This window comes from Cervus canadensis, chromosome 18 (assembly GCF_019320065.1).
Source record: "Cervus canadensis isolate Bull #8, Minnesota chromosome 18, ASM1932006v1, whole genome shotgun sequence".
NCBI lineage: Eukaryota > Metazoa > Chordata > Mammalia > Artiodactyla > Cervidae > Cervus > Cervus canadensis.
Genome location: NC_057403.1, coordinates 23,978,694 through 24,087,048, shown reverse-complemented (window position 1 = coordinate 24,087,048; position 108,355 = coordinate 23,978,694). Strand labels below are relative to the sequence as shown.

The window sequence follows — 108,355 nt, the reverse complement described above, 5'->3', positions numbered from 1 at the left end:
CTGCCTGCAGTGTTCGAGACCCGGGTTCGATCGCTGGGTTGGGAAGATCCCCTGGAGAAGGGACTGGCAACCCACTCCATTATTCTTGTTGGAGAATTCCATGGACAGAGAAGCCTGGCAGGCTACATTCTATGGAGCCGCAGAGTCGGACACAACTGAGAGACTAACACACACACAAACTCATTGGCTAGAACCCAATGAGTGAAATCACAGAAAAAGATGTCCGAGTTTAGTTTATGGGTTTTGTTTTGTTTTGTTTTTAAACAAATGCCTGCTAAAAACAAACAAAAAACTTACCAAAAGGATTTAGATCGAACAGTGTCTTGGTTCAGGGTAAAGTTCTCGGGCTCAGACCGACAGATGTCGTTCAAAACTCATTATTTACTTTCTGTGATCCCCAAGCAGCTAGTTTGCCCCCTCTAAACCTCAATTTATCTGTAAAATGGGCGTTAATATATAATACGGTTGTACTGAGCATTCAGCAAGAAATTTCACTTGGCGGGGTGTCTGACACATAGTACATGCTTCAGAGCCGTTTCTGGCCATCATTACCCACTACTGGCTTCCACTCCCTAATTCCTTTGGGTGGAAGGTGGGATGCAGTTACAAGAGAATAGTCATTTTCCCCTTTAAGAATCCAAGTGGGCTTGGAGCCAGCCTACCCGCACCCTTTCCAAATTTTCCAATCCCGGCTTGGCATTTTCCGCCCGAAGGTCTCCGATTGGACAACATGCACCAATCAGAGGCTGGAGCGGGCGCTGCCAGGCGTCCAGCTCCGCCCCTGAGCCGGCCCTGCCCCCTGCCGGGTCAGCCCCGTTGCTATGGGGACTGGTGGGCGGCGAGGGGGGAAAGCCCCGGATGTTCGTTGGGGATTCAACATGGCGGCGGCAGTGGCCGTGGCGGCGGCGGCGCCAGAGAGCTGAGGGCAGCGGGAGGGCGCCGAGTTCCGGGCCGAGCGGCCAGGCCGCGAGCGACTGCGGTGCCGAGCCGGTAGGATAAGCTGTCTGGCCAGGGGGTTGGTGTGCGCTGGGCAGTGCGGTGGGAGAGCGTTTACGCGAGTAGGGGGCGGGGCCGCTGGGGTCAAAGTTCACTCATGGAGGGAAGGGTCGCGTCCAGGGGGTCGCGGGTCAACGCTGAGCGGGAGGGAGTTATAGAGGAGGTCAGAGGTCAAACTAACGAAGGGGGCGTGGCGAGGGGGGCGCAAAATTCAAAGTTTGAAGCGGGAGCTCGTTGGAGGGGCACAGGGTGAATGTCAAAAAGGAGGGGGTCAAAATTAATAATTTGATAGGAGGATGTGCCCACGAGGGTCAGAGGTCACAGCCATGGGGGCCGCGGATTGGAGATTTAAGGCAGCAGCCAGTGAAGCAAATGAATGAGATTTGGCTTAGGGGGCATCTTTATGGGATCAGCGGTGGAACGTGACCAAATTGGAGAAAGATCACAGATGATGGTCCCAAGGGTCAAAAGTTAAAACCCAAATGGGGCATATTGCTGGAGGGGAGGGATAGGACACTCAAGAAAGAGGTCAAGGTGCTTTCTGATGGGGTAGAAGGACCCCCCCCCCCCCCCCCCCCAGATAATGAAAAGAATAGCAAACACTCATAAAGCACTTACTGTGTGTCAGGCCCTGTTCTGAACGCTTTCCATGTATTTAATCCTGACCACAACCTTTTGGGCTTGGTGCCATTATTAAGAGGCTTAGTGTTTTGCCCAGGGCTGCCTAATGAGTTAGTTTTGCAGCTGAGATTTGAACTCTGGAGTCCTGGGCTCAGAGTTCTATGCTCTACTGACTCTCAAATACTCATTATGTTGGTTAATACTTAATGAGTCCTGAGGCTGTACTCAGCACCCTGTGGGCCTAGTCTTACTATAGCACAATCTAGATAGACCCACTTTACAGCCAGGAGAATGAGGCACGGAGAGCTTCTGCTAAGTAATGAAGGAAGATTCCCTGCTGGATCTGAATAATTCCAGAGCTCCGGCCTCCGGTCGCCACACAGTAAACTGCTGGAGGTCTGTTCCTGGAAGCAGGGAGCTGGGCAAGGCTGGGCCACTCCTTGGGCAGGAATAGATTGTCTCTTTGGCCTCCGTGGAAGGGTGTGATCTGGGAGGAGAGGTTCCCCTGGGCCTATGGGAAGCGGTGTTTATGGGTGGCCCAGAGCCCAAGTGAGTCTGGCAGGCTCCTGGCTAGGGAGGGTGTCCTTGGGTGGTACTCTGTACAAAGTTGGGTGTTCTCTGTACTTAAAACCGCAACCTCTCATCATGGTCCTCAGTCGCTCCCACCTCTTTTTCTGCTGCTCTCCCCATCCCTCCGGGAGGTCCAACCACGCTGGCCTCTTTGCTGTTCTTCAGCTCTGTAGACTAATGCCTGTCTCCAGGTCTTTGACCTTCCTGTTCCCTCTGCCTGGAATCCCTTCTCTGCTCTGTACCCTCTCACTCACCAGTCGCTCACAGCTTGACCGGGACCACCCTGCCCCCAGCACTCTTTATCTCCTTCACTCTGTCCTTAACTTATTTATCAGAGCGCAGTTGATCTGCCTCCTGCTAGAAGGTGGGCCCCTCACAGGCAGGAATTTTCCCATGTTCTTTCCCTGAATTCCCCCAGGGTTGGTGGCGATTGAATGTTAGGCATGGTGCTGGGTCTGCAGCAGTGGATGGGACAGCGGGGATCCCCTGGCTCCCAGGGGCCCTCAGTGTCCCTTGGTGGAAGTGGACTGGGACCAGACCCTTAGCCAGTGAGACATGGCTACATCTCGCCCAGGGTAATGTGGCCTGCGAAAACATGCTCGGGGATGAGGAAAATGCCCCAACTCTGGGCCCCAGCCTGGGCCGGAGACTCGGAAAGTCCCCTGGGCAAGCTCTGAAGGATGGGTAGGAAGAATGGGAAAGGCTGTGCCAAGCAGAAGGAGAGGCGTGAGTGGAGGTCAGGGGTGCAGAATTGGGGGCTTGTGGGCAGCATGGCGCCTGAGTGAGACCCCGAGGGTTCCCGGCTCAGAGCGGGGCTGGCAGTGAAGCAGGGCTGGCAGTGAAGCAGAGGTGGGTGAGTGGCCGCCCCGTGTGTGTGGAGCTCCCAGGCAGTCCTGGGGAGCGGTTCAGAGAGGGGATGCTGGGACAAGGATGCCTGGCTCACACCCAGCTGCATCACTCACAGGCTGTGTGATCATGGGCAAGTCGCTTAACTTTTCTGGGCCTCAATTTCCCCCTGTGCAAAATGGGCATAATGATAGTGGCTACCTCAGACCTGCTGTGAGGATGTGGCGTGTAAAGAGCCTGGCCCAAGGCCTGGCACATGGTAGGTGTTGTGTCAGCACTAGTCTTCAGGCCATTGCTGCTACTGCTGCCTGGGGAGGGCCTCAGAGGTAGTGGTCAGGCCCTCTCCTCCTGCCTCCTGGCTTGCTCTGGCAGGGTCACCGGGTGGGCACGTGGCCAGGGAGCCCTACCAGTCCTTGCAGTGGCATTTCTCGCGTCATCTCAGGGCTCTGCACAGATACAGGGGGGACTTTGGCGCTGGACACCCACATTTGGGCTCCCTCCCCATCACGTACCAGCCATGGGACCTTGGGCAAGTGATGTCTTGTTTGCCAGTTTTGTTCCTATGATACATTTTAGACTAGTGGGAAAAGTAGAGCTTCAATATAGCAAAACACCCACGCTTCCAGTGTCCAGCCTGGGACCATGGATACAGTTACAGGCCCCTGTTCTCTGCCCCGCCTTCCCGATGGTAGCCACGGGGCTGGATTTGGCGTCCAGCCTTCCATCGCAGGTTTTCCTACTGTTACTACCCTCAGAGGGATTCGCAAACGACAGAGTAATAGCTCTCAACCCTGGCTCCACGCTGCAGTCACTTGGAGAGCTTTCCAGAATGCTGCTGCCCCAGCCCCCTGCCCCCTCCCAGACTCTGGCCTGGGTGCCCTTGGTCTGGGGCGGGGCTAGCCTCAGCACGTGGTTGTAATGGCCGGCCGGGGTTGTCCACTGTTGCACAGGTCGTTATAAATGGCACCACGGGAAACAGCCTGCTGCTGCGTCTCTGCGTCAGTGTGGCTGTTTCTCCGTGTGGACGAGTGTGGATCTAGAGCAGGTTGTTCATTTCCCCTTTGTGTGTTTCTTTTTGTGATGGTGCCGCACCAGAGTTACCCATTCACGTTTTGGTGGCTGTTCAGGTGGTTCCCGTTGGGACTGTAACAAACAGTGCTGCCGTGAACATTCTAGAGCGTGTTTCCTTGTGTACTGCAGCCAGAGTCTCTCTTGGGCATATGCCTCACAGTGGAAACGCTGGACCTTCCAAATTACTCTGTTCAGCATTTGTACCAGTGTGCTTTCCAGCAGTGCCTGATGGTTCCCTCGGCTCCATGCTGCTTCGGGCAAGCTTGCAGTCCTGGCTGAAACAGTTTACTCAGCCGTGAGGTGGTGGGTTTTACGGCACCTGCACCCCTTCCCCAGTCTGGTTGCAAACAGGGGTGCAGTTCATGTGATGAGCTTAGCTGGGGTCTGACACCTGTTGAACCCCCACACCCAGAGGAGAAGGCAGGCCGGGGAAGGCTTTGACCTGTGCCCTCCAGGGCATCCAGGACAGTGGCTATAACTTTGACCCACCTCTCCTAGGGGATCATCTCCCAGGACTGGCCTTTGGAAAGGGAAACATACTGACTTAGACCTCCTCAGGAAGGAGGCAAAGAGAAAGGAAGTGCCACTCAGAAGGGGGTGAGCAAACCCCGGTTACACTGCTCATCGGTCCCCGTGTCCAAGCCCTGCCCTCAGGGGTCACAGGATCGGGAAGGGGACAGACCTGGCCCCAGACGGTAGCGTCCCAGAGAGGTCAGGCTGGGTAGGGATGCTCAAGCAGAATGGTCAGGGCTGGGACGAGGTAGGGGCTGAGGGAACCCGGAGGCGGCTCCTCACTCCACCTGGGAGCCAGCAAGGGCTTTCTGGAGAAGGGAGACGTCTGACTGACGAGAGGAAGCCAGGCCCAGGAAGAGCTGGGAAGAACAGAGCAGGTAGGGGTACGGACAGTGCGAAGGGCCCGCGGTCCAAAGATGGGCTGTTCGGGTCCCACCAGAGGGGCCAAGGACATGGGGAGGTCTGGCAGATAGGATACAGCAGGCAGGGGTCGACGGGCTGAGACAAGGAGTGTGGATTTCTTTCTGTGTGTGATGGGAGTCATCACAGGGCTTTAAGCAACATCTGCGTTCCCTTTTATAAAGATTGCTCAGGCTGCCATGTGGGGAACAGATCAGCGAGGGCGGGCGGGGGAGAGGGATAGTCCATGCCGGGGAGGGTGGGTAGCACGAGGCTGGTGGAGATGGAGAAGGGTCCTGAGTGCTGGCCAAGGTTTTGAGTCCTTTACCCGTATGAACCCATTTGATCTTCACAACAACCTACAGGTAGGTACCGCTGTGTGTGGGTGTATTTGCTCAGTCATGTCCGTGCAGTCCCGTGGACTGTAACCGGCCAGGTTCCTCTTTCCGTGGAATTCCCCAGGCAAGAATGGGAGTGGGTTGCCATTTCCTCCTCCAGGGGATCTTCCCAACCCAGGGATCAAACCCATGTCTCTTCATCTCTTGCATTGGCAGGCAGGTTCTTTACCACTGTGCCACGTGGGAAGCCCCGTAGGGGCTGTAAATGTAAACCCCATTTACAGATGAGAGAATTGAGCCCCAGAGAGGTGTGTGACCTGGCTGGGGACACAAGCAGGCAGGTGGCAGAGGCAGGCCTTGAACTCCAGGCCTCCGAGCTCCAGAGTCACTGCTTGTTTTCACAATGGCCCTGCAGTGATCTGGAAGTGGTCTTGATAAGGGCAGGCTACTTCCTGTTCTTAACCCAGGTTCCTGTTTGGACAGAAACTCTTCAGGGGGCAGCCTGGGTAGTTTCTGAGCCCTGGGTCCGCGCCTCCCTCAGGACCTCCCACAGCTCCTTCCCCTTCTGGTCCACTGCGTCACCCCTCCTTGTCCTGCTGGCTCCCAGTGAGCCAGACTTCCTGGCCAGACACCGGTCGGGGTGTCCCCAGCAGCTGTTTCTCCCATCACCCCAGCCAGGCAGCCACAGATGCTGCCAGCAGGAAGCGGTCTCCTTCCAAGTCATGGCCAGGGAAATGGGACCCTTCCCAGCCCAGCCACCCATCTGGGGCTGGGGCTTATTGTCTCACAGCTGCCGTGGCCCACAGGAAGGTTGAGGGGGAGGCAAGGAGGGTCAGAAGGGGAGCTTTCCCAGGTCCCCGGGGAGCCAGCTACAGCAGATGTATCAGAAGCCACCACTCACCGCTGCCGGTGTCACAGGGCCCTCTGGTCCCAGCCTGCCCTTCCCCAGGGTGCCAGGTGCTCTGCTGGTGCCGGGTGCTCCATCCTCGGAGCAGTGGCAGCTTCCCTGCCAGGGCCACACATTCCGGGCATCTCACAGCCCGACCCCCTAGCGGGGACCCCTGGGGAAAAGGCAGGGCCGCCCTGGGCGTCTCCTCCCTCACGTGGTGCTCATGCCGTTGCTTCAGTCATGTCCGACTCTTTGAGGTCACATGGACTCTAGGGATTCTTCAGGCAAGAATACTGGAGTGGGTTGCCATTTCCTTCTCTAGGAGAATCTTCCCGACCCAGGGATGGAACCCACATATCTTGCATCTCCTGCATTGCAAGCGGGTTCTTTACAGCTGAGCCTCTGGGGAAGCCCTCCTCAGCTGTTCAATGAGCTATTGGGAGGGTTGGAGGAGACTGATGTCGGTGTGCCTGCATGTTGCCTGGCTCACAGTAAGCTCATCGGATGTGCCCCTTTCTGGGCTGCAGCCTCCTCTTCACCTGCTCCCAGCCCCTCAGGACACTGCATGAGCCCCCAGCTCCCAAGTACTAAGAGCTAGATGTGTCCTTTATAAGCATCTCGCAGCAGCTCAGCCCGGAGCCCTGAGGAAGGGGTGTTATTAACCTCATTTCTCTTTTCCTGCATTTCAATTTTAAGAAGGCCCATCTTTGCCCCAGCAGCATGTATAATCTGTTCACAGTTGAGAAACCGCACACAGTACAGAAGGGTGTGCAGCCGTAGGTCTCTTTCCCACCCCGGTGTTCGGCCCCTTCCCAGAGACAGCCTTGTTCCGGTTTCTCTTCTTTCTTGGACATTTGTTCCTGCACGTGTTCTCTCCCACTTTTGTTTTGCTCACATGGAGCTGACTTTTCACGTTTGTATTCTGTCCTGCTCCTTGCACTTTTCACTCAAGTTCTGTGTCAGGAGGTCAGGGGCGTCCTTGCACTGTGTACGGCTGGAGCAGGTTCCATGGTGTGATGTCTTCCTGCACATGCGTGTGAGCTGTGCACCCCTCTGGAGGTGCTCGGGGTCTGAGACGTGTGCCCGGTAGCCCTGCGGTCGTGTCCCGGTCTGCCAAGAGCCCGTGCCTGTGCGCACCCCCACCCCCAGTGCCCGGGGCGCCAGCGTCTGTCTCCTCCCATGCTCGCCCTGCAGACGGGCGTCAGCAGGTGTTTTGACCTCGGCCAGTCAGACAGGTGCCAAACGGTCCTTACTGTGGTTCTGATTTTAACATGAGCAAAGGGGAGCATCCTTGTTGAAAGCCATTTGGACTTCCTTTCCTGTCTATGTGTGATACTTTGCTTTCCTGAAAAAGAAGAAATGGAGGCATAGGCTAGACAGCCTACAGCGTGTGAGAGGCAAATGTAGGACTCGAACCCAGGCCTGCCCTCCCCAGCCTGGAGCGCTTAACCTGTCTGATGTAGTGGAGATTGAGAGCACAGACTCTGGAACCAAGTTCGCCACTCTTGGCTGTGTGATCCCAGACAAGTCACTTCACCTCTCTGTGCCTCCGTGTCCTCATCTGTAAAATGGGAATGATAACTATACCTCCTTTATGGGGTTGTTCTGAGGGTATAGATGCCTACTCATCAGGCAGAATGCATAGTCAATGTTCAAAGACTGTTAGCTGCTAGTGTTAGTCCTCATAGTATTTCTCTATGTTACTGGTATTAGCAGGTACCATTCTACGTGTTTTGAGTAAATGAACTTATCCCATCCTCCTAGCAACTCCAAGATTAGATATTTGGCGGGGGTGGGGGTGGGGGTGTTGTATTGGGGGGGGGGGTGTTGTTTTTTGTTTTGGCTGTGCTGAGTGGCGTGTGGTACCTTAAGTTCCATGACCTGGAGCCGAGCTTGCACCCCCTGCAGTGCAAACTCAGAGTCTTAACCACTGGGTCACCAGGGAAGTCCTAGGTGTACACGTTCTTGAGTGAAGTGAGTGAAAGTCACTCAGTCATGTCCGACTCTTTATGACCCCATGGACTATACAGTCTATGGAATTCTTCAGGCCAGAATACTGGAGTGGGTAGCCTTTCCCTTCTTCAGGGGATCTTCCTAAGCCAAGGATCCAAACCAGGTCTCCCGCATTGCAAGCGGATTCTTTACCAGCTGAGCCACAAGAGAAGCCTAAGAATACTGGAGTGGGTAGCCTATCCCTTCTCCAGTGGATCTTCGCGACCCAGGTTGCAGACAGATTCTTTACCAACTGAGCTATCAGGAAAACCCCGTGTTCTTCTCTCCCTTTTAAAAGGGGGAAATTGAGATCCCAGGAGACCAGCCTGGTGTCAGTCAGCAGGGCTGGGGCTTGGCCCGGGCTCCTAACCACTGGGGAGCACTCCCTGAGCCGGGGGATTAGAAGGCTGTCCCTCCCGCCCGTCTGCCCCGCCCCCACTCGGGGCTGGCTGCGGCGGAGCTCGGAGGGCACACCTTGGCAGGTGGGGGCGCTAGGCAGGGGCCCCACGGAGAGAGCCTCCCTCCCCCGCCCTCTGCTCCCCTCCGCCAGCCCCAGCCCGGCCCTGGAAACTCCTGATAAAGCGGCATTGTGTGGCAGTTTCGGGCTGGCTTCCCCCAGCGGGTTTCAGCCACTCCCACCCTACGGGAAGCGGCCTGGGCCGCCTCCCCTCCCCCGCCCCTCCTCACAGTGCTGGGAATGGGGAGGAAGTAGGACCGCGAGAGGGCCGGGCTCCCGCCGTCCCGAGGTGAGGACCCCCCCCCCCCCCATCAAGCCCTCAGCGCACGCGCGCTCTCTTTCTGGTGCTTGCTTTCTCCCTAGGGACCCCTCCTCTGCTGCGCCCAGCGCCTCCACAGCCCCCTTCTCCCTCCTCCCAGCCTTCAGCAGAAGCCTGGCCCCGGGTCACTGTGTGTATGTGTTTTAGGTACCTTGATAATGCCACCTCTTTTTCCACCTTTAATAATTGTGAAGCTTAACATACCTACAGAGAAGTGTATCAGCTCACGTCAGTCTAACAGGTAATTACAGGGGGAGCAGCATTTCCCCACACCTGCGCGGAGGCTGAGAACACCCAGCCCAGGGCCCCCCTGTTGACCACAACCCCAGTAGCGGCCATCTCCCTGACTTTGGGGGTCACCGGCTCCCTGCTTGTCTGGCGGTTTCACCAGGTGTGCCTCCCGAGTCCTAGCCTGCCCCCTTGCCTGCTGGGGCCCTTCAGGTGAACGGACTCCTCCAGCACGCCCTCATCTGGTCTCCCTCATCCTGAGTCTGTGAGGCCCATGGCTGTGGTCACGGGTGTGGGTGGTCTGTTGGCTGTGCGGTGCTCTAACTAACTTACTGCTCTGCTCCCACTGCCCCGGTGTCCACGTGCTCTTTGAACATGTCTGCCAGGATGCCTGTGCCCACACTTCCCCAGGGGTCATGTCCAGGGTGCAGTGCTCGGTTGGGGGGGTGGTTGTGTCTCGGCACCTTTAGCAGACCCCGCCACGCAGCTGTCCCAAGAGGGGGTAACCGCGCCCGCGCTGCACAGCCTCCCTCCCCAACACGGGGCCTGTCAGACTCTGTAACTGACCTTGGAACATTTTATATTCTCATCTCCTGCAGAAGCTTCTTATCGCCAAGATGAATCCTCTTGTCCTTTTCTCCTCCCCGGGGTTCCTGTCCATGCTGGCTCTTACCCATCCCACCTCTTATGCTCGCCTCTGGGCTCTTGAGACCCACAGTGAACACAGCAGGCTCCCTCACTGGGCTCGGTCTGGCAGGGGACTCTGTATGGACCAAGAGAGACACGGAAAATAGACCAGACTCCAGGCCCCATCTTCTGCCAGCGGCCCTGCCTCGTTCACGGGCGCCCCATCCACCCTCCTGGTCGGGCTGGGAATCTGATGTCATCCTGACTCCTCTTGGCCTCTTCCTCCACATCCAGGATGTCCAGAAAGCCTGCTCGTCTACCTTCAGGTTAGAACCTGGGGCCTCCCAGTCTTTGTCGTCACCCCATAGTTCCAACCACCCTCAACTCCAGCCTCAACTGTGGGGGCAGCCAGAGGGAGCCCGGGTCAGATCCCGTCCCTGTCCTGCGGAGAACCCCTTCCCTGGCTTCATCTCTTTTGGGGAGCAGCCTTCGAGGTCCCACACGATCCTGGCCCAGCTTCGCTGCTCGCCTTCACGCGTCTACTGCTGCCCTGTCGCTGGAACATCCAGGCCGAGTCCCGCCGCAGGCTCTCTGTTCGCTGCCCCCCAGGTCTGCGGGAGCCTTGTCACTCTCTCCCCGCCTCCCCTGCTTGGTTTCCCTGGTCCACTCACCGACCCTGCTGTTCCAGTGTGACTGCGCGTGTTGGGTGGTGTCCTCCTCACCCACCCACCCCCGTGACTTAGCTTCACGGCGGGGGTATGGGGCAGGGCCGGGCAGGCGGCTTACTGTGTCCCTTGCTGTATCCTCAGGGCTTGACTTTTACTAGTCGCTCCCTAAGCACTGGTGGGCTGAATGTAACGAATGTTACAACTGTAACAAGTGGAGGATGTCTTTGCCAGGGTGTATGTTGGGCGGGGGGTAGTTCCCCCCAGGTGAGGATTACAGAGCAGGCTTTCCTGAGGAGGAATTGCCACTTGGAGGATGAACTCAGGGAGGTGGAGGGTCATGGGTTCGAGGCTGAGGGAGCTGCCTGTGCAGACGTCCTAGGCGGGAGAGCGCAAGGCACCTTTGAGGAACTGAAAGAAGACTGGCGTTTGGTTCTGTCTACTCTGGAATTGAATCTTGACAGCCGCTTGGGCCTCTCGGTGTCCCAGTTTCTTCCTCTCTAGAACCGAGGCTCCTCTGGGTGTCCCAGGGCATCTCTGAGGTTCTGCTCCTAACATACTTATCCTCGGGCCTGGCAGAGAAATAGGAATGTGATTGGTTTATTATCTTTTTTCCAACAAATACTCAGGAGTGCATGGCTCTTTGTGGCCTCCAGGGACACTGTGCTGATAAACAAACCCAGTTGGAGCCTGACTCTTGGACTCGCAGCCTTCTGGCCACACCCCTGACACATCCCAACTGCAGCTCGGAGGCAGGAGAAGGCCTGAAATGACCTTGAGCCTGGGGAGTCCTTATTCCTGAGGCTGATTAATAGGGAGAACTGATTGAGGGCTCGCACGTGCCAGGCCCAGGGCCTGTACAGAACTCCCACGCTGCTTCTCCTCAGTCCTTCCCGGAAGGATTCGACCCATTTCAGAGATGAGGGAGGTGAGGGCCGCGCCAGAGGTGAGTGCTGGGCCCATCCTGCCCACTGGTGCCGAGCTGACGTGGTGGTGTCTCCTCCCGGGGCCAGGGCAGCCTTTGCTGTGCTCTGTGAACATCTGAGTGCGCATCTGGAGCGCCCCTCTGTGAAGGGCCCATTCCAGCCACTTGCCTCTTTCTCCTCCGGGCTGTCTGCATTTTCATTTTGAACTTCTGTGAGTTAAGTCTTAATTAAAGAGTCTGGACGAGAACCTGTGTTTCTAAGATGGTCCTCCTTACCTTCTCTTGTTTGGTGGCCTATCTTTTCACTTTCTTTAAATTGTGTCTTTTGATGAAGCTTTTACTTTTACTATAGTCAGATTTATCACCTACTTCCTTTATAGTTTTATAGTTCTACTTTTCACATTTAGTCTCTCATTGTTCTGGAATTTGTGTGTGTGTGCGCGCACGCGTGTGTGTGGTGTGAGGTAGTCACCCAGTTTCACATTTTCCACCTGGATCCCCATATACCATTATGACAACAGGCTGTAGCTTCTCCTCTGCCACCTGGGTCATAGATTCATGTCTCTGTAAGTGGGTCTGTTTCTGGGTGCTCTCATTCTTTCTTGTACACAGTTTGTCTATTCCTGCATCAATACCCCGATATCCTAATTCGTATAGTTGTCTTTTTTCTTAATATTTTCATTTAAATGGCCACGCCAGGTCTCAATTGTGGCGCAAGAGATCTTCAGTCTCTGTAGCAGCAGGCAGGATCTTCAGTTGGGCCCCCTGCATTGGGAGAGCAGAGTCCTAGCTACTGGACCACCAGGCAAGTCTCAATAGTTGATAATAAGCCTTGATGGTGTGGAGAGCAAGCCCTCCCACGCACGCATCCTTCTTCCCAAGTGTCTCGGCTATTTGACTTTTTGTAACGCCACTTAGATGTGAGACAAGCCTCATGCCCCACAAACAGACATGACGTTGAGTCTCCCGGTCCATGAACGTGGTCTGTCTCTCACTTTATCTAGGTCTCCTCTGATGTCTCTCAGCAGAGGGTCACACGTCTCCAGCTGGGCCTTGCCCACCTCTTGCTGGGTTTATTCCGGGCACTTGGTGACGTGGCAGGGGGGAGCCCGTGGCCGCCGGCATCTTGCTCCCAGGGCTCGGCCTGGCTGGGTGAGGCCCTCAGAGCAGAGGCAGGAGCCTGGCTCCCCTGTGCTCTGCTTCCTCCCAGGCACCGCCCCTGGGCCCTGGCAGAGGGCGGGCAGCCTGCCCGGAGAGGAGGTTGTAATTTTCCTGAATGATTTCAAGGGCTAATTAAAGGTTTTCCTTGACTAATCAGCTTACGGTTTAATTATCAGGAAACAGGCTCAGGGATGCAGGAAGCAGCTCGCTGGGGTCTCCTCACAGCATGGCTAGGGGGAGCCAGGGCCGGGCCCCTACCCCCGGGGCGGTGGCGGGATATGGGGATAGCTGAGGACCCCCGGAGGCCGGCCGCGGTTCTCCAGTCCTGCGAGGGAACCGGGTGCAGGGCAGCCGATGCCTATGGTTGAGGTCTGAGTGCGTCCCTTCCCGGCTCCAGACCCTTCCATGGTCCCCACTGCCGGGCACAGTCCCGCCTCTGGGGGGCTAGGCCCTGACCCCCTCTGCGTGCCTCCTGCGCTTCAGCCTGGCTGGTCTGTCTTTACTGCTCTCACCTCAGTTACCCTTTGGGTCTCAGCCTAAAGGTCACCACCTCTGGGCAGCCTTCTCAGGCCACTCCTGCGTCCAGAGCAGGTGATAAACTCTGCCCGCCACATGCCGCTGTCAGCATCACTCACCCCGCCACCGATAAGGGCTCCACGCCTGGGCTGCGCCCTGTGGTCCTTGGGTCACCGGGGACCCAAGAGGAGAAGGGGGCTCAGGACGGGCGCCCTGAGGAGAGGGCTGGGAGTGGGCTTCAGGCCAGGAGGACCGGGCGGTTGCCAAGGCCTTGTGGGGGCAGGGGGCGGTTGACAGCCTGGCCAGTGACCTGGCCAAGGATGGGCTCTTGGCAGTTTGCGAAGGGGGAGGGGACCTGGGGATGGCCGTGCCAGGCCTGGCTTCATTCCTCGCATTCCTCAGCCGGCCCCAGACTCCCGGTGGGCAAGGTGGGGGAGGGTGGGCAGGCAGAGAGGGGCCTCCTGGGCGGCGTGCCCTGCCCCTCCCCCTCCTTCTCCTTTCCGCCCCTACCCCGCCCCCCATCAGTCTGTCTCACTTTATACCACCCCCTTGAGGACTCAGTCCTGGGACTCTCTGTCCAGGCTCCCCCCCGCCCTCACCTCCTGGTCATTAGGGTTAGCTGGTACAGGTGTGCATCACCAACTCAGTGGACGTGAGTCTGCGCCAGCTCCCCGAGATGCTGAAGGACAGGGAGGCCTGGCGCGCTGCAGTCCACGGGGCACAAAGAGTCGGACAGCACTGAGCGACTGAACAGCAAAAGGTCAGACCACTTGAATCTGAATCTCTGGCTGTGGGGCCTGAGCATTGGGTTTTGTGTTTTTTGGTGTTTTTTTTTTAAGTTCCCTGGGCGACTGTAGTGTGATTCTGAACCGAGATGAGAGCCACTGGCTTACAGAAACGATAGAAATCACGTATTAGCTTTCAGTGTTTGGACACTTTTCTAGGCTTCTGACGTGGCGTGATTAAGTCGTGTCACCCCCACAGCCTCACTACAAGAAGATGTGACTGTTATTCCCACGTTACTGACAAGGGAGCTGAGGCCCGGAGGAGGCGTCGGGGCCTCTTCATCCCTGGACCCGCCAGCCCCTCTGGGCAGCTGACTGTCCCCACCCCCTCCTGTCTTTCTCTCCCCGAGTCTCTGCCTGTCTCTCCTCTCCTCCTCTCCCTCACTTTCTGCTCCCCCCACTCCCCTGCAGAGGCTTGCCTGGCTTCCCTGTTTGCAGGCAGGATCCTGCCGAAGCCACAGAGGGGAGATGGTTTCTGCAGACCCAGGATGAGAGGGGTGCTGGTATCCCCGCACGCCAGCCGCCCTGGCTGCTCATGGCACCTGGAGGGGGAGGGGGTGGGGGGCAGGGCATGCATCCCCCTGCTTGGGGGGCGCCCTGCAGTCTTGCCGGGAGGAGCACCCAGGCTGGTGGACCCCCCAAATCCTGTGAGCCCCCAAATCTGATGTCATCCGTTGCCAGTTACCATTTCAGGCTCCCATGAGTGGCTGATGGTTTAATTTCAGGAAAGGTTTGTGCTCAGATGTGACTGTTGCAGCGCAGGAGCCATTATGATTCATTCGATGGGAGTGAGGGGAGCTGAGAGTCCAGGAGCCCCCGTGCGCCCCTGCTCCCCAAGGGCTCCCTGGCCTCCTCTCCCCCACCCCCTCCGGGCAAGGAATGGGCATCCAGCTCCCCTGCTGGCCTCACCCAGCTCCCCCAGCCTCCTCTGTGACCTGGGGCCAGGCCCTGAGCCCCAGGTGTCTCTGCACTGGTTCCCGTCTAGAGCGACTCTCAGCCCAGGTCTGCCATCATCATGTCATTATAGTTACTACTGCCGCGATGTCTGTTACAGTTATTAGAGGCCGGATATGTGTTTGGATTTAGTAATTAAGGTTCACAGGGTGAGCGACCCATGAATTCTTCACTGTTCTGACTAGGTCATATTCCCTTTTGCAAAATGTTTAAAACCTCTGTATGATGGAAGTGGCCACACGTTCTTCTGAACAATGGCCTGCCGCCCTCCTCACGGCCCCCGCCCCAGCTTCAGCAGTTATCTGTCACCACGGGGCTTTTTCGTCTGTACCCCACCCCCACCTCCCTGATTCTTTGGAGGCAGTTCTTTTTTTTTTTTTTTTTTTTTTGAGGCAGTTCTTAAACATCGTATACTGCAACCATAAATATCTCAGATTTTTTGCATATAAGAGATAAGGAGTCTTTAAACACACCCACACACACGTGATACCATGGTCACAGGAGAAAAAGAACCAATACTTTCTTAATAGCCTTGCATTTCCCCAACTGTCTCACCATCGTTTTTTCCAATGTGTGTGTTTGACTTGGCATCCGGACAAGGTCTGCTCTGCGTTTGGTCGACAGGTCCCTGAAGTCTTCTGTCGTCTGTAGGCGCTTTCCTGTGCCCGCTGATTGGGTCATTGATCTATCAAAAACCCTGATCCTCTGTCCTCTGGAGTTTCCCACGGTCCGGATCTCACCGAGGCATCCTCGTGGTATCATTTCACGTGTTCCTCTGTCCCTTGTGCTTCCTGTATGTTGGGCCTTAGGTTTAGAGGCGCGATTGGATTCTGGTTCCGCCACTTCATAGATGGTGCTCTGTAGGAACATCAGGCCAACCTTCATGTCTGGGTGACTATTTTAAAGTAATTTCTTTTTTTTTTTTTGCAAGTGAGTGGATTGAAATGGAAATTCTTAAGTCGCTCTTAGTAAGGCTGGTATGCAGTACAGCAGAACGTGGCAGGAGGGAACCGAAGGTCTGAGGTTCAGAACGACTGGGGTCTGGGAGCAAAGGGCTGTGTGTGAGCCCCTGGCTTCCAGTGAGCCTTCTTCACGAACCGTAGCTGTGGGCTCCTGCTCTTCTGGGACCAGAGGCCCCCAGCTGAGAGCCATCCCTCACCCCCACCCTCATTCTTCACCCTCCCCTGATGCTTATCTTTAGGGGCTCCTGCCCCAACTCTGCCCTTGGCCAGCTGGGCCCCCCGGGAAGCTTTCCCGTCCCCCCACCTGCTTCCTCCCCCTTAACATAACGTGAGGGGGCAGGGCGACTGCACCTCCGGGAGGGCTGTGGTCAGGAGGCCTGGACTCCAGAAGCGGCTGTTCTTCTGCATTTAGTGTAGACTCTCTCTGACCTCAGCCACGCCACTCTCCCCTCACACCCTCCCTCCCTTCCTGCCACACAGGCCTCCTGGGCCAGCCTCAGGCATTCTGGAACATGCCAGACAGGCTTCAGTCCTCAGGCCTTTGCAGTTGTGGTTCCTTCTACCCTGAAAGCATTTCCCTAGGTTCCCCACGTGGCTCCCTCACTTCCCCTGCTCCTGCTCAGGGACACCCACCCCCCTAGACACCCTGACCCCCACACATACACCGTGTTCTGTCCCCTCTCCCTCATGTCATGTACTTTTTTGTTTACTTTTATGTTATCTTATCTCCCTCACTCACTAGCATGTCATCTCCGGGAAGAAGGGACTGTCTTATTCGCTGTGTCCCCAGTTCCTAACACAATGCCTGGCATAGAATTGTTGAGTGCGTGACCGAACGAGAGCGTAAACATGGATAAGTGAGTGGACTCTGGCCTGGGTCAGACCTGCCATGGAATCCTGCTTCTTTTTGTTTTTTTAATTTATTTTTAACTGAAGAATAATTGCTTTACAATATTGTGTTGGTTTCTGTGTGTGTGTTAGTCGCTCAGTCGTGTCCAACTCTTTGCAACCCCATGGACTGCAGCCCGCCAGGCTCCTCTGACTGTGGAATTCTCCAGGCAAGAATTCCCTCCTCCAGGGGGATCTTGCTGACCCAGGGAACCGGGCTCTCCTGCATTGTAGGTGGATTCTCGACCATCTGAGCCACCAGGGAAGCCCTGGTTTCTGCCATACATCAACATGAATCGGTCGTAGATATACGTACGTCCCTTCCCTCTTGAACCTCCCACCCCATCCCACCACTCTCGGTTGTCACAGAGCACCGGTGTGAGCGCCCTGTGTCATACAACAAATCCCCGCTGTCTGTTTTACATGTGGTGATGTCTGTATCTGTGCTGCTCTGTCAATTCATCCCCCTCTCTCCTTCCCCCACTGTGTCCCCAAGTCTGTTCTTAGTGTCTGTATCTCCCTTGCTGCCCTGCACATAGGTTCATCAGTACCATCTTTCTAGACTCCATATATACATCTTAATGTACAATATTTGTTTTTTCTCTTTCTGACTTCAGACAGGGAGTCCTGGTTCTCCTACATGCTGTGTGACCTTGGGCTGGCCCCTCCCCTCTCTGAGCCTCACTTTCCTCCTCCGCAACACGGGAGTGTTCCCAGCACCCTGCTCACTGCCTTGTTTTGCACTACGGTGGTGCCCGCGTACATTAGACTTTGCAGCTGGCCTCACCGGCATCCCGTGTCTCCAGTCCAGGGCACAGGTGAGCCAGCCAGGGCTGTCCCTCCTCTGGGGACTCTACCACATCTTAACTAACTCCTTCCACTCTGGGTGACTGACTGAGGCACCCGGGGCAGGCCAGGGCAGGGATACCATGGATGGATCTGTCCCAGTCGCCAGAAAGACTCCACGGGAAGTGTCATCCAGGCAGGATACCAGAGTGCTGGGGACGTGGCGAGAACTGGGTGTTAGGGCCGAACCTGAGTCCGGCTGCCTCCAGGCCTTTGTCTCCTTTGCAGGAAACAGGCCCAGAGTTGCGAGGGACCAAGGAAAGCCCCTGCTCTGATCACAGGACCAGTTACAACGTTGCGGGGGAGAGAGAATGTGTGTGTGTGTGTGTTAGAGACAGATGGACAGAGAGAGAGCGAAAGAGACTGTGTGTGGACGAATGTGTGTGTGTGTGTGTGTGTGTGTGTTAGAGACAGATGGACAGAGAGAGAGCGAAAGAGACTGTGTGTGGACACCAGCAGGTATGGAGGAAGCTTCCAGCTCTCAGAATTGCTACCACTTGTGTTTTCTGCACCGGAGTAGAAAATATGACACATGTACAGAAAACTATATAGAACCTCCCTTTTCAGTCTAGTGAGTTATTATAAAGCACATGCCCCTTCTAAGGACCTCCCAGATCAAGAAGACCAGCACTGCCAGCACCCTGAAAGCCCCCTCCTTCGTGTGCTCTTCCCAGCATTATCAAATAAATTCTATCGTCTTTTCTTCCTTTCAGTCGCGGCCTCTCTGTTTGTGAATTATGAAAGATTTTAGTTGCCTTCAAGAGATAGAGAGCCACCTGATGGCCTCCCTTGGACGTGTTGCCCAACTAAGAGAGGAAACACACTTGCCGCAGTTAGAGTCCCCGGGGTCCCCTTCCGCAGGTACCCCGGCCTCGCTGTGATTCCTCGTTGCTTCCCTGGACAGTATCCCATATCGTATCGTGCTGCAGGTTTGAAAACTGGATGTAAATGGTTCCCTGCTCAGCTGCAGCTTGCTCTCAGTATTGTGCTCTGGAGACTTCTCTAGCGATGAAGTCGCCTGCCAGTAGGAATGCTCCGAAGCACATGTCAGAGGGAAGCCCCTCCCCACAGCCAGATGAAAGCAGCCCTGCCCTGGGGGAGCCGCAGGAGGGCGCTTGGGGGCTCCTCTTGGCTCCCCACCCTCCCCCCTCCCCCGCCCCACTCCTGAGTTTGACACCACTGCAGGAGACATAAGAGACTCAGGTTTGATCCCTGGGCTGGGAAGATCCCCTGGAGGAGGGCATGGCGACCCACTCCAGTGTTCCTGCCTGGAGACTCCCATGGGCAGAGAAGCCTGGCGGGCTGCAGTTCATGGGGTCACAGAGACTTGGCACACACAGGCACGCGTCCAGTGAAGGTGGGCACTCCTCTCCATGGAGGGCACTGCCGGCTTCCCAGGCTGATAAATGGGATTCAGTTACGGGCCCTTGACATGGAAGAGGCCTTCCCGGATGCCTGTTAGGTGGGAAGGGGGTTCTGGTACCATTCTGGGTGTGTCAGTTTCACAGAAGGGGCCTTCCGTGGAGCAGGGTGAGGCCCCCCCCCGACGTGGGAATGGACTGGGGACTAGGGAGGAGGAAGCAGAGTCTCTTCCCCTGCCCCCCCCCCCCGCCCCCGCCCCTTGGCTTCCCCCTTCAGCTGGTCTCATCCAGCCTTTCCTGGAGAAACCTTGTGCATAGTGATCGTATCAAAAGCTCTGATCTGGAGGCGTGGGTTTGCGTCCCAGCTCTGCGGCCTGCTAGCTGGGTGACCGTGGGCTCGTAGCTCCTCCCTCATCCCTCCTCCACCACCACCTCCGGCGGCCTCAGTTTCCCCATTTGTAATATGGGGTTGTTATGAAGGTTATTTTATCCGTGTAAAGCTCTCAAAACAGACCTAGCACATAGAGATCTCTTAACAAGTGTTAGCTGTCAGTGTGATTGTCAGTGCGTCTCACTCTTGCTCTTCGTAGAAAGTCAGTGCGCTGCTCCTCTGACCTGTGTCCCCGCCAAGACCCTGCCCTCACGTCTAGTGATGGAAACAGACACAGCACCAGGCAGTGACAGCCCCAGAGTGACCTTGAGGAAAGCACAGGCCCCAGTGTCATGGCTTGGGTGGGGGAAGCCCCGAGGACTGAGACAAGCCCTGGCTCCAGCCTGGGAAACCAGGGAAGGCTTCCTGGAGGAGGAGACGTCGGAGCTGAGGGCTGTAAGAGGAGTCCGTGTTTGGAAGCCTGTGTGTTCAAAGGGAAATGAATAGCATGTTCTAAGGTGGGAAAGGGCCTGGCATTTTTAATAAATTATTAGTAGTCATGTATGGATGTGAGAGTCGGACCATAAAGAAGGCTGAGCGCGGAAAAATTGATGCTTTCGAACTGTGTTGCAAAGAAGACTTCTTGAGAGTCCCTTGGACAGCAAGGATATCAAATCAGTCAGTCCTAAAGGAAATCAACCCTGAATATTCATTGGAAGGATTGAATGCTGAAGCTGAAGCTCCAATACTTTGGCCAGCTGATGTGAAGAGCCAGCTCATTGGAAAAGACCCTAATGCTGGGAAAGACTGAGGGCAAGAGAAGGGGGTGACAGAGGATAAGATGGTTGGATGGCATCACTGACTCAATGGACATGAGTTTGAGCAAACTCCAGGAAATGATGAAGGACAGGAAAGCCTGGCATGCTGCAGTCCATGGTGTCACAAAGAGTCAGACATGATTTAGAGACTGAACGACAATATTAGTATTTTTCATGAAGCTTTTCATTTTGAGATCATTGTGCTTTAATCTGGAGGTGTGAGAAATAACACAGGGAGAGCCCCTGTACCCTTTAGCCAGCTCCCTCCAATAGTAACATTTTGCAAAATTAGAATCAGTACAAGATCACAACCAGGATGTTGTCATAGATACAGTCAGGATGGAGAACACTCCATCACAAGGATCCCCCATGCACTTTTTATAGCCATATCCCACCCCTGCTCTGTCCCTCACCCAAGGCAGCCACTCATCTATTTGTTCCCCATTTTTATAATTCTGTCATTTCAACAGTATTATGTAAATAAGATCGTACTGTACATAACCTTTGGGGGTTAGCATTTTTTTCACTCAGCGTAGTTCTCTGGAGATTCATCCAGGTTGTTGCCTGTGTCAATAGTTTGTTCCTTTTTCTTGCTAAGTAGTGGATGTGCCATAGTTTATTGAACCATTCACCCACTGAGGGACATCTGGGGTGTTTCCAGTTTTTGGCTGTTAGAAATGAAGCTGCTGTTAACAATCTCATACAGGTTTTTGTGTGAATGTAAATTTTCATTTTTTCTGGGACAGAGACCCAGAAGTGCAGCTGCTGGTGTGTAGGTGGATGCGAGTTTAAAGAAACTGCCAAACATGGTTGTACAACTTGACATCCCCACCAGCAGTGAATGGGCGATCGATTTCTCTGCATCCTTGCCAGCATTTGGTGTTATCGCTATTTTTTATTTTAGCTATTCTAATGAGCATGTAATGATAATTCTCTGTGGCTTTAATTTGCATTTCTCTAATGGCTAATGCTGTCAGACATCCTTTCATGAGCCTATCTGCCATCTGTGTATCCTCACTGGTGAATCATCCTCATGTCTTCTGCCCATTTGCTAATTTCATTGTTTGGGTTTTTTTACTGTTGAGCATTGAGAATCCTTTATGTCTTTGAAATATTAGTCCTTTGTGAGGTGTGTGGTTTGCAAATATTTTCCCCCAGTCTGTTACTTTTTATATTCTTTACATGGACTTTTGCAGACCAGAAGTTCTTAATTAAAAAAAAAAAATTTTGTTATTATTTTTTAAATTTTGGCTGCTCTGGGTCTTCGTTGAAGCACACAGGCTTTTCTCTAGTATGGGACACAGGGGTTTCTCCCATCCAAGTACTAACCAGGCCCGACCCTGCTTAGCTTCCGAGAACAGATGAGATCGGGTGCATGCAGGGTGGTATGGCCTTAGACTAGGGGCTTCTCTACTTGTAGGCTTCTCTTTGTAAAACATAGGCTCTAGAGCGCAACGCTCAGTAGTTGTGACGTGTGGCCTCTAGTTGTGGTGGTTGGGCTTAGTTGCCCCACAGTGTATAGGATCTTAGTTCCCCAACCAGGGATCGAACCCATGTTCCCTTCACTGGAAGGCGGATTCTTAACCACTGGACCACCGGGGAAATCCACCAGAAGTTTTTAATTTTGATGAGTTCTACTTTATTAATTTTTCCTTTTATGGGTCATGCTTTTGGTATCCAGTCTAAGAAGTCTGTGCTTAGCCCTAGATCTTGAAGATGTGTTGGTTTGTTTTCTAAAAGCTTTGTTAAGGTTTGTGTAAATGCAAAGTTCAGATGGAGGTTCATTTTTTTAGCATATGGATGTCCCATTGTTCCAGTACTGTTTGTTGAAAATGCTGTTTTTCCTCCATTGAATTGCTTATAGTTCTTTGTCAAAAATAAGTTACAACAATGAAATACAGCTTCACACCTACCAGGATGGCTATTATCTAAAAAAAAAAAAAGAAAGAAAACTAACATGTTGGTGAGGAGATAGAGAAATTGGAGCCCTCATGGATTGCTATTGGAGATGCAAAATGGTGCAGCTGCTGTGGGAAACAGTTTGGTCGTTTCTCAAAAGGTTAAATATAGAGCTACCATATGACCCAGCAATTCGACTCCTAGATACATATCCAAAGAATTGAAAGCAGAGACTTGAACAGATATTTGTATACTTTAATGTTCATAGTTGCTTTATTCACAATAGCTTAAAAGTGGAAACAACCCAGGTGTCCAGCAGATGAATGGATAAACAAAATTTGGTGTATGCATCCAGTGGAATATTATTCAGCCATAAAAAGGAATGGGATTTACATGCATTTTTACATGGGGTTTACATTCCAAATGTATGTTAACTCCTACGAAATGAATGGACCTTGAAACATTATGCTTAGTGAAATAAGCCACACATAGGAAAGATATTGTGAGTCCACCTATATATTCCACATAGAACAGGCAGATTCACAGAGAAAGAAAGTAGAATAGGGGTTACCAGGGGCTGGGGGGAAGGTGGGAGTGATGAGCTAGCATTCATGGGTACAGAGTCTTTGCTGGGGATGATGAAAAGGTTTGGAGCATGAGTCATGGTGGTGGTTATACGACATTGTGAATGTATTCAATGCCACTGTAGTTTATACTTTAGGATTAAGGTTGGTTAAAGTCATAGATAGATATGTAATAGTAACTCTGTCATGTCTGACTCTTTGCTACCCTAAGGACTGTAGCCAGCCAGGCTCCTCTGTCCATGGTATTCTCTGGGCAAGAATAGTGGAGTGGGTAGCCATTTTCTTCTCCAGGGATCTTCCTGATCCAGGGATCAAACCTGGGTCTCCTGCATTGCAGGCAGATTCTTTACCGTCTGAGCCACCAGGGAAGTCATTATGTATACTGTATAGGCGGCAGTGACCAAAACCATCCCCAAGGAAAAGAAATGCAAGAAGGCAAAGTGGTTGTCTGGGGAGGCCTTACAAATAGCTGAAAAAAAGAAGAGAAGCTAAAACCAAAGGAGAAAGGGAAAGATACACCAAACTGAATGCAGAATTCCAGAGACTCGCAAGGAGAGATAAGAAAGCCTTCTTAGTGATTAGTGCAAAAAAATTTTGCAAAACAATACAATGGGAAAAACTAGAGATCTCTTCAAAAAAATTAGAGATACCAAGGGAGCATTTCTTGCAAAGATGGGCACAATAAAGGATAGAAACAGTATGGACCTAACAGAAGCAGAAGGTATTAAGAAGAGGTGGCAAGAATACACAGAACTATACAAAAAAGATCTTAATGACCTGGATAACCATGATAGTCACTTACCTAGAGCCAGACATCCTAGAGTGTGAAGTCAGGTGGACCTTATAGTAAGTACTACTACAAACAAAGCTAGTGGAGGTTATGGAATTCCAGCTGAGCTATTTCAAGTCCTCAAAGATGATGCTGTTAAAGTGCTGAGCTCAATATGTCAGCAAATTTGGAAAACTCAGCAGTGGCCACAGGATTGGAAAAGGTCAGTTTTCAGTCCAATCCCAAAGAGGGGCAATGCCAAAGAATGTTTCAACTACCATACAATTGTGCTCATTTCACATGCTAGCAAGGTAATGTTCAAAATCCTTCAAGTTAGGCTTTAGCAGTGTGTGAACCGAGAAATTCCAGATGTACGAGCTGGGTTTAGAAAAGGCAGAGGAACCAGAGATCAGATTGCCGACACCCATTGGATCATAGAGTATGTATGTGCTCAGTCACTCAGTCGTGTCTGACTCTTTGCGACCCCGCGGACTGGAGCCCGCCAGGCTCCTCTGTCCATGGGAATTCTTCAGGCAAGAATACTTGAGTGGGTTGCCATGCCCTCCTCCATGGGATCTTCCCAACCCAGGGATTGAACCCAGGTCTCCCACATTGTGGGTGGCTTCTTCACTGTCTAAGCCACCAGGGAAGCCCTTGGGTCATAGAGAAAGCAAGGGAAATGCAGAAAAACATCTACTTCTGCCTCATTGACTACGCTAAAGCCTTTGACTGTGTGGATCACAACAAACTGGAAAATTCTTAAAGAGATGGAAATACCAGACCACCTTACTTGTCTCCTGAGAAACCTGTATGCGGGTCAAGAAGCCAAAGTTAAAGCTGGACATGGAACAATGGAGTGGTTCAAAATTGAAAAAGGAGTACGACACGGCTGTATGTTGTTACCCTGCTTATTTAACTTATGTATAACATCATGCGAAATGCCAGGCTGGATGAATCACAAGCTGGAATCAAGATTGCTGGGAGAAATATCAACAGCCTCAGATATGCAGATGATACCACTCTAATGGCAGAAAGCGAAGAGGAACATAAGAGCCTCTTGATAAGGGTGAAAGAGGAGAGTGAAAAAGCTGGCTTAAAACTCAGCATTCAAAAAATTGAAATCATGGTATCTGGTCCATCACTTCATGGCAAATAGATGGGGAAAAGTGGAAACAGTGATAGATTTTATTTTCTTGGGCTCCAAAATCACTGCGGATAATGACTGCAGCCATGAAATTAGAAGACGCTTGCTCCTTGGAAAGAAAGCTATGATAAACCTAGACAGTGTATTAAAAAGCAGAGACATCACTTTGCTGACAAAGGTCCATATAGTCAAAGCTATGGTTTATCCAGTAGTCATGGATAGATGTGAGATTTGGACCATCGAAGAATTGATGCTTTCAAATTGTGGTGCTGGAGAAGATTCTTGAGAGTCCCTTGGACTGCAGGGAGATCAAACCACTGAATCCTAAAGGAAGTCAGTCCTGAATATTCATTAGAAGGACTGTTGTGAAGTTGAAGTTCCACTACTTTGGCCACCTGATTCAAAGAGCCAACTCATCAGAAAAGATGCTAATACTGAGAAAGATTGAAGGCAGGAGGAGAGGGGAGTGACAGAGGATGAACTGGTTGGATAGCATCACCACTCAACGCACATGAGTTTGAGCAAACTCTGGGGAATAGTGAAGGACAGGAAGGCCTGGCGTGCTGCAGTCCATGGGGTCACAAAAAGTTGGACACAACTTAGCAACTGAAGAACAGACAAGGTGTATTTTACCACAATGAAAAAAAAAAATCAGTGTTTTAAAAACCAGTTGAGTGTATTTGTTTGGGTCTTTGGATTCTCTGTTCCATTCACTGACCTCTGTGTTTTTTCCCCACTGTGTTGATTACTGTGGTTGTACCCCAGGCCTTACAATCTGTGGAAGTGAGTCTTCGGGCTTTATTCATCTCTTTCACAAATGAGTAGTTCTGAGGCCTGGCATTTTTGGAGCCGCTCTGATGCACCCTTGTGTGAAAGACGGCAGTGTGACCTACCAACTTTCAGAGTCACCCTTGGCGCCTGCCTTGCCCTCGGCCCCCACATCTGACTCATCGACAGGAGTTGCATGTTGTGGGCAGACACTCCTCTGGTCTGGAGCCCTCCCTCCATTCCAGGCCGTGGCCGCCTTCACCAGTTGCCCGGAGCAGTGCTTCGGTCTCGTCACCTGTCCCCACATCCACTCGGGCCCCCTTCCTCCCGTCCTCAAACACAGCAGCCAGAGTTATGTCTTCCAGATGCGGGCCATCCTCAGCGCTTGCCTTGGCTCCCCTGGTGGCCTGGCTCCTGCCCTGCCCCACTGTGCTCCCATCCCTCCAGCCCCTGCTCAGCTGGAATTTCACGTTTCACTGGGCGGTCCAGGACTGTGAGCCCCAGGGGGCAGGGATCATGCTGCACCCCTGCCCCAGCCTCGACGGCACATGGTGGACACGTGTTCTGTTCCTGTTGACAAAATACAGGAAGGAATGCGAGATGGAACCCATGATTGGGGATGGTGGTGGAGAGATGAGGCTGGAGAGGTGGGAAGAGCTGGTGTAGGTTTACACAAGGTCTTGACAGAAAAACAGAAAAATAGGCAAAGGCTTTTTTTTTTTTTTTTTTTTTGGCCACGCTGTGTGGCATGTGGAAATTTAGTTCCCCAACCAGGGATTGAACCCCCTGTAGTGGAAGTGCGGAGTCTTAACCACTGGACTACCAGGGAAGTCCCAAAATCAACCTTTTTTTCTTTTTTCTTTTTTTCATTTTTGTCTACGTCATGCGGCATGTAGGAGGCAAAGGCTTTGAAGAGACTGTTAGCAGAAAAGGAGTTCTGGTAGCTTTTACAGATTTAAAAGGATGCGCAATTACTAAGTGCATGCGTGTCAGTCACTAAATTCTGTCTGACTCTTTGTGACCCATGAACTGTAGTCTACCAGACTCTTCTGTCCATGGGATATCCCAGGCAAGAATATTGGAGTAGGTTGCCGTTTCCTTCTCCAGGGGTTCTTCCCGACTCAGGGATCGAACCCTAGTCTCTCACGTTGGCAGGCAGATTCTTCCCAGGTGCTGAGCCATCTGGGAAGCCGGCAATTACTAAGTACCAAGAGGCGAATGTAAACAAGGCCAAGAGGGGCCAGACTTCACCTGTCTGAGTGGGGAAGATGGCAGGGTGTGACAGCTCCCTGGGCATGAGGCCAAGGGAAGGGCTGAGTGCAGCAGCTTGGCGGTGCTGCGCTTTGCCCAGCAGTCCTTCTGGTAGGCCCTTGGCCCAGAGACATGCTGGCACTCCTGTGAAGTGACTCCCGCCCGTGGTTTTCACCGCTGCACCATGTGTAAGAGCAAATGACTGGAAGCCACTGACCTGGCCCCGTGGGGACTGGCTCGAGGCATTGTGGCCCTTCCACGCAGCTGCTGAAGCAGCAGGACTGTGCTTTGCAGAGAGGGAAGCCTGCAAAGATCATTAGACATAGCTATTTTTTTTTTTCATTTAAAATCACAGTTAGCCTACATGTGGAAAGCGCATAAAGTTGAAATGTACAGTATGACCAATTACTTTAAGGGGAAGACCCCTTCCTCCAGTTGAAGTAACAGATGGTGCCAGCCGCCGCTCCCCCCACACCCCGCCCCGGTCCCTGGAGGCAGCCTCTTCCCTGACTTTTGAGGCAGTCGCTCCCTCCCTTTTCTCTTTGGTTTTGCTCCCTCTGTGTGCATCCCTAAGGAGCATATTTCATTTTACCTGGTTTTGAACTAGCATGTGTTGGGTTTTGTTTTGCTGCTTCTGCTTAATGTCATTTTTGATACCTGTCCACACATGGCTGTGGTTCACTCGTTCTCACCGTCGGGTGCTCTTGTGTGGGGCAAGTGGATCACACGGTTCATTATCCGCCTGCTGTGGGCGAGCATTCGTGTTGTTTCCAGTCTCTCGCCGATTCAGACGGCCGTGTGCGCCTCCCCATGTGTGTCCCTAGGGGCGGATCCGGGAGAGCACTTGCCAGGTCCCCAGCATGTCTTCACCTCCACTGGACACTGCCAAATGCCTCCTGGTGCCCGTGGTGCAGAGGAGCCAAGGAACGGTCTTGAGAAAAGCACAGTGCAGTTGTGTGTGTGGTGTGCTGCTGTTTATGATTTTTTTTTTTTTAAGTTCAAAAGCACCTGTGTGTGCATGTGCATGTGTGCACATACACACACACACAGGTATGCATAGGCTCTCAGAAAACAACAGAATCTCTAGTAGAGGTGACTCCACGGCTGAGCTGGGGCAAAGCAGGAGAGCGCCAACCCGTCAATGTTTACCCTTCGGTGCTACTGACTTTTGAACTATGTTCCATATTATAAAGAGACAGAGACTGAGACAGAGAGAAGGGAGAGAAGGGGAGGGGAGAGATGAAGCCTAAATATGGCAGAACTTGACGGTTGAGAATCTGAGTGATGGATCTTATGCGGGTTTGTTAGTTTAGTCTATCTTTTGGAGTATGTTTTAAAGCTTTTATTTTGAAGATCTGTTCTGGTATGAGAGATTCTTTTTCTTTTTTCTCCCTTTGGCTGTGCCGGGTATTTAGCTGTAGCATGCAGGCTTTTAGTTTCGATACGCAGTCTCTAGTTCCCTAACCAGGAATCGAACCAGTGCCCCCCTGCATTGGGAGGATGGAGTCTTAACCACTGGACCACCAGGGAAGTCCCTGTGAGAGGTTCTTGAACGGACCTCTCCTTGCCCCTGAGGCCTGTCCCCAGGAGGACCCCTTGTCTCCAGTGAGACTTCCTTTTGGAGGAGGGGTGCTCCCCTCCTTCCCCCCCCTCCCCTGTCCCTTCCCGTGGGACCTAGTTTCCCTGGCTGGTCAGACCTACCCAGTCCTGACCGCCTCCCTCACCAGAGCCCAAACCAGCCGGTCCGGTTTGGGGACCCGCCCCATTTGGCTCCTGTCTGGGTGGCTGCCTGACAGGTGCTCCACTGTGCCGGGGGAGGGGGTAGCCTGGGACCTGGGGAGGGGGCCCCGAGACCTGCCCTGCGGTGGCCCCAGGCTCAGCTGGAAGCCCCTGGCTTAGTGAGCAGGTGGTGAACAGAAGGGGTAGATGGGGTTTCCAGGCCAGTCAGGCCTCCTGGTCCACGTGACAAGATGGCCTGATAAAGTACCCGCCCACTTAGGGCAGTGGTTACCTAAAAGGACTTCATGCGTGCTAGGAGCACGCCCCGGCCCAGAGGAAGTTCTCCAGAAAGTCAGGCTACTTATTTTCAGAAGGGTTAATTACATCCCGGCCAGCCAGCCAGCATGGCACACAGAAGTCCCGGCCCTCTCCACTTTCTCTCTCCCCATTGCCATGGTCCCCGTCTTCCAGCCCCCCTCACACCTAGACATGGCAGTGGCGGCAGGGGTTTCACCGTGATCTCCCCTGGGGAGCCTGCAAGTCAAGTTCCTCCTGATGGGCAAGGGGGGCGGAGCAGGAGCGCCCTGGGCACTGTGCCCTCTGGAGCTCTTGCTGGAATCGCAGCCTGGGTGTCAGGGGACACAGCAAGCCCCAGATCTCCCGCCACCCTTCTCATCAGAGAGGCCGCTCATGCCCCATCACCCTGTCCCGCCCCACAGCCCTGGCCGGTGTTTCACACCTAACTGGCCTGGCAGCCCCTCTCAGACGTGCAGCCCTGGGCTGTGTAGCCCCTGCTCCCCTGGCACCTCGCCTGGCCAGGACGTGAGACGGGGGCGTGCCTGTGTGGTGGGAGACCGATCTTGCCCCTGCCGGAGCAAGGGCAGTGGTTGGGTCCCCTCCCTCCACGGGGACAGTTGTGGGCCACGTGGCCCAGGCTTTCCAGGCTCAGCCCTGCCTCCCGCCGCCCCGCCCTCCGCCCTACCCGTCCCCGGGGTTAGAGCCACAGCCAAGCTCAACTCCTGCCAGGGCAGGGCCGAGTTGCCAGCCGCTGCCAGGGCGGCTGGGGCGCAGAGCCCAGCCGGCTCTCCTTGGTGGGCCAGGGGAACCCCTTGATCCCGGCTCCCGGCTCGGTTTCAGCTGGGAGCCCCCTGTCTGCTGGCCTGCCCCACTGCAGGCAGCCCAGGCCCGAGGGAGGGCCAAGGATGGTGGAGGTGAGCTGGCCCCGGCCTCGGGGAGGAGGGGGAGGGCAGTCACCTGAGCACATGCTGGCGAGGGGCCACACCTTTCTCGGGGCCGGGGGCGGGGTCGCCGTGTGTGTTTCTGCCTCGGAGATGGCAGGTGTCTGTCTGCTGGGACTTAGCGTAGGTCTCAGCACAGGTTCCCCCTCCACACACACACCCCCGGAGCGTCTCTGGGAGCGTGTTCTTGGGGTCTGGTTTGCGTGGAGGTGGTTCCGAGGGGTCACTGGGTGACCACGGACTTGGTGGTGTGTATGCCTGGGTCTGTGGTAGGTCTTGTTACCCACTGTGTGTGGATCCCGTGGTCTCCCTCTGTATCAGGAGGGCTCCTAGGTGGGTGGGGTCTTGGGGTCTGCCTTCCTAGGTGAGTCCAGCCATCACGCAGTGTCTGGGATTGTGTGTGTGCATGTGTGTGAGTGTGTTTGTAGGTGACAGCTTCCCCCAGGATCCTTGTATGCGTCTCTGGGTCTCTCCGGAGCCCTTGTATCTTTGGAATGTATGGCTCTTTACACTGTTTGTGAAGGGACTTCTGGGTCCTTAACTTCTTGGGGTCTCGACCGTGGGTCCCCAGTGTTGCGACCCTCTGTTCTCAGGGCTTCCTCTGAGCCAGGGCCCTCTTAAGACTGTCCCCACCTTCTCCCACTCTGACGGCCGCACAGTTGGCTCCGGCCACCTGCTGGGCCCGCGTTCCGAGGCCGGAGCTGAGGCTCAGGGCGGGCTGGCCCTTCCTGCGCCCAGGCTCCCGCTGTCCCGTCTCGGGGCTTTGCCGTGTGACCAGAGTGTGTGTCCTGTGGTGTGGGGTTGTGTGGCTGGATGCCCTTCCTGGCGTCTGTGTCAGCTTATGTGCGCTGGGGAGCGACCTCATGTGCTCTGTATCTTGCGGGCTGGGGTGTCTGTGTGGGAGGGGGAAGGACTGAGGTTAGGGGGGCCGGGGAGGCCTCTGGAGCCCCTTTTCTGCCTCCCGCCCCCTCCCTCCTTCCTGCCCCCCCTTGGGGGAGGAATGAATGAAGTCTTGATCTGGTTTCTCCAGTCTTGGGGGCTTGCACACACTCAGGTTTGTTACGGCATCCATTCCCCTCCCCGGGGCTGAGGGGCTCCAACACGCCCTTGGTGTCTGTGCCCCGTGGAGCCTGACCGGGGGACGGGGGGCCACCCCTGGGGCTGCCACAGGAGCTGCCTGGCCCCCCGGGGGGCTCGGAGCACCACAGGGTAAGGGAAGCACCGTCTGGTCATTCAGCCACATTCTCTGAGCTGTGCCCCTACCTGTGCTGGGCAGGGTGGCCGAGATGGCCCCAGGGCCTGTCCTCCGGGGGGACACAGTCTAGCGGGAGAGGCAGACCTGCCCTCAGAACATAATGAGGGCCCGTTACGCTCCCCCGTCCCAGCCCTGGAGAAGGAAAGTCTTAACAGAGACAGTAGCACTGGCACACCTGCTCTGGGGATCCTCTTTCCTTCATCTCTTCCTTTATTGGCTCGGAAACAACAGCAGCGCTGATAACCGCAGCCAGCCTGTAGTAGTAAGGACCCACTTGGCGCCAGGCACTGTTCTGAACGCTTTGCCAGATCATCTCTTTCGATCATTCAAACACCCTCTGGGGATAGAGGGACCATCATGACCCTCAGTTTGCAGACAAGGACACCGGGGCCCAGAGTCACGAGCTCTCGGCCCACAGCCTGACGGTGGTGGAGCGGCCACAAGCCTGGGTGTCTGCTCTTCCTCACCAGCTACCCTTGAAGTCCTTGTCAGCAGAGGCCTTCGGTGTGGCCGGAACACAGAGCAGGCTGCCCCTCGCTCCCCGCACAGCCGACTCCAGGCCCTGCTCCCCCAGGCCAGGGTGGCCCTGGATCTGTGTCTTTTTGTGGGATTTCACCCCTCATGGGAACTCACGAGTCTCTGGCAGCATACCCCCTGTGTGATGTGCCTCTGGCCGAGATTTACTGCCACTTGCTCAAATTCCCCGCCTAGGCTGCGTGGTGGGAGGGCCTGGGAGAGTGGGCTCACAGCCGGGCACCTCTTGTGTTTGGAACAAACGCCAGGTTATTTGCTAAATAGCCAGACTCAGACTCTAAAGAGGCACAGTTCCTTTGCAGGCGTCAAGGTCAGACTCCCAGGCGGTGTGGACAGGGCTGGGGGACTCCTGTCTCACCCTCTGCCCTGCTCCTCCTGGGGTCCAGCCTCATCACCGCGGCAGTGGCATCACTGAGTCACAGCACAGCTGTTAGCGATGCCTGCTGTGTGCCAGGCCCCCTGGCTGCCAGGGGTTCAGCGAGAACAAGACAGAGGCCCCTGTTCTTGGGGAGCCACCGCTCCTCTGCTGGGGGGCAGGGGCCGGAGGCAGGACCTGTGGTCAGCCGGTGTATAAAATGCCGGATGGTAATAAATGCCACGAAGAAGTATAAAGCTGGGGTGCAGATTTTGTCAGGGGGTCAGGGAATGTGCTTGCACTGACCTGATGGTTGAGGAAAGGTGAGCCGTGCGGCTGTGGGCCGAGGGAGCAGTGGGTACCAAGGCCCTGAGGCTGGAGCAAGCTCTGTGTGTCCTGGACTGGGAAGGGGCTCGTGTGGGGAGGAGGTGAGGCCCCAGGGTGGGCGGGACCCTGCTCCGTCCTAGTGGGGAGTCTTACCCCCCGGTGGAGGGTTTTGTTTAACCTTTCTTCAGATTCCCTCCTAACCACATGGCTTTCCTGATCTTGGTTCTGGTCATCCGAGGCCGAATTGTCTCTTGTAAGTGTTCTCGTCCCGTAAACCTCTGGGTCCTGCATCTGGAGCAGAAGTTTAGGCAGGAGCCGGGGTTGCTGGGAGGCAGGAGGCTAAGGGGGCAGCGACAGGTCTTCTCCAGGGCGGGCAGAGTGGACACTTTGGTGCCCCAGCGCTGGGCAGCCCTGTCAGGGACTTCCCATCTCTGGGCTTCAGTTTTCTAGTTTGGGAAACAGGAGAGGAGAGGTCTCTCCACCCGCCCACCCAGGAACCGCCTGGAGGGTTTAGCATGGTCAGAGTCAGCGCTGAAACACGTGTGTCCCTTCCACCCACCCAGTAACCACACAGGGCAGAACCCTGTTGCTGGGATCCAGCGGTAACAGCTGGAACACGTTTCCTGCCCACTCCGAGCCACCAACTTAGTGGGGAGACAACTGACACGCCTGTGAGCATGTGACACGTTAGGTGATGCTAAGGGGCGGGAGAGAACGGACTGGGTGCCAGGCTCTGGGGGATGCGGCGATGGGCAAGACCAGACCAGGCCCCCAACCCCGAAAAGCTCACGCTCCAGCTGCTACAGAAGCTGCCCACTCCTCCCGCCTCCACAGGCCCCACGTGTCCCGCCCACCCTCTTCTCCTGCTGGCCTCACGCGTCCTCCTCCTCCGGGCCTCCCCGCTCCTGCCCTGCTCACAGCCCTCCTGCGGCTCTCAGGTAAGAGCTGAGTCCTCCCCGTGGCCCTCCTCCCTCACCCCGCGCCCCCCGCCCCGCCCGCCCCGGCCACTCGGTCTCCACTCTGCTCTCTGGCCTCCAGACCTTCGCGCTGGCTGTTCTCGCAGCCGGGGTCCTCCTCCCCCGGGGCCCCGCTCCTCTCCCCACCCAGGTCCCTGCTCTAACATCACCTCCTCTGCGAGGCCCTCCCTGACCGCTGCACTGAAGGTCCCCACGTCCCCTCACCCTCCACACCCAGCTGACCCCTGCTCTTTCTCTCCTCAGCACTCACCATCTGACTCACTAGCTGGCTTTCTGGTGTATCTTGCCGTGAGCCATCTCCTTTCCCCTCAAATGTGAGCTTGGCAAGGGCAGGGACATCCCCGGCTCCCCTGGCCTCTGCTGAGGGCCCTGCCCCGGGCCTGGCAGAGCTCAGCTCTCACCCGACAAGGATGATGGCGGGTGGGTGTGATGGGCCCTTTGTGGGGAGAGCAGGTGTCTGCCAAGGAGAGGGCTTGGGCACATGTCCGTCCCAAAGCTTGAGGCAGGGTCTGGGGACAGGGTACCTGAGGATTCCCTGCAAGGACTAGGCAGGAGGAGAATGGGGGGCCGGGCACGTGGATGGGCAGCAAGGGCTGAGCAGAGGTGTGAGGGGGAATGGTGTGGGGCCTCAGGGGGCCGTGAGAGCCTGCGGGGGCTGCCAAGGTGAGCCAGACCCCCCTCCAGCGTCAGAGCACAGCGCAGGGAGGCAGGCAGCCAAGGGGCTTCTGGAGCCAGGGGGTGCAGATGATGGCAGGAGGGTGAGGGGGCCGGTGAGCGCCTCTCCATCGCCCGCTTCCTGCTCGAGTGACTAGGAAAGGGTGGCCGTGGCCCCTGCCGCGTCCTCTGCTCGGGCCCCAGGGCCCTGGCCGAGTCAGCACCCCCCATTGCCCGGTGGGGTGGGGGCAGTTTTATTCAGGGCTGCAGGCAGGGCAAGAGGAAAGGAAGCCTGCGCACACACGCACACGTGTACACACGCACTCCTGAGCGCGGTCACACTCGCGGACCTGGCTTCTCCCCGGGCACTCGTTTCCTTGGTGTGGGGAGCTGCAGCGTGGTGCCATTTTTTCTCATGGAAGGTCAGCGGGCAGAGCCTGGGAGCGCAGGGGGTGACTGGAAAATGGGAAGGTTTTGCTCGGACAGGTTGGAAACTGCCCATCCCACATGTGAAATCACTCACAAGTTTTTTTTTTTTTTTTTTTTAATTGAACATTTTAGAGTAGGATAAACGTGTGTCTGCATTGGGGGAGCAAACTGAGCTTTGGGCGTCTCTGCCCGGGCCGGTGGCTGCAGGCTGCGCCCCATCCTCCCGTGTTCCACATCTTCACCCTCCGCCTCTGGGTTCCAGGCCTTTCTCCGCCAGAGAGAGACCCTGGGCAGAGCCTGAGGTGTCTGAGCAGGGGTGCCCTGTAGCGTGTTCAGGTGAATGTGTTCATTCACCAGATGTTCCTCAACTGCCTGCCACGCCGCGCTGTAGGCATTGGGGTACAGTGGGGAGCTCGACAGAGGTCAGGCCCTGCTCCCCTGGAGGAGCTGACATTCTCGTAGGAGCAGACACCAAAGAATCACCCACACACACAGAGTTACGTGGTGAGTGCAGTGGGGAAGAATAAAGCCGGGAGGGCACTGAAGGCGTGAGGACAGGAGCAGGGACATTCATGCGTAGACTTGGGTGGAGACAGAGAGGGAGGGAGGGAGCTATGTGGAGATCAGTGAGAAGAGAGTTGGTGGGGGCCAGCTGCCAGAACAAAGGCCCTGAAGCGGGGCATGTCCAGGGTGTGAAGAACAGTGAAGAGGCCGAGGTGGCTGGGGCAGAGGGGGCGAGGGGGCCTGTGGGAGGAGAGCTGACTGGCCGATCATGCAAGACCTCCTGGGCCACGGGCCAGAGTTTAAGGATGTTGACTCTGTGGTGGAGCAACTGTCTTCCATGCCCACCTCTGCTTGGTGACCGTAGCAAGAGGTTTCACCTTTGTGAGCCTCAGTTTCCACATCTGCGCAATGGAAGTGAGGTCAGCCACTCCACAGAAGTCCTGGGGAGGCAGTGAGCTCAGCATCGGCGTCTCTGCAGGCTCAGGGTCCCCCACGGTGGTGGAGGTGGTGGTGTGAGTCATGGGGCTGAGCCGCAGTAAACCACGTTTGGTGGCCGGCACTGGCTCCTGGACTGCTTTTCTCGCTGCAGACGGACGTGCCGAAGGCCTGTGGAATAGGCAGGGGAGGAGCCCCGGGGGTGGAGAGTGGCGGTGGTGGGTCCTGTTTATGCTGCCTCCCACCTACCGCTGGGGGCCTGGGCAGGTAGGAGGAGGAGGGACCCTCTCCGCCAGGACAGGGCAGGGCAGGAGAGAAAAAGCAATGTGGACAGAGGAAGGGGAAGGAGGGAGGAAGGGACAGAGACCAGGGACAGTCTTGGAGCTGATGACGATAATGACACAGAAGCACACCCACAGCACAGGCGAGTCTCCAACTGCCTGGGTTCAAATCCTAGGGTTCCCCTCGCTGGGCCTCAGTCTTCCTACCTGTGAATTGGGGGTGATGGGCATGCCTGTCTCCCAGGTTAGGGGCGAGGGTGGAATGCGATTAGATACAGAGCAGGCCCCGGGCACACATGTGTCTCCAGGGATGCGGCTGCTGTCATTCCGAGAACTGGCAGGGCCCGGACTCAGGTTAGACCAGCCTGGTGTCTTGAGTCCACTCTGCGTCCCAAGCTGTGTGTGACCTGGGCCAGCGGGTGCCCGCTCTGTGCCTTATCTTCCTTGTCTGTGACACAAGGCCCAAGTTGGCCCCTTCCTCCGGGGTCAGGCCTGCAGATTCCGGGTCAAGTGCTTAGCAGAGGGGCCGGCAGGACCGGTGCTGCTGTCACGGTGACTGATGTCTACCATCCGCTCTCTTGTTGTGCGCGCCAGCCCTGGGGCCAGGCCATCGTGCTGGGTTCTCTGTGACTGCTTGCAGTACCTGGAAGCAGGTACTGTCTCGGTCCTCTTTTAATAGAAGAGGAAACTGAGGCACAGAGCTGCTGGCCCAGGGCCACGCGGCGTGCTTCCACCGTGGGTTGGCTCAGCCTCCCAGCAGAGCCTGCCTCCGGGCTCTGGGCCGTCTGACTCCTGAGTTCTGGGCTTGCCTGGGAACCCAGCGCCCACTCCTTGACACCCCGCTGCTCCTGGCCAGGCCCCTCCCTTCACATGTAGCAGTTCCTCTCTTTCCCCTCTGTGGCCCCTGTAAAGTCAGGAGCTTGGGGACTGATGGAGGGGTCAGGGAGCCAGCGGTGAGAGCTGCCCTGGGGTGGGGCTCCCGCCTGGCCACTATAAACACGGCCAGTTCCTCTGTTTGTCCTGCCCTCTGTGCAGCGCCCAGAGGGAAGGGGTGGCCCCAGGCAAATATCCGGAGGTGTGCCCCTCTCTCCCCATCCTCTGCAGTCACCCGCCGCGGGGGGCGGGGGCTGGGGGGCCTGGGGGCTCACGGGTGAGCATTCTGGTTTGGCTGCCCCCTCTAACAGGCTGCCTCCTGCCCACCCCATCTGGATGCTAAGCTCCTCCCTCTCCCGGATTTAGTGAGGGGTCATGCGGCTAATCCTGTCCTGCAGAGGGCTCGGAGCTGACTTGGGGCCCGCAGGCTGCGGGCTGGGGGGCAGGGATGGGCAGGCAGAGTGGGAGAGGCTGAGGTGAGGAGTGAGGCTGGGCCTGAAGCCAGGCGGGGGCAAATCTGGGCAGACAATGAGGAGGCAGTGGGACCAAGGCGGGCAGGTGAGGGGGGCGCACGTCTGGGCAGATGGGGGAGAGTCGGGGTGTAGGGGCCAGGAGAGGAGCTGGAGCTGCAAGAGAGGTGAGGGCAGAGAAGCCTGGAGGGAGAACGGGGTCGATCAGGGTCCCCGAGGCCTGGGAGGGTGGAATGGACAGTGTTCTGGGGGCTGGAATGGGGGAGCTGCATTGAAGGGGCTCCCAGCTTGGTGGGGGTAGAGGAGGGGCTGGGGCAGAGGGCGCCCCCACCCTGGCCAGGTCTGTTTCCCTGGCGGAGCCCCCTGCTGGCCAGGAGGCCCAGGCCAGTTGAGACAGGTTGGCTGCTTGGGTCCCCACCCGCCTACCACTGGGCTCCCGCCGCCAAACCGGTTCTCCTGGACGGCTGCCCACCGACAGTCCCACCTCTGGGCTGGGGATGGCGGCCTCTCCGCCCTCACGCCCTGCTCCCGCGGGAAAGAAGCCGGAAGGACGACCAGGGGCCGCCGGGGCCGCATCGCGGATCCGCTCACGAGCGTCCTCACTGGGTCACGAGACTGACCGCACTGGGGCCAGCCCCGCCCGGGCACCGTGCCAGGTGCTAAGGAGCCAGCCCTGAGCCAGACAGAAATCCCCACCCAGCACACTTCCCCTTGTCCTTCGGGTCTTAGTTCACACGAGCCCGTTGCTGGGAAGCCTCCCGTATCCCCACCCCGCCATCCCTCCAGGCTGGGTCTGGCCCTCTGTGACCCCAGCCCCGACCATTCTGGGCCATCAGAGGCTGTCTGGGTCACCACTCTGTCCCTCACACCGACCAGCACAAGGCTGGGCACAAAGAAGTAAGTTGCTGATGGATGGGTGGATGAGTAAGCAAAGGATGTTTTCTTCCCACTTTACAGATGAGTGACCCGAAGCCCCAAGAGGAGACATCACCCGCCCAAGGGCGCTTCTAGCACAGCCAGCAACGAAGCAGGTCTGTGGGGCTCCCGGGGCGCGTGTGTGGGACCAGGGCTGGGGGCACAGCACCTGGGCCCTGACACGGCCGGGAGTCATCCTCATCGTCAGAAGAGCAGACGCCGACTGGGTCCTCCCTCCATGCTCTGCACCGAGCCCTACTCAGTAATTAACTCATTAATCCTCCCGGCAGCCCCACAGGGGTCAAGCCGAGGCACAGACAGGCTAAGTCACTTGCCCAGGGTCACACAGTAGGTGGCAGAGAGAGATTTGTACTCTGGCCATCTGGGTTCCCTGCCCTTCATGTCTCTGGCCCCCGCCGTGGGACTCCACCATTCCGCGTGTCCCCTTCAGCCCCTTTGGTTTTTAAATTCAGCTTTCATAGGTTCAGGAAGACCCCCTGGAGAAGGGCATGGGTACCCACTCCAGTATTCTTGCCTGGAGAATTCCATGGACAGAGGAGCCTGGCGGGCTGCAGTCCACGGGGTCACAAAGGGTTGGACTGAGCGACTTTCACTTTCATTGAGCGTTTACTGCTGCTGTGCTGGTACTGTTGTGAGTACCGGCCTGGAGGCCACAGGCCCTAAAGACGGGGGCAGTTTAATCTATTAGGATCCTTCAGTAAGTGGGTCTTGCCCCACTCTGTGAGGAACTTGCCTCCTCCAAGCCTCAGTCTCCTCATCTGTAAAGTGGGAGTGTATTAGTGAGGCTGCCTAGGAGCCACGTATCGGACAGGGACTTGGTAACCATGTGTTGAACCAGTAACCAGAGGTGTGTGCTGTTTCTAGCCCACAGTCCAGGCTGAGAAAGCAGGCACAGAAGTGGCAGGCCTTAGGCACCAGTCACAGAGCACATACTGTGTGTTGGGCGTGGGGCTGAGACACCAGGAAACTGGGCAGATGAGACCGGGCCCATATCACTGAGAGTCGTGATGGGCGTTGTAAACACTGAACTATAAGCACAAGACTGTGTGTGTTAGTCACCCAGTCGAGTTCAATTCTTTGTGACCCCATGGACTGTAGCCCACCAAGCTCCTCTGTCCGTGGAATTCTCCAGGCAGGTACACTGGGGCAGGTAGCCGTTCCCTTCTGCAGGGCATCTGCCTGACCCAGGGATCGAACCCAGGTGCCCCGCATTACGGGTAGATTCTTTACCATCTGAGCCACCAGGGGGGCCCAAACATAAAACTGAGCAGCAGTTTCCAGAAGTTAAACATGCTGTGAGCTGGGATGGAAGGATGAGGGTCCTGGGGCAAACATTCAGGAGAGGAGTCACCAGTGACTGGCTCCTGAAGCGGGAGGGAGTCAGGTGTCAGGCCCCACAGAGGGAACCGCCATGGCAGAGGCCCTGAGGTTCGGAAGCCAGTGTGAGCCAGAAGAGCTGAGGGCAGAGAAGTCCTTCACAGGGAGTGCTCGCCTTTCTACCTGAGTGGGGTGGGGCCGCCAGCGGGCTCCGAGCCAGGGGCCTGACTCGAGTGTTCACAGGGTCCGTCGGCAGCAGGTGGGGTACAGGCTGTGGAAAGGGTGGGGGAGTGGGGAGGAAGGAGGATGGAGGATGGAGGAGAAGCAGCAGGTTCTGGCGAGCCGCCCCCTTCCGCAGGCCTGCCGGCCGGAGCCCCAGCCTACACCCTCTCCACGCGGAGAGCCTGGCGCCATGTTCGGGAAGAAGAAGAAGCGGGTCGAGATCTCGGCGCCGTCTAACTTCGAGCACCGCGTGCACACGGGCTTCGACCAGCATGAGCAGAAGTTCACAGGGCTGCCCCGCCAGTGGCAGAGCCTGATCGAGGAGTCGGCTCGCCGGCCCAAGCCCCTCATCGACCCTGCCTGCATCACCTCCATCCAGCCTGGGGCCCCCAAGGTATGCCGGCACCCGCCACTGCCTCTCCTGACCTGCGCCGACCCCCATGGGGTGACCCCAGCCCTCAGCCCCACACTTGACCCTCCCTTGCTGACCACCAAACAGACACACCCCAACCACACCCCCCATCCTCACCTCACCCATCCACCACTGATCCCTCACCTGGCACCAGCACCAACCCACCTTCCCTTCCTGAGAAGCCCCCGCCGACCTTGACCCTCTGACGGTCCCCCACGCCAGCCCCAAGTCGTTCATCTGTCCTGAGCCCTGTGCTTCTGTCCCCAGGACCACAGACTCGTCCTGGGTCTTGACAGGCCTCCCATCGCAGGCAGAGGGGCAGACCAGTTCCCACGTGGTGACCGCCCCAGTGGTCAGGGCTGGGCCAGGAAAGGCCGGAGGGGCCGTCTGACCCAGCCCCAGGGTCCAGGCCAGCTTCCTGGAGTCAGGGTCACCTGAGCTGAGCCCTGAGGGCGGAGGCCAAGGAGGAGTCATTCAGGCAGATGGTGGAGGGCCAGGGCTCGTGGTGGAGGAAGCAGCCCGCGTGAAGCATCGGGGGCGGAGAGAGGGGGCGGTTTGTTTTTTCCCTGACATCTTAAGCAAACAGTGCCGAGCTGGGATTTGAATCGAGGTCCATTTCTAAGGCCCATGCCCTTAACCCCATTCCTGCCTCCATAGTCTTGGCCCCCGGGCGTGGCCTGTGGTGAGGCTGGTCTGGGGGCAGGGGTGTGGCCCCCGCAGCCTGCGAAGCCGGCCTCGGAGCACAGACTTTACCCGAAGGGCAGTGGGAACCAGGAAGGGCAGCCTGGGTTGTTCCAAGGGGTGGGGGTGGGTGGGCTGGTCAGCAGGCCCGGGGCTGACTCATGGTCGCTGGTGCCCTGGCTGCCCTGCCCAGCCCAGCCCTGCCCTGCCCAGCCTGGCGGGAGGAGCCCCAGGCCAACGCTTTCCTCCAGGGTCTCCCACTGAGGTGTTTGTGCGCCCCAGTCAGGGGGCTTGGGATCCTTTGAATTCTTTGCCGCTGCCTAGAAAAGCAAGACTTTACATCCAAGTCTCTGTTTCTGCCTTCTGGTAAATCTGCCAGGGCCACTGGAGGGGCAGCCGCCTGCACAGGCAGAGTGCCGGCTCTTCTGGGCCCGCTGGCCCCACCCGGCCCACCTCGGTCCCACCCGCTGCCAGGCCCTGTGTCTGCATGCCTGCTGGTTATGCCCTCATTCAGGCACTTCGTAAAAATCCTCCCCAAACCCCCAGGGATTCCTGACCTCTTACTCCAGCACCAAAGCCTGAGCAGGTGTCTGTCTCCCTTGTTTCACTGGGCGCCTGGGGCAAGACCAGGCTGCCCTACTAGCAGCCAGGGTCCAGGAGAGGCAGGGAGCAGGGGCTGCAGGCCACGGACAGCCGTACACAGGCATCACGTCCGCTGGTTCTAAGTGCTCTAGAGAAGAGGAAAGCAAGAGAGCGGAATAGGGAGGGTTCGAGGCTGGCACTTTAGACCACAGAAAATCAAGGGGGGTCTGCAGCAGAGATCTGAAGGGGGCCGTGCACTGGGGAGGGGAGCCCCGAGCAGGCAGAGGTGAGGATGTTTCCGGCAGAGTGAGCAGCCAGTGCCTGAGGTTGGGGTATGCCTGGTGTGTTTGAGGAGCAGTTAAGAGGCCCCGTGTGCCTGGGGCTGGTGGGTGAGGGCCCCTAGGGGGAGCCCTGGAGGCAGTGACCTGGATCATGGCGGTGGCCCTGGCAGGCAGTGTGCGTCTGGGACACACTTTACGTTCGCATTCCCCTGTACCAGCCCTTGGGCCCTCCTGCTGTCTGCTCCAGGCCCAGACCTTTCTCACTTTACCTTCCCCACCCTCAGCCTCCATGGGAGCAGAGAGCGTGTTTGCGGCTCACAGCCCTGCCAGGCTGCAGGCAAGGAAGTGCCAAGCTGGGCCCTGGCCCCCGCATCCTGTAATTTGCAGCTTTCCAGGGCTTATTATGGGCTGGCGTGGCCTCTGCCCTCCTTCCCCTCCACCCCGTAGGGCAGGGACCGCCCCTGCCCCCCAAGCCTGGAGAACAAGGAAGAGCAGGGGGTGCTTCTCCGAGGGGCATCCTGGGAACCTGTGCTCCCAGCCCGGGGGCAACAACTCGATGGGGGGGGGGGCGGGGCAGCTCCCTCCTGCCCTGCAGAGGCTCGGTGCTGGGGGAGGGGCCGTGGGGGCCTCCCGGGCCTGCCCCCACCCTCCCAGCCCACCATCACCCCATGGCATTTCTTCATTGCGTCTCTGTCTTGTCTCTGTGCGTGTTGTGTTGTCCTGTCCGCCTGTGTTGGATGCCCGTCCTGTGTCCCCCTCCTCCTTGCCCGGCCCCCACCCTGCCATTGCCCTGGACCCCAGACCATCGTGCGGGGCAGCAAAGGCGCCAAGGATGGGGCCCTCACGCTGCTGCTCGACGAGTTCGAGAACATGTCGGTGACACGCTCCAACTCCCTGCGGAGAGACAGCCCGCCGCCACCCGCCCGTGCCCGCCAGGAAAACGGGATGCCCGCGGAGCAGGCCACCATGGCCAGAGGGGGCCCAGAGAAGGCGGGCGGCCAAGGCCGGGGGGCCGGTCACGGCGAGGCGGGTGGCGGCAGTGGTGACAGGCGGCGGGTGGGGCCGGACAAGAGGCCCAAGTCTTCCAGGGAGGGCTCAGGAGGGCCCCAGGAGTCCTCCCGGGACAAGCGCCCCCTCTCTGGGCCTGACGTCGGCACCCCCCACCAACCCGCCAGTCTAGCCAGCGGGGCAAAAGTGGCGGCTGGCCGGCCCTTTAACACGTACCCGCGGGCCGACACGGACCACCCATCCCGGGGCACCCAGGTAACCACTCCCCCACCCCAGGACCCCTGACCGTCGCCTTGCCCACCCTGTTCCCGCCAACCAACTCCAGCCCGCCCCAGCCCACTGTCCATCTCCATCTTGACTGCCATATGTCTGTCCCACAGCCGGGGTCCCTGTCCCCCAGCCCCTCCCCTGACAGCCGCTTCTCTTTTCTGTTGCAGGGGGAGCCTCACAACATGGCCCCCAACGGGCCATCGGTGGGGGGCCTGGCCGTCCCTCAGTCCTCCTCCTCCCGGCCCCCTGCCCGAGCCCACGGCGCCCCCAGCCCTGGAGTGCTGGGCCCCCACGCCTCTGAGCCCCAGCTGGCCCCTCCAGCCCGCGCCCTCGCCGCCCCCGCCGTGCCCCCCGCCCCCGGGCCCCCCGGCCCCCGCTCACCACAGCGGGAACCCCAGCGAGTGTCCCACGAGCAGTTCCGGGCTGCCCTGCAGCTGGTGGTGGACCCCGGCGACCCCCGCTCCTACCTGGACAACTTCATCAAGATCGGTGAGGGCTCCACCGGCATCGTGTGCATCGCCACCGTGCGCAGCTCCGGCAGGCTGGTGGCCGTCAAGAAGATGGACCTGCGCAAGCAGCAGCGGCGGGAGCTGCTCTTCAACGAGGTGGGCCTGCCGCCCCACTCCCCCTGGGGCTCCCGCCTCCCCTCAGAGCTCCCTGCCCCCCCTGCTCCTCCTGGGGTCCCCCTGCTCCCCCCAGGGCTCCCCCACCTGCCCCATTCCTCCCGGGCTCCCTGCCTCCCCACCTGCCCCCCCCAGCTGTCCCACTCCTCCCGGGGCTCCCCTACCCCATGGTTTAGGGGGCATGCAGGGCTGAGAACCGGGAGAGGCCCTGTGGGGCTTGGGGTTTGCCAGGCATGGGTTCTGAGCCTAGCTCCTGTCTTCACTCCTCACGCCTCCCCAGGCTGTCTCCTTTGTCCCCACGATACCCACTGCCATGCCATCCTGTCCTGACCAGGCCAGGCCCCAAGCCTCAGCTCCAGGCCCCGAGCCCCACTGACCCTCTGCGTGCCTTCCAGCCCCTCACCACCAAGTCCCATGCTGGCCTCACAGTGTTGACCCCACACCTGCCTCTCCTGGTTCCCCATCTCAGAGAGGCCCCACCACCCCTGTCCCCAGGCGAGGGCCCTGAAGCTCCCCACTCCCACCCCAGCCCCTCAGGCCTGAGCCTGTCACCCTTCCCCCAGGCAGCGGCCTGCCGGAGCTGCGCACAATGAGCATCGTGTCCCCCACCTCCAGGCTTTGCCTTGCTAGGCCTTCCTGCCCCTGGAATCTAACCCCCACCCCCGCCTTGTGTCTGAGCTGCCTGCTCATCCTTCCGGTCTCAGCCCTGTGCTTAATGCTCTCGTCCCAGCGCCCTCTCCCAGTGCCAGCCTGGCCATCAGGGCCACTCGCAGACCCACTCAGGGCTGGTCAGAGATCAACATCAGCAGTGTGAGGTGTGCATGGGGTGGGAGCACCTTGGAATAGAATACAGATGTCAGGCCCCTCGCTGCCTTGTGGGTCTCTGGGCTTCGGCAGTGGGAGGACAGTCCCTGGACTGGACCCCGATAAGCAGAAGTGGCAGGTGGAACTGGACCTGCAGTTTGGCAGGGCCCCCACCCAGGCTGAGAGGGAGGGCTCTGGCAGCAGGGGCTGGTGGTCCTCCCTCTGTGGTGCCAACCCCGCCTCCCGCGTGCAGGTGGTGATCATGAGGGACTACCAGCATGAGAACGTGGTGGAGATGTACAACAGCTATCTGGTCGGGGACGAGCTCTGGGTGGTGATGGAGTTCCTGGAGGGAGGCGCCCTCACCGACATCGTCACGCACACCAGGTCAGTCGGGCAGCTGGACGCCGAGGCACCCAGCCTGCTGGGTCCCCAGAGTGCCCCCAGACCTCTCCCGTGACAGGACTGCTCTCCGCCAGACCCTTGGGGCGGGGCCACATCTCAGAACCAACCCGCTGTCCCCATCAGACCCCAGGGCGGGGCCCTGTCTGCCCCCCTCACCCCCTGCTCCCCACCTGCCTGCCCTCCCAGGATGAACGAGGAGCAGATCGCCGCCGTGTGCCTGGCCGTGCTGCAGGCCCTGTCCGTGCTCCACGCCCAGGGGGTCATCCACCGGGACATCAAGAGTGACTCCATCCTGCTGACCCACGACGGCAGGGTGAGCAGTGGTGGGGTGGCTTGACCTCCCCTGACTTCTGCCCAGCTCTCCCCCTGCAGGTAGGGTGGGCCCAACCCCCAGTTCAGACCTTTGAGAGGCAGTACGTGTATTCCTTCCTTGTGCATCAGTCCAGAGTCAGGGGTCCAGGTGAGTGGGGGGCTCTGCCATCATCAGCCCCAGACACTGAGAACTGGAGTCTAGCCCTGGACCCAGAGAGGGGAGACTGCATCTGGGTGGCCAGCCACAGCTCTCAGCCGTGTGAGAACCTACTCCTGGCCTGGCATCCAGGACTGGGCCGTGGACTCTTGGTCCTGTCTTCTGGACCAAAGCTCCGAGTTTGCAGTCCATGGATGAGCCTCATGGTCCCAGAACGTGCATTCATATTCCAAGAGTGGGTGTGATTTTTCAGTGGGAGAGGGCCCTTGACTTTCACCAGATTCTGGTGATCTGCCTGCCCTCCCCCAGGAAAGTTAAGTCAGTTCACAGAGGCAGGGGGGTCGGGGGAAGGCTTTGCTTCCCAGGGAGTCTCGGTACGGGTCATAAACACTTGAAGATTCTACAGACGTGTTTGGGGGACACAGGTGAGCACAGAACTGTATGTGCAGTGTGAGCATGCTCTCTGGAGGGTCCATTGACATCCTCAGAAGTCTGAATAGGGCCCATAGTTCCCAAGAAGTTCTTGGGAATCCTTGGTTCTGGGGAGGTGGTTGTTGCAGAGGGACAGGCAGCATCGCTCTCACCCCCTGCCAACTGAAGACATGCCGCCTGCCGGGAAGCCAGGGCCCAGGGCACGGCATTGGGAGCCAGCCCCGGTCCGAATCCCTGCCCAGCCTCTGGTACCCATGGGACTCAGGCTGCCTCCCCCAGGAGCCTCAGCACAGACCCTGTCAAGGAGGCAGATGTGTGCTTTCGGGCAGCTGACACAGCTGAGGGCCCCAGCCAGGAGACGGCAGAGTTCCGCCGAGGTCAGGCTCTAACCTCTGGGTGGCATGTGGAAACCCAGTGTGTCAGAGGCTGAGGAATTAAACAGACGGCCGCCTCTGCTCACTCTGCCCTGCCAGCACCTCTGATCCCCACTTTTGCGCCCTGTTCCAGGTGAAGCTGTCAGACTTCGGGTTCTGCGCCCAGGTGAGCAAGGAGGTGCCACGGAGGAAGTCCCTGGTGGGCACGCCCTACTGGATGGCCCCGGAGCTCATCTCCCGCCTGCCCTATGGGCCAGAGGTGAGCCAGAGGCGGCCTGTCGCCCTACTGTCAGCACTGGTTTATGCTGTCGCAGTCCAGAACAGCCAGAGTGTTGGGGTGAGGCGGCTTGGTCGCCAGGGACAGACTTGCCTGCATGCACTCCTCGCCGACTAGGTTCTAGTTCGGAGCCAGCGCTTGGCAATGGGAACAGGAGGCTGGGCAGAAGCGGCCCCGGCCCTGCCTGCCAGCCTGGGGCAGAGGCTTCAAACTCGCTGAAGCGCTCTGAAGATGCTCTTGCAAGCATTTTTTTAAAAAGAGTTCTCATGTGAGTCTGAGTTTGATCCCCTGTTGGGAATCCAAGTGATCTGGGCACAAGGAGGCCACATTCCCTCGTGGCAACAGTCAGGTGCTGAGGAGCAGGGGGACCTTCATCTGGTCACAGCCCCACCCATCTGTGTTGGCTACACTGACCTGCTTCACTCCCTGCCATTCCCTGCCTGGCCCTGAGGTCTTCCAGCTATGGCCTGTGGCTCTGACGACAGTCAGTCGATAAGACTTGACCCAGGCCAGGGTGCCGTGGAAGCGTAGCTTGGGGAACCGCAGGCAGGAGTGGGGTCACATTGGGAGGGGAGGCCGGTAGGAGATGCTGAGGGACCATCTCCACCAGGACTACCTGTGACAAAACCTTCTCAAGACGGATTTAGCAAAGTGGAAAAGAGTGGGTTCCCTAGGACTGGGAAGTTCGGCGGGGGCACAGGCTTCACGCCCAGCTGTCTGTGCGCAGTGTCCCTCCCGGCTCTGATTGTCCCCGAGTAGTCCTCACTCAGGCAGGTGCCGCCCCCATCAGAGCCGAAATGACCCTGGCAACTCCAGGACGCATCTCCCTGCCTGTGAGCACTGTTCTCCTGACTGTCTTGCTTAAAGTCTCAGGGTTGACTGTGATTGGCTCAGCTTGGGTCACATGTCCGTTCCTGACCCAATTACTGTTTGCTCACTCTGCTGATTAAGACAGCTTGATCATGCACCATGGACTGAAGTAGTGAGGAGGGGGTTCTCCAGAGGAATCCAGGGGCAGGGGGAGGGGGTAGCAAAAAGAAGGGGATGGATGCAGGGTGGGCAGAACCCTTCAGAGGGTTCCGTGGGTGAGGAGTGCATAGGGTCTGGCAGGCTGGGTATCAGTGTTCAGGGCCCCAAAACTCCAGAGTGAAGAGGCAAAGATGGAAGCAGGGCCACCGGTCTGTGGGTGTCCCCCAAGCGCTGGCCACTCCCGCACAGCTCAGCCCTGCTGCCCTGCCCCCACCACAGGTGGACATCTGGTCTCTGGGGGTGATGGTGATCGAGATGGTGGATGGGGAGCCCCCTTACTTCAATGAGCCACCCCTCAAAGCCATGAAGATGATCCGGGACAACCTGCCGCCCCGACTGAAGAACCTGCACAAGGTGGGCCCCCCCACAGGCGTTGGGTGTGGGGGAGACCACACATGGGTGGGGGGAGGGCACCACCCAGCCCCGAGCCCACAGACAGCTCGGGGTGTGGGCAGGACGAGGCTGTTGATGGCTCTAAGGAGGTGCTTACTGCGTGTTGAGTCACTCCCACGTCCCCCAGGCCTCGAGTGTCTGTGTGGACCGTGCCCTCAGCCCCTCAGAGCTTGTGCTCAGGCTGGCTGGCATGCACCGTAGTGAGGTCCAGCAGAGGGGCCTTCCTGGTGGGGAAATTGCCTGGTGAAAAAGAGGTACCTCCAGGGCCCAGCTGTTGGCAGCTCCTGCCGAATTATGAAAGTGGGGAGGCGGTGAGCCCCTGGGGCCAAGCTGTAGATGCTGAGGGCCTCTCTGCCCCTCCCTGGGCAGTAAATGCCATCGGCCATTGGCCAGGAAGAAACCGGGGGCCTGACGGCAGGAGGCCTGACAGCAAGGGAGCAGTGGAACCGCTCACCAACCCTCCCGTCCCCCTCCCGACAGGTGTCACCGTCCCTGAAGGGCTTCCTGGACCGCCTGCTGGTGCGTGACCCGGCCCAGCGGGCCACAGCGGCCGAGCTGCTCAAACACCCGTTCCTGGCCAAAGCGGGCCCGCCCGCCAGCATCGTGCCCCTCATGCGTCAGAACCGCACCCGATGAGGCCCGGTGCCACCCCCACCCCTGAACCAAAGAGCCCCCTGGGTCACCCCTGCCCGGCCAGAGGCCAGTGGGGGGCCGGCCCCCACTCCTCCCAGCCCCGGAGACACTCCGTGTGGCGCCACCCTCCTTGCCGGGGGGTGTGCGGGACCCTACTACTGAACTCCGGTTTTGATTTTGTGACTTTGAAAGAAACACAGGGACTCGTGGGAGCAAGTGAGGCTCCCAAGACCCCCGCCCCACCCTCTGGGACAGGCCCATCCCCGGGGTTTTCCTGTTTCCAGGAAGGGCAGGCGGCCTCCCATCACTGGAAATCTGCCGTGGGGGCCGCTGGGGGTGGAGACAACACTACGAAAGGTGTGCATGTGTGTGTGTGTGCGTGTGCGCGCGTGTGTGTGCATGTGGAAGGTCCAGTTCCGGTGTCCTCCAGCCTGCAAGTGGGGGTGTCTGAGACCTTGCCTGACACGCAGCCCCTCCCCCCGAGCCATTGCAGGGGTCGATCATGAATGTCTGAAGAGTGGCCTTTTCCCTCGCCCCGCACCCCTCTGTGTGGCTGGACCTGGGATCCAGGGGGCGGGGCTTCCCACCCACCCCCAGCCTCTGCAGAACATGACTACTGCACCTGGACAGCCTCCTCTTTTCTAGAAGTCTATTTATATTGCCATTTTATAACACTCTAGCCCCCATCTGGGGACAGATGGTCCTTGGCCCGCGGGGTGGCTCCGGGGACAGAACCACCGCTTGAAGAATCCGGTTCCTGGCCCCTCAGCGCAGCCCCGCCCTCCCCTCCCTCAAGTTAGTTTTACAATTAAAACGTTTTCTTGTTTTGTGTGTGTGCAGTGTGTAGAACTTCCCCCCCAACCCCCAACCCCCAGCCTGCTGGTTGGGGAGAGCTGGTGGGGTGGGGCTCTAGGCTTGGGGGCAGGCTTGGCCGACCCCAGGATTACAGACCCACTATGGGCCAGGGCCATGTCTCTGGCAAGGAGTGGGGGGGAATTCCAGCCCAGCAGCCAGTAATGCACCTTCTCATGGGGACCCGATCGACGACCCCAGGCCTGGAAAGGCAGCCAGTTGACCAGTCCACATGCCAGGATGACCAGCTTGCCATGTCTGCAATTTGCTGGAAACATAACAGTTGGGTGGAGCGTGTTCAGTGGAGAACTGATCCTTGGGAGCTGATGTTAGGAAACTGGTCAGCAGGCAGATGGGCTTTGGGGGGACCGGCTACCACAGAGGGACCCAGCGCTGCCAGCCTCAGAAACACTCCATTGACTGAGTCCTTCCCTCCAGGCTGAGGCTGGGGAGGTGGGGGCTGAGCCTGGGTCTCAGGAGGAAAGCCGGCTGCCAGGTGACACTGCTGCTTCTGCATTCTGGGCAGTGACTGCCCCAGGCTGGGGTGGGCTTTGCGCACACCCTCTCCAGCACCTGGGAGAGCAAGGAGGGAACCCCCCACCCAGAGCCCTCCAGGCATCAGTTACACCAGGGACCTGAAGCTGGTGTGTGGGCAGAAAGTGTGGAGAAGACCCAGAGCATCCGGCTTAGTCCTGTCTCGCCCCCACTGTCAGCGCCTGCCCCCTTAGCACCCCTCTCCACAGGCCCTGAGTCCCCCGAGAATCAGGGCTCTGTTTCTGTGACCGCCTGGCTGAACACATGCATCACAGACAGACAGACAGGTTTAAAACAGCAGTACAGCCAACTACTGCTGTATACGAGTGTGTTTGAGGCCTGGGTGAGATGGATACATTTTCTGTGGGGGAAAAATATATATATGCCAAAATTGATGTGGGGAGCACAAGAAAAGACTGAAATACGTCCTCCACAGCCACCCCCTGACAACACACACACACACACACACACACAGAGCTTCAAACTGGAGTGCTTTTACAAATGAATTCCACCCGACAGATGGGTCAGGTAATTCCCACCTTATACAAGTTGTTACGGAAAATAGAAAAAAGGATAGCTCCGGGCTCCTTGCAGAGGCTGCTACGCCCGTGAGCCAAGAGCCAGATAAGGCCGGTGGAGAGGATAGCTGTCTCTTCCTCAAGGTCCCGTTTGATGAACTCACGGGATACCCAGAGAGCTTTAGGTTCAGGGACGGGAATCATTTGCCCATCCATTGCGTGATGGGGGCAGCTCTGCATGGTTCCATGGAGACGCCACTGTTATTGTCACCTTCAGTCACCATCACTGCTGTTTCAAGAAGTCTTGGGTGGTGTGAGGGCATCTCCTCCTCCAGACCTCCCTCCAGGTACCACGCAGACAGGGTGCCCAGGGTATCAGTCAGCCTCTCCAGTTGTTTCCAGTGGGGTCCGGGAGCAGGGAGGGGCAGGGCTTAATCCAAGGGGTTGGTTTCCAAAGCACTGGGAAGACCAGAGGACCCAGCCGTGCAGTGGTCAGTTGCTCCATTGTGTTGCTCTTTGTGACCCCATGGACTGTAGCCCCCCAGGCTCCTCTGTCCATGGTATTGTCCGTACAAGAATACTGAAGTAGGTTGCCATTTCCTCCTCCAGGGGATCTTCCCAACCCAGAGATCGAACCTGCATCTCCTGCATTGCAGGCAGATTCTTTACCGCTGAGCCAGTGACCCAACCAGCAGTTATTAAAGGCGGGAGGCCACCGCCTCCTGGAGGCTGGAGTAACAAAGGAGTCAGTGGCAGGACCAGAATCCCAGAATGGGTCAGCTGTGGCTGGAACGGGGTTACTCTCCCCACTTCCGCCTTCTGCTCCCACTCCAGTGCCTCCTACCACCAGGACCTCACTGATGTCCACTGGCAAGGGAGTTCTACAAGGAGTTTTCAGACTTCCGGCCTCTACAGTACAAGGGAGCTCTTAGAAGCGCAAGTGGGGCAGAGTAGCAGCGGACACGTCCCTCCCAGCCACGTGGCCTGGAGGACTCTCTCTGTCCACAAGTTACTGACCAGGCACCGAGTGAACGTTACCTCCGCTGCAGCAGGGGGCGCTCCGGGTGCGGGTCTGAACTGCAGACGCCCAGGAAGGGGCGTCAGGGATGTACTCACCTGTGGGTCAGACGTGTGTTTACACCGACCCAAAATGAGTGATTGAAACAAGTCGGACCGGTGGCTCTCAAAGTGTAGTTGCTGGGCCAGCACCATCCCTGGGAACTTGCTGGAAATGCAAATTGCTAGGCCCCACGCCAGGCTGAATCAGAGACTCTGGGTGGCGCCAGCAATCTGTATTTTAACAAGCTTTCCAGGGGACGCGGATGCCCACTCAAGTTTGAGAACCACTGAGATCCACAGTTGCTCTCGGTAAAAGGCCGAGGAGCGTGGGACGCAGCCCTGCTCACTCAGCAGGGTCCCAGCCTCCTTCCACCTTGCGGCTCCTCCATCCTAGGATTGCGGCCCCTCCCACGTGAATAGAGGGGCACGCCCCTTCCCTTTAAGGACGTAACCCAAAGATTTCCCCGTGGCCCCTTTGGCCTGAGTTAGTCACGCGGCCACGCTCAGCAACAATGGAGGTTGGGAAATGTAGTCTTTATTCTGGGCGGCTGTGCGTCTAAAAATTCTATCACTACAAGATCTTGCAGTTCACTAGATGCGCCAGGCTTCACCCCAGAACACTCAGAGGCAGACCCAAGTGTACCCAAGAGCAAACGGATGGGAGGTGGGGGGAATAGATTGCTTAATAACGGTATTGAGGAAATTGGTTCATCTTATAGCAACCCGCTCCATTGTTCTTGCCTGGAGAATCCCAGGGACGGGAGAGCCTGGTGGGCTGCCGTCTGTGGGGTTGCACAGAGTCGGACACGACTGAAGCGACTTAGCAGCAGCAGCAGCATGAAAAAAAACTGACTCCTTACCAAATACAACTGAGGTCGGTACAGTGCAGGGCAGTAGCCGCTATTCACATGTGCTTATTTACTTTTTAAATTGAAATAAAATTAAGTATTTAGTCTCTCTGTTGCATTACCCACATTTCACACATTCAGTTGCTGCTTCTGGCCAGCGGCTGAGAATTACACATTAGAGATGTGAAAACTATTACCTTAGTTTGACCGACAGTGTTTCTCTAGCTGGATTAAACATCACCATGAAAGGTCAACTATAAAGTTGAAGGAGGAAAATAATTGATAACCTAGGGGCAGAGAAGGACTTCTGAAAACCCCAAAGGAATAAATTACGAAGGAGAAAAATATTAATTTGCTTATGCCAAAATTAATTTTGTTCAAGGAAGGACATAATGGGCAAATGTACTGGGTTTCAGAATGGGAGAAAATATTTGCAAATCCTAACATCTTTGAGATATATATATTTTTTAAACAAGAAAAAGAGCATTCCTTACAGAAAAATGGGCACACACAATGGTATAAACAAGCAACTAAGAAAAAAAGTTCCAAAAACCAACAAGGATGTGCACAGGTGCTCAAACTCATTAGTAATCAGAGAAACACAAATTCCAGGGACTTCCTTGGTGGGCCAGTGGCTAAGACTCTGAGCTCAGAATGCAGGGGGTCCAGGTCAGGAAATTGTTAATATATCCTGCGTGCTGCAAGTAACTTTCCATGCCGCAACAGAAAAAAGAGCCCACTAATGCAACTAAAGATCATATATGCTGTAATGAAGACAGATCTCAAGTGCTGCAACTAAGACCCAGTGCCACAAATAAATTAATAATAAACATTTACTTTTTTTAAAAAAAAAAGCAAATTTTAACAATGAGCTGTCATTTTAACACTATGAATCTGGTAAAAATTAGTCTGTTTTAGTCAAATGAAGTGCTCCAAGTGCGAATCGCCTAACAATTCCGCTCTTGGGTGACTTCCCAAAGAAATTCTCTCTTGAGACCATGAAGAGGCGTGCCCAAGGATGTTCACAGCAGCAGTCTTTATGTGCGAGCTGAGAAGAGCCAGGGCCCACCTGTGCCCACAGGAAGAAGCCAAGCCAACCAAGTCTGCAGATCAAAAATTGTAGATATAAAATAGTCCTGGCTTCCCAGGTGGCTCAGTGGTAACGAACCCGCCTGCCAATGCAGGAGACTCAGGTTTGATCCCTGGGTCAGGAAGATCCCCTGAAGAAGGATATGACAACTCACTCCAGTATTCTTGCCTGGGAAATGCCACAAATAGAGGAACCTGGTGGGCTAAAGTCCATGGGATCCCAAAAGATTTGGACATGACTAAATAGCAACATTTTGCAAGACCAAAAAAGAGACTTGTTCACACAATAGAATGACTCCCATGAGAAGAATGGGAAAAGGAGGGGCATAAAAGAAGGAATGAAAGAACAGGAGAGGGGTCTTGTAAGGAATAAAGGCCTTGAAAGCCACGATGAAGGTCTGTTTTGTAAGCGAAGGGCAACCCCCTTTGGTGTGGGTTGGGGTCTGGTTACAGGTATTTAAAACGAGAATTATCCAGGAGATTCTAACATGCAGCCAGGAATGAGGATGGCAGTTTATCTGCCGCAGTAAGTCATTGCTGACCTCAAACCTCGTGTCTGCCTCCCGCCATGTCCCACAGGGGGAAGAGCTAAGGAATCATCCCACACCTCCCCCCATTTCACAGAGGAGGAGACTGAGGTCACATGGCCTACAGGGGCCAGACCTAAAGCCGTGAGTCCCTCATTGGCTTTCTTCTTTAAAAAAATTTTTTTTTGTTTATTTATGGCTGTGCTGGGTTTTTCTTGCTGCCCTGACTTTTCTCTAGTTGCATTGAACAGGGGCTGCTCTCCAGTTGCAGTGTGCAGGCTTCTTATTGTGGTGGCTTCTCTTGCTTCGGAGCAGAGTTCTAGGGCCCATGGGCTTCAGCAGTTGTGGCTGCCGGGCTCTAGGGCTCAGGCGCAATAGTTGTGGCACGTGGGTTTAGTTGCTCCTCGGCATGTGGGATCTTCCCGGACTAGGGATCGAACCCCTGTCTCCTGCGTTAGCCGTGGATTTTTTACCACTGAGCCACCAAGGACGCCCTCATTGACTTTCTGAGCCAGGCCTCAGGCTGGGCGGAGAGGCTGCAACAGTGAGCAGGACAGATCTGCTCCTGGACGCTCCAGCTCTGACACCCCAGGGCCAGACAAGTGACATGGAGCAGGGGGAGGAAGTGGCCACACACAGGTCCCTTTGAAGGTCAGTGACTTCTCAGGGCTCCACAGCCTTGCAAAAGTTTGATCTGATGATGCCAAATGTTCTGATTTTCCTCAAGAAATCCCCATGTTCATGTGAAAGTCCTTGAATCTCAAAGGTAGGCCACTAAATAAAAACATTTAACAGTATCATGTGGGCCAAGCAAAATTGAGGGAATGGTTTGCATTCATCAAAACCTTACTGTGTCCGGCACTTTGCTGAGTTCCTAGTGTTACCTCATTTGACCCTGTAGAGGCTTGAATAGTGTTCCCCTCTTCCCCCACCACCCCAAAAAAGAAAAAAACCAGATACATCCCCATGGAACCTGTACGTGTGACCTTATTTGGAAAAGGGGTCTTTGAGATGTGATTAAGGGCCTTGAGGTGAGATCCTCCTGGCTTATCTGGGTGGGCCCTAAAACCAGTGACAAATGTCCTCATAAGAAAAAAAAAGGGAAATTCGAGACACCCATGAAGGCCTCGTGAAGACAGGCAGAGATTAGAGTCCTACGGCCGTGAGTAAAACCACACCAGCAGCCTCTGGAAGCTGAAAGAGGCAAAAAAAAATCTCCTCCTAAAGCTCCAGAGGGAGCAAGTCCTTGCTGACACCTTAATTTCAGACTCTCTGCTTCCAGAGCCATGAGAGAATACATTTATGCTGTTTCAAGCCACCCAGTGTGTGGCAATTCATAATGGCAACCCCAATCCTCCTGGGGCTTCCCCAGTGGCTCAGGCAGTAAAGAATCCACCTGCATTAAAGGAGATCCAGGTTTGATCCCTGGGTCAGGAAGATCCCCTGGAGAAGGGAATGGCAACCCACTCCAGTATTCTTGCATGGAGAACTCCATGGACAGAGGAGCCAGGTGGGCTATAATCCTTGGGGTCGCCAAGAGTCAGATACAGCTGAGCGACTAACTCTCCAGGCTCACCAACCTTCCTAGCAGCCCTCTGAGGAAGTACCTTCCTTGTCCTGTTTTATAGCTGGGACGCTGTGGAACAGAGACTCTGAGTCACCAGCCTGAGGTCACACAGCAAGAAAGTGGTCAAGGCATTGTTCAAAACCATCACCATGCCACAGCCTCCTGAAGACTGAGAATCTCTCACTACTGCACCTGAGGGACCACAGGTCTGAGCAGGAAAGGGTCAGCCTCTGTCTTCTGGGGTTGCAATCAACCAAACTAGGCCAGACCCCAAAAAAGAGACTCCAGAAGAGAGATGGCTTTCTTGGAAAACTGAGAGGTATTGGGCCTGGGCAGGGGACAGACGGGGCAGCAAACAGGGTCCTGACCTGTCACTTGGGGGTTGGGGACACGCTCACAGCCTTTTCCATGTTGACCAAAGGTATCTGCAGAAGTCTGGGGACCACTGGGTTAGGCAGAGTTAAATTCTCTCTTCCTTTCTTCCCCTCTCCCTCTCTTCTCTACACCTTTATCCCCAACTTTCTATCTCTATCTTTCTTATTCTGCCATTTAATCATATTGAGTATTTGAACAGGTAACAGAAGCCCATGGTACAAAATATAAAAGATTCCAAAGGGACTAAATTACAAAGTCAACCTTCCTTCCTCCGCATGCCCCGCCCCCGGGTCCCTGTCCCCCGAGGCAGCCACTGAGACGAGTTTCTTGCATCTCCTTCCAGAAATGTATGTGCGTACCTAGAAATACCTACATGCGCATACTGGTTTATGTTCTACTTTGCACAAATGTTCACATAATGTGCACATCTTTCTACACCTTGCTCTGTTGCAACCTAACGATATATTCTGGTGGTCGGTCCCAGGTGGGGTACACAAACAAACATCACCCATGGTAATGGCTCAGTAGTATTCCGTGGTGCATGTGAACCCTGATTTCACTGGAACAGCCTCTGCTGATGGACGTTCAGGAAGCTTGAGGTGGTTTGCTGTCCTCAGCAATGCCACAGGAGAGACTTCGCATGTACTTTCTACCTGGCAAATCTATCTTGCCCCCTCCCCTGCCTGCCCTTGGACTCCCACCTGCCCGCTGCCCCCAAGTGAGGCCTTCTGGATATCTCTGACCTTCTGGATCCTTCCCTGGATCTGGTCAACTCCATTCCAGTCTCCATAAGCATCTCTGTTGTCTGTCTCTCTGCTTCGGCCTCTCTAGATTTCTCTCTTTGCTTCTGTCTCCGTCTTCATCTCTGTCTCTGTTTTCCTCCTTACCAGCTCCCCTTGTCTTCCTCTTTATCTCCCTCTGTCCCATCTTGTTTCCCTCCTGTTATCCCCCAACTCATCCTGCCTCTCTGTCGCCCCCTACAAGGTGAAGCTGGCTCAACATATATCCCCACCTCAGAGCCCAGTGGTTTATCCCTGGGGATGTGGTACCCAACCTGGCACATCTTTCTCCCACCCTCATGCCTCTCTTGACCTGGCTGGGCTCTCCCATCCTCTGCAGTCCTGGTGGAGAAGCCACCATCTGCTCGTCCAAGCCCTGGTGCCCTGGTGCCCGCTCTCCACCCTTTCTTTCTCTGTACCAGCAGGATTGGACCCTGGGCCAAGTTGGCACTCCTGGGGATGATACTGGTTTTTCATCAGGAGTCATGGGAAGCGAGACTGAGGCAGGTTGGATGTGGCTTCTGGGCTGGACAGAGCCTCATCCTCCTGTTGGGGACCTGGCCTTCTTGCCCTCCCTGCTCAACAAACAGAGCACCCAGTCTGTGTCAAACCTGAACTGGGGACAAATAACAAACAAACCCCCACCCAAGGCCCTGCCCTGGTGAGGCTGACATTCTTACTGGGTGACAGAGTTCATGACCAAGTGAACATACCCACATACTCATAGGTATTTAAAGGCCACATGAAGTTCAAGAAAGAAAGAATGGGGTGTGGTGACAGAGGAGAGCAGGGGGTAGGAAATTGACCTGGTGGGGGAGCGCCCAAACTGCTTCATATGAACCAATAGGGAACAATCACTGAGATGCATTGTTAGAATAAAGGAAGAGGGGTGTGTGCCTTATGAAGAGATGACATTTGAATGAAGAGGAAGTCTTCGGTGGAGACATGGAGTGGAAGACCTTGTAGGCCGAAGGCAAGGCATATGCAAAGGTCCTGAGGTGGGAAGGAAGTTGACGAGTCAAGGACCAGCAAAATTATGGGACTCACGGTGGGTGAGCAGGAAAGCATGGACCACCTCACATAACACTGTGGGGAGGAGATAGATAGACCCATTTTACAGATGAGAAGCTAAGCTTTGGAAAGAAGGGAAGTCCTTCGCCCAAGAACACACAGGGTAAGGATGAGGACTGCTGAACTCAGGCAGCCTTCTGCTCCTCACCACTAGGACAGTGGTTCTTAGTGAGGGATCCCAGACCAGCAGCACAGCATCACCTCTTGGGTCCACCCCAGAACCACCGAATCAGACACTGGAGGTGGGGGGCTTCGCTAGAGGTCCAGTGGTGGAGACTCCACAGTTCCACTGCAGGGGCCATGGGTTCCATCCCTGGTTGGGGAGCTAGGATCCCATATGTCGCGGAGCAACTGAGCCCACAAACTCCAGAGCCTGTGCCACAACCAAGACCCGATGCAGCCAAATAAACAATTTTTTTTTTTAAGGAGTGAGACATAAGGAAATGAGAGCGAAGGAAGGCCATGTGACCACGGAGGCAGAGACTGGAGTGATTTGACCACAAGCCAAGGCATGCTGGCGCCACCGGGAGCTGGGAGATGCGAGAAAGGCATCCTTCCTAGACCCTCTGAGGGGTTGCCGCCTGCCAACTTGATTTCAGACTTTTGGCTTTTAGCACCATTAGAGAATAAATCTGTTCTGTAAGCCACCACACATGTGCTAATTTGCTGCGGCAGCCCTAAGAGATGAATCCACTGTTTGATGGGGCAGACGGAGCAGCAGACTCCAGCTCGACTTCCCACCGCAGAAGACAGAGCCCACCCAGGCTTCCCCCTGACCACTTTCGAGAACTCAGAATCTTCTTATGTGTGGAATTCAGAGATGCTGGGGTGTAACGAAAGGGACAGAGATGGGGATGAGGTAAACTGGGACCAACTCGACGACTTAGAAATGGGGCTGCAAACCAGAATCTGGGGGAGCGGGGAGAGTCTGAGGAGCTGGGAAGGGTTTCAGGAGAGCAGAGAAGACTCACCAGATGGCTGGTGAGAAGGATCAAGATGCATAAGGAGCTTGGGCCCTAACCTGGGCCACCCTTGCAGGGGATGCAGACTCTGGGGCCAGACGGCGAGGTTCAAATCCCAGCTCTGCCACTTTCTGGCTGTGTGACCTTGGGTAAGACACTTCACCTCTCTGTGCCACAGGTTCTTCATCTGTAAAGTTGGTTTAATGATACCTACCTTCCAGGGTGCACTTGATTTCATAGACATAGAGCACATAGTGCCAGGCACACAGTAACCGCTACATTATTGCTATTATTGTTGTTGTTTTTATCATCTCATTCTGTCCCTCAGGTGTTGACATGGTGATGCCTCTCAGATTTGTGTCTCAGCCCTGATACCTGTCTTTGAACTCTGCCTTGTGCATCCAGATGCCCCTACCCCCAATATTGCCCCTTTGGATGTCCAGTACTGACATCTGGGGCTTCCCAGTGGCTCAGTGGAAAAGAATCCTCCTACCAATGCAGGAGACGTGGGTTTGTGTAGCAACCCACTCTAGTATCCTTGCCTGGGAAATCCCAAAGACAGAGAAGCCTGGTGGGCTACAGGCCACAGGGTCATAATAGAGTTGGACACGACTTAGTGACTAAGCAACAACAATAACTGACATCTGAGGCAGAATACTGCTTCCTGCTTCCTCCTCACCGTCAATCCTGTTCTGACCTCATCTTCCCCTCTCTGCAAATGGTACCACCTTCTTCTGCCCATTGCTCAACCCTCAAGGCCAATCAAGCCTTTCCTCTCTGTCAAATCAACAAAGATACTCAATCTGTCCTCGACCCGTCAGTCACTCCATGGCGCCACTCTGGTCCTGTCCACCCCCAGCTCCTTCTTTATTGTTTCCCTGCACCCTCTGCCCTCACTCAGCTAGAGATCAGTTCATCCCTTCCCAGCTGAAACTTTCCCCACAGTTTCACTGTGAATTTATTACACTTCGATAAATCCTACAGAGCTGCCCCCCCAATGCTCTATCTGATCTCATCCCCCCTGTGCCCCCTCCATTGCAGCCACACTGGCCTCCCTCTTGTTCCCCAAACCCCCCACTCCTGGTCCTGCCTTAGGGCCTTTACACTTGCTGTTGCCTCCTTTTCAGGTCTTTGCTTAAATGCCACCTCCTCCAAGAAGTCTTCCCTGACCACCTCAGCTAAAACGGGCTCCCTACCCGCTCCTTTTCCCTGTCATTACAACCTTTTTCACCATCAAAGCATTTAGTGCTGCTTGTTAATTAGTTACTTATTGAGGGAATTCTCTGGTGGTTCAGTGGTTAGGACCCCGTGCTGACATTGCTGAGAGTGCAGGTTCAATCCGTGGTCAGGAAACTAAGAACCCACAAGCCCAATGACTCAGTCACTAAAAAAAAAGAAAGAAAAAAAATTCCTAAATCGTTGAAGTCCATCCCTCCTCCCACAAGGAAGCCACACAGGGATAGGAAGCTGTTCTTCTACCATTATATCACCAACACAGAGGGCTTGGCCACAGTGGATGTTTAATAAGTACTTATTGAGAGAATAAAAGTTAGTAGCCTATGAGGCCCACTATTCTACATCTTGCCTTTTTCACCCAATAGACTTGTGGCTAGTGGTAAAGAATCTGCCTGCCAATGCAGGAGAAGCAAGAGACACTGGTTTGATCACTGGGTCAGGCAGATCCCCTGGAGGCGGAAACGGCAACCTACTCCAGTATTCTTGCCTGGGAGATCCCATTGTCAGAGGAGCCTGGCAGGATACAGTCCATGGGATTGCAAACAGTCAGACGTGACTGAGCAACCAAGTGAGAGGAGGGGGAGGTTTGTTGCTATTTCCTTGTCTATATGTCAGGACTGCCGGTATCCTTTTGGCTTTTTTTCTTACTGGGATATAATTTACATACAAGAAAACACACCCATTAATTTTTTTAAATTTTATTATTTTTGGCTGAACGCAGGATCTTAGTTCCCCAACCAGGGATCGAACCTTTGCCCCCTGCATTGCAGCGTGAAGTTTTAACCACTGGACCACCAGGAAAGTCCCTAAACCCTTTTTTTCTTTCAGTTGCACTGGGTCTTTGTTGCGGTGCTCAGGCTTTCCATTGCAGTGGCTTCTCTTGTTGCGGAGCAGGATCTCTAGAGCACGGACTTAGTATTTGTGGTGCTTAGGCTTAGTTACTCCCAGACATGTGGGATCTTCTCAGACCAGGGTTGGAACCCATGTCCCCTGCATTGGCAGGCGGATTCCTAACCATTGGACCACCAGGGAAGTCACCCCCCACACACACCCATTCTGAAGACACAGTTTGATGAATTTTGGCAAGTGTATACTCCCGTATAACTACCACAATTAAGATAAAGCTTTTTTCTCACCCCAGAAAGGCCACCCCTCTGCCCTACAGCCCAGACAACCACCAACCTGCTTTCTTTGCTTCTAGATCACTGTTTCAGAGCTTGAGTCCCCCCACTGGGACCTTTGCTGATCGGAAGATGAAGAAAGGAGACATTGGAGATCTAATGTTGAAAGACATTTGGCTCTGTATGGCTCCCAGATCGCTCAGATTTAAGTAAAAATATTTCTCATAGTATGGGGTGATAGGGTGGGTGTTTCTAAAATTCCAGATTCTGGGTCCACAGGGACTGAATTAGACTTCTGGGAGTAAGGTTTGAAAATACATTTTTTTTTCTTTTGGCCATGCCATGACACATGTGGGATCTTAGTTCCCTGACCAGGGATCGAACCCATGCCCCCTGCATTGAAAGTGCAGAATCTTAACCACTGGACTACCAGGGAAGCCTGAAAATACATGTTTAAAATAAGTTTCCTGGGTGAATCTAGTGAGCCCTAAAGTTTGGGGATCATTTGATATGAGGATATGGGGGAGACAGAAGGGCATTCTGGGTAGAAAGAACTTTCAGAGCAAAATCCCTGAGATGGGAGAGAACAGGGACCAGAAATCCAGGGCCTTGAGTGCTGGCAGAGAGCTGGGATTTTTCTCCTGAGGGCACTGGGGAGCCATGGCAGGTTTAAGTAGGGGAGTGATTACTTGTGTTTAACCTTTCATAAGACCCCTTTGACTGTGGCCCGTGTGTGTGTGTGTGTGTGTGTGTGTGTAAGGGAAGGGGCTGAGGACCCCAGGAGTGAGATAATGTGGACACCAAGGCAGGAGCGGGGCAGACAGAGGAGGGGTGTTGATCCTCATTCTACCGATTTCCTGCCTTTTTTTTTTTTTTTTTTTTTTTTTTGGTCTCTGGCTCTGAGCCAATCCCTGCCCTGGATTCTGACCTGGGGACAGCTCTGACTCCACTAGACTCCTCCTCCTGACTCTGTCCGTTCCTCCTCCTCCGATGAAGACAGGCAGGCGGCCAGGCCTGGGTGTGGGTCTGTGCGCTTGCGGTGGTGGTGCTAGTGTCTCCTGTGACGCGTGGATCATGGGCTCTGCAAGCATTTGGAAACCTCTTGAGGACTTCTGGGTGAGCAGGGATACTGCACATAAGTCAGCTTGTCCCCTTCTGTGGGTCCTTCCTCCCCCCAGGGCCCTGGCTAATTCCCAGCTTTCCCAGGATAGGTCACATCACCTCTTTTGCCGCTCAGTTCCCCAGTCAGTCCATGGAGGAACTATTACCCGTCCCCACCTCCCAGGATTGTTGTAAGACTTAATGAGTTAAAGGCAGACACTCAGAAAATGTAACTATGTTCTCGCATCTGTTTCTGTGTGAGCCACTGTCTCTGGGGGCAATTTGAACCTGTTTCCCTGTGTATCACATGAGACTCCGTGTCCAATTTGCCACGTAGCAGCTGTGCAACCTTGGGTGAGTTACTAGACCTCTCTGAGTCTCAGTAACTGAGACTTCTACTCTCGGTTACGGAGACTTCTACAAAAGTAAGAGTCTGCAAAATGGGTATGACAATAGTACCTATTTCCTATGGAAGATATGAGATTGAATTAATTACTCCACCTAAAGAATTTAGAACAATGCCTGGCACACAGGCATTAATTACACGAGCATCATCATTTGGGTGTGAGCTCCAGGCTGTGCGGCTGCAGAATGTGTCTGTCAGCATCTTGCGGGAATCTGGGGCGGGAAGCATATGGGGTTATCTGGGGTGGTATGGGACCAGGCCTGTGAGGGAGTCCTCTGTTTTTTCATCTGTGAAATGGGGATAACAACAGCTCCCTACTCTTGGCGTGCAAGCTGGATGCTGGGGTGCATGCGGCTGGCACGCAACTCCACATTCATTCACTTTTATCTTTTCTTTACGTATAAAATGCCCGTAATAGTAGCACCTACGTTGTTAGAGGATGAAATGAACTTGTAAAAGCTTAGGACACATCTAGCAAGCAGAAAGCACCCACTGTGGCACTTGTTACGGTAACTTATGTGGCACTGAGCCTGTGCTTACCTGGGCGGGCTGTGGGATGTGGCAAGGGCAGGATGTGGCCGTGGGCATCTGGCCCTACAGGTTCCTCCGCCACCCCACTTCCTCCACGCCCCGACCTCCTGCCCCCGCCATCGCTCCAGCCCTGACTCCAAACTCCCTATGACCTCCCAGGGAAGAGGTTTGGCCAGCCTGCACCACCTGCCCCAACCCCAGGAAGAGATGCAAGGCACCCTGATACCCAAGAGGGGTTACTACCTTCCTTCCTGACACTATCTCACTGTCTCCCTCGGGTCCCCCATCTCTGTGACTCCCCATCTCTAGCTCAGGGTCTCTCTGGGTCTCTCTCTGTCTGCACCCCCCCCCCCCCCCGCCACTATGCTTCTGGGGCAAGAAATATCAGGTCCCAAGTTTGTGTCCCAAGTGGGGGCAAAGGAGGAACAAGCAGAGGCGGGACTCCCCTCCCACCCCCACTCCTTACGGCATGCCCAGCTGACTGGGAGGTTGCTGGGGGAGAGGGGGGCTTCATTAATTAAGCTCTCCTCCAGCCACGCGGGATGTTAATGAGGTGGATGCGCCTCATTAGCGAGCCGAGCCCTGGCATTAGCGCCTTGGTCACACCCCTCTCCAGGGCTGATGTCTGGGGAAACTGGAGCAGGAGGCTTGTGAAACGTAGCTGGGCTGGGACCCGGACTTCTTCAGGCTGGGAGAAGGAGGGGCTGGGACCTGGGCTCCCGAGCCCGAGGGAGGAGGGCCTGGGGACCCGGATCCTTCCCCCAACACACCCCTCTACTTAAAGGCCAGCCGAGGCGCTCCGCCCTCTCCCGCCCTGGGTTCACCCCGAACCCTGCGGAGGAGCCGGGACAGTCAGTCACCCAGACCCGAGCGATGGAGGAGGTGCGGGAAGGACCGGAGCTCGGCGGCGGGATCGAGGAACCCGCGAGCCCCCAGGAGCCGGCGTCGCCGCCCCCGCCCCCGTCGCCGCCTTCGCCCGCGGCCCCCGAGACCCCCGGGCTCCCCGCGCCCGAGTCGCCAACCGAGGCCCACGCGCGGCAGCTGCTGCTGCAGGAGTGGGCGCCGCCGAGGGGGAGTCTGGAGCTGCCCCCGCGCCTCACCTGGAAGCTGCTGTTCCTGCGGCGGCCGCTCTACCGCAACCTGCTGCGCTCGCCCAACCCCGAAGGTGCGGGGCCCTGGTCCGCTCGAGGCTGCAGCAGCCGGGAGGCCGCCACGCCTCCGTCTCCTTCGCGTGGACTCGCTCACCTAGACCGTCGGTCTCGTCTTCTCTTTGTCTGTCTCTTTGTCTCTCTTGCTCTGTTTCCCGTCTCTGTCTCTTGAAGTCTCCCTCTGTGTTTTGATTCCTCTGCATCCTTCTCTGGGGCTTCCCCGGTGGCACAGCGGTAAAGAATCCACCTGCACTGTAGGAGATGCAGGAGACGCGGGTTCGATCCCTGGGTCGGGGAGATCCCCTGGAGGAGGGCATGGCAACCCACTCCAGGATTCTTGCCTGGAGAATCCCATGGACAGAGGAGCCTAGCGGGCTCCAGTCCATGGGGTCGCAAAGAAAATGACACGCCTGAGCGACAGCAGCCATGCATTCTAGCACTTCCTTCTCTGTCCCCTTTTCTCTCAGCATGTCTCTTTGTCTCACTTGCATCTCTGTCTCTTTCTACATCTTGTGTCTCTATGTCTCACAGGGTCTGTCTCACCCTGTATCTCTCCCTCCCTCCTCCCATGTTCAGTCGCTCAGTCATTCCGACTCTTTGCGACCCCATGGACTGTGGCACGCCAGGCCTCCCTGTCCTTCACTATCTCCCGGAGCTATCTCCCTCCTCCCATATTCTCTCTCTTACCCTTGGTTCCTCTCTCTCTTTTTCCCTCTCGACACAATGCCCTCCCCCTCCGAGCACTGGCCCTCTGACCCCAGGACATTCTCAGGGCTCTCCCAGGGCCCTGACTCACTCCCCGCTGCCTGGCTGGTCTGGTCTGGCAGGCGGGGCACTGATTCCCGTCCTTCCAGCCGAGTCCAGCGGGCAGGGAGCGGGGAGCCTGCAGGAAGGAGGGCAGCTTCAGCCCGCCTGAGGCTCCGCTTCCCTGCGCGTTTCAGGCATCAACATTTATGAGCCAGCTCCCCCTACCGGTCCCACCCAGCAACCCCTGGAGGCTCTGGGTAAGTGCCCGGAGGCTAGCCGCATGCTGTGGAGGGGGTGGCCCTGGAGAAGGGGCACGTTCTAATCCTTTACTCCTCTACCCGCCAGGCAATTTCCGCGGCTGGCACATCAGGACTGAGAAACTCCAACAGAACCTCAGGTGAGTGGCCGGGACACACGTGGCCTGCATTTGATTCCCTCTTCCGGCCTCCCTCGCTGTGGGACCTGGAAAAGCTGTCTTTACCTCTCTGGGCCCTTGCCTCCTGCTCTGTAAACGGGATGGATCATAAAAGCATGCCCATAAAACACACGGCATAGGGTCTGGCTAGCTTGCACGTAGTAGGTGTTCCATTTTGTGCTTAGTCACTCAGTTCGTGTCCAACTCTTTGCGACCCCATGGATGGAGCCCACCAGGCTCCTCTGTTCATGGAATTCTCCAGGCAGGAATACTGGAGTGGGTTGCCATTCCCTTCCTCCAGGGGATCTTCCTGACCCAGGAATCCAACCCGGGTCTCCAGCATTGCGGGGGGATTCTTTACTGCCTGAGCCACCAGGGAAGCCTAGCAGTTAACACTGTTCCTATACTCAGCCTCTTTCTGTGGGAACGAGAGAGTCACCTAGGCCACCAGCTGTCTGCCTTTAAACCGGGCCCCCTTTCTGCATAGTGGGTGGGATGCCACAACTCAGGGGCTCCGAGTCACAGGCACTTGGGTTCAGCTCCGCCACGTCTTTGCTGCTCGATCTTGGTAAGTCACTTCCCTGTCTGCACTGCGGTTTCCCCATCTGCAACATCGGGTTCAGAGAAGCTCATAGGAACCGAGGCTGTGAGGTGCTAAGTGGGTGCTCAGCCCCCGTAGGCCAGCGCCTTTGACGTGTTTAGGAGGGTGCGACGGTCAGGGTGCCCCGCTTCTGGGGGCCCAGCTGACCAGACAGCCTCCCTCCCCCGTGCCCTCTCTCCCAGCTGGACGGTGAAGCAGCAGTGCGTGGACCTTCTGGCCGAGGGCTTGTGGGAGGAGCTCCTGGACGATGAGCAGCCGCGTATCACGGTCATGGACTGGTGCGTGCCTCCGCCCCGCCCGCCCGCCCAGCCAGGCTCCCCAAAGCACATGCCTCGCCCCGTGCTCCCCGAGAGCCTCCTGCCACTGCGGGACCCAGCCCTTTCCATCTCTCTGGCCCCTTTGCTCTGAATCGTTCTGTCCTTGAAATGCTCCAGCCCAGAGCCTCTTCTTTCTTCCTTGGATGTTGGTCACCCTCTTTTCTTGAGATGGATTCCCCCCTCTATTTGGCTGCGTCTCACAGCTTGAGGGATCTCAGTTCCTCAACCAGGGATTGAACTCAGGCCACGGGGAGCCTTCCCTGACCACTCCCAAGCTGGGTCAGACGCATTATGCTCCAGTACCCCGAATGTCCCCTATCCCAGCCCTGACCATGCCTGGTTGACGCTTCTTAATGACCTGTCCACCTCCCCCACTGGACCATTATGAATTCCATGAGAGCAGGGCAAGAAGTTGTCTTGGTCACTGCCGTGTCACAAGCAGCACCCAGCCCTGGTGCACATAGTGAGTGCCAGTGGGTGTGTGTGTGGAACGGCAATCGTACCAGGAGTGGGGGCTGTGGTGGCAGCTGAAGGCCTGCCCCTGACCCCAGGTTCGAGGACAGCCGACTGGACGCGTGTGTGTATGAGCTGCACGTCTGGCTGCTGGCCGCTGACCGCAGCACAGTCATCGCCCAGCACCACGTGGCCCCCCGCACCTCTGGGAGAGGCCCTCCCGGCCACTGGGTCCAGGTGAGACTCCCTACCCTGGCCACCACCCCCATATACGCTTTCGTGTCCCAAGACCTCACAGAGGGAGAAGGGAGGAGAGCAGGGTTTATGGGTCCCCAATAAGAACTTCTTCCTGACCCTGGTGCCGCCCCAGGTGTCCCACGTATTCCGCCAGTACGGCCCCGGCGTCCGCTTTGTCCACTTCCTGCACAAGACCAAGAACCGGATGGAGCGTGGTGGGCTGCGGCGGACTAGGGTGACCGACTCTTCTGTGTCCGTGCAATTCCGGGAGTGATTGGCTGACCCTGGGTCCCTCCTGACCTCTTATATGATGATACAAGATACCAACCCCTCAGCGACTTCTTATTCCCTTATCACCTCTGATATCTTAGCATCTCTCTGATCCCCTAGCAGCTCCCGAAGCCTTAGAAGTCCCTAACCCTTAGTACCGCCTGACCCTGAGGCTCCACCATGTTCCCTGAGCATCCCCCTTCCCCCTTTATACCCTTCTGTCCCCTTGGCTGCTCCTGGATCACATACTACCTCCTATGCCCTGTAATCCTGCCTGGCCCCTGGCTTCTCAGTTGCATCTTCACACATCTTTGAATGTCTGTCTTGCTGGCATCTTTGCTGCACTCTGCGTGAGGGCAGTGGCCACTTCTTCTTGAGTCAGTGCTTGACAAGATAATAGGGGCTCAATAAACCTTTGTTGGCTGAATGAATAAATACATGTGCCCAAGGAATGCTGTCTCCCTGGTGTTTGCTCCTTAGAACTTCACCGAGTTCACGTCCCACTTGCATGTCCTCTAATCCTTGATCTCCAGCGCCTCCCTTGACCTCTGATCTCTTATGTTCCAAATTTATGGCCTCATAGCATCTCTACTGGAGAAGGCAATGGCAACCCACTCCAGTACTCTTGCCTGGAAAATCCCATGGACGGAGGAGCCTGGTGGGCTGCAGTCCATGGGGTTGCTAAGAGTCGGATACGACTGAGCCGCTTCACTTTCACTTTTCACTTTCATGCATTGGAGAAGGAAATGGCAGCCCACTCCAGTGTTCTTGCCTTGAGAATCCCAGGGACGGCGGAGCCTGGTGGGCTGCCGTCTGTGGGGTCACACAGAGTCGGACACGACTGAAGCGACTTAGCAGCAGCAGCAGCATCTCCACTTACTCTTCTCCCATGTCTCCTAACTCTCGCAATGTCCCCAGATTTCCTTTCTCCCCCCAATCCCATGTTATCATCCCCCAGAGCTATCCCTCTACTTCTCCTCCTCCCAAGACCCCTCATTGCTCTTCTCTTACTCCTCCAGATCCCCCAAACCCAGGTACTCATCAAGGGTCCTTATCCTTAGGAGTCGTAAATTGCAAATTTGAATTTTCACAAATATGCAGATTAGAATGAAAGTGTTCTCCATGTGTTGGAACCTGGGGCGTTAAATGTATTTCACAACCCATGAGTACTGGGCTGTGGGCAGATCACAAAACAGACCCTGGATCTACATGGGGCAGAGTCCTTGAAGGCCTCTTACCATCCTACGTATGAATCCTGAGAGAGTCTTGAGGTCCCTGGCAGGCCTGAACACCTGGTGTGGGGAGGGGGGACTCAGAAAGTGGCTATCCACCAAAAAGTGTGGAAAGCGTTTCAGTTTAACAATCAGCCAGCAGTGTGACTTCTCTGGTGGTCCTGTGGCTAAGACTCTGAGCTCCCAAGGCAGGAGGCCCAGGTTCCATCCTTGTTTGGGGAACTAGATCCCACGTGCCACAACTAAGACCCAGTGTGCATGCTCAGTCATGTCCGACTCTTTGCAGCCCTCCAGGTTCCTCTGTCCATGGAATTTTCCAGGCAAGAATACTGGGATGGGTTGCCATTTCCTACTCCAGGGGATCTTCCCGACCCAGGGATTGAACCAGTCTCTTGCATCTCCTGTATTGGCAGGCAGATTCTTTACTACTGCACCACCTGGAAAGCCCATGACCTGGTACAGACAAACAAATCAATATTTTAAAAAATCAGCCAGCGGACCTTTGCTTGTCACACAGATGCCCTATGGGTATGTGCATGTGTGTGCACACCTAAATCCGTGCGTGTGCCCCCACAGGATCTATGTATGTGTCCCCATCCACAGCAGGTACTGTCCCAGGTGTGGGCTGACCCAGCCCTGACCACCCTGCTCCCTCCTCCATTCCCAACACCACATCTGCGTGGACTTGGGACCCAGACACAAGCAGATGGCAGACAGGGATGGCTTCATAAGAGCTGTATTACAGGGAAGGCAAGATGAGGGCAGGCAGAAACCTCTGTTCTCCTGGGTCTTACAGACTTCAGCAGACCCCACGAACAAGGCCAAGTGAGGGGCTCTGCACTCGTGAGGGCTGGAGATGAGTGATCTCGTGAGGTGTCATTTGCAACTGCAACAGAATCGAAAATTATTGCCAGGAGGTGCCAGGGCTTCAGAGATTTATAGTAGGAGGGATTCTAGAAGCCTGAGATGGGGTTGGGGGCTGGGGCTGGGGCTGGGCTCCAAGTTCAGGGGCTAGGCATCCTGGCCTGAGAGTTTGGGGCTGGGGGTTCTTGGAGTTCTTGGGGGTAGAGGGGCAGGTGTGTGGTTCTAGAGGGTGCCCTGGCTAGATTTAGGGCCGCGGGGTCTGTGAGTTTGGATATGTGAGTCCGGGGTGGGCTCAGGGGCCTCCAAAGTTGGGCCTGGAGGCTTCAGAACCTTAATGGGGGCTACTAGAACCAGTTTCTGGGGCCAAGGCTGATGTAGAGGATCTAGAAGAGTGGAGCGTTAGGGCTAGATAGGGCACTCCTGGAATTAAGTCTAGGGTCTTAAGGTCTGGGTCAGTCAGGTTTAGAATCTGGGAGCCCCAGAGTTGGGTCTGAGAGCCCTGGGATCTGATGATCTAGCAAGGTGGGGAAGGACTAGCTTCGGTTCTAGGGGCTTCGAAGTGAGGGGGTTGATGGCTTCCCATCACCAGGCTAGGCCTGAGCACTACCCTCCCCTGAGAGCGCAGCCGTCTGGTGGGTAGGATTCAGGGAGGTGGGAGGGGAAGCTCCCAGAATGAAGTCTGGGAATCTCAGAGTTGGGTCTGGGAGATCCAAGGGGCATGGGCTTGGGAGAGGGGACGAGGGGGAGAAGGGGGACCTCGGAAACTGCTTCTAAGGCGCTCAGTTTGGGTCAGAGGCTCAGGGGTCTGGGTGGTGGGGCCGGCGGGTGGGCACCTGCAGTAGACCGAGGAGATGGCGTTGGACCAGTCCCCGAAGAGGCCGCGGCGGTACTCCTCCAGGCGCGGGTAGCTACCGGCCGAGAACTTGCGCGACTTGCCCTCCTTGCCGCGACGGGACCACACGGTGAGCTCGCAGCGCTGGCCCACCACGATCGAGGAGATGACGTTCGTCCAGTCCGAGGGCAGGTAGGGCAGGTCGGCGCCCGACTCCAAGGAGAGCACGGCGCCGGCGCAGCAGTTCTCGTAGTAGGGGTCGCTCTTGTCGTAGAGCTTGGCGCACGTGCGCGTCCCGTTGGCGTTCTTCAGGTCGGCGGACGCCGGGCAGGCGCCTTGGACGCCGGGGACGGCCACCAGGGCCAGGGTCAGCAGCAGTGGGCACAGCGGGAACATGGTGACGCTGCGGGGCCCGAGCTCCCGCTCCCTTTTATGCGCCCGACCCGTGGGAAGCGAAAAGCTGCGAGATAAGGGCTTGGGAAGCGAAGGCAAGGGCGCCCGGGAGCAGGGAGACTTCCCAGACTACATCAGAAACCACCGCCGCTGCTTACAGGATGGACTTTATTTGCATAAAATTCAGCCGCTTAAGATGGAATGTAGCAAATGACAGGACCTGTGGCTTGGAATACAGAGGGTAGCATAGGGTTAATAGTTATAGAGGGGAGGAGCTCTTAAAAACTGACATCGAACGGACAACCTACCCCCCTTCCAAATAGGGAGAGGCCCAAAGAGCGGGAGGGGAGCTGGGCCTCCGTGCTGGGCACTACCCTTCCCCCCAGGCAGGCCCTTGGGAAAGGAGAAGCTGGAGATAAGGAGAGACAGACCCTGGAGGGGAAGGGAGAGGGGAGGGAGATGAGAAGGGAGTCGCCCCACCCCTCCCCAGGAGCAGATCTTCCAGAGCAAGGTTGAGAAATTAGTTAGACATATTTGCAGGAGGAAAATCATTGCAAGGTAATATACAAAAGGCTTGGGGGGAAAATTTGCAACACTTGGGACAGCACATAATTAGTAGCTATTATATATAAAGATGGAAAGAATACAGGGAAGAACTGTATAAAAAAATCTTAAAGAACCAGATTACTACAATGGTGTGGTAAGTCACCCAGAGCCAGACATTCTGGAGTGCGAAGTCAAGTGGGCCTTAAGAAGCACTGCTGTTAATAAAGCTAATGGATGTAATGAAATTCCAGCAGAACTGTTCAAATCCCTAAATGATGATGGTTTTGCATTCATTGTGCCAGCACTTCTGGAAGACCCAGAAGCGGCCACAGGACTGGAAAAGGTCAATCCTCATTTCAGTTCTCAAGAAGGGCAGTACCAAAGAATGTGCTAACCATTGGACAATTGCACTCACCTCCCATGCTAGTAAGGTCATTCTTAAAATCATGCATGCTAGGCTTCAGCATTATTCGAACCAAGAACTTCCATATGTCCAAGCTGGGTTTAGAAAAGGAAGAGGAACTAGAGAACAAATTGCCAACATTCTCTGGATTATAGAGAAAGCAAGGGAATTTCAGAGAAACATCTATCTCTGTTTCATCGACTACGCTAAAACCTTTGTGTGGATCATGATGAACTGTGGAAAGTTCTTAGAGAGATGGGAATACCAGACCATCTTACCTGTCTCCTGAGAAACGTATGCGAGTCAAGAAGCAACAGTTAGAACCCTGTATGGAACACCTGTATGGAACAACTTGAACCCTGTATGGTTCAAGATGGAGAAAGGAGTATGACAGGGCTGTCTGCTGTCACCCTGTTTGTTTAACCTATATGCTGAGTACATCAAGAGAAATGCTGGGCTGGATGAGTTACAAGCCGGAATCAAGATAGGTGGGAGAAACATCAACAACCTCAGATATGCAGATGATACCACTCTAACGGCAGAAAGTGAAAAGGAACTAAAGAGCCTCTTGTTGAGGGTGAAGGAGGAGAGTGAAGGAGCTGGCTTAAGACTACATATTAAAAATACTAAGGTCATGGCATCCAGCCCCATTACTACATGGCAAATAGAAGGGGAAAAGGTGGAAGTAGTGACAGATTTTCATTTCTTGGGCTCCAGAATCACTGTGGACAGTGACTGCAGCCATGAAATCAGAAGATGATTGCTTCTTGGCAGGAAAACAATGACAAACCTAGACAGTGTGTTGAAAAGCAGAGACATTGCTCTGCCAACAAAGGTCCATATAGTCAATGCTACGGTCTTCCCAGTGGTCACGTACGGTTGTGAGAGCTGGACAGTAAAGAAGGCAGAACACCAAAGAATTGATGCCTTCGAACTGTGGTGCTGGAGAAGACTCCTGAAACTTCCTTGGACAGCAAGGAGATCAAACCAGTCAGTCTTAAGGGAGATCAATCCTGAATATTCTGGAAGGACTGATGCTGAAGCTGAAGCTCCAGTATTTTGGTCATCTGATACAAACAGACAACTCATTGGAAAAGTCCCTGATGCTGGGAAAGATTGAAGGCAGAAGGAGAAGAGGCGTCAGAGGATGAGATGGTTGGACAGCATCACCGATGCAAAGAACATGAACTTTGGCAAACTCCAGTCAATAGTGAGGGACAGGGAGGCCTGGCATGCTGCGGTCCCCAGGGTTGCAAAGAGTTGGATACAACTGGGCGACTGAAAAACAACAACAACATATATAAAGAGGGCTTACAAACTGACAAGATATCAAACAACACCCTCTGCCACCTACCCCAAGAAGGACAAGTCAAGGAAGGGAGAGGGAAGGAAGAAGCTGCCACTGCCCCCCACCCCAGAATTCTCACTCCCAGGGAACTAGATTTTCTTCACCAAAATTAGAAATCTTGCATCTATAAAATAAGCAACGGACTTCCCTGGTGGTTCACTGGCTAAGACTCCACACTCCCAATGCAGAGGCGCTGGGTTCCATCCCTGGTCAGGGCACTAGATCCCACATGCCACAACTAGGACACAGCACAGCCAAATAAATAGATTTTTTTTTAATAAAATAAACAAAGGATAGGTTAAACTGTATAAAACTTAAAACTTTTGTATAGCAACAAATAAAAAACATAATCTGGGGGAAAATAGACAATTTTTGTAACATGAATGTTTACTGATCAGCAAGTCAAAATGGTACAAACCAAAGGCAAAATTAAGGGGCTGCATAGGAAGGTTAGGTAGGCTAGGACCTCAAGGACATGAGGCCCCTGGCATCTGGGAGTCTGGCCAAGACCCTTCAGAGGCTCTCTGGAGTCCCTGGCCTCCCGCCAGATGAGAACAGGGTCAGGTGTGTGAATGAGCTGATCAGATAGGTAGTGGTTTAAGTCTGCGGCTCTGTGGGTGAGTCCAAGTCTGGGTCTCAGTGTCCTCACCTGTAAAATGGGTGACATTTCTTCCTACACTTTAGGATTGCTGTGAAGATTACAAGGGATAGTAGAAAAGTACGGGGGCTAAAGGAACAGCCTATGGAGCCAGGCTGCCTGGAGCCAGATCCCAGCACCTCCACGATCTTTCACAGTGACTCTACCTCAGGGTCTCATGGAGACAAGGACGGACGGTATCCACCTCAGGATGCTGGTGTAAGGAATAAATGAAATAATCCACATAACAGCACTTAAAGTAGGGCCCTTGCTATGTGCCATATGAGTGTTTGCCTATTCTTTTTTTTTTTTTTTTTAATATTTATTTATTTGGCTGCGCTGGGTCCCAGTCGTGGTGCATGAGATCTACAGTCTTAGTTGCAGCATACTGAATCTTGAGCTGCAGCTTGTGGGATCTAGTTCCCTGACCAGGGACTGAACCCGGGCTCCCTGCTTTGGAAGTTCGGAGTCCTTAGCCTCTCGACCACCAGGCAAGTCCTTGCCATATTCTTATTATGAAAACCCTCAGCATGGTGCCTGGCTCACGACAAAGGTCAACATACACCAGCACCCCACCACGCTGACAACAATCTGCTGTTATCTACAGCCACTCAGCCAACCCTGCTTCCTCTTGTTCTCCTAGACACCGTCTTCTGCCTTGCACAGGGTAATGTAGGAGTTACAAGCCAAAGGCTGGAAACACTAAGAACTAGCTTCAGATTTTGACTGTCACCTTACTGAATGACCTTGGGCAAGTGAACTCATCTCTCTGAACATTTCCTCCTGTCTTCCATAGGATAATACAAAATGATGATAGAAATTGAAAATGCTAATAGAATTACTATATAAAGTAATTTATAACCAATAAAATACTATTTAAAATATTAGGAATAATTCACATAATTATTTATAAATATATGTACTTATTTGTGATGGTGAATAAATACAATAGTATAAATATAAATATGTTGTTGTTTAGTCGATAAGTTGGGTCTGACTCTTTTGTGACCCCGTGGACTGTAGCCCACCAGGCTTCTCTGCCCATGGAATTTCCCAGGCAAGAATAGTGGAGTGGGTTGCCATTTCCTTCTCCAGGTATCTTCCCTATCCAGGGATCGAACCCACATCTCCTGCATTGACAGGTGGATTCTTTACCACTGAGCCACCTGGGAAGCCCCAAATATATTTATAAATGACAGTATAAATATAATATAAAAAAGTACAAATATAAGTACAAAGAACAGTGCCTGGCCCATGGTAAATGCACAATTAACAGAAGCTGTTAGGACTATTCTTACAATGATTCTGAGACCCTGTACCCTGGCCTGACCTGACCCCAAATCAAACCTGGATCCTTCTCCCTCCTTTCCTCTCGTGACTATGAAATCTAATCTCCAGCCGCTAACTTCCCAGCGGGCCTTCTTAACTTCAAGGACACAGAGTCCCTGCCCTCCCAGCTCTGCAAGGGCTGGACTTGGGAACAGACACAGTCACCTAGAGCCCCAGCAACCCAGGAGGGCCGTGAACTTCAGACACAGAGAGCAACATGGGATGGTCAGGAGACCCTGACAGGGACAGGAACGCAGGACCCTCTGGGGCACAGCAGACAGCCAGAGTCAGAGAGAGACCCAGGGCATGGGCACAGCATCCCCAATCCAGGGACACACACACGAGTTGAGGGAAGGTAGGGACACCCCTTCACGCAATCAGTATCACTGATGGTCACTGATACTCACTGGTGAATCCTAGAGGATTAAGTGTAGACATATGCTTGATACACAGTGCCAGAGAAACACGGCCTCGACGATGTCTTGCCAACAGAATCACACGCCCACCATCACTGACAAAGCCCCAGTTCTCAACCACTCCCACCCTATGCTCTATGAAATCTCAAAATCTCAGAACTCCATGCAAACATCTAACATGCCCACGTGAGCACCCACTAGGCATCTTCCTCTGGAAACAATCTCCTTGCTGTTAGTAACATAAACTGGACAAATGGTAGAAAAATAAACATCTTACTGCATGTTTGTTTGTTTTTTTTCTTCAAATAAAAGAATGTCCTGCCCTTGAGGAGCCCATGAGCCCTTGAGAAAGTTAGATGGTAAATCAATAATTCGAACACAATGAAAAGAGCTATTACAGGGGCGTTGCAAAGGACTCCGGGAGTGCAGTGGGAAGAACAGCAGGGTTTTTTTTTAATTCACTGATATATTTTTATTTGAACAATATGAAAAAAAATTCCCTTTTTACATCTCATGTCTTGATTTGACATTTTTCATCAGACTGTAAAAAATAGATGGGTATACATGTGAAAGTGCCAATAGAAGAAAAAAGAAAGTTTTGTCTCAATCCGGGTAGAATCTGAACATAAATAACATTATGAAAATGCTAAATCTGTTGCATGAATACTGGAAAATATTCAGATCAGTACTTAAACTTACACTGGATCACTGGAATGAATCACTTTTTAAATGACAGATCACTGAGAGGGGTCATTTCTATATAATTCTCAAGGGCTGATACAATCCTCCAAACCAGCCCTGGCTGTTTGATTTGGAAGCAACAGTTCTCAAAACGTGATCTCTGGACCAACAGCACCCATCAGCATTCCCTGGAAACTAGTGAGAAATGTAGATTCTCAGCTCCACCCCAGTTCTATGAATCAGAAACTCTAGGGATGGGGCCCAACAGTCTGAGCTTGTTTGTTTGTGGCTTTGTTTTGAGACGGTGCTGTCCAGGCTGGCTTGAGGGATCTTAGTTCCCAACACACAGCCTGGACTATAAAAGCACAGAGTCCTAACCACTAGACCCTCAGGGAATTCCCAACACTCTGAGATTGTTCGTTTGTTTAAGATTTATTTATTCAGTTATGACTGTGCTAAATCGTCACTGCCGCACTCCGGCTTTTCTCTAGTTGCAGTGAGCCGGGCTACTCTCTAGTTACAGAGGCTTCAGTAGGAGCAGCTCCCAGGCTCTAGAGCACAGGCTCAGTGGTTGTAGCAAACAGGCTTAGATGCTCTGAAGCATGTGGGATCTCCCTGGAGCAGGGATCAAACTTGTGTCCCTTGTGTTGGTAGGTGGCTTCTCAATCACTGGACCACCAAGGATACCCTCCAACAGTCTGAGTTTTAAATGCCCTCCTGGGGACTTGATGCTGGAGTTTGAGAACACTGGGTCAGGGATTTGGTCTTCGAAGACTTCATAAGTCACTGTTTATTATATCTAGAATTTTCCGTAGTGATAGCTCAATTTGCTCAACTCCTAGAAAGTTTATTTCATATAATTTTCCAAACAAGTTAAGCCAAATTCCATTAGCAGTAGAAAAGGGAACATCTCTTGGGCTCCATGACGGAGTCTCATTAGACCATACCTGGAAGCCAAATTTCTGGAATGTACTTGAATCTTCTCCAGTGCAGACAAAAGGTCACTCATCATCTAACTTCAAGACACACAGGTGAAGACCATTTCTCAGCTACACCTGATTCAGGTGAGGCACCTATCTGGAAGGCTCCCTGGGTCCCATGGTCCCCTGGTGCTCCAGGCCAGGGCTACTCAGACTTCCTGATGTGTGCGTCCCCAGTCACTTCAGTTGTCCCTATGAACAGTGGCCCACCAGGCTCCTCTGTCCATGGGATTCTCCAGGCAAGAATACTGGAGTGGGTTTCCATGCCCTCATCCAGGGGATCTTCGCCTGCCAGGGATCCAACCTGCATCTCTTGGGTCTCTAGCATTAGCAGATGGGTTCTTTACCACTAGTGCCACCTGGGAAGCGGCACTCAGCCTTCACTGTGCCCCAAATTACTTGGGGGTGAGGTGGGGTGGAGAGGGTCCTGTTAAGATAATTTAGCAGGTCTGGGGTAGGATTTCGGTTCGATGTCTTCTACCAGCTGGCAGTGCTGGGGACCATTAAGCAAGGCTGACACTCCCATCTGAGACAGATAGAGCCAAGAATTTGACTCCAGACAGGCAAGCTGCCACCAGGAGGGTATGGAGGAATTCAGAGGTGGTCAAGGCTGGGGAGGAGCGGTAGGGATCCCCGGGGCACCACAGGGGAGTAGTTGAAACTGAGAAAGAAAATCTAATGAAATTTCAGAGCAACCCGTGGAGGAAGCAGAGTCTGAAACTCCCAAGGGCTGTAACACTTTTGACCCAGAGATCCGCTCCCCCCACCCGCTGCGGTGAAAACCCTAAATCAAATCTGGGGAGGGGGCGGAGTTTCGCGGGCTGCCGGCCGGGCGAGGGGAGGCTGGGCGCACCCGCGAGGTGGCGCCGAAGCGCAGAGATTCGTGGAGCCCGCTGGGGAGAGCTGGAGCCTTGGGTTCAAAGCCCGACTCTGCCACGTATGGGTTGCCTAAACTTGGGAAAGCTACTCAGCATCTGTGACCTTCAGTTTCCTCTCGTGTGAAGTCGAGACAATATACACAAAAGCTAGTTCCCTCTTCTAGTTCTGAGACTTGTAAGGAGCGTTTCCTTTTATTTTTGTACAGTTGTTAAAGGTTACATTCCATTTACAGCTATTATAAAATATTAGCTATATTCCCCGTTCTGTAACACATCCTTGGCCTATCTCACACCCGGTGGTTTGTGCCTGTCGCTCCCCCACCCCTATATTGCCCTTCCCGCTTCCCCACACTGGTAACCACTAGACTGTTTTCTGTGTCTCCTTTTTTTTTTTTTTTTTTTTGACACCTCAGCTGTGAGATCTTCCAGAATACTGGACGGCTAAGGAATTCGCTGTTTCTTTTTTTGTTATCCTCACTAGTTTGTCGTATCTTTTAGATTCCACATATAAATAATACCGTACAGCAGTTGTCTTTGTCTTATTTCGCTTAGCTTAAAATACCCTCTAGCTTCACCCTTGTTGCTGCAAATGGCAAAACTTCAGAAGCTTTCCTTTTCTGTTGCTTGGTCGTTGGTACATTCTCTCTTTTCCTCTCATTTCTTGTTTTATTGAGATATATTGACATGAAAGTGAAAGTGTTAGTTGCTCAGTCCTGTCCGACTATTTGTCACCCCATGGGCTGTCACTCCCCCACCCCCCTCCATGAGGCTCCTCTGTCCATGGGATTCTCCAGGCAGGAATACTAGAATGGGTAGCCATTCCCTTCTCCAGGGGATTTTCCCCACCCAGGGATCAAACCCAGGTCTTCTGCATTGCAGGCAGATTCTTTACAGTCTGAACCACCAGGGAAGCCCATAATTGACATATAGTATTGCATATGTTTAAGGTCTACAACGTAATGGTATATGTATATATTGTGAAATGATTGCCACAGTAAGTTTAGTTAACATCCATACCCTCAGTTACATTTTTTCCCTTGTGGTGAGAACTGTTAAGATCTCCTCTCTTAACAACTTTTTTTTTTTTTAATTTATTTATATATTTTGGCTGTGCTGGGTCTTTGTTGCTGCCCCAGCTTTTCTCTAGTTGTGTCAAGCAGGGGCTACTCTCTAGTTACTTCTCTTGTTTCAGAACATAGGCTCTTTCTAGGGCACTCTGGTATCAGTAGTTGCACTTGCAGGCTCTAGATCACAGGCTCAATCGTTGTGGGCCATGAGTTTAGTTGCTCTGAGTCATGTGGGATCTTCTTGGATGAGGGATTGAACCTGTGTCTTCTGCATTGGCAGGTGGATTCTTTACCACTGAGCCACCAGGAAATCCAGCAACTTTTAAATATACAATACGGTATTGTTAACCATAGTCACCATGCTGTACGTTACATCCCAAGGACTTACCTATTTTATAACTAGAACTGTTTCCCTTGTGACCACCTTTATCCATCCATCAATCTATTCTTGGTTTCTGTATGAGTTCAGCTTTTTGTCTGTTTTTTAGATTTCACATAAAAGTGAGATCAAGCAGTCCAATGGTTAAAACTCTGCACTCCCAATGCAGGGGAACTAGGATCCCACATGCCTCACAGTGCAGGGAAAAAAAAAAAAAGGTGAGATCATGCAGTGTTTGTCTTTCTCTGCCTGACTTACTTTACTTAGCATAATGCCATCCATGCTGTTTCAAATGGCAAGATTTCCTTCCTTTTTTATGGCTGAATTTTTTTCATCAGCTTTGAGATGTAATTGCAATTTTTTTTTTCAAATTACTAGTGATAACCAACGCTTAGCTTTATAGATCCTCTGTATTGTATATTTGTGTTTTTTTCTTTAATTTGATCTTATTTCATTAATAATAACATGTAGCATTCATTTCTATTGTGCATTTGGTTTTTACTTTTTTTAAAAATGTATTGTGCTGTTCTTATCCTAACATTTGAGACTGATGTTTAGCTTGCTAATTTTCAGCTTTTTTTTCTTTTCCCACATTTGTATTTAATGCTTCCTGCTTCCTCTGTGAGATTGTTGTGAAGCTTACATAAGATAATGTGTCGTGTGCCAAGATTGTATCAGGCACACAAAAATTCTCAGTTTGTTGACTATTAATGTTGATGCTGGTTTTGATTATCATTATTAATGTGATAATTATCATTATTTTCTCCCTTAAAAACAGAAAGATTCAGGAGAAGAAAACTGGATCAATTATGTATTAGTTTTCTATTGATGCCAAAACAAATGATTACAAATTTAGTGGTTTAAAGCAACACAGGGACTTCCCTTGTGGTCTAGTGGCTAAAACTCTGTACTCCCAGTGCAGGGGACCTGGGTTCAATTCCTGGTCAGGGAACTAGATCCTACACGCAGCAACTAAAGATCCCACATGCTGCAAGGAAGATCAGAGATGTACGACCTGGTGCAACCAAAAATAAATAAATAAATACTTAAAAAAAAGAAGAAGAAGTCTATTTCAAGAGGTAAATATAATAGTTAAATAAAATGAAGATTTATTATCTGACAGATATGAAAATCAGAAATCTAAAATGGATCTCCCTGTGCCAAAAATCAATGGATCTCACTGGGATAAAACCAAGCCTACTTCTAGAGGTTCTAGAAAACAATCTGTTTCTTTGCATTTTCTAGTTTCTAGAGGCCACCTATTTTCCTTAGCCTGTGGCCCCTTCCTTCTTCAAAACCAGCAACATAGCATCTTCAAACCTCTCCCTGACTTTGAAGGATCTTTGTGATCACATTGAACTCACCCAGATAATGCAGGATAATTTCCTTATTTTAACGTCAGCTGATTAGCAACTTATATTCTATCTGCCACCATATCTCCCCCTTTCCGTGTAATATAACATATCCACAGGGACTAGGGACTGGGAAAGGACATCTTTGGCAGGGATGTTATACTGTCTATCACAAATTAGTATTTGATTTTCCTGAAAATAAATTTTCTTCTCTTTTATGTGAAGACAGGTGCTACTCAAGCTGTCTGGGGCTCCACAGTGCGAAGACCCAAACATCTTCTATTTTGTTGCTCCATCATCAATATATGGCTTCCTCTTCATGGTCCAAGATGATTTCTTGAACTCCATCTTTGCATCCCTACTCCAGACAACAGATGAAGAATACGAGGGAGGGAAGAAGAGAATGTTCTATTCTTTAAGAGCTCTTTCTAGAGGTGATACATGATACACCTGTCCCCACCCTACTGTCAGAACTTAGTTATAGGTGAGCATACGATGCCATAAGAAGTTGAGTCGTGGACTTCCCTGGTGGTCCAGTGTTGAAGAATCCACCTGTCATTGCAGGGAACACCGGTTTGATCACTGGTTTGGTCCAGGAAGATTCCACGTGCCATGAGGCAATTAAGCCCACATACCACAACTACTGAGCCCGCGTGCCCTAGAGCCCAAGCTCTGCAATGAGAGAAGCCACTGCAATGAGAAGCCTGTGCGCTGAAACTAGAGAGTAACCCATGCTCACTGCAACTAGAGAAAGCCCATGTGTAGCTATGAAGACCCAACACAGCCAAAAATTAATGTTAATTAATTAATTAAAATTTTAAAAAAGATTAGCCATATGCCTGGTGGAAAGTCAAGTTTCCTGTTCCTGAAGGAAGATGAGATATTGATGTATTAGATACTGATTAGATATTGAGGTATTGTCGCATTGCTTGGGTAAGAGGCAGGCTGAGGGATGAGAGACAGTCACATAGGACACAAATCTCCAGGGGGGGAAAGGGAATTCAGCCTTTCCACCACCTGGGTACAGTAGAGGGAATTTTGACTGTGGTAGGCTGATCAGTATCAGTATCAGTTCAGTCACTCAGTCACTCAATCTTGTCTGACTCTTTGCGACCCCATGGACTGTAGCATGCCAGGCTTCCCTGTCCATCACCAACTCCCGGAGTTTACTCAAACTCATGTCCATCGAGTCGGTGATGCCATCGGACCATCTCATCCTCTGTCGTCCCCTTTTCCTCCTGCCTTCAATCTTTCCCAGCATCAGGGTCTTTCCCAGCATCAGGGTCCCACCTGGGTACAGTAGAGGGAATTCTGATTGTGGTAGGCTGATAATGGCCTCCAAGGATATCCAGGTCCTCATCCTGGAACCTGTGAATGTGACCTTTTCTTGGCAAAAGAAACTTTGCACATGTAAACAAATTAAGGATCTTGAGATGAGGAGGTTGTCCTGGATTAGCTGTGTGCCTGCTAAGTCAGAGACTGGAATGATGTTCTTTGAAGATAGGTAAGGGGCCACAAGCCCAGGAATATAGGTGGCCACTAGAAGTTCAAATAGGCAAGGAATCGCATTTTTCCCAGAGTTCTCCCTAAGGAATCAGCCCTATTGACACCTTGATTTTCACCCTTTAAGACTCGTTTCGGGGACTTCCGTGGTGGCCCAGTGATTAAGAATTCCTGTCACAATGCAGGGGATGTGGATTCAATCCCTGGTCCAGGAACTAAAATCCGACATGCTGTGGAGCAACTAAGCCCACACACCAGAATTACTGAGCCCCAGTGCTGCAACTAGAGAGTCCCTGCACTGCAGCAAAAGGTCCCACATGATACAACGAAGATCTGCATGCCGCAACTAAGACCTGATGCAGCCAAATAAATAAAACATTTTAAAAAGACTTATTTTTATGCAAATGGAAAATAAGCATGTGTAAAGATGGCCACTCATTATTCAGTTCAGTTCAGTCGCTCAGGCTCAGTCGTGTCTGACTCTTTGTGACCCCATGAATCGCAGCACTCCAGGCCTCCCTGTCCATCACCAACTCCCAGAGTTTACTCAAACTCATGCCCATCGAGTCAGTGATGCCATCCAGCCATCTCATCCTCTGTCGTCCCCTTCTCCTCCTGCCCCCAATCCTTCCCAGCATCAGGGTCTTTTCCAATGAGTCAACTCTTTGCATGAGGTGGCCAAAGTACTGCAGTTTCAGCTTCAGCATCAGTCCTTCCAATGAACACCCAGGACTGATCTCCTTTAGGATGGACTGGTTGGATCTCCTTGCAGTCCAAGGGACTCTCAAGAGTCTTCTCCAACACCACAGTTCAAAAGCATCACTTTTTTGGCGCTCAGCTTTCCTCACAGTCCAACTCTAACATCCGTACATGACCACTGGAAAAACCATAGCCTTGACCAGATGGACCTGTGTTGGCAAAGTAATGTCTCTGCTTTGTAATATGCTATCTAGGTTTGTCATAACTTTCCTTCCAAGGAGTAAGAGTCTTTTAATTTCATGGCTGCAATCACCATCTGCAGTGATTTTGAAGCCCCCCAAAATAAAGTCTGACACTGTTTCCACTGTTTCCCCATCTATTTGCCATGAAGTGATGGGACCAGATGCCATGATCTTAGTTTTCTGAATGTTGAGCTTTAAGCCAACTTTTTCACTCTCCTCTTTCACTTTCATCAAGAGGCTTTTTAGTTCCTCTTCACTTTCTGCCATAAGGGTGGTGTCGTCTGCACATCTGAGGTTATTGATATTTCTCCTGGCAATCTTAATTCCAGCTTGTGCTTCTTCCAGCCCAGCATTTCTCATGAGGTACTCTGCATATAAGTTAAATAAGCAGGGTAACAGTATACAGCCTTGACATACTCCTTTTCCTACTTGGAACCAGTTTGTTGTTCCATGTCCAGTTCTAACTGTTGCTCCCTGACCTGCATACAGGTTTCTCAAGAGGCAGGTCAGGTGGTCTGGTATTTCCATCTCTTTCAGAATTTTCCACAGTTTATTGTGATCCACACAGTCGAAGGCTTTGGCGTAGTCAATAAAGCAGAAATAGATGTTTTTCTGGAACTCTCTTGCTTTTTCAATGATCCAGCAAATGTTGGCAATTTGATCTCTGGTTCCTCTGCCTTTTCTAAAACCAGCTTAAACATCTGGAATTTCACTGTTCACGTATTGCTGAAGCCTGGCTTGGAGAATTTATTAGGGTAATGCAAATCCATTTGTTTTTGTTTTTTTTTCAGATTGATTTTACTTCAGCATATATATCATTATTTGGTTTATTTATTCATTGGTCAGTGGACACACTATGAGTGAGATGGAGCCAAAAGCGTGCTCTGGGTAGGGGAGGGGCCTGACTTGACTCGGGTATTTACAGATTCCCTCTGGCTTCACGTGGGGATCAGACTAAGGGTCCACAGCAGGACTGGGGAGCCCAGGTTGCCGCCATGGTCCAGCTGAGAGAGGGTGGACAGGAGCAGGGTGGGGTCAATGAGGGAGTAAGCAATGGTCCAGTGCAGCATATTCATACAAGTAACATCAACTGGACTTACTAACTGGATGTGGGAGATGGGAAAAAGAGAGGAACCAATGATGATTCCAAGGTCTTTGGCTTGGGGATCTGAAAACATGGGGCTTCCATTTTCTAGGATAAGAAAGATTGCAGAAGAAACAGGTTTAGGGTGGGGAAGAGCAGGAGTTGCATTTCTGGCATGATAAGTTTGAGAAGCCCATTAGATATCCAAATGAAATTGTTCAGTAGTGAGTTTGATATATAAGCCTGGAGTTCACGAGTGAGGTCTGGAGAGCTAAGTTTGGGAGGTGTATCAGTCAGTGTGTGCTGTGTAATAAACAGCCACAAAAATCTCAAAGACACAATAACCGTTGACTTAGCTCAGCTCTCTGCAGATGAGCTGGGGATGGTTCTGCTGACCTCTGGGGTTGGATGATTCCGTTCGGGTTCAGTTAGGTGGCTCTGATTCAAGCTGAGGGTCTGGATGGCTCAGGTCTGAGGCCAGGCTAAAGGAGAGCAGCAAGCCAGGAGAGCTCTTCTCATCATCAGAGCAAAACCTCAGGAGAGCACAGGAAACCCATGAGGCTTCTTGAGGATTGGACTGAGAACAGACATATTGTCGTATATCATTGCATATATATATATCATTGGCTTTAAAAAGTCACATGGCTGAGTCCAAAATCAAGGGACAGAGAAGTAAACTCTGCCTTCAGTGAGGCCATGGGAAGGGTGTAAATGCAGGGAAGGGGAAGAATATGTACCAAGAATTCAATCTGCCACAAGAGCCATGACTATAGAGATGGAATTGGGTTCTAAGCCATGAGAATAGATACATGCATCACAGATAGATGAGAGATAAGCACTGTGATGAGCCCCAGATGTTCCAGGAGATGGAAAAATCAGAAAAGGAACTGAGAAGGAGCCACCAGAGAGAGGAGGAAAACCAGGAAAGTGGGAACCAGAGACGGATGTGTTTCACGGATCAAAGAATGAGCACCCATGTCAATTACTTCTGAAAGATTAGGAAACATCGGTCTGAGTATCAACCATTGGGTTTGGCAATGGAAGGTGGATTCTTAACCACTGGACCACCAGGGAAGTTCCTAGACAATTCTTTTGACAAACATTGCTGAAAAGGGCGTGTGACGGTCAACTTTATATGTCAACTTGATTAGGCCATGGGGTGCCCAAACATTTGGCCAAACATTGTTCAAGGTATGTCTGTGAGTGTGTTTCTGGATTAGATTACATTTGAACTGGTAGAATAAGTCAAGCATATTGGCCTCCCTACGGTGGGTGGACCTCATCTAATTAATGGCAGACCTGAATAGAAGGAAAAGGCTGAGTAAGAGAGAACTCCATTTGCTTGACTGCACTGAGCTGAGATTGTGCTCTTTTCTGGCTTTCAGACTCGAGATGAACACTGGCTCTTCCTGAGTAACAAACATCCTGGTTTTTGGACTGAAACTTACACTATAAGCTCTCCTGGTTCTCAGGGCTTTGGACTTATCCTGGAACTACACATCAGCTCTCCTGGGTCTCCAGGTGGCCAATGGAAGACCCTGGGACTTGGCCTCCATGGTGCATAAGCCAACTCCTTATAATAAATAAATAAATATATACATATATATATATACACATATATACATACACACACATAGGGCTTCTCTGGTGGCTCAGCTGTAAAGAATCCATCTGCCAATGCAGGGGACATGGGTTTAATTCCTGGGTCAGAAAGATCCCCTGGAGATGGAAATGGCAACCCACTCCATTATTTTTGCCTGGGAAATCCCATGGAAAGAGGAGCCTGGTGGACTACCGTCCATGGGGTAACAAAAGAGTTGGACATGACTTAGTGACTGAACAACGATATATATATATGTTGTCTATACCTCTATCTGTATCCAGCAGAGTTCTGTTTCTCTGGAGAATCCTGACTAATACAAGGAGGCAGAGAAATGTGGTAGCTGGAGTGGGTATAGGATTGAGCTGGAATTTCTTTATTTTAATTTTTAAAATACTTATTTGGCTGTGCTAGTTCTTAATTGCAGCACGTGGGATCTTCAATCTTCATCTCAGCATGGGAGATCTTTAGCTGCAGCATCTGAAATCTAGTTCCCTGACCAGGGATCGAACTTGAACCCCCTACACTGGAAGCATGGTGTTCCAGCCACTGGACCACCAGGGAAGTCCTTGTTTTTATTGTTTATTTATTTACTTTTTGACCACATTATGGCAAGTGGAATTTTAGTTCCCTGACCAGGGATCGAACCCATGCCCCCTGAAGTGGAAGCTCAAAGTCTTAACCACTGGACTGTCAGGGGAGTTCCAGTAAGTAAGCACATTTACGATATGTTAGAAGGAGATATTTGCTGGGGGGAGAGGTGGAAAATCAAGCACTGGGACGTCAGAACCCTAGGGCTTCCCTGGTGGCTTAGTCGGTAAAGAATCTGCCTGCAATACAGGTGACCCTGATTTGATCCCTGAGTTGGGAAGATCCCCCAGAGAGGGATATGACAGTCCACTCCAGTGTTCTTGCCTGGAGAACCCCCATGGACAGAGAGGAGCCTGGCAGGCTACAGGCCGTGGGGTCACAAAGAGTCAGACACAACTGAGCGACTAAGTACAGCACAGAGGATTTGCAAATTTTAAAAACTATTTACTTATTTGGCTATGTCAGGTCTTAGTTTTGGCCCACAGGACCTTTTGTTGTTGTGCATGAACTCTCTAGTTGTGACTTGCAGACTCAGTAGTTGCATCACACAGGGTCTGAGACATGTGGGATCTTAGTTCCCCAAACAGGGACTGAACCCACATCCCCTGCATTGCAAAACAGATTGTTAATCACTGAGCCACCAGGGAAGTCCTGGGATTTTCTATTTTTAATGGCTTGTTGGTGTGGGGTTTAAGGGAAGTCTGCTAGGGGGCTTCTGGGAAAGGTTTTCCTTAGTGATAAGCAGGACACATGGATATTCTTTCCTTTTTCTTTCCAAAGAATTGCCCAAAGGATTTAATGTCTGGAACTGTGGTAGCTACCTTACAACCTGAGATGTTCAAACCTGAGGATGCAGATGAAATGCAAGGCTGAAAGATGGGAAGAATTAGAATTATTAATAACATGAGTGTGGTTTTCTGAATTAACCAACTCCTGATCTATCTTACCATCAGATTTCTTGTTGTATGAAATTATAAAGTCCTGATTGTTTAAGCAAGTTGAGTTGAAGTTTTCTGTTATTTAAGAAAAAAAAAAATCCCTGTAAACTTATGTGCATTTCATACACAGTAGGATTGTTCCATTTGATCTACAACCACATGTGATGTGACAGTATTTCATTTAAAAAATCTGTAAGTGCTGAAGAAGTTAACAGGCATTCACCAAGCTCCCAGCAATGGAAGAAACCACCCTCTTCTAGCTGTCAGTGGTATTCAGAACGATGGAGAATGGACGCTTACCCTGACTTCTCAGCCCTGTGGACTAGCTCTTCTTATGGGAGTTTCCACTAGTCCCTTTCCAAGGACCATTATTCAGAAGATGGCAAGGAAACTTTTAGGGACAGAGTCTTTGTTGCTATTGGCTTATCGACTGGTCCAGTTTGGATCTGAACTTGAGCTTGTTTCTATGCACAATAATAATGCAAATATTTCCTGTCTTTAAAGTCAGAGTTGGAGATAAGAACTTAAGATGTTTTATATTGCCTTATCATTCAAAATATCTTCTTTCTGGGGACTTCCCTGGTGGTCCAATGATTAAGAACCCACCTACCAACGCAGCAGATGCGGTTTTGATCTCTGGTCTGGGAGCTAAGATCCCACATGCTGTGTGGCAACTAAGCCTGCGCTCAGCAAAAGAAGAGCCCCTGCACCACAAGTAAGACCAGGCAGAGTCAAAAATAAATAAATATATCTTCTCACCTTCCAAAGAGAGGAATCCATTTCTTGTGGGAAATTGTTAATCTCTACCCTATTGACCTCAGGCATGGCTGTGTCATTTGTTTGGGCCAATGAAATGGGGATGGAAGTGAATGGATCTGTATCATTTCTGAGCCGAAGTTCTAAGAGCCAGTGACTAGTCCATTGTGTACTCTTGTCTCTCTACTCTCTCTAAGACCATCAAAGTCCAAGATAGAACTGCACCTTCCTCTTGGATCCCAGTGAGGAGCTGAGAGTCAACCTACTCAAGATGGTTGTGTTGCATGAGTAAGCTATAAACCTTTGTTGTTATAAGCCTCTGGTTTGAGGGTCATTTGTTACTGAAGCATAACCCAGCCTAAGCAGACTGATACAAAAGTAGTCAATGAGAATATAGTTGGTGAATCCATGAGGATTTGTGAGAAGACCCCAAAGAGACTATAGAGAAGAGAAATGAGAATCTAGGACAGGCCCCTGAGACACTCCAGTATTCAAGAGATAGGAAGAAGAAAGAGAATCAGAAAATGTGACCGAGAAGAAACAGTCAGACGTGGAAGGAAGACAAGGAGAGGGTGGTATCGCAAAGGTCAAAGCAGGAGAGAGTTGCAAGAAGGAGTTACTGAGGAATGGGTTAGATGCTGCTGAGGAGTCTTCTAGGGTGAGAACTGGAGAAGCAATGCAGGATTTAGCTATAAGGAGATTGTTGTTGGGGAATGCAGATCTGGGAACAGAAGCCAAATGTAGGGGTTATGGAGACTTGGAATCGAGAAGGAAGTGGAGCCAGTAGAGGGAGATGGAGAAATAGTTGCAGAAAAGAGGACAGATTAAGAAAGGGATTTAATAAAAGAGGAGACTACCGATGGGCAGGTACTTGTAGAAAGGAAGCTTTGGAAAATGGAGGCTAAGAGAAGGATAATTTATGGAGGAAGGACATAAGAGGGACCAGAATCAGGCACTGGTCCAAGTTAGAAAGAAAGGCGACTCACTGATCTTGATGGGGAAGCAAGAGGAGGGTGGGGACAGGTAGGGTGTGGTATAGATGATGTGGAATTTCTACCTGGTAGCTTCTGTGAGGAAGAGAGCAAAGTAATCTGTTTGGAGAGAGGGAAAAGACATGATGGAGTCACTGATAAGACGAAGCAGAGAAGACTTCAAAGAGTTGGAGTGAAACTTTCAAGAAACAGAGGTTTGAAGGAATAGTGATGTCATAGAGACTGAGGTAGGCAGAAGAGCCTGTTTCCCTGGATTGTAGCCCCAGGTTATTCATCTTCCTGCCCCCCTTTCCATGGATACTGATTATGAGGACTCTTTGCAGCTTTGTATCAATGACAGTCTTGGGTATGGCATGGAGGCATAACAATCCCATGCAGCCAGAATTCGTCAGCTCTGTGGGAAACCTGCCTTTCATTTCCATGCGTATCATTAAGGATGCTTTTGGCTGCAAGTAATAGTAAGTTTTGGGCTTACCTAGTGGCTCAACAATAATGAATTCTCCTGCAATGCAGGAGACACAAGAGATGTGAGTTCAATCCCAGGGCTGGGAGGATCCCCTGGAGGAGGCATGGCAACCTACTCGAGTATTCTTGACTGGAGAATCCTATGGACAGAGGAGCCTGGTGGGCTACAGCCAATGGGGTCACAGAGTCAGACATGACTGAAGTGACAGTGCATAGCACAGCACAACAGTAAGTTTTAACTCAACTGGCTTAAAAAATAATTTGAACTTGTTATCTAACACAAAGTGAAGTAATGCATATAGACACAAAAATCCTTCACAAAATGTTGGCACGTAGACTTCAGCAGTACATCAAAAGAATTATACCCTACCACCTAACGGATTCATTCCAAGGATACAAGATTGGTTCAACATTTGAAAACCAATCAATACAATTCACCAAGACAGGCTAAAGAAAAAAAATCACATGATCATATCAATGAAGAAAAAACAGTTACCAAACACAAACATCCATTTATGATTTTTGAAAACTCTTAGGAAAAATAGGAATGAAAAGGAACTTCCTCAACTTGCAAAAAAGCATCTTGGGACTTCCCTGGTGGCCCAGTGGCTAAGACTCCATGGGGGCCAGGGTTTGACCCCTGGTTGAGAAACTAGATCCCACATGCAGCAACTAAGACCTGGAACAGCCAAATCAATATATAAATTTTAAAAAAAGAAAGAAAGAAATGAAAAGAGCATCTACCAAAAAAAAACCCTACAGCTGACATTTACACTTACTGGTGAAACTGAATGCTTTCCCCCTAAGATCAGGAAGAAGGCAAACATGTCCTCTCTCACCCTTCTTACTCAACGTAGTGGTGCAGTCCTATCCATTCCAATAAGGCAAGAAAAGAAAATGAAAGACACATAGATCAGAAACAAAAATGATTTGTAGCCAACACAATTCTCTACATAGAGCAATGCTCACAGTGGAACTAAATAATTTTTGGTGATAACTTCCTCTGTGATATTTCTCCCAGCAAATCTCCAATCTGACAAGCCATCCCAGGTTCAGAACCACAGGTGGTTGAGGTGAATGAACCATGAACACAATTTCAACATATATCCTTAGACACACTCACAGATACAGACCGTAGGTCCATGATAGACATTGTCCCACCGATCTGACCCAGACCCAGACAGCTCTAGACACCTTATTTGTTAATGTAATGGCAGCTTGTGGTGCAATAAAATCTTCCCTTGTTGTGGTTGGAAAAATCCTTAGTGATTCTTTCACTCCTTGCTCATTCATTCATATTCTCTTTTAAAAAATTATTTACTTTTTTATTTTTGGCTGTGCTGGGTCTTTATTGTTGCACGCAGGAATTCTCCAGTTGCAGAAAAGAGGGGCTACACTTTGTTTCACTGCGTGGGCTTCTCATTGCAGTGGTCTCTCTATTGCTAGGCACAGGCCCTGCGTGCATGTACTTCAGTAGTTGCACCTTGAGGGCCTACAGCATGTGAGCATAACTCGTGGTTGTGTCCCACAGGCTTAGCTGCTCCATGGCATGTGGAATTCTCCCCAACCAGGAACTGAACCACATTCCCTGCACTAGCAGGCGAATTATTTTCCACTGTGCCACCAGGCAAGTCCCCGTTCTTTCATATTCTCTTCATTTCTCTCTTCCCATTCCCCCTGCCACATATGCAGTCACATATTCAGACACATATAAACAAGGTCAATGTTAGGAACAAATAGTTTATTTTTACATATTGTATAAAAAGTGCAAGAATAAATATAATTTAGGGGCTTCATAAAAAAATAGGATTCTAGAACCAATAATCTAGTGGAGGTAGTTGGTGCATAAAAAATATCTAAGAAGGAAGGATAGGTTGCAGGCGGGTCTCCAGGGTCAGACACACTGGTCTCCACTGGCAACACATTTCAGGTCCCGGGTGAGGAGGCGGAAGAGGTTGAACATCACAGAGGCTTCGAGGCAGTCCTGGGACTCCTGAGGGGAGAGAGGGATGGCTCAGTATCTCCCACGCCTGGGATCCCAGCTGCCCCAGACATCAGTTTGGCTTCTCTGCTCACTCACCTTCTTCTGGGCCTCCTGAAGCCGGTGCAGCCAGTGGTGGAGGTGGCCCCGGGGCCTGGGGCTTGCTGTGGGCTGAGCTGGGACCTGTGGGCAGAAGAGAGAGGGGTGAGGCTGTGAGGTGGAGCCGGGGACCGAGGGGGACATCCAGGTGGTCAGAACCCAGACCCGGCCCGGGGCCTCAGCACTCACACAGGCCTGGAGCTTGGAGTGGATGTACCGCAGCGTGAGAAGGGGCCGCTCCAAGCTGTGGTCCAGGGATGAGTTAGCCATGGCCTCCAGGACCGTCAGTGTCAGGGCCAGCTCTGCCTTCAGAGCCACGGGGCGCTCCCACACCTGAGGAGGAGACAGAAGACACTTGAGAGCTGCACGTGAGAGAGGGACAGGTGAGGGGACAGGTGAGGGGACAGGTGAGGGGACAGGTGAGGGGGACAGGTGAGGGGACAGGTGAGGGGACAGGTGGGGGGGACAGGTGAGGGGACAGGTGAGGGGACAGGTGAGGGGGACAGGTGAGGGGAAAGGTGAGGGGGACAGGTGAGGGGACAGGTGAGGGGACAGGGGAAGGGACAGGTGAGGGGACAGGGGAAGGGACAGGGGAAGGGACAGGGGAAGGGAAAGTCAGGGTCAGGTGAGAGACACAATCCGCGTGGTTGGCTGAGGGGAAGCGCAGGGGAGGACAGGGAGAGAAGGACACGTGAGAGGAGGGAGGGGCACCTGCAGAGCCAGAGCGGGTGAGGGCAGGTGGGCCTGACTCTCCCAACTCACCTGCAGGTGCTTCAGGTCCCGGGTCCTGGGGAACAGGCGGGCGCTGCAGTCCCAGTCCTTCTGCAGGAGTGAGTCCTCCTAGAGAGCAAGGGCAAGGTCAGATCACAGCGGGAGGGACAGAGGGGGGACCCCAGGGAGACCCGAGAATGGCCAACAGCAGAGGAGGGGAGGTGAACTTCCCAAAGGATGGTAGAGGCTCATCCAGGGCAGGACAGGCGATCGCCCACTGCGGGGAGCAGGGAGGCCAGCCCCGTGAAGGGAGGGCAGGCCCGCCTGCAGCCCAGGTCGTCTAGGAGCCCACAGGAGGGGGCTGGGGGCTCACCCACTGCAGGAGGGGTGGGGAGACTCACAAAGGCATCCTTGGCTGTCTTGAAGGCTTGCAGCTCTTGCGGGGACAGAGACTTGAACTCGGCCATGTGGCAGCCCCTGGCAGGAGGGACGGCCCTGGGGGCAGAGGGCACAGGAGCTGCCCCTGTCCTGCTCAGCGCCGCGGTCAGCAGCATCAGCACCAGCACCAGCGTGCAGCCCGGGGCCATGTCTGCTTCAGGAAGGATAGAGAGGTGAGGGGGGAGGGCATCAGGCAGGGAGGGTGCAGGCTGTGGGGAGGCGAGGGTCCCAGACAATGATGTGGGGGCTCACCCAGCTTCATTCCTGCTCTCTGGTCTCTGTCAGAATGGGGCATCAAGTGTCCACTCTGAGGCTGTTGCCTGGGATCTCAGTCTTGTCTGGCGTCTCTGACTTCAGCCTCCTCTTCTGGATCTCGGCTCGTTGCTCCGTTTGTGTCTCTGAACTTCCAGCTCCGTCTGGTCTGAGTTGTAATTGCTGCCTGAGCTCCATGGTGCAGCTTTTAGCCTGTGCAGCCGGGCAATCCCAGCTGATGTACGAAAAGTGAAAACAGGGCTACAGGCTAACACTGGGAAAGCCCAGAGCAGGGCGGAGCCAGTGAGCCAGGTGAGCAACTGAGAGAAAGAGAAACTGACGTTGACTTGTGCTCACCTCCGAGGAAGTGAGTAATGAAGACGAAATCAGGACTGGAGTAGCTTCAGCCCCACAAGGGCGGGTCTCCTGCAGAGACCAGGTTGATTTAGGATTGGGCGGGGAGGGGACAGAGGGATTTTCTTTTTTGCAGATGCCCCAGTGCAGGGAATAGAAGGAAAAGGCACTTGTAGAAGCTGTTACCTTGAACAACCTGGACCTTCCAAGAGGGAGGCTGTTCAGAGGATGAGAGGAGATCCAGGGGTGCTGTTGAGGGTGGGGAGAGGGGGTCAGAAAGGCAAAAACACTCTAGAACTAACAGAGGAGACCAGCTCCTCCCCACCTACTGATAGTGACAGAATGGGGGAGGGGTGGAGTCTGCACTAACCTGTTCTCTGATTGTCAGGCACAGAGTGACCCAGGAATAGGAGGATATGCTATGAAATTGGGATGTGACTAAGACTTCAGAGAAATCAGCTGGGTTTGAGAAGAATGCCTTCATTCACTAAGTAATTATTTACTCCCTACTTTGGGTGAGACCCTTTTTAAGGTGCCAAGAAAACAGTATTGAAAAAAATGAAAGACAATCCTTCATGAAGCTATTTACAAGAAAAAGGTACCAGAGAGTATGGGATGGGTGATTAGGCATGTGGGATGTATTATGTCAGATAACATCAGATAATGGAAAATGAAAGAAATGAACCAGGGTTGAGAGCAGAGTGGAAGGGAAAGTTTGCATTAAATAAGGTAATGAAATGACACTTGAGGGCAGACCTAAAGGAAGTGAGGGAGGGAGCTCTGTGGAGATCTGAGAGGGAGCCTTCTAAGAAAAGGGAACAGTCAGTGCAAAAGGAAAAGAGAGAGAACCTCCTCCTTTTGTGAGCCTGTCTATGTCTCTGCTGCAATATGGTCTTGAATACTCGTGATGCACCAAAGACATCCATGCTTACCTACATTTTAAATACAGAAGACACTGCAGGGACTCAGAGAGGTTAAGAAAGTTGTTCAAGGTCACACAGCAAAGAACTAGTGAGGGCAGGATATGAACTGAGTTTTGTCTAACAGCAGACAAGTAACTACTGCACTCAACAGCCCCAGTGTGGCTAAATCTGGATTTGGAGGGAATGGATTTCTCCAGCAGAAAGTGTGGAGTCCTGGAGAGGGTGGACCACAGTCCTCGTCTGGGAATATCTACGAGTTCCAGTGCATAATCATGTTTCCAAAGCAACCACAGGGATGTGCCTTGGACACCTACCAGTGTTCTGGTCGGTTTCTGTCAACTGCACGCACCCTATATCAGGGGAGAAGATATCCCCACAGCAGTGAATCATGAAAATTGACTGTTTATCTGAAAATTCCTAAATACTGTTTCTCTGAAAGGAAGTTCAGGGGAGTGGTTAGGGGCATTGGAGCTGGAGGTAAATATTCTGGGTTCAAACCTGGTTCTGATCACTAGCTATGTGACCTTGGGAAACAGTCTTTGCACTTGGCTACAATGGTTGCCCATCCACAGGTCAGGACAAATGAAAGAAGTACAGTTTTTGTGCATTTATGTGTGTGGTGATTTAATGGAGACCAGTTATTAAGGCCATTCTGTGACTTCAGCTGGAAGCTTCAGAAACATTATCTCAATGTATGTTACTCACTGCAAGAGAAGTGCAATAATGTCATGGCATAGATGAAAAAACAGAGGCTCAAAGAGAAGCAATTTGTCCAGACACACAACTATGAAGTCGCAAGGACAGAACCAAAACTCAAGTCACCTGATTTCCCTGTTTCAGCATTTTGTGATCAACAGCCCCCCTCACAATGATCACAGGAGAAACAACCAACAGAAATGCAAAAAATATTTAATAATTGGCAATAAATTAACAACAGAAGACAGAATAGCAAATACATACAGAAACTTCATCAATACAAAACACACAAGTTATGGAATTAAAAGAAAAAAAACAAAAACAAAAAACTGCTTCTCAGGACCTTTGGCCCCTTCACTACCCAGTCCATCCGGGAATGAGGCCTCCCCAGGGGGTAGCTCGAAAAGTCACAGATTCGTGGACTCTCAAGGTGACCACTGAAGGTTCAAAGCTGGAATTGGAACCTGTCATGGGACAGGGGTTCCTGTAACTACAGAAGTAGAAACCGTTCCAAGAATCACAGATTCATGGAATCTCAAGGCGACCACTGAAGGTTCAAAGCTGGAATTGGAACTTGTCACGGGACAGGGGTTCCTGTAACTACAGAAGTAGAAACCGGTCCATGGTCCGTGGTGGTGGTCAGCGACCAAGGCAGACACGGACTCCAGTCATTTCCTGGGAGGTTCTTAGGGCAACGCATCCCACGGGAATACCGCTGGTTTCAGGGAAATCCTCCGGTCTTTAGGGAAAGGGCGCCTCTGGCACCAGCGCAGGCGGCTGAGAGACCCCCTGGGTCAGTGAACCCTCGGAGGAGGGCGGCGCGCGCAGCCAGGCGCCCTGAGCGCTCCGGGTCCAGGCGGAGCGGCGGCGGCATCACAGACAAGGCCCCGAGTGCGCCACCAGCCGCAGGTCCCACGCGAGCAGGTGCAGGAGGTGGAAGATGACGGTGGCTTCGTGGCACCGAGGCGAGTCCTGCAGCCCGGGAAGGAGGCAGAGCGGGGCTGAGTCAGGAATCTCCTTCCCGAAAGATCCCCCGCTCTGGACCCTCAGGGCTCCAAGCCCGGCCCCCGCCCCGTCTCCACCTCCCGCGGTCCTCCCTGCGGTCCAGCCGCGCTCGCGCTGGCTCCACTCACAGCTCGGCGAGTCTTGGGACGCCTCCCGGGCCGCGGCGGGGACCTCCTCCAGGAGCCTGGCCGGGCCAGCTCGAGCTGGAGCGGGGAAGGAGGTCAGCGAAGGCGGTGGAGACCCGAGCCTCCCCTCCCCTCCCCGGTGACTCGGGCCCTCTCCCTTCCGGCGGCCGCAGAGCAAAGGCGGGAGGGTGCGAATCGTGTCCGTGCCCGCTTCCGGGCTCAGGGGGACAGCTTCGCAGTGCGGGTCGTGGCCCTGAGACCAGGGGCGCAGAGCGAGGCGGGAGCGGCGCGGGGCCGGGCCGCCGAGCACTCACGCAGGCCGCCACGTCCCGGCCCGCGGCCGCCAGCAGCTCCAGGGTCTGCCCGACGCCGGGGAAGAGCTCGGGGCTCGGCAGGCTGCTCAGCACGGCCTGGGCGTCGGCGAGGTCGCGGGCCACCCGACGGAGCATCGCACAGGACTGCGGGGAGCCGGCTGGAGTTAGACAGGGCGGCGCCCGAGCCGCCCCCCACCACACACACAACCCCGCCGGCCTCGGGCCTCACCGACGGCCGAGGAGGGTTCCTCTTCTGGCGGATCGAGCAGTTTTGGGGCCCCCAGCTCAGCGTCTCTTCTTCCTGCGGGACAAGAGCTGGGGTGATGCAGGGCCTCCTGGCCAGGGCCACTGGAGCACTGGGGACGTCGAGGATTCCTGGGCGTGGATCAGTGGGTCGGGACGGTGGTGTTTTTCGTGTCCCGCACCAGGCTGCGCTCTGATGAGTGAGCGGAGCTGTAATGCTCACGCCTTCCCGGTGCGGAGCCTGCGCCTCGACGTGGAGTTAAGTCCGCCTGGAGGGGGCGCCCCTCTGTGACCCTCACCAAGGCCGTATATGAGCCGACCACGGGACCCCCGGGAAGACGTCAGAGTCACAGTTGTGGACCCTGAAATCAGAGATGTGCCTGCTGGACGCTAGAACATGGGCGCCCCTCGGGCCAAAACCTGCTGTCTCTGAGCCTGGAGGGACCAGGGCTGGGCGAGGGGGGGGTGGGGGGCAGGGCCTCAGAGCATCACTCACATATCGGTCCCTCACTGCCTTAACAGCCAGCAGCGCCCAGGGGTCCAAGGAGCGATAATGTGAGAGGAGGCAGCGCCGGGCTCAGTCATGTGGGGTATGCCACCACACCCACAGTCTCCAAGACCCACAATCCCACGACCACTGCGACTGCGCCACTCTGCCCCATCTCTGCTCCTGCTGCAGGCGACGGATGTCAGGGAGCCCAAAGAGAAGGCCCTGAGTCCAAGCCCCTGCCTCTGGTTAGACTGGCACAAGGACGGACCCTCACAGCGTGGACGCTGATCACACCCAGGGGAAGAGGCAGGGAGGGTCCTGACAGCCCTCCTACCCTCAGCCTCTCTCCCCTCACTCCTCACCTGCACTGTGTCTTGGGTTCCTGGCACTGCAGCAGGGCCTGTCTTCCACTGGCCTCTGGGTGGTGTCCAGAGTGGTGCCCACCTGGGTCGGTGGTGCCTGCACCCTCCATGGTGGCTTTTAAGTGTTTTTAACTGAGACCAGTGAGCAACCGGGCTTCCCCGGTGCAGAGTAAGCTTTCCCAACGTCAGTGCTGGCCACTGGCTGGTGTGGGTGGACTTCTACCCCCCTGGGCCAGTGCCAGCGATGACTCTGCCTGACCCTCGCTCCCGAGCCAATTGCTACTGTTTGCTTTCTGGACTCTGTCTTTTCTGTATGTTGATCTTTCTTTTGCTCTCTAGCGATGAACTGAAAACACAGCTTTGCCTTCAGTTGGAAGCTGCAAGCTTGGCAGAGGTACCAATACAAGTGCCTGCCCTCCAGGAGCTCATACTAGGGTTTCTAATGCTTGCTCTTCCATCGCTCTCTTTTGTCATTACATCCTGTCTTCTTTCCCTGTCTTTTGCTTTCTCTTTCCTTGCACAAATATCCCTCCCTTCTGTTTTTCAGCTTTTTTACTCATCCAGGTCTTAGAAAAATTCTATCTTCCTTAGAGTATTATTTCCTGTGTGTGCATGTTAAGTTGTTTCAATCGTGTCTGACTCTTTGTGATTCCATGGACTGTAGTCCGCCAGGCTCCTCTGTCCGTGGGATTCTTCATTCAGGAAGTGCTCAGCATGTATCAGCTATAATTATTGTTAACAATGTTTGAGAAAAACATGTCTGCAATTCCAATTTTCAACAGCAAATGAAAATAGTTTTATAATTAGTAAATGAATAAATATCATTTAATAGCACTCTATTAAATGATATGTAGTCCTTTACCAACTACCAACTAACAGGCTTAGTTGCTCCACAGTATGTAGGATCTTCCCAGGCCAGGGATTGAACCCATGTCTCCTGCATTGGGAGGCGGATTCTTTACCACTGAACCACCAGGGAAGCCCCACATGTTTAGTTTTTTGAGAAATGACCAACCCTGTTTTCCAGAGGGGCTATACCATTTTGCATTTACACCAGCAATGAGTGATCAGTTTCCTGTATCCTCACTAGCATTTGATGTTGTCACTATTTTTTTAGGCATTCCGATAGCCGTATTATATTATCTCATTGTGGTTTTAATTTGCATCTCTCTAATGACCTGTCTCTTGAGAAACCTGTATGCAGGTCAAGAAGCAACAGTTAGAACTGGACATGGAACAACAAACTGGTTCCAAATAGGAAAAGGAGTATGTCAAGGCTGTATATTGTCACCCTGCTTATTTAACTTATATGCAGAGTACATCATGAGAAACACTGGGCTGGAAGAAGCACAAGCTGGAATCAAGATTGCCAGGAGAAATATCAATAACCTCAGATGTGCAGACGACACCACCCTTATGGCAGAAAGTGAAGAGGAACTAAAAAGCCTCTTGATGAAAGTGAAAGAGGAGAGTAAAAAAGTTGGCTTAAAGCTCAACATTCAGAAAACTAAGATCATGGCATCTGGTCCCATCACTTCATGGCAAATAGATGGGCAAACAGTGGGAACAGTGTCAGTTATTTTTTGGGGCTCCAAAATCACTGCAGATGGTGATTGCAGCCATGAAATTAAAAGACGCTTACTCCTTGGAAGGAAAGTTATGACAAACCTAGATAGCATTTTTAAAAGCAGAGACATTACTTTGCCAACACAGGTCTGTCTAGTCAAGGCTATGGTTTTTCCAGTAGTCATGCATGGATGTGAGAGTTGGACGGTGAAGAAAGCTGAGCGCCAAAGAATTGATGCTTTTGAACTGTGGTGTTGGAAAAGACTCTTGAGAGACCCTTGGACTGCAAGGAGATCCAACTAGTCCATCCTAAAGGAGATCAGTCCTGGGTGTTCATTGGAAGACTGATGTTGAAGCTGAAACTCCAATACTTTGGCCACCTCATGAGTTTCCAATGAGTTGACTCATTGGAAAGCACCCTAATGCTGAGAAGGATTGGGGGCAGGAGGAGAAGGGGATGACAGAGGATGAGATGGCTGGATGGCATCACCAACTTGATGGACATGGGTTTGGGTAGACTCCAGGAGTTGGTGATGGACAGGGAGGCCTAGTGTGCTGCGATTGCAAGGAGTTGCAAAGAGTCGGACACAACTGAGCGACTGAACTGAACTGAACCGAATGGCTAATAATGTCCAACATCTTTTCATATACTTATTTCCCAACTTTCACTCTTTGGTGAAATGTCTCTTAATGTCTTTTGCCCATTTCCCAAATGGGTTGTTTAATTTTTCTACTGTTGAGTTTTGAGAGTTCTCTATCTATTCACGATACTAGTCCTTCATAAGGTGGGTGGTTTGCAAGTATTTTCTCCCAGTCTTTAGCTCATCTTTCTATCTTCTTTTTTAATTAATTAATTATTTTGGGTTGTGCTGAGTCTCCATTGCTTCACGAGGGCTCTCTCTGGTTGCAGTGCTCTGGCTTCTAATTGCGGTGGCTTGTTGTGGAGCACGGGCGCCAGGCACACAGGCTTTAGTAGTTGCAGCACTTGAGCTCAGTAGCTGTGGCTCACTGGATCTAGAGCATGGGCTCAGTAGTTGTAGAGCACAGGCTTAGTTGCTCCCAGGCATGTGGGATCTTCCTGGATCCAGGATTGAACCCATCCCCTGGATTGGCAGGTGGATTCTTATCCACTGTACCATGAGAGAAGTCCTATCTTCTTAACATGGTCTTTCACAGAGCAAAAATTTTTGATCCAGTTCAGTTGATCAATTTTCCTTTTATGGATTAATCCCTTTGTCCACCTCTAGACCTTGAAGATGGTCTTCCTAGATTTTTCTAACTTCTATAGCTTTATGTTTTACATTTAAGTCAGTGCTCCATATTGAGTTAATTTTTATTTTCGTGTGAGTTTTAGGTCAAGGTTCATTGTTTGGCCTACGGTTGTCCAATTACTCCAGCATTGTTTTTTTAGTTAATTAATTTACTTATTCTTAGCTGTGTCTGGTCTTCATTATTTCACAGACCTTCTCTAGTTGCAGCAAGTGAGATCTACTCTGCATTTCAGTGCATGGGCTTCTTATAGTGGTGGCTTCTCTTGCTGCGGAGCAGGGGCTCTAGGGTGCTTCAGTGGGGGCTTTAATAGTTGCAGTTCCTGGGATCCAGAGTACAGGCTCAATAACTGTGCACAGACTTAGTTGGTATGGGTCATGTGGAATCTTCCCAGACCAGGGATCGAACCAGGTGTCTCCTGCATTGGCAGGCAGATTCTTCACCACTAAGCCACTAAGGAAGCCCAGCATGGTTTTTGAAAGGGCTATTTTTTTTCCAGTGAATTGCTTTTGCATGTATGAGTATTTCTAAACTCAAGGAGTGTCACAACATGTGTATTGTTCTCAACAATTTCCTTTTTTCACTCTATGTCTTGAAGATTTTTCCATGTTAATACATATAGATCTATTTCATTCTATTTAAAGTCCAGCTTAACCTGAGTTTCATGAACTACCCCTACGGTAGGATTCAGGGGAAAGTGAACTTGCATGGGAGAAAGTTACATCTCCTTCACTAACCTCTAACTGAAATTTAGCATTTCTTTCCCTGATGAATGTAAGCAACAAGCTACAATAATATTAGCAGAAGTTGTGACTTTGTCATAAAAGAAGGCACAGATATTTCATAGCATACTACAGATATGGCACATGTCTTACAATATCATTTACTCCTATTACTACCTCAAAAGTATAGTAGTTGTTAAACGTATTGCTCTATCTTGTACTTAGATCATTAATAAAGAGAAATATGTATCACTTATTGCAAAGTTACTCTAATGTTTTGGTAACTGTGTTTCAATATAATCAATTTTCTTAATAGTCCTGTGTATTTAATTTTATGTCTTTAAAAACACATGGAAAAAAATACATTTTTGAATCAATAAGCAATTACAGCAAGGTGTCAGTATATAAGGTTAATACACAAAAGCCTATTGCTTTCAATGAACAATTTGAATTTGAAATTAAAAATACCATTTACATTCAGCATCCCCCAAAATGAAATACTTAAGTATTAATACGAACCTAACAAAATATAAACAAAATCTGTATGAGAAACACTATAAAACTCTGATGAGAGAAGTAAAAGAACATCTAAAAATAGAACTCTTCTGTGAATATGGATAGGAAGATTCAATATTGTCAAGATGTCAGTCCTTCCTAACTTAATCTATAGAGTCAATACAATCCAAAGTTCTAGCAAGTTAATTTGTGGATATTGACAAAGCGAAAGTTTAAACAGAAATTTGAAAGACCCAGAGTAGCTTTCACAGTATTAAAGGAGAAGAACAACGTTGAAGGATGGACACTCTCACATTAAGACTTACTATAAAGCTATAATAATCAGGACTCTGTTATTAGTGAAAAGATAAATAAATCAATGTAACAGAAAAGAGTGCCCAGGAATAGACCCACACAAATGCAGTCAATTGATTTTTGAGAAAGGACCAAAGGCAATTATTCAATAAAGAAAGGATGGTCTTCCCACAAATGGTACTGAAACAACTGGATAGGGAATTCCCTGGTGACCCAGTGGTTTAGACTCCAAGCTTCCACTACAGGGGGCAAAGTTTCAATCCCTGGTCAGGGAACTAAATCCTGCATGCCTTAGGGTGTGACCAAAAATAAATATAAACAAATAAACCTAGATGCAGACTTTGCACATTTTCACAAAAGTTAACCTAAAATATATCATAGACCTAAATGTAAAGTGCAGAACTATACAACCCCTATAATGTAGTATAGGAGAAAATCTAGGAAACCGTGATGATGATTTTTTTGTATACGTTGAAAACACAAGACATGGAAGAAAAAAAAATTGATGAATTAGAAAAATTTAAAATTTCAGCTCTATGACAGACACCGTTAAAAGAATGAAAAAGTTACTCCCTTTCTCTCCCCTAGTCTTAAGAAGCATGACTTTGACAAAAGACTGGAAAGAATATCAATGCCCACCAATAGGAGTTTGGGATTGGTTATTCAATAATCCCATTAGATGGAAGCCTTACTAGTGGTACATGCAAATTGTCTTCCATCTGCCCCTCCAAGGTCATTCTTCCCACTTCTTGAGCCTCCTCTGGGCCCCAGAAGCTGGCGTTTGGCTTCTGTTGAGTGCAGTCAATGGGGAGCCTAGTAATAGTGTTAGGGGAAGCACACTGATTGAAACTGCCCACCCTGGCCAGGCACCATAGTAACCATTTGCATGAGTTGTTTTATGGCAGGAGATCCTGATAAGGAATACGGAACTAATAGGCCACCACCAGCCGGAAGAGTTCGGGAAAGATCGAGAGGAGACACTACCTGTCCGTCCACTTCCCAGAATCCCTCTTGCTAGCATCCATCTTGGCTGAGCGATGCGTGCGCCACCAGGAAAGACTCTGAATTAGAATGATTGGCCAAAGACCACCCGGAAACTAATCCCATCACCATAAAACCCAAGACTGCGAGCCACGCGGCAGAGTAGTTCTCCTGGTTTCCCTTACCCTCCTGCTCTCCACCCAGGTGCCCTTTCCCAATAAAATCTCTTGCTTTGTCAGCATGTGTCTCCTCGGACAATTCATTTCCGAGTGTTAGACAAGAGCCCAGTTTCGGGCCCTGGAAGGGGTCCCCCTTCCTGCAACAACAATAGGGCCTGAGAGGGAAAGTAGAATACAGTCAGTGTATTTACCTCTCTTCTCCTCCACCTGTGTGTATGACTCTTCTTCCGGGGTCAGGTAACCCCTCCCTCCCCCATCCGCTTTCTTCAGGCTGAGGGATGACAGACCCACACCAGCTGGGCCCCAAGACCTTGAACTACTTGTCCTCTGCCCCCTTTACCATCCAGTCCCTTGGTAAACACTCCTGGTATTATACCACTTCAAATTATCCTAAATTGATTAGGCCATCTGTTTCCTGCAGGGGACCTCACTGATACAGTATAATTAAAGACGTGGGGGAATACAGATGAGAGATATTGGTAAGACACAAAAAGCAGACTACCAAACTGTATACAGACAAGCTCCAGCTTGGCAGAAATTGTTCATAGAGGAAAAAAAAAAAAAAGGAGGATTAGCAACTAACTGCTAAAAAGATTACCTCCAGGAAGTGGGATTAAAGACTTTTTTAAGTCTCCAAATTGTGTTTTTTTAATTGGCTGAATCTTTATAATGAATGTGTTACTTCAATAATCAGAAAACATACACACAAATCAATATATGTAACATTTCTACACATTGGAAAAATTGTTCCAGAGCTGGGGTGAGGCGAGACAGGGTGAGGTGGGTGGTGAATTTACAGATTTTTTTTTTCTCCTTTATGCATGTCTCTATTTTTCAGGCATTATCCAATGACCCTGCATTACTAATTTTATCAGGAAAAGTAGTAGGTTTTATTATTTATTTATTTAATATTTTTATTTATTTATTTGGCTGCACCAGGGTCTTAGCTATGGCATGTGAGACCTAGTTCCCTGACCAGGGATCAAACCCAGGCCCCCTGCGTTGGGAGCCCAGAGTATTAGCCACTGGACCACCGGGGAAGTCCCTTTTATTTATTTTTATTTTTACTCTGTTGGGTTTTTTTTGCAGGCCTTCTTCAGTTGCAGCGAGTGAGGGCTACTCTCTAGTTACGATGTGCAGGCTTCTCATTGCAATAGTTTCTTTTGTTGCGGAGCATGGCCCTAGAGCACTGGCTCAGTAGTTGAGGTGCATGGGCTTTGTTTTCACTCAGCACACGGAATCTTTCCAGACCAGGGATGGAACCCATGTCCCCTGCATTGGCAGGTGATTCTTTACCACTGAGCCACCAGGAAAGCCCAGCAGATTTTATTTTTAAACCAAAACAAAGAGACTGACTGAGACACACAGAGACACTTGAATGCTTGCGATGTTGACTAAAAAAATAGTCACAACCTAAAAGTTGAGTTACATTTTATTCGGTGGAAATTTTCAGGACTTAAGTCCAGGAGGCAGCATCTCAAGTGGTCCCGGGAGAACTACTTGGAGGAGGTGGGAGGGGAGGGAGTCAGGTTACATTGAAATTTGCATCAAGGGGTAGGTAGTCTGAACATCAAAAGTATTTTTGTGAATTAAAGAAAATCAGATAGCACAAGTTAAGGAATTTAGCGCTTTTCCTTGTATGCAAAGATGGAAGAGTCTGGACTCACTGAAATCATTCCTTTCATATGCTTCTCCGCTATCTGGGGCCAGTATCCTGAGTTCCCCAGCTTTTATCGTAGGGAGTGGTTAATTTTGGTGGCTGCTGGATGTTGTTCTCCTTCATGGGCTCAGAAATTCACCTTCAGAGGGCCGGAATCACTGATGGCTGTGACATCCTTGTCTATTGATATGGCAGGAAATACTCCATTTCTCAGTGAAAAAAAAAAAAGGAATAAGAAACAAATGAAGTTACTGACAGAGACAAAAACAGGATCAAAGAGGTGGAGACAAAAGGGGAGGTGACTAGAGAGGGAAGAAAGAGAAACAGAATGAAATGACAGAAAAGGAAAGAGAGGAGGCACTAAATCAGATATGGGCGGGAGGGCGGCAGTAGTTATGGCTTAGAGATAAGCTTTGAAGCTGGTTTGAAAACAGGTTTAAATTCTGCCTCTGCCGATTATGAACTGCATATCTTGGAGAAGTTCCTTCGTCTTACTGTGCCACGGTTTTCCCATCTGCAAATTGGAGGTATAATAGAACAATTCTTGCAGTGTCATTTTTTGAACATTAAGTGAGATGAGTACGTATCAGTACCTTGGAACAGGGCCTGGTAACTGTGTAAGAGCTAATTGGCATTATAGAAAAGAGATAACGACACCCAGGGTGATGAAAGTGAAAGGATATAGAAAGGGACTGGAAGTGTTGGCAGTTAGCTGGGGTGGCATCATTGCTGGCATTGCCCCACTGTGGGTTAAAGTCCTCACATCCCTGCCTACAACCCTCTGGGCCGATCAATGGCCAGCACTGACGTTGGGAAAGCTTACTCTGCACCGGGGAAGCCCGGTTGCTCACTGGTCCCAGTTAAAAACACTTAAAAGCCACCATGGAGGGTGCAGGCACCGCCAACCCAGGTGGGCACCACTCTGGACACCACCCAGAGGCCAGTGGAAGACAGGCCCTGCTGCAGTGCCAGGAACCCAAGACACAGTGCAGGTGAGGAGTGAGGGGAGAGAGGCTGAGGGTAGGAGGGCTGTCAGGACCCTCCCTGCCTCTTCCCCTGGGTGTGATCAGCGTCCACGCTGTGAGGGTCCGTCCTTGTGCCAGTCTAACCAGAGGCAGGGGCTTGGGCTCAGGGCCTTCTCTGTGGGCTCGCTGACATCCGTCGCTTGCAGCAGGAGCGGCGATGGGGCAGAGTGGCGCAGTCGCAGTGGTCGTGGGATTGTGGGTCTTGGCGACCACGGGTGTAGCTGCCGACCCCGACGTGACAGAGCCTCAGCGCTGCCTCCTCTCCCACTATCGCTCCTTGGACCCCCGGGTGCTGCTGGCTGTCAAGGCGCTGAGGGACCACTATGTGAGTGATGCTCAGAGGACCCGCCCCTCCGCCCCTGGCACCGCCAGTCTCAGAGATGCCAGTCTTTGTCCCGAGGGGCCTTGGCGAACTAGAGTCTAGTAGGTGCATGGGGGATCTCAGAGTCCAGAACTGTGAACCCCGACCCCTTCCCTGAGGCTCTGGTGGTCTGTCATACAAGACGAAGCGCATCACAGATGGGACGCCCCCTCCAGGCGGACTGGGCTCGAAGTCTAGGCATAGGCTCCGCACCGGGAAGGCGTGAGCATTACAGCTCCGCTCACTCATCAGAGCGCAGCCTGGTGCGGGACACGAAAAACACCACCGTCCCGACCCACTGATCCACGCCCAGGAATCCTCGACGTCCCCAGTGCTCCAGTGGCCCTGGCCAGGAGGCCCTGCATCACCCCAGCTCTTGTCCCGCAGGAAGAAGAGACGCTGAGCTGGGGGCCCCAAAACTGCTCGATCCGCCAGAAGAGGAACCCTCCTCGGCCGTCGGTGAGGCCCGAGGCCGGCGGGGTTGTGTGTGTGGTGGGGGGCGGCTCGGGCGCCGCCCTGTCTAACTCCAGCCGGCTCCCCGCAGTCCTGTGCGATGCTCCGTCGGGTGGCCCGCGACCTCGCCGACGCCCAGGCCGTGCTGAGCAGCCTGCCGAGCCCCGAGCTCTTCCCCGGCGTCGGGCAGACCCTGGAGCTGCTGGCGGCCGCGGGCCGGGACGTGGCGGCCTGCGTGAGTGCTCGGCGGCCCGGCCCCGCGCCGCTCCCGCCTCGCTCTGCGCCCCTGGTCTCAGGGCCACGACCCGCACTGCGAAGCTGTCCCCCTGAGCCCGGAAGCGGGCACGGACACGATTCGCACCCTCCCGCCTTTGCTCTGCGGCCGCCGGAAGGGAGAGGGCCCGAGTCACCGGGGAGGGGAGGGGAGGCTCGGGTCTCCACCGCCTTCGCTGACCTCCTTCCCCGCTCCAGCTCGAGCTGGCCCGGCCAGGCTCCTGGAGGAGGTCCCCGCCGCGGCCCGGGAGGCGTCCCAAGACTCGCCGAGCTGTGAGTGGAGCCAGCGCGAGCGCGGCTGGACCGCAGGGAGGACCGCGGGAGGTGGAGACGGGGCGGGGGCCGGGCTTGGAGCCCTGAGGGTCCAGAGCGGGGGATCTTTCGGGAAGGAGATTCCTGACTCAGCCCCGCTCTGCCTCCTTCCCGGGCTGCAGGACTCGCCTCGGTGCCACGAAGCCACCGTCATCTTCCACCTCCTGCACCTGCTCGCGTGGGACCTGCGGCTGGTGGCGCACTCGGGGCCTTGTCTGTGATGCCGCCGCCGCTCCGCCTGGACCCGGAGCGCTCAGGGCGCCTGGCTGCGCGCGCCGCCCTCCTCCGAGGGTTCACTGACCCAGGGGGTCTCTCAGCCGCCTGCGCTGGTGCCAGAGGCGCCCTTTCCCTAAAGACCGGAGGATTTCCCTGAAACCAGCGGTATTCCCGTGGGATGCGTTGCCCTAAGAACCTCCCAGGAAATGACTGGAGTCCGTGTCTGCCTTGGTCGCTGACCACCACCACGGACCATGGACCGGTTTCTACTTCTGTAGTTACAGGAACCCCTGTCCCGTGACAAGTTCCAATTCCAGCTTTGAACCTTCAGTGGTCCCCTTGAGAGTCCACGAATCTGTGACTTTTCGAGCTACCCCCTGGGGAGGCCTCATTCCCTGAGGGCCTGGGTAGTAAAGGGGCCAAAAGTCCTTCTGAGAAGCAGTTGTTGTTGTTTTTTTTTTCTTTTAGTTCTGTAACTTGTGTGTTTTGTATTGATGACGTTTCTGTGTGTGTTTGCTATTCTGTCTTCTGTTGTTAATTTATTGCCAATTATTAAATATTTTTTTGCATTTCTGTTGGTTGTTTCTCCTGTGATCCTTGTGGGGAGGGCTGCTGATCACAAAATGCTGAGACAGGGAAATCAGGTGACTTGAGTTTCAGTTCTGTCCCTGCCACTTCATAGTTGTGTGTCTGGACAAATTCTCTTTGAGCTTCAGTTTTCTTATCCATGCCATGGCATTATTGCGCTTCTCTTGCAGTGAGTAATATACATTAAAATAATGTTTCTGAAACTTCCAGCTGAAGTCATGGAATGGCAGTAATAATTGATCTCCATTAAATCACCACACATATAAATGCAAAACAATTGGACTTCAAAATTTTGTCAAGAGACTTCCTTGGTGGTCCAGTGGTTAAGATGCTGGGCTTCCAGTGCAGGGGGCTTGAGATAGATCTCTGGTTGGAGAATTAAGATCCTATTTGCCCCGTTGTGGGGCAAAAAAATAGTCTGAACCTGTGGATGAACAATTTTTATGGATAGCTTGGAAACAGGCCTGGTCCCAAGGTCACACAACCAGTGATGGTCAGAGCCTGGTTTGAATCCCAGAATCTTTGACTCCAGCTCCCAGGCTCCTACCTGGTGTCTCAGAGTGTAAACAATCTGCCTGCAACGGAAGAGACCCAGGTTCAATCCCTAGGTCAGCAAGATCCCCTGGAGGAAGAAATGGCAACCCACTCCACTATTGTTGCCTGGAGAATCCCATGGACAGAGGAGCCTGGTGAGCTACAGTTCAAGAGTTCAAAAAGAGTCAGATGTGACTGGACTAACACTTTCACTTTCTTCCCAAGCTCTTAACCACTCCCCTGAACTTCCTTTGTAAGAGAAGCACTATGATGTTTAAGAATTTTGAGGTATTTTGTCAATTTTCAGGATTCCTTTTAGCAGTGTCTCCTCCCCTGATATAAAGTCCCTGCAATTGACAGGACTAACCAGAACACAGATGGAGAAGCTCTATACAGTCAGCAAAAACAAGACCGGGAGCTGACTGTGGCTCAGATCATGAACTCCTTATTGCCAAATTCAGACTTAAACTGAAGAAACTAGGGATAACCACTAGACCATTCAGGTATGACCTAAATCAAATCCCTTATGACTATACAGTGGAAGTGAGAAATCGATTTAAGGGACTAGATCTGATAGACAGAAAGCCTGATGAACTATGGACGGAGGTTTGTGACTTTGTACAGGAGACAGGGATCAAGACCATCCCCATGGAAAAGAAATGCAAAAAGGCAAAATGGTTGTCTGAGGAGGCCTTACAAGTAACAGTGAAA

General features: G+C 53.0%; 6 protein-coding genes and 1 non-coding gene across 15 annotated transcripts; 3 read left to right on the top strand and 4 right to left on the bottom strand.

Moving 5' to 3' along the window:
* The first annotated feature begins 838 nt into the window (after window positions 1-838).
* On the top strand, window positions 839-48,558 carry PAK4 (p21 (RAC1) activated kinase 4). Of its 8 annotated transcripts, none has more exons than XM_043435669.1 (11): window positions 839-990; window positions 32,795-32,898; window positions 37,541-37,614; window positions 39,195-39,452; window positions 41,816-42,277; window positions 42,460-42,897; window positions 43,973-44,106; window positions 44,311-44,437; window positions 45,533-45,658; window positions 46,925-47,059; window positions 47,579-48,558. In XM_043435669.1, the coding sequence occupies exons 4-11, from the start codon at window positions 39,249-39,251 to the stop codon at window positions 47,732-47,734; spliced, it is 1,782 nt and encodes a 593-aa protein (XP_043291604.1). In that variant the 5' UTR covers window positions 839-990; window positions 32,795-32,898; window positions 37,541-37,614; window positions 39,195-39,248; the 3' UTR covers window positions 47,735-48,558. The 8 variants fall into 8 exon arrangements, with proteins under 8 accessions (XP_043291604.1, XP_043291601.1, XP_043291608.1 ...); XM_043435668.1 differs by lacking the exon at window positions 839-990 and adding an exon at window positions 29,248-29,462; XM_043435666.1 differs by lacking the exon at window positions 32,795-32,898.
* A 12,074-nt stretch (window positions 48,559-60,632) lies between these two features.
* Window positions 60,633-60,705, bottom strand: TRNAE-UUC. The gene has a single exon. It is a non-coding gene; the product is annotated as a tRNA-Glu (tRNA).
* A 2,294-nt stretch (window positions 60,706-62,999) lies between these two features.
* NCCRP1 (NCCRP1, F-box associated domain containing) lies at window positions 63,000-67,200 on the top strand. Its single transcript, XM_043437622.1, has 6 exons — window positions 63,000-63,472; window positions 64,397-64,459; window positions 64,548-64,599; window positions 65,401-65,496; window positions 66,087-66,225; window positions 66,359-67,200. Exons 1-6 carry the CDS (start codon window positions 63,181-63,183, stop codon window positions 66,497-66,499), a joined length of 783 nt encoding a protein of 260 aa, XP_043293557.1. The 5' UTR covers window positions 63,000-63,180; the 3' UTR covers window positions 66,500-67,200.
* Window positions 67,201-68,447: 1,247 nt separating this feature from the next.
* On the bottom strand, window positions 68,448-69,910 carry SYCN (syncollin). Its single transcript, XM_043437623.1, has 2 exons — window positions 69,425-69,910; window positions 68,448-68,613 (listed from the first exon to the last, which is right to left on the bottom strand). The coding sequence occupies exons 1-2, from the start codon at window positions 69,817-69,819 to the stop codon at window positions 68,604-68,606; spliced, it is 405 nt and encodes a 134-aa protein (XP_043293558.1). The 5' UTR covers window positions 69,820-69,910; the 3' UTR covers window positions 68,448-68,603.
* Window positions 69,911-90,596: 20,686 nt separating this feature from the next.
* On the bottom strand, window positions 90,597-92,080 carry IFNL3 (interferon lambda 3). Of its 2 annotated transcripts, none has more exons than XM_043437771.1 (5): window positions 91,895-92,080; window positions 91,545-91,622; window positions 90,972-91,115; window positions 90,783-90,866; window positions 90,597-90,695 (listed from the first exon to the last, which is right to left on the bottom strand). In XM_043437771.1, the coding sequence occupies exons 1-5, from the start codon at window positions 92,078-92,080 to the stop codon at window positions 90,597-90,599; spliced, it is 591 nt and encodes a 196-aa protein (XP_043293706.1). The 2 variants fall into 2 exon arrangements, with proteins under 2 accessions (XP_043293706.1, XP_043293707.1); XM_043437772.1 differs by having other exon boundaries at window positions 90,597-90,692.
* Window positions 92,081-95,029: 2,949 nt separating this feature from the next.
* Window positions 95,030-96,805, bottom strand: LOC122421279 (interferon lambda-4-like). Its single transcript, XM_043437144.1, has 6 exons — window positions 96,778-96,805; window positions 96,340-96,419; window positions 95,830-95,901; window positions 95,601-95,744; window positions 95,290-95,364; window positions 95,030-95,128 (listed from the first exon to the last, which is right to left on the bottom strand). Exons 1-6 carry the CDS (start codon window positions 96,803-96,805, stop codon window positions 95,030-95,032), a joined length of 498 nt encoding a protein of 165 aa, XP_043293079.1.
* A 7,959-nt stretch (window positions 96,806-104,764) lies between these two features.
* Window positions 104,765-106,527, top strand: LOC122421278 (interferon lambda-4-like). The gene is made up of 6 exons (XM_043437143.1): window positions 104,765-104,792; window positions 105,054-105,232; window positions 105,656-105,727; window positions 105,813-105,956; window positions 106,193-106,267; window positions 106,429-106,527. Exons 1-6 carry the CDS (start codon window positions 104,765-104,767, stop codon window positions 106,525-106,527), a joined length of 597 nt encoding a protein of 198 aa, XP_043293078.1.
* Window positions 106,528-108,355: the final 1,828 nt, after the last annotated feature.

Excerpts from the sequence above, each read along its gene's own strand:
- LOC122421279 (XM_043437144.1), bottom strand. The coding sequence starts at position 96,805 with ATGGAGGGTGCAGGCACCACCGACCCAG. Across the intron at positions 95,902-96,339 it reads AGGCAGTGAGGGACCGATAT|GAAGAAGAGACGCTGAGCTG; the intron begins GTGAGTGATGCT and ends CTTGTCCCGCAG. Across the intron at positions 95,745-95,829 it reads GGAACCCTCCTCGGCCGTCG|TCCTGTGCGATGCTCCGTCG; the intron begins GTGAGGCCCGAG and ends GGCTCCCCGCAG.
- IFNL3 (XM_043437771.1), bottom strand. The coding sequence starts at position 92,080 with ATGGCCCCGGGCTGCACGCTGGTGCTGGTGCTGATGCTGCTGACCGCG. Across the intron at positions 91,116-91,544 it reads GGGACCTGAAGCACCTGCAG|GTGTGGGAGCGCCCCGTGGC; the intron begins GTGAGTTGGGAG and ends TCTCCTCCTCAG. Across the intron at positions 90,867-90,971 it reads ACTCCAAGCTCCAGGCCTGT|GTCCCAGCTCAGCCCACAGC; the intron begins GTGAGTGCTGAG and ends TTCTGCCCACAG.
- LOC122421278 (XM_043437143.1), top strand. The coding sequence starts at position 104,765 with ATGGAGGGTGCAGGCACCGCCAACCCAG. Across the intron at positions 105,728-105,812 it reads GGAACCCTCCTCGGCCGTCG|TCCTGTGCGATGCTCCGTCG; the intron begins GTGAGGCCCGAG and ends GGCTCCCCGCAG. Across the intron at positions 106,268-106,428 it reads GTCCCAAGACTCGCCGAGCT|GACTCGCCTCGGTGCCACGA; the intron begins GTGAGTGGAGCC and ends CCCGGGCTGCAG.
- SYCN (XM_043437623.1), bottom strand. The coding sequence starts at position 69,819 with ATGTTCCCGCTGTGCCCACTGCTGCTGACCCTGGCCCTGGTGGCCGTC.
- NCCRP1 (XM_043437622.1), top strand. The coding sequence starts at position 63,181 with ATGGAGGAGGTGCGGGAAGGACCGGAGCTCGGCGGCGGGATCGAGGAA. Across the intron at positions 63,473-64,396 it reads GCGCTCGCCCAACCCCGAAG|GCATCAACATTTATGAGCCA; the intron begins GTGCGGGGCCCT and ends TGCGCGTTTCAG. Across the intron at positions 64,600-65,400 it reads AAACTCCAACAGAACCTCAG|CTGGACGGTGAAGCAGCAGT; the intron begins GTGAGTGGCCGG and ends CCTCTCTCCCAG.
- PAK4 (XM_043435666.1), top strand. The coding sequence starts at position 39,249 with ATGTTCGGGAAGAAGAAGAAGCGGGTCGAGATCTCGGCGCCGTCTAAC. Across the intron at positions 44,107-44,310 it reads GACATCGTCACGCACACCAG|GATGAACGAGGAGCAGATCG; the intron begins GTCAGTCGGGCA and ends CTGCCCTCCCAG. Across the intron at positions 44,438-45,532 it reads TGCTGACCCACGACGGCAGG|GTGAAGCTGTCAGACTTCGG; the intron begins GTGAGCAGTGGT and ends GCCCTGTTCCAG.